At 44.0% G+C, this 134,773-nt stretch overlaps 6 protein-coding genes across 33 annotated transcripts; 3 read left to right on the forward strand and 3 right to left on the reverse strand.

Annotated features, from left to right (window-relative positions):
* Nucleotides 1-6,705: 6,705 nt before the first annotated feature.
* LOC118368212 (eukaryotic translation initiation factor 5-like) lies at nucleotides 6,706-13,166 on the forward strand. Its single transcript, XM_035752100.2, has 12 exons — nucleotides 6,706-6,872; nucleotides 7,121-7,328; nucleotides 8,016-8,295; nucleotides 8,479-8,560; nucleotides 8,713-8,885; nucleotides 9,394-9,505; nucleotides 9,616-9,737; nucleotides 9,926-10,087; nucleotides 10,303-10,464; nucleotides 10,599-10,763; nucleotides 10,906-11,043; nucleotides 12,790-13,166. Exons 3-12 carry the CDS (start codon nucleotides 8,224-8,226, stop codon nucleotides 12,886-12,888), a joined length of 1,287 nt encoding a protein of 428 aa, XP_035607993.1. The 5' UTR covers nucleotides 6,706-6,872; nucleotides 7,121-7,328; nucleotides 8,016-8,223; the 3' UTR covers nucleotides 12,889-13,166.
* A 192-nt stretch (nucleotides 13,167-13,358) lies between these two features.
* LOC118369075 (MAP/microtubule affinity-regulating kinase 3-like) lies at nucleotides 13,359-57,714 on the forward strand. 15 transcript variants are annotated; one of them, XM_052496784.1, is made up of 19 exons: nucleotides 13,359-14,691; nucleotides 16,142-16,324; nucleotides 16,575-16,628; nucleotides 26,735-26,783; nucleotides 31,867-31,932; nucleotides 36,251-36,321; nucleotides 37,895-37,951; nucleotides 38,562-38,798; nucleotides 38,933-39,073; nucleotides 43,038-43,137; nucleotides 45,502-45,614; nucleotides 45,710-45,857; nucleotides 47,752-47,954; nucleotides 48,057-48,181; nucleotides 51,825-52,091; nucleotides 53,796-53,875; nucleotides 54,044-54,097; nucleotides 56,661-56,705; nucleotides 57,035-57,138. In XM_052496784.1, exons 1-17 carry the CDS (start codon nucleotides 14,641-14,643, stop codon nucleotides 54,094-54,096), a joined length of 1,998 nt encoding a protein of 665 aa, XP_052352744.1. In that variant the 5' UTR covers nucleotides 13,359-14,640; the 3' UTR covers nucleotide 54,097; nucleotides 56,661-56,705; nucleotides 57,035-57,138. The 15 variants fall into 15 exon arrangements, 14 of the variants coding, with proteins under 14 accessions (XP_052352744.1, XP_052352743.1, XP_052352748.1 ...); XR_008092960.1 differs by lacking the exon at nucleotides 53,796-53,875; XM_052496783.1 differs by lacking the exon at nucleotides 54,044-54,097 and having other exon boundaries at nucleotides 57,035-57,244.
* LOC127915926 (uncharacterized) lies at nucleotides 43,144-44,381 on the reverse strand. 10 transcript variants are annotated; one of them, XM_052496798.1, is made up of 5 exons: nucleotides 44,262-44,381; nucleotides 43,944-44,149; nucleotides 43,766-43,893; nucleotides 43,540-43,707; nucleotides 43,144-43,489 (listed from the first exon to the last, which is right to left on the reverse strand). In XM_052496798.1, exons 1-5 carry the CDS (start codon nucleotides 44,379-44,381, stop codon nucleotides 43,155-43,157), a joined length of 957 nt encoding a protein of 318 aa, XP_052352758.1. In that variant the 3' UTR covers nucleotides 43,144-43,154. The 10 variants fall into 10 exon arrangements, with proteins under 10 accessions (XP_052352758.1, XP_052352752.1, XP_052352754.1 ...); XM_052496792.1 differs by having other exon boundaries at nucleotides 43,944-44,099; nucleotides 44,206-44,381; XM_052496794.1 differs by having other exon boundaries at nucleotides 43,144-43,383; nucleotides 43,440-43,707; nucleotides 43,944-44,099; nucleotides 44,206-44,381.
* A 1-nt stretch (nucleotide 57,715) lies between the features above and the next one.
* Nucleotides 57,716-61,335, reverse strand: LOC118368213 (creatine kinase, testis isozyme-like). Its single transcript, XM_035752102.2, has 7 exons — nucleotides 61,143-61,335; nucleotides 60,154-60,308; nucleotides 59,886-60,018; nucleotides 59,219-59,390; nucleotides 58,803-58,926; nucleotides 58,457-58,646; nucleotides 57,716-58,081 (listed from the first exon to the last, which is right to left on the reverse strand). Exons 1-7 carry the CDS (start codon nucleotides 61,333-61,335, stop codon nucleotides 57,903-57,905), a joined length of 1,146 nt encoding a protein of 381 aa, XP_035607995.1. The 3' UTR covers nucleotides 57,716-57,902.
* Nucleotides 61,238-80,189, forward strand: LOC118368214 (tRNA (adenine(58)-N(1))-methyltransferase catalytic subunit TRMT61A-like). 4 transcript variants are annotated; one of them, XM_035752105.1, is made up of 4 exons: nucleotides 61,238-61,375; nucleotides 65,044-65,399; nucleotides 74,823-75,089; nucleotides 79,254-80,189. In XM_035752105.1, exons 2-4 carry the CDS (start codon nucleotides 65,069-65,071, stop codon nucleotides 79,544-79,546), a joined length of 891 nt encoding a protein of 296 aa, XP_035607998.1. In that variant the 5' UTR covers nucleotides 61,238-61,375; nucleotides 65,044-65,068; the 3' UTR covers nucleotides 79,547-80,189. The 4 variants fall into 4 exon arrangements, with proteins under 4 accessions (XP_035607998.1, XP_035607999.1, XP_035607997.1 ...); XM_035752106.1 differs by lacking the exon at nucleotides 61,238-61,375 and adding an exon at nucleotides 62,066-62,204; XM_035752104.2 differs by lacking the exon at nucleotides 61,238-61,375 and adding an exon at nucleotides 63,661-64,077.
* A 25,660-nt stretch (nucleotides 80,190-105,849) lies between these two features.
* On the reverse strand, nucleotides 105,850-120,770 carry LOC118368216 (BAG family molecular chaperone regulator 5-like). Of its 2 annotated transcripts, none has more exons than XM_035752110.2 (3): nucleotides 120,590-120,770; nucleotides 110,466-111,308; nucleotides 105,850-110,331 (listed from the first exon to the last, which is right to left on the reverse strand). In XM_035752110.2, the coding sequence occupies exons 1-3, from the start codon at nucleotides 120,610-120,612 to the stop codon at nucleotides 109,794-109,796; spliced, it is 1,404 nt and encodes a 467-aa protein (XP_035608003.1). In that variant the 5' UTR covers nucleotides 120,613-120,770; the 3' UTR covers nucleotides 105,850-109,793. The 2 variants fall into 2 exon arrangements, with proteins under 2 accessions (XP_035608003.1, XP_035608002.1); XM_035752109.2 differs by lacking the exon at nucleotides 120,590-120,770 and adding an exon at nucleotides 118,002-118,229.
* Nucleotides 120,771-134,773: the final 14,003 nt, after the last annotated feature.

Here is a 134,773-nt window from a genome sequence, read left to right on the forward strand (position 1 = left end):
TCATTAAATAAGAGATTACAATGACAATATTAATGTGTTTCTAGGATGGTCAAGAGTGCACATTGAAAGTGGGGAATTTGTTGATTTTTAACAGAGGCTAACTGCTAATTGCTAAATCATTTATTTGCAGCTGGGGGGGTGCACCTGTGCAAATTTAATTGTTCTCTCCAGGTGAAACTTCAAAGCGAGAGCTTCCATCCCCTCAAGTGTTGAAATGGTTTTAACACAGTCAAAACTTGTGTCATCTCTGGAAATCGTTGGAACATACTGCCTGCAAAAGAAACATGATCATTTATAATCATAATGATTACCATGATCCAACAATGATACATGAGATTTGATTTTATGTCATGCTCATTGTAATGAAAAAAATAATATCCCTACTGATTGCAAACAGCGTAAGAAGAAGAGAGAAACTCACTTGAGTTCATTGCAGGTGTTGAAAGTCTTGAAGAAGTGCATTGCACCTGACAAGCCCATTCTTGCTTGTTTCTGAAGGTGTTTCTTTTCAACATTGACATACCTGCAAAGTTTAGCACATTAATTCAACATTGTGCCTAGTCAAACAGGTATAGACCATGAAACAGTTCTGGTACTAAGAAAAAGCGAGACCTGCCTTTTTATGAAGTCCTGTAGCTCTTGCCAACAGACTATATGTGCCATAAGCATCAGAGTTTGGCTCATCATCTTTGCTCTTTGGAGCACAGAATTGATGCACTAAGCAGAGGAAGAAAAGAGACATGGAGAGAAATGTCTTAGTATAGGCTTATAGTGATACACGGTACATTCTCTGTGCACATGCCTGCTGGTTGAAGTACCTGAATGACATCCTGATGCAGGCTGATGAATGCATCTTTCCCAGACACATACACCTCCCTACCTGACTATTCATTACTCAGTGTTGTAGAGCTGTCTTCCTACAGTGGGTCAGAAAGAAAGAGAGAGAGACTCAGGAGGTGTACTGATAGACCGAAATGAGTTAAATATTATATTCACAGGAACTGCTTGGATTATTATCACAAATATATGTTTAAAACTCGATACATGTTAGAAATCTAACCCTCAAGAAGTAGGACACCTGTACTGATTTGTTAGTTTTGAGATGACATTAACGATCCTATACGTGATTCACCTGCACAGTGGCCAGTAATTGCCTCTCAGCCTGTGGGAACCAGTCTGTCACAAGGAGAAGGTCAACTGCTTGGAGAGCCTCATTCCAGAGGTCAGGGTGTCCTAGCAGCTCCTGACTGGAAAAATAACCCAAAACATGTAATTGTTAGACTGAGTACCTGTGTAGAACACAGTAAAGACCTCCTTTATTCTACTAGGTAAGACAGTTAAGAACAAATTCTTATTTCCAATGACAGCCAACCGGTGAACTGCCTTGTTCAGGGGCAGAACAACAGATGCTTACCTTGTCAGCTCATGGATTTGATCCAGCAACATTTTGGTTACTGGCCCAACACTCTAACCACTAAGCTACCTGCTGCCCCATTGTGTCAACAAGCTGGAAGATCCGGTGTAGACAGTCAAACGTACACAGATGATAGCAAGCAATCAAATGCCTCAGCATAGTTGAGCTCCACCAGCATAGTTCTCTGCACCTCCTTTAGGTAGCACTCCAGTTGATTCATAGTGTCCTCTGCTGGCAGTTTAGGGAAGTGTTTGTCCACAGACGCCTCCATATGGTGAAAGTACCTTTATTATACCGTACATGTACTCTAAGTCGATTCAATATAAATTGAATACTGATTGTTTTGGTCATAATACATTACATTAAAATAATGAATTGATCCCAAGCAATGTAGACACATCTTCTTGCTTTTGGAACAAACATGATGAATGACAAACAATAGGTAGACCATCGTAAGAATCTGGATCACACCATCTGCAGGTAGTGTACTGTTCCTCATCAGAGGACTCTCATCCTTCCTCCTTACTTTTTCTGTTCATCAAGATTAATCACTTTATGGTTCTCTTTTGGGTTGATTGTCTGACACACCGATTGCCACAAAAAGTACCAATGCTGAACCCAACTGGTCCTCAGTCAGAATCCAAGTAGGTAGATATTAGGATGTAATATCTTGAGGGGATAGAGCAGGTGCATGTACAGTAGTACAAATGAGGAATACTGGAAGTCACAGTTTGTCAACCAACCACCAATGTCCATACAAGAGGCTGTTTGCCGAACTATGTACAGTAGAGATGGAGCAGGGAATTACCCCATTTTCCCATTAGTGACACTCCACAGTCATGGTGTTGCTTTCAGTTTCTGTGGCTGCATTGTATTGGATGCCTGCCTATATAACATTTCATTTTGTAACAATATACTCATTGTGAGGACTGTTTTTTTTTAAACGATAATCCTGTTAATAGTTAATAGGACTAACTGATGAAAGGACACAATACATTTAAAATGTGTTTGAAAGATAAACATGCTGGAGGTTATTTAACTAGGCAAATCAGTTAAGAATAAACACTTATTTACAACAACGGCCTACCCTGGCAACACTGGGCCAATTGTACACCACCCTATTGTACTCCCAATCACAGTCAGATGTGATACAGCTTGGATTCAAACCAGAGACTTTACTGACAACTCTTGCACTGAGATGCAGTGCCTTAGACCACTGCGCCACACAGGAGCCTATTACAGTGTAGAACTTTCCTATATGGGTGAACACGATCTACCCTTTTGAATTTTCCCAAACTTTCCTAGGTCTGGAAAAAATTCAAGGAGTGGGGGAATAGTTACAACTGCTCTACCTGGTTGTTTCAGTCCACACTCATACAACTAAATTCCCCAAACATTCCTCCTGGGATTATTGCTATCCACTCATAACTGGCCCTGACATGCTGGTGGCCTGGTTTCATAGAGAGAGAAAAAAGAAGAGGAAAGGTTCATATATTTGTGTCTGCCACAGTAGAAATATATTGATTGACTGTGAAATATAGTACCAAACCAAAGGCTGTTTGTTTTATAACAGCTAACCAGAGATGGTGTTGGCAGTGGGTGTGGTAGTGGTTGTGTATAAAGGGAATTTTCACAAGTGAGCTTGAAACTTTTCCTTTTTGTTAGCATGACAATCATGATTATTCAAAGCTGAACTAATGATGATGCAATACTTTTATCAGTACCAGAGAGGAAGAGGGAAGCCATATGGCTATCTTTGTCCAGCCTGGTCTCATAGACTAGACGTAACATAGTAAATGTAAATCGGGAGATCTTAAATTAGTATAATATATTATGTTTGGTACGGTTACATAAGACATAAGGTTACTTATGGCAAAAACTAAAGTAGGGTGATTGGTCGGGGGGATGGGTAGACGTTTAGCAATTTTGCAACCACTTACTGCTTTTTAGCTACTTTGCAATTACTTAGCATGTTAGCTAACCCTTCCCCTACCCCTAACCTTGATCCTTTAACCTAACTCCTAACCCTAACTTTAACTCATAGCCTAGCTAAATTGGAATTCGTAACATATCATACGTTTAGCAAATGCGTAATATATTGTAAGAATTGCAATTTGTACACAAATTGCAATTTGCAACATATCTTACAAATTGGAATTTGTAACATATCATACTAATTGTATTGTCCATGTTTACTATTACATCTATTCGTCAGTACTAATCAGAAGGGAACATGCTTTTGAGGGCACTGAGCCATACATATTTGGGTTGGAGGACTGCAGGGACTGATATGAGGGAGGACCCTTCATCTGTGTGTAAATATAGAGAAATCTGGTGAAATCAACAGTATTGTCATCATTATGACTGCCAGTGGCACCATAATGTACAAATACATGTAGAACAATGAATCAGAGAAGGTGAATTTGTCCAATGGGTGATAGGGGAGGACAGGGGTAACCAAAAAATCGTGCAGACAGTTCACGCAAAAACTGGTTTAGAAACTGGTTCACGTTTTGGAACCGCATGAAGCGAGAGGGTGGATGGTGGTTGGAAGAGCGTGCTTGTTTGAAATGGAAAAGCGTTGCGGTAGCTTTTGATAAAGAAGAACATCAAGATGAAGTAGCTGCATTATAAGTGGGATGCAATGTTGAGTGCTACATCCCGAGGGGTTCGTGCTGATTGTACGAAGATTGTGACAGCCAATTAAATGGCGTCCTTTGAGAAGGCAAGAACACGATGTATGTCAGGAGAAGTGCAGTATTATCATAAGGAGACGTATACTTGGAATACGGAGAAGAAATGGATGAAAAAAGAGAGGCAGAGGAGGTCTAAGAGAGAGAGGGAGGAAGAGGGTAAGCTTGAGTCGGTTAAAAATGGCAGAAAAAAGGGAGATGGTTTGTCGTCGGGATGGGGCCACAGTGTCTCCCGACCCCTCCTGTCTCAGCCTCCAGTATTTATGCTGCAGTAGTTTATGTGTTGGGGGGCTAGGGTCAGTCTGTTATATCTGGAGTCTTTCTCCTGTGTTATCCGGTGTCCTGTGTGAATTTAAGTATGCTCTCTCTAATTCTCTCTCCTTTCTTTCTTTCTTTTTTTTTCTCTCATTCTCGGAGGACCTAGAGCCCTAGGACCATGCCTCAGGACTACCTGACCTGATGACTCCTTGCTGTCCCCAGTCCACCTGGCCGTGCTGCTGCTCCAGTTTCAACTGTTCTGCCTGCGGCTATGGAACCCTGACCTGTTCACCGGTTGTGCTACCTGTCCCAGAACTGCTGTTTTCAACTCTCTAGAGACAGCAGGAGCGGTCGAGATACTCTGAATGTGATCGACATTATTCATCTCATATGTATACGTATATACTGTACTCTATATCATCTACTGCATCCTTATGTAATACATGTATCACTAGCCACTTTAACTATGCCACTTTGTTTACATACTCATCTCATATGTATATACTGCACTCAATACCATCTACTGTATCTTGCCTATGCCGCTCTGTACCATCACTCATTCATATATCTTTATGTACATATTCTTTATCCCCTTACACTTGTGTCTATAAGGTAGTAGTTTTGGAATTGTTAGCTAGATTACTTGTTGGTTATTACTGCATTGTCGGAACTAGAAGCACAAGCATTTCACTACACTCACACTAACATCTGCTAACCATGTGTATGTGACAAATACAATTTGATTTGATTTTATTTGACTATGAAAAGCCAACTGACATTTACTCCTGAGGTGCTGGTCTGTTGCACCCTCGACAACCACTGTGATTATTATTATTTGACTCTGTTCGTCATCTATGAATATTTGAAGATCTTGACCATGTTCTGTTATAATCTCCACCCGGCACAGCCAGAAGAGGACTGGCCACCCCTCATAGCCTGGTTTCTCTCTAGGTTTCTTCCTAGGGAGTTTTTTCTAGCCACCGTGCATCTACACCTGCATTGCTTGCTGTTTGGGGTTTTAGGCTGGGTTTCTGTACAGCACTTTGAGATATCAGCTGATGTAAGAAGGGCTTTATAAATAAATAAATAGATTTGATTAAAGAAGAATGGTAGAAAATGTAAGCAGAGTGAGCTGAAGACTGGAGAATGAATTAAAGTGAATGAGGACGAAGTATCGGAGGTGGTAGGTGTGGTGAAGTTCTCAGAGCCTGAGGCTTGCACCGAGGGTCAGTATAAAGATGAGTCTGTGAAAGTAAAAGTAAAGGTTTGGGAAAAAGTGGACCATTGCCTTTTGGCTGATCCATTTGTGGTTTCAGGGTGGGTGAAAACAGAGTTGGGTGCTGTGGAATCGGTGAGGGTAACCAGAAGTGGTCTTGTGATAATTGTTTGTGTTTCTGCTGGTCAGAGGGAGAAGGCGCTCCGTGTTAAACAAATGGGGGCAAGAAATGTGATTTGTTTTGCTCACAAGAAAAGGGCACTATTGAAAGGAGTGATTACTGGCGTAGCTGTAAATGTAAAAGTTGACCAACTGAAGGGGAAGATTCCCAGCGTTTGTGATGCTCATCATTTAGTGCGACACAGACAGGGTGGCGTGAGTGGTGAAACAGAAGAGTCATTGTCTGTTCTTTTGAGTTTTGATGTTGATTCTTTGCCTGACAAAGGGATGTTAGGATATATAAGTTATCCTGTACGAGCTTTTATGCAGAATACATTACGTTGTTACAGGTGTCAAGCTTATGGGCATGTGGCAGCAGTGTGTAGGAGGGAGATTCCTAGGTGTGAGAAGTGTGCATAAGGGCATGAGACAAAGGAATGTGTAGCATTGGGAAAGTAGTGGTATGTGTTAATTGTAGGGGTGCCCATGGGGCTGGGGATCAGAAATGTCCCGTGCGAGTGAGGCAGGTTGAGGTTTCCAGGGTTAGAATAGTGCAGAAGTTTTCATATGTGGAGGAAGTGAAGAAAGTAGAGGAAGATGGGTCAAGGGGGAGGGATCCTAAGAGGAGTGGTGTGAGTAGTAGATTTGTACCAGTACAGAGGGACAGGCCAACAAGTAATATATGTTTCAGTAAGATTGGATTTTTAGCATTTATAGCAATGGTTATAAACTGTACTGCAAGGTTGGAACGTAAGTTGCAGAAAATTGAAGTTGTAGTGTCAGTTGCAGAGAGGTATTTGGGTGTTCGAGACTTGACATCATACGAGTTCCTGGGTGTGTTAAGTGGTGCTGTCCCATCCTTTCAGCTTGTTGACCTGAGGTAGGACTACATATATTTAAATAGTGGAGTAGGGGGGTGTCCTTTTTTTGTGCATACAGTGTTAACTTAGATGTTAGGGTTATTTGTTTATTTATTTCTTCAAGCAAAGTATAAGGGAGTTGTACTACAGTCTAGTAGTAGGTGGCGGTAATGCAACATTTATTGGGTGCCAACCGCCGTTAAGCTTAAACGAAGAAGAAGTTCACGTTTTGGCTACAGAATAATCATCCTGTCTGAGAGAACATTCGAGAGGTAGCGAATCAATTTTACTATCGTCCATTTGATAGCTAGGTGTCTAGCTAGCTAACTAATAATTGTTGTATGATATGTCTGGTTTGAGTTCATGTTGTATTTAGCCAAAGCTAGTTAGCTAACGGCAACATACAAAAAGCTAGCTATCTAACGTTAGCGCGAGTGTATCAAAACGTGTTTAGCTAGCTAACGTTAGTCGCTTTATCGAACTAGTTTCTGCTGACTAACTCATTTTTGTTTTTTCTTAGACACCCCAACTCTGACGGCGTCCCGAATATTTTCACAACAGGGGCAAGAATCTGCTAGATCGTTTATCACCTCCGAAATTCTGCCACCTTGCATCATTGAATTACAATCCCAGCAACGCACCAGCTATTGGCAGCAGCAGTACTAGGCAACACTTCACTGTGCCTCTTGGACGACCATCGTTGTTTATGTCTTTGTTTTACGAAAACGGTGAGTGCATAACGACCAGCTATAGAAATATGCAGCTGTCGTAAATATACGCTTTGTTTTTGTTGTATGTATATTTCGATGTAGCTACTTTTTTTCTAGTGAAATTCGTGGCGTAGTAATGTCTCGGCTAAATAAGAATATCAAAATGGCGTCTCCCATCACTCGTGCCATCTGATAAATCATGACGCACTCTGCAGCGCAAATTTACCGAGATTCATCAGTCTGGCTTCCCGGTTGCTAATCAACCCGATCTCTTTGTATATCGAAGTGAAAGAATGCGTATACATACATGTCTTAACGTTAGACACGTTTGCTGTGTTTTAGCTCACGGCAAAGCGAGATCAGTTGGCTATCTGTTAGCTAGTGCATACGTTTTCGTACTGGCCCCCTGTGGGAATCGAACTCAACACAGGCGTTGCAAGCGCCACCAACTGAGCCACACGGGGTCTCGTCTCGTAATTGAGTTTGACAATGTCAGTGACGACATTTCACAAGAGCCACACTAACTTTTGACACATTGGGTAGCTAGCTACATACCCAACAACTATACATACAGGTTGTAACTAAAAGGTCAAGTCAGATAATTATATAGGATACTTAGGTATTCACTAAAAGCCATTGCCATCAAGGAAGTTATCAATCTGTGGAACTAGAGTTGATGTCCATGCCTTTCTCCCCTCTTTTCAGAGCTGTTGCGCAGCTGTTGGAACCTGTGTGGAGGAAACCTAGTCTACGATCAAGGCGCTTGCGGCCACAGTGGCAAACTATTTTTCATGTCAGAGACTGAGCACGCTTGCAGTCGTTTATGTCATCCCCTCTTTTCCAGACAGAAGATCCCAAAAAATCCCCATTCAAGATCTTTTTATCTTACTGATAGTGCTAGTAGCCAGTCAAAATGTCGGTCAACGTCAACCGCAGCGTGGCAGACCAGTTCTATCGCTACAAGATGCCCCGTCTGATTGCTAAGGTGATTATCTGGTATAATCTTGTAATGATCCTGTCAGGAAAATAGCATTGTCATTCAACATTCTTGATATTGGCATGCTTGGTCAGTTGTATGTTTTCCAATTAAATGTGCATGACTGGTGGTCCATTTGCAAAATGATTCTGTTAAGTTATTTATGGTTTTTGTGGTTTGATTTGTGTCCAGGTTGAGGGCAAGGGAAATGGAATCAAGACGGTCATTGTCAACATGACTGATGTTGCAAAGGCACTGAGTCGGCCTCCAACATGTAAGTTGACCTCCCTACTACCATAGTGTTGATTCTAAAATGGTTATGTTGACTCACACCATATGTTACCGTCACTAAATGTTAGGTATCTGTGTTGTGTGCATAACCAGCCATTAGCTGAATGTTGATTGCAACTCATATCCTCTTTGCAGATCCGACCAAGTTTTTTGGTTGTGAGCTTGGTGCGCAGACCCAGTTTGATGCAAAGAATGACCGCTTCATCGTCAACGGATCCCATGAGGCGAACAAGTTGCAGGACATGCTTGACATATTTATCCGTAAATTTGTGCTATGTCCTGAGTGTGATAACCCTGAAACCGATTTGGTAAATATTTGATGAACATATTTGTCCTCTGTGGTGGGTGTTTGAGTAGTGTTGTCAAGAGTGGGACAGGAATTAAATGTGATGAGTGCATTTATATGTGGGACTTCGCAAAATAATTTGACTTTTTTTATATATCAAAGCCAGAGATGTTGGTCAGTTATTTTCCTGGTAGTGTTTCTTCCTTTTTTAAAATCATGTCTTTTAATTCACTCCCGGTGTAGTGCGTTATGTCCTTCCTGAGGCGTGTAGATATAATAAAGACTTGGTTTTATGTAGATTTATTTGACATCCTGCCAACCTTGACTTGTGCTACATCTGCCTTTTTGGGTCCTGCTTGTGCTACATCTGCCTTTTTGGGTCCTGCTTGTGCATGCCCCAGCCATTTGGGATCGAGTGGCTTTTTCTCCTGCAATGCAGTTATGGTCTGTTTTGGGTATGTGATTGCTTGTCTATTATGGGTGGTATAAAGAGTGATTATGTTAATAGGTTGGTTGACCTTTCATTGCAGCATATCAATCCTAAGAAACAAACCATTGGTAACTCCTGTAAGGCCTGTGGGTACCGTGGCATGTTAGACACACGACACAAGCTCTGCACGTTTATCCTCAAAAACCCACCAGGTAAGTACACAATAAGAATTTGCCCATGACCGGTTTGTTTTTCTTATCTTAAAGTCAAGTCTGATATGTGGCCTGTTGAGTGACAAAGCGCCAATGGCTTTTCTCAACAGAAAATGAACCTGGATCTGTGAAGGAGAAAAAAGAGAAGAAGAACCGTAAGAAGGACAAGGAAAATGGCTCTGGCAGCGGAGAGGCTGGGAACCATAACGACATAGATGCCCCTGTTGTCGTGGTGAGTATCCTCATTAATGTGTGCAAGCCATGTCAGTTTAAGTTCTTAATGCTAGTGGTTGAATAGGGGGAACCAACCTCCATCACCCCCCTCCAAGCTATTATTGTTCTGAAGGACTAGTCTGTCAGTAACCCACACCTGTCTGTCTAGCAGCTATTGATCTCTTGAGAACGTGTGTTGTGTATCAGGACGGTGATGATGATGACGAGGATTGGGCAGAGGAGACCACTGAGGAGGCACAGAGAAGAAGAATGGAGGAGATCAGTGCCCATGCCAAAAACCTGACCCTCAGTGAGGACCTGGAGAAGACCCTGGAGGAGAGGGTCAACATATTCTATAACTTTGTCAAAGTAAGTTGTGCCTGAAATCAATTATAAGGACAATGAAAGTCAGTGATCCATTGTGAAAATTTCTCATTGATATAGAGGTACAATGAGTGAATGTTTTATGATGGTGACCTAGAAGTTTTGACTGGTCATAAATCATTTTTTTCCTATTCAACACAGCAATCTTTGTGCTTATTTTGAAAATCATGTTAAAAGCTTTCTCTGGTTATTTCTTCCAGCAAAAAAGGGAGGATGGCGCTATTGATGCAGCAGATAAGGAGATCTTGGCAGAGGCAGAGCGTCTGGATGTGACGGCCATGGGACCGCTGATCCTGAGCGAACTACTGTTCGACGAAAACATCCGTGACCAGATAAAGAAATACAAACGCCATTTCCTTCGCGTGAGTCTTCAAACCCCCATTGTTACAGTTGACCTCAGTCATAACCTCTTACCACTGTGGTAATGTGTTCAAGAGGGGACAAAGTTGACCAAAACCTTGCCAAATTGATTGGTTTTGTTACTTTTTGTCTTTAGTTCTGTGTGAATAATAAGAAGGCCCAGAAATACCTCCTGGGAGGATTTGAGTGCCTGGTAAAGCTGCACCAAGCCCAGCTGCTGTCCCGTGTGCCTGTCATACTCAAAGACCTGTATGATGCTGATCTAGTGGAGGAGGATGTAATACTGTCCTGGGCAGAGAAGGTGTGTGTGACACACGGTTGCTCTAACACACGGTTCAATACAGCTGCATGTCAGACTGATCACCCTAATACCTAGTTTCTTGTCAAATATAACTTTTTGTCATTAAAATTTGTGTCATTGCTCATTACTTTATATATTTCAGGTGTCTAAGAAATATGTCTCTAAGGAACTTGCCAAAGAGATCCATGCGAAGGCAGCTCCTTTCATCAAGTGGCTGAAGGAGGCGGAGGAAGAGAGCGAGGGCAGTGAGGAAGAAGAGGCGGAGGATGAAAATGTGGAGGTACTGGTCAGACTGTCCACTGATATATTTTCATAGCTTGCACAGTTTATACTTTGTGGTTTGAGTTGGGTTACTAGGATATGCTTAGTGAACACCGGCCAAACCCGGATGACGCTGGGCCAATTGTGCACCGCCCTATGTGACTCCCAATCACGGCCGGTTGTGATAGTCTGGATTCAAACCAGGGTGTCTGTAGTGATGCCTCTAGCACTGAGATGCAGTGCCTTAGACAACTGCGCCACTCGACTGATGAGTGGCCGAGAGAGATTGATGATTGTTAGACTTCAGTGCGGCTTTTGACATTAACGATCGTAATTTGCTGATGGGAAAAACGCAAGTTTTGGCTTTACAACCCCTGCTATATTGTGGATAAAGATTTTCTTGTAACAGAACAGAGGGTGTTCTTTAATGGAAGCCTCCAACATAATCCAGGTATAATCAGGAATTCCCCTGGGTAGCTGTCCAGACCTCTTACTTTTTAATATCTTTACTAACGACATGCCACGGGCCTTGAGTAAAGCCAGTGTGTATATGTATGCGGATGACTCAACACTATACACGTCAGCTACTTCAGCAACTGAAATGACTGCAACACTCAACAAAGAGCTGCAGTTAGTTTCAGAGTGGGTGGCAAGGAATAAGTTAGCCCTAAATATTTCCAAAACTAAAAAGCATTGTATTTGGGACAAAACATCCACTAAACTCTAAACTGCAACTATTTCTTGCAATAAATGTAGAAATTGAGCAAGTGGACTGTCATGGTCAAAACATGTTGATACAACAGTAGGTAAAATAGGGAGAAGTCTGTCCATAATAAAGTGCTACTATGCCTTTCTAACAACTATCAACAAGGCAGGGCCTACAGGCTCTAGTTTTGTCACACCTGGACTACTGTTCAGTCGTGTGGTCAGGTGCCACAGAGGGACCTCGTAAAATTACAATTGGTTCAGAACAAGGCACACCGGCTGGCCCTTAAATGTACACTTGAGCGTTAACATTAATATGCATGTAAAGCTCAGTGGTGGTGAGATTAACTTCATCACTACTTGTTTTTGTAAGAAGTTGTTGAATGCACCGAGCTGTCTGTCTAAACTACTAGCACACAGCTCGGACATCCATGCATACCCAACAAGATATGCCACCAAAGGTCTCTTCACAATCACCAAGTCAAGAACAGACTATGGAAGGCGCACAGTCCTACATAGAGCCATGGCTACATGGAACTCTATTTCACATCAGATAAAATTAAATGATAATTACCGAGTGGCGCAGCGGTCTAAGGCGTCGCTACAGACCCAGGTTCAATCCCAGGCTGTGTCACTACTGACCGTGACCGGGAGACCTGTGAGGCGGTGCACAATTGGCCTAGCGTCGACAAGGTTAGGAAGGGTTTGGCTGGCCGGGATTTCATTTTCCCATCGTGCTCTAGTGACTCTTTGTGGCGGGCCGGGCACCTGCAAGCTGACTTTGATCGCCAGCTGGGCGGTGTTTCATCAGACACATTGGTGCGGCTGGCTTCCGGGTTAAGCAAGCAGTGTCAAGAAGCAGTGCGGCTTGGCAGGGTCGTGTTTCGGAGGACGCATGGCTCTCGACCTTTGCCTGTCCTGAGTCTGTACGGGAGTTGCAGCGATGGGACAAGATTAACTACCATTTTGGATATCACAAAATTGTGGAGATAAAGGTTTGAGTTTTGACGCCAGTATAATGCACAAATAAACGCTCTTATTTTCCATCCTGCTTTCTCAGGTTGTATATGATTCTTCTGCTCGGGAACTGAAAGTGGAGACCGTAAAACCGGACAAGCCTGAGGAGGAAGAGGACTACTTTGATATTGATGCAATTTAAACAAGGAGGCCATTTTGAGAAGTTGTATTTTTGAATCACATTTTCTCATCCTGCCAAATTGCCAGCCCTACTCTCCTTTTCCCATAATCTCACTGCTGTTGTTAACAGCGCTAGTCACTAGACACACATTAGTCACTGTACATTACCTCTGTAATTTTGAGGCATTTGATTTATGCGATATTGGTGTATTTGGGGGATTTACTTGACTGCACATTCATTTTTGTAGTTTTTCTGTTGTATTTTTTTCCAGTCATTAAATAACGTTTTGCTATCCACAACTGTTTAAAAAAAATTATTAAATTTAGTCACAGATAAACAACCTTCGGTTAATTGTTAATGGGATTCTTGAACTTGTCTGAGATAAGTGGTGTATGTGTAAACTACATGCCCACTAGGGATGTCACTAAACACTGCATTGGTATTCCCTCCTTGACAAGTCAGCAGTGCAATCTCGGCAGATATTGAATACAAAACTGTTTTGAGAAATGAGAGCACAGAAAACACTGGAATTATGACACATCAGGGTGACTGACTCCTTATCCCAGTTTTCAGTATATTGTGTATTGCAACAGCCCATCCAGTTTTAACAAAGCTAATTTTGGAAGCATGAGCCCTGACTCATTGTTTCTGTAGGTAAGGCATAAACTTTAATTCCAATCTGTCATTGTGAATCACTGGTGCTACCATCACTGTCTACTGAGCGCCAAGGGGTCGCTTGTTTCCTCACGTCTGCCATTAGACAGTAGTGATCTGAGGCAGTGATGGCATTCCGGACCCAATTATTTTCGGTGAGCTGCATCCTTTGGCTCCCAAACTGCTCTTCGATTAAATGCTTGAAAATAGCCCAAGAACGAGGGGAAAACGTGCACATAAAACCAAAAAAGGCGTCTACCATTGTCAGGTCGTGATATGCACGTTTAAATAAAATTTTACCTGGACAAATTTTGATCGCCTTCATCTGTTTGCCAAATGGACTAGATTGACGTGCACACTTTGTTTCTGCAATGAATCCTCTTCAGAGAATGATTTTGTAATTTATTTGCAGATTATCGTTTTGACGCTTATAAAAAGCAGTAGCAGTACGCAAATCGGGGAGCCAAATAAAATGCCCTTTAGCCGAAGCGATTCGGTTCCTAACGTTCGCCAAAAAGAGCCGTTCGCGAACGACCCATCACTATCAGACAGGATTTGGGCCGATCCAACAGAGCCCGTGAGTGGTAGCCATTTTGCTCCCACCTAAAACACTTTCATTCGGAATCGAAGATGGAAGAAATGGAACCGACGGCAAGTCCAAAATCTCAACAATTCTGAAACCCAGGAATACAGACGGATATCAAGGCACACACGGATAACATCACAACAAAATTGCGATTTTGGGAGCGGTGACATCTGAACCATCCGCAGTCCACTGAGTAGCCTAGATTGGAGTCGATCAGCCGCAGCTTAGTTCAATTTAACAGCTAATGTATTGTCTTTTTTTTGCAATGAAACATAGTTAACAACATTAATTCTGAACATAAAGAACGATAGGGCGAATGCCCTGCTGCCGAAGAGCGTTATAGGGAAATACATGTCATTCAATTCTGTCTGAGTCTTCGGGACATCTTGAGACACATTTGGATTGGATGGACCGATGTTGAGACAGTTGCCGAATTCATGGTTTGTGTCCAAATGCAAGAATACAATCGCCTCCCCTCGTATTGCCAAAGGAGGTGCAGAATATAGGGAAATAGACAACATTTCAACGAGAAAATGTCAACAAAAACTCCTCTACCTACAGTCAATGAGAAAGAGACGGAGAGCGTAAGTAAACTTATTATTAGCCAGTTAGAGGTGTGTTGTCTCTGACAATAGAAAGTACGCCTAACCACGAAACTATTTCTCTTACATTGTGTCATATGGTTTTTCATACTGGTTACATTGTATCTGAGTGTTCGATACATTGTGTCACGCGGGAGACAGGCATATGTTCGGCACAAACAAAATTCTCTACCGTGCACGCCCTGGTTGTAATATGTTACCTGATGTCACGCCAGATGCTCTGTTTGGACTGTGAATAGTGATAAATAGCCTACTCATTTGTATCTCCATCCAAACAACCTTACCTGTTAGACTAGGTTCTGACTGGTTTTCAAGTTCAATTGCTTGCTATCAATGATATAGGCTTAAACTGATTTCCCACCGCTTTAGTTCAATGACAATCGTTTTACAGTTTCCATTCTTGCTCAGAGTATCCGGCAAGCAATGAAAATACACCCCATCAGTGTAGTAAGTAAGGACATTTTAATAAAAATCTCAGTAGGCTACCAGTAACTTTAATTTAGCCAAATGAGGATGATGCCTCTCTTGGAATGTATTTTTGTTAATTCGATTTTGATGTCATGCAGTTGTATCTAGATGCTCTAATACTCTGTATCATGTCATCCATTCTGGTTCATAAGAAAGGAATATTATATTGAAACATATATTCCCAGGGTATATATATATTTTTAAAGTGTGACCTACTTAATGCAATTTATAAGAGGTGAATTGTTCTCACATTTAGATAGGTTGTTAGTGGATCACAACAGAAAATAAAGCATCCCTGGCATTCCCTGTGAGTGGTAACAGCACTGTAACCCAGTGTTATAGTTGGCTATACTGGAAGTCTAGCCTTGTCCAACAGACTGAGGAGCGCAGCGTTCTGCTGAATCTAATGCGTTCTTACTGGTAACATCCTGATCAATGCAAACATCAGAATCATTTTAATCTGTTTTTCCTTTTCATCCAGTTCAGCGCTGTACATCTTTCCCACAACTCCAACTGTCTGTGGTGTAGCTGTGCGGCCAAGTAACCACTGATGCTCAGGTTAGGGGTGGGGTTGTTAGGGCGGAGTTAGAGAACAGAGGCCCTGCTAATGGAGCTGACCTGGGTTGGAGTCGATACTGACCCATAGAAAAGTATCTATCTGATTTTGGGGTGGGCTGTTGTGGGCTTTTAACCAGGGATAGGACATCAGTATGCTGTACATACACTTGATAATCAGGCTGCATTAGTCAGTCACCTACACTAACCTTTCTTTACCCGCTTGATTATAATCTGTTCATTAAAGATTTAATTAATAGGAGAGTTGTTTTGGAACCTTACAGTGGATGGAATCCCAAGCATGAGCCACTGCTAGTGCAGAGATGTTCCACTCCTTTGTCTGTCTGTCCGTCCTTGAGTCCATCCACAGTGCGCTGTTCTACTCATGTCTGTCTGTGTATGTCCACAGCATACGTCTCACAGCAATGGGCGCCAGGAGGTCACCGCTCGCTCTGTCCGCTCAGGGGTCCGCACCCGGAACTCTGGTGCCGACGAGCAGCCTCATGTGGGGAACTACCGACTCCTGAAGACCATTGGGAAGGGCAACTTCGCCAAGGTCAAGCTGGCCCGTCACATCCTCACTGGCAGAGAGGTGAGAGGAGAGACTAGGCCTGCAGCAGGACAGGCTGCTGTAGCCCCTTTCTGGTTTACCTTGCTTCACTAGTCTATTATTTCCCCTCTCAATAGCATTGTTCTTGTTGTGCAAATATGAATTTTATCTTGTTCATAAGTGGGGTACATAAAAATCAAAGATAAGTTATGTATGTGTGTGCTGTGTTGATCCCAATGAAGGGTCCTCAGAGCATAATTGTTTACACACTTTGTTTTTGCTCTCTCCTCAGGTGGCGATAAAGATTATCGATAAGACACAACTGAACCCAAACAGCCTTCAAAAGGTAAGGATCCTCCCTGTGTGGCTGTGATTCCCAGTACACTTGAGGTTGTGTGGCAAACTAGATCATTTTTTATCGTGGCTGTGTAACCACTGACCTGTGTAGTTTTGGCCCTGTGCCTGTGCCCTGGTAGTGGTTTTTGCCAGTCAGAGGGCATTATTGATATGACTAATGTGCTGCAGCAGGCAGGGTTTGACAGACAGACAGACAGAGAGCATGGCCAGGGCTTACCCAGGGTGCTGGGGTGGTCGTTGGTATTCTGCCTGCCCCACTGAGACTCAGAGTAAGCATCTCTCTCACTCGCTGCTTAGCTGTAGTTTCCATCTGTTTTTCCAAAGCACCATTGATTCGGTGCTTTGTATTTAAAGACAGGTCCTTTGACATAGGCTGTGCTAAGTCAACAGAAACTCTGAGTAGGGCCCTGTAAAATCAGCGTTGTGGACAGAATCACGGAATCCAGACATTAAAATGGAATTCAACAATGTAAAACATGTATTGAACTTCAGTAGGAAATCAACCACTGAACAAAAATATAAACTCAACATGCAGCAATTTCAAAGATTTTCCTGAGTTACAGTTCATATAAGGAAATCAGTCAATTTAAAGAAATTAATTAGGCCCTAATCTGTGGATTTCACATGACTGGGCAGGGGCGCAACCATTGGTTCGCCTGGGAGAGCATAGGCCCACTCACTGGGGAGCCAGGCCCAGCCAATCAGAATGAGTTTCCCCATAAAAAGGGTTTTATTACAGACAGAAATACTTTTCATCAACCCACCCCTCCTCCGACATCCCGCAGGTGAAGAAGCTGGATGTGGAGGTCCTGTGCTCTGCAGTGGACATTCCTGCAGTCAGTATGCCAATTGCACACTCCCTCAAAACTTGGGACATCTGTGGAATTGTGTTGTGTGACAAAACTGCACATTTTAAAGTGGCCTTTTATTGTCCCCAGCACAAGGTGCAACTGTGTAATGATCATGCCGTTTAATCAGCTCCTTTCTTATGCCCCACCTGTCAGGTGGATGGATTATATTGGCAAAGGAGAAATGTAAACACATTTGTGCACATAATTTGAGATAAATAAGCTTTTCGTGCGTATGGAACATTTCTGTGAATTTTTTTTATTTTTTTATTTTTTTCAGCTCATGAAACATGGGACGAACACGTTACGTGTTGCGTTTATATTTTTATTCAGTATAAATATATTTAATTTATTCTAAAATTCATTAATTTGCCCATGTTACTAATAAGATAAAATGCATCAGTGATTCGTCTTTGTCCTGCAACTTTTTGAAACAGCACAGGAATGCCCCTGTGTGTGTATATATTTCTACATTTTTTTAATGATGACCTTCTGGTAGAGAGAAAGTTTTTCCCAAAAACCTTCTCAATGAAATGCTAACTACAAAGTGGCCTATCCCTACCTGGCAGAATGATATGATTATTTGCATCAATCCAATGGCCGTTTGTTTTGCAAACTGCAATCACATGAGCGCTACAGAAACATCATTAACCAAACAACGGTCACTGGCTGGTTCGTACTTGAAATAAAGGGTAACTACACCCAAAAATCTAAATTTCGTAGATTTTTCCAGACCTCAAAAGTGGTCTCCTGATGTGGTTTAAGCATTTTTGTGGACTTAGAACATCCAATTTTGTTGAAAAACAAAACGGAGAACAGAAGCGTGCAAAGATTACAAAAATCTCTTACAATGGCGCCAGAGGGGATGGCTGCCGTTTTACGGGCTTCTAACCAACTGTTATTTTTTTTAAATTGTTTTGCATTTTTTGTAACTTATTTTGTACATAATGCTGCTGCTACTGTCTCATATGAACAAAAATAGCTTATGGATATCAGAACAGCCATTACTCACCCAATGTGAAGGATAGGCCCAAATCCCTGTCATTCTTGTGAAGAAAATACAGAAATACAGGGGGTGGCGATCAGGGTGCCTTGTTAGAATTTGTCGGCAAGTGGGTAACCCACCTCTACCATCCGTTCTATTGGCCAACATGTAATCACTGGAAAATAAACTGGATATCCGTTCGCGACTATCCTACCAACTGGACATTTAAAAACTATAATATCATGTTTCACCGAGTCGTGGCTAAACGGCGACATGGATAATATACATCAGTTAGTGCATCGATGATTGATATGCACTTTTCACACAAAAGTATGTTCATCTCTAGGAGACAGAATGTGTCTCCTTCCTGAGCGGTATGACAGCTGCGTGGTCCTATGGTGTTTATACTTGCGTACAATTGTTTGTACAGATGAATGTGGTACCTTCAGGCATTTGGAAATTACTCCTAAGGATGAACCAGAGTTGTGAAGGTCTACAATTTTTTTCTGAGGTCTTGGCTGATTTCTTTTGATTTTCCCATGATGTCAAGCAAAGAGGCACTGAGTTTGAAGATTGGCCTTGAAATACATCCATGGGTACACCTCCAATTGACTCAAATTATGTCAGTTATCCTATCAGAAGCTTTTAAAGCCATGGCATCATTATCTGGAATCTTCCAAGCTGTTTAAAGGCACAGTCAACTTAGTGTATGTAAACTTCTGACCCACTGGAATTGTGATACAGTGAGTCTGTCTGTAAACAATTGTTGGAAAAATTACTTGTCATGAACAAAGTTCATGTCCTAACCGACTTGCCAAAACTATAGTTAATTAACAAGAAATTTGTAGAATGGTTGAAAAATGAGTTTTGACTCCAACCTAATACGGAACCCAATCCGGCTGTGCGTGTGCGCTAACGTGCATACATTTATTTTGTCCCCCTACACCAAACGCGATCACGACACGCAGGTGAAAATGTCAAAACAACATCTGAAACAATTACATTCATTTGGGGACAGGTCGAAAAGCATTAAACATATATGACAATTTAGCTTGTTAGCTTGCACTTGCTAAACTGATGTGTCCTATTTAGCTAGCTTGCTGGTGCTAGCTAATTTGTTCTGAGATATAAACATTGAGTTGTTATTTTACCTGAAATGCACAAGGACCTCTACTCTGACAATTAATCCACACAGTCAACTGAATCGTTTCTTGTCATCTCTCCTCCTTCCAGGCATTTTCATCTTTGAACTTATATGGTGATCGCATCTAAACTTTCATAGTATTACCATGACGACCGGCAAAACAGTTTGTCTTTCAATCACCCACGTGGGTATGACCAATGAGGAGATGGCACGTGGGTACCTGCTTCTATAAACCAATGAGGAGATGGGAGAGGCAGGACTTTCAACGCGATCTGCGTCAGAAATAGAAAGGACTTCTATTTTAGCCCTTGGCATCGCAGACGCTCGTTAGCGCGCACGAGCAGTGTGGGTGCAATAATTGAATAACATGGATTTCTAAATGTATTTTGCGACGTTTCCGGTCTGATCAGCATGTAAGTGTATGTGAACTTCCGACTGAAACTGTATCTACGAGGCAGTGTCAGAGAAAGGCCCCAGAAATGGTCAAAGACTCCAGTCACACAAGTCATAGACTGTTCTCTCTGCTACCCCATGGTTCTGAAGTCTAGGTCCAAAAGTTTCCTTAACAGCTTCTACCCCCAAGCCACAAGACTGCTGAACAATTAATCAAATGGTCACCTGAACTATTTACTTTGACCCCCCCCCTTTGTTTTTTCACACTGCTGTGTATTTTCTATGCATAGTCACTTTACCCCTACCTACATGTACAAATGACCTCGACTAACCTGTACCCCCACACATTGAATCGGTGCCGGTTCCCCCATTGTGTTACTATTATTGTGTTACTTTTTATTGTATTTTTTGCCTTAGTTTATTTAGTAAATGTTTTTTAGTAAATGTTTTTACTAAACTCTTATTTCTTGAACTGCGTTGTTGGTTAAGGGCTTGTAAGTAAGCATTTCAAGGTAAGGTCTACACCTGTTTTATTCAACGCATGTGACCGATAAAATGTGATTTGATTAAAACAAATTTCATTGAGCCCTATCTGAATCATGAGGCTCTTTATGAGGTGGCTTGTTGGAAACACACAACACATGGAGCTTCTGTTAACAATTTTGTAATAGCCCCTAGGAATAGTCATGTTGGGTGCTTGATGTAACTCATTTTTAGTATTACAAAGCTATCAATATCTTCTTTAAATGTTGCCTTTGCCTATTGAAATCCCCTTGTCTGACTTAGGCGATGATTTGTGAACAAAAGGAACTCTACCTCTTCAGCACCAACAAATCTAAGAGTTCCAGGTACACTGAGAAGAGGAGACTGCAAAATGTGCGTGGTTCTGTTATTGGGACAGTAAATCAAAAAATAGTCTTAAGCCAAGATCTTTGTTTTCATCCTCGGTTTTTAATAGTTTGGAAGAGCTCACATCCATGACAAGCTCATTGTAATCTTTTCACCTCCATTCCTCCCTAACTCACTCCCTCTTCACTGAAGGTCAGATGACCAGGCCAGGCTGTTGTTGCCCAGTTTAGAGGGCAAAGGTTAGGGAAATGGCCAAAGCCTTTGATTAAATGTAAACAGTTGATTCTCAGATGTTTGGAGTCTGGTGTGGTGTGGCCTCTTCTTCTCCTGCTCTCCTACTCCCTTCTCATAAAGTTACCACAGAGCAGCACTAAACCTGTTTTAAGTTCAGTATAGGCTATTGAGAGCAGAAGCAGTGCTCACAAATACATGTCGAACTGACTGTTGAAATGGGACCTGCTGTGACAATTAGCCTTGTAGCATAAGTAAAGGTTACTGATCCATATATTAGTGCACTGGTAAGTAGTGATGGGTATTTGTCTTCCAGTATTTGTATTCCAGTATTTGTCCTTCATAGATTGTTCGCCATCTTCTTTTTAAATAGGGAGCCAATTTGTTTTCAGCACTTTTAATTCCATGACTGACCAAAACTCATTTTCTCTTGTCCCTCTGCAGAAGACGTATGGTGAGCAATATGTTTGGAACATCGAAATGTAATAAAATCACAATATCGAATATCGAATTCTATAGATATAGAATCGTGAGAAATGCAATACATATCGTATCAAAACTGAAGTATTGTGATAATATGGTATAGTGAGGTCCCTGACAATTCCCAGCCTTACTGGTAAGCCTGGATTGTTGGCAACACAATCTACATAGAAGTGTTGTGTCTATTGTGATGTTTTGTTATGGTGCCTTAGCCTGGTGGTTCCCATGTGGTCTGTTTGTGTGTGTGTGTGTGTGCAAGAACTGACCGGTTTCCACTCTTTATCACTACATAAGCCTGTCAATACTGCTGTAAGGATAGTGTTGTCTGTTCCCTATGGTTTTCTCTAGAGAACACCACGAAACCCATCCAGCAACCACACATAGGGGAACTCAGTTTTTTACAAAACAATGCTAAGTCTCTGCCTGCCTATCCATGACATGGAAAATGGTCCAGAACAGACTATGGGAGGCGCACAGTACGACATAGAGCCATGACTACATGGAACTCTACTCCACATCAGGTACAGTGCATTTGGAAATGATTCAGACCCCTTGACTTTTTCCAGATTTTGTTACCTAACAGCCTTATCCTAAAATGTCTTAAATGGTTTTTTATCCCTCATCAATCTACACACTATACCCAATAACGACAAAGCAAAAACATTTATTAGTTATTCAGACCGTTTACTCAGTACTTTGTTGAAGCACATTTGGCAGCGATTACAACCTTGAGGCTTCTTGGATATGACACTACAAGCTTGGCACACCTGTATTTGGGGATTTCCCCCATTCTTCTCTGCAGATCCTCTCAAGCTCTGTCAGGTTGTATGGGGAGGGTTGCTGCACAGCTATTTTCAGGTCTCTCCAGAGATGTTAGATCGGGTTAAAGTCCGGGCTCTGGCTGGGCCGCTCAAAGACATTGAGACTTGTCCCAAAACCACTTCTGCATTGTCTTGGCTGTGTGCTTAGGGTCATTGTCCTGTTGGAAGGTGAATCTTCGCCCCAGTCTGAGGCTCTGAGCAAGTTTTCATCAAGGATCTCTCTGTACTTTGCTCCGTTCATCATTCCCTCGATCCTGACTAGTCTCCCAGTCCCTGAAAAACACCCCCACACCATGATGCTGCCACCACCATGCTTCACCGTAGGGATGGTGCCAGGTTTCCTCCAGATCTGACACTTTGCGGTGGTGTTATACATTTTGTATTGTTGTGGTGTAATAATGTTATATCATGTACTGTTTTATCTTTTTGTTTTGTGTGATGTAGGTGCCTTAATGTGTTTGGACCCCAGGAAGAGTACCTCTAATGGGGATCCCTAATAAATGCAAATACAACACTTATTTCTCTATGTTTACGCAGCACTCTGAGAATATTTTTCTATCAAAATGGGTAGAGGGGTATAATGGGAAGAGTGTAATGAAAGTGGGCTAGACCTCAAGCCAAGGCTAAGACTTCTCTTCCCCTAGCAAGGAAGAACCAAGTCGACTCTACGCTTGTTTGTTACTATTGTGTTCAGAGTGTTTTTCTGTTGAAGTTTAATTAACCCTTTAGTATTTTAGCGAAACCGGAAATCATACTATTCAGTTGAGAGACTTGGAGATGAACGATGTTCAGGTTGGGTTTCAATGTGAACACTACCCTGGTCTGTCATCCTCCAAACATCCTGGCTTCCCCAGAATAGAGCGTGTGTTTCTTGATGCGTGAACAGTTAGGATGGCATTAAGCTGTATGTTCCAGACATGGTGATATATTTCCTCCTATGCATTGACTGCTGCAGCACCTTGTATTGGGTAATGCCAGGAGGCACAGTAGAAGCTAGAAAGGCCAGTCAGTACATGGCACAGCATCAGGCACGGCTCCTGCTCTTTTAAATATGGATGACTTTTATTATTTTATGGGCGGAAGGGGGGATGGGAGCACAGTGAGCTATCGTAAAGGAGGATCAATAATAAATAGCACTTAGTTATTTTATTCCCACTGAGATTGAACCCTAAAGAGCATTTTTGGCTCTGACACAACTCAGATCACTCTCTAATGGTTATGGAGCATTTGTCTTGTTTCTGTGTGTGCAGGCGTCTTGCTCAAATAACGTTGATACCGGTAGTCTAAGGTTCTGAAAGATAGGCGAGGACAATAATCGTAACTTCACTTCAGCTTCTTTAATAGCACAACAATGTATTCTAGATGTTTGTAAAAAAAAAAAAAAACTAGTGCTTGGGAAATATTTGGGCAGAGATACATTTTCTCAGAGAACTGCTCTTTAAGCGAAAACCACATCAGTGTCTGTCATCACGTGTCAGTGAGCTTTTTTTCTTATGTCAGTCAACTGTCTTTCCTACATGTTGCCTTTCTTACTACTACTACTACTACTGTATGTGTTAGTATCATCCAGTTTTTGTAAAGCCTGATCGGCCCTGGGTATTAGTTGGTTATCATATGTCATAGTCACTCAATTAATATAGGTCATTATTAGTACAAAATAGTAACATTCCCCAACAATATCACTCGTTATGTGGAAGTGACTATTGTATTATTTAAGACATATAAAGCATATAGACTGAACAAAAATGTAAAATGTAAAGTGTTGATCCCATGTTTAATGAGCTGAAATAAAATTTCCCGGAAATGTTCCATATGCACAAAAAGCTTATTTCTCTCAAATGTTGTGCACAAATTAGTTTATCTGACAGGTGTGGCATATCAAGACACAGGTACACCTTGTGCTGGGGACAATAAAAGGGATCTCTAAAATGTGAAATTTTGTCACAACACAATGCCACAGGTGTCGCAAGTTTTGAGAGAGACCGTGCAATGGCATGCTGACTGCAAGAATGTCCATCAGAGCTGTTGCCAGAGAATTTAATGTTAATTTCAATACCATAAGCTGCCTCCAACTGCGTTTTAGAGAATTTGACAGTACGTCCAACTGGCCGCACAACCATGACAACGTACGTATATGGCGTCATGTGGGTGTGTGATTTGCTGATGTCAATGTTGTGAACTGAGTGCCCCATGGTGGGGTTATGGTATGGGAAGGCATAAGTTACACAACGAACACAATTGCATTTTATCGATGGCAATTTGAATGAACAGCGATACTGTGAATGGCCCATTGTCGTGCCATTCATCCACCGCCATCACCTCATGTTTCAGCATGTCGCAAGGATCTGTACACAATTCCTGGAAGCTGAAAAAGTCCCAGTTCTTCCGTGGCCTGCATACTTACTAGACATGTCACCCATTGAGCATGTTTGGGATGCTCTGGATCAAGGTCTACGACAGTGTGTTCCAGTTCCCTCCAATATCCAGTAACTTCTCACAGCCATTGAAGAGCAGTGGGACAACGATCCACAATCAACAGCCAGATCATCTCTGAAGGAGATGTATGAGGCAAATGGTGGTCACAACAGGGACCGACAGGTTTTCTGATCCACGCACCTACTCTTTACGGTATCTGTGACCAACAGATGCATATCTGTATTCCCAGTCATGTGAAATCCATAGATTAGGGCCTAATTAATTATTTAAATTGACTGATTTCCTTATATGAGCTGTAGCTCAGTAAAATCTGATACACTGCCGATTTTGCAGGTTTTCCGACTTACAAAGCATGTAGAGGTCTGTCATTTTTATCATAGGTACACTTCAACTGTGAGAGACATTGTGTGATTTTTTAAGTAATGAATTTGCATTTTCTTGCATGACATAAGTATTTGATACATCAGAAAAGCAGAACTTAATATTTGGTACAGAAACCTTTGTTTGCAATTACAGAGTTCATACGTTGCCTGTAGTTCTTGACCAGGTTTGCACACACTGCAGCAGGGATTTGGGCCCACTCCTCCATACAGACCTTCTCCAGATCCTTCAGGTTTCGGGGCTGTAACTGGGCAATACGGACTTTCAGCTCCCTCCAAAGATTTTCTATTGGGTTCAGGTCTGGAGACTGGCTAGGCCACTCCATGACCTTGAGATGCTTCTTACGGAGCCACTCCTTAGTTGTCCTGGCTGTGTGTTTCGGGTTGTTGTCATGCTGGAAGACCCAGCCACGACCCATCTTCAATGCTCTTAATGAGGGTAGGAGGTTGTTGGCCAAGATCTCGCGATACATGGCCCCATCATCCTCCCCTCAATATGGTACAGTCGTCCTGTCCCCTTTGCAGAAAAGCATCCCCAAAGAAGGATGTTTCCACCTCCATGCTTCACGATTGGGATGGTGTTCTTGTACTCATTCTTTTTCTTCCAAACACGGCGAGTGGAGTTTAGACCAAAAAGCTCTATTTTTGACTCATCAGACCACATGACCTTCTCCTATTCCTCCTCTGGGTCATCCAGATGGTCATGGGAAAACTTCAGACGGGCCTGGACATGCGCTGGCTTGAGCAGGGGGATCTTGCGTGCGCTGCAGGATTTTAATCCATGACGGCGTAGTGTGTTACTAATGGTTTTCTTTGAGACTGTGGTCCCAGCTCTCTTCAGGTCATTGACCAGGTCCTGCCGTGTAGTTCTGGGCTGATCCCTCACTTTCCTCATGATCTTTGATGCCCCACAATGTGAGATCTTGCATGGAGCCCCAGACCGAGGGTGATTGACCGTCATCTTGAACTTCTTCCATTTTCTAATAATTGCGCCAACAGTTGTTGCCTTCTCACCAAGCTGCTTGCCTATTGTCCTGTAGCCCATCCCTACCTTGTGCAGGTCTACAATTTTATCCCTGATGTCTTTACACAGCTCTCTGGTCTTGGCCATTGTGGAGAGGTTGGAGTCTGTTTGATTGAGTGTGTGGACAGGTGTCTATTATACAGGTAACGAGTTCAAACAGATCACCTACTGGTTGGTAGGTGATCAAATACTTATGTCATGCAATAAAATGCAAATTAATTACTTATAAATCATACAATGCGATTTTCTGGATTTTAGTTTTAGATTCCGTCTCTCACAGTTGAAGTGTACCTATGATAAAAATTACAGACCTCTACATGCTTTGTAAGTATGAAAACTTGCAAAATCGGCAGTGTATCAAATACTTGTTCTCCCACTGTGTGTGTGTGTGTATATATATATATATATATATATAAAATTCCACCTCTAACAGTTCCCTACTGTCTCTTTTCTGACACATTCAGTCCAACACCGAATAATTAATACATTTTTCTCTCCCTGCAGCTCTTCAGAGAAGTAAGAATAATGAAGATTTTAAACCACCCAAATATAGGTAAGCAGAACACACACACATACACCACACAATACCATACACTACACACCACCATACACTACACACCACCTTACAGATGGAGACAGGATATACGTTGTTAATTGCGTTTAATTTTGTACGTCATGATTTCCTCTGCTCAAATGTGGTTATAATTAAATGTGCAATGATAACCATTTAAAAGAGCGAGAGGGAGCCTCTTCTCCATCCCACCTCCACTATATATAGCCATGGAGCTCTCAGCCACTCATCCAGAGACTGTTAGAACAGCTCACTGAAAAGACTGCAGGGAGGCTGATTTTACACTGTATACCCAATAAGTTCGAGTTCCCTGTATAATATGCCCACATGTGAGAAATGGTAGGCCAGAGAGTGTATGCAGCAACACACGCACCATTCTAAGATGAGGGAGTGGAGAGGTCAGTTGGAGGAGTGATCAAAGGAAATGAGAAATACATTTATTCAGTTTCCTCAGGCTCTTCAAGGCTACAGTTGAAGTCGGAAGTTTACTTACACCTTAGCCAACTACATTTAAATTCAGTTTTTCACAATCCCTGACATTTAATCAGAGTAAAAATTCCCGGTCTTTGGTCATTTAGAATCACCACTTTATTTTAAGAATATGAAATGTCAGAATAATAGTAGAGTGATTTATTTCAGCTTCTTTCATCACATTCCCAGTGGGTCAGAAGTTTGCATACAGAGTAAAAATTCCCTGTCTTTGGTCATTTAGAAGAACCACTTTATTTTAAGAATATGAAATGTCAGAATAATAGTAGAGTGATTTATTTCAGCTTCTTTCATCACATTCCCAGTGGGTCAGAAGTTTGCATACGCCCAATTAGTACTTTTGGTAGCATTGCCTTTAAATTGTTTCACTTGGGTCAATCGTTTCGGGTAGCCTTCCACATGTTTCCCACAATAAGTTGGGTGAATTTTGGCCCATTCCTCCTGACAGAGCTGGTGTAACTGAGTCAGGTTTGTAGGTCACCGTGCTCGCACACACTATCAGCTCTGCCACAAATTTTCTATGGGATTGAGGTCAGGGCTTTGTGATGGCCACTCCAATACCTTGACTTGGTTGTCCTTAAGCCATTTTGCCACAACTTTGGAAGTATGTTTGGGGTCATTGTCCATTTAGAAGACCCATTTGCGACCAAGCTTTGTCTTGAGATGTTGCTTCAATATATCCACATCATTTTCGTCACTCATGATGCCATCTATATTGTAAAGTGTACCAGTCCCTCCTGTAGCAAAGCACCCCCACAACATGATGCTGCCACCCCCGTGCTTCACGGTTGGGATGGTGTTCTTCGGCTTGTAAGCCTCCCCCTTTTCCCTCCAAACATAACGATGGTCGTTATAGCCAAACAGTTCTATTTTTGTTTCATCAGACCAAAGGACATTTCTCCAAAAAGTACGATCTTTGTCCCCATGTGCAGTTGAAATCAGTAGTCTGGCTTTTTTTATGGCTGTTTTGGAGCAGTGGCTTCTTTCATGCTGAGCGGCCTTTCCGGTTATGTCGATATAGGACTCGTTTTTACTGTGGATATAGATACTTTTGTACCTGTTTCCTCCAGCATCTTCACAAGGTAGCTGTTGCTGCTGTTGTTCTGGGATTGATTTGCACTTTTCACATCAAAGTACGTTCATCTATAGGAGACATACCACTCAGGAAGGAGACGCGTTCTGACAGCTGCGTGGTCCCATGTTGTTTACACTTGCGTACTAATGTTTGTACAGATGAACGTGGTACCTTCAGGCATTTGAAAATAGCTCCCAAGGATGAACCAGACTTGTGGAGGTCTACAATTTTTTCTTCTGAGGTCTTGGCTGATTTTATTTTGATTTTCCCACAATGTCAAGCTGAGTTTGAAGGTAGGCCTTGAAATACATCCACAGGTACACCTCCAATTGACTCAAATGATGTAAATTAGCCTATCAGAAGCTTCTAAAGCCATGACAATTTTCTGGAATTTTCCAAGCTGTTTAAAGGCACAGTCAACTTAGTATATGTAAACTTCTGACCCACTGGAATTGTGATACAGAGAATTATAAGTGAAATAATCTGTCTGTAAATAATTGTTGGAAAAATTACTTGTACCATGCACAAAGTAGATGTCCTAACCGACTTGCCAAAACTATAGTTAACAAGAAATTTGTTGAGCTCCAACCTAAGTGTATGTAAACTTCTGACTTCAACTGTATCAGCAGTAGAACATGTGAATGATTGTAAACTGGATTGCTTGCTCTAAACTACGATTGTTTGCTCTGGATACTGAGGAACATAAACTCCCTAGAACCATCTTTCTTACTTACTGACTTTGTTGTCCGCATGGGGAAATGTTGTTGTTGTAGTGTCATGTACATGTTTTAAAGATCAGTTTCAATACGAAACAGAATTGATAATACAACATTCTTAACAGTTACATACCAATAAACTTTAAAAAACAATCATAATTAAAGACTAGCATGCTGGCCTTACTGAGTCGATAGGAACATTAGCCCAAGCTATTTAGGAGGGATATCATACCTGGCACAAATACTTGTCTAGTTCTGTTTTTCCTGCTGAAGGGTGCCCTATACCTGCGCCCAGAGTGGAGTAATTCAAAGTCTGGGTACAGGGGGTGGCTTGGGTCTAAAATTTTTGTGAGCCTTACGGAGGGCCCTGACCTTAAAGATCTCATCCAGGCCTGTCTGTTTGACTCCAAGTACCTTGCTTGCTGTGGTGATAATCCTTCTCAGCATATTTCTCTGGCTGACAGTGGCATTGCCAAACCAACAAACAATACAAAAAGTTAAAATACTCTCAATTAAATATTTGTTAAACAGAGTCAGTATAGTACAGTCTACATTAAAAGATCCCAGCTTTTTGAGAAAGTACAGTCTCTGTTGGCTCTTTGTAGATCAGGTCTGTACATTTATTCCACTGAAGCTTATTGTCCAAGAGGACACCCAGGTATTTGTATTCCTCTACAATCTCTATATTCTGACCACTGATAGATGTTGCAGAGGTGTTGTACACTTCCTGAAATCTATGCACATCTCTTTGGTCTTGGACCAAGTGTGATTCCTCACACCATTCTACAAATCCATTTAGGACCGGGCCATGATGTTCCTCATCATCATGCAACAGGCTGATCAAGGCAGTGTCATCAGCAAACTTAACGAGGTGTCTGTCAGGGTGGGAACTAGTACAACTATTAGTGTACAGGAGTAGGGACAAAACACATCCCTGAGGAGAGCCTGTGTTGCTATTGCGTATGTCTGACACATGGGGACCTAATTTTGACTCGCTGTGAGCGTTGGCTCAGGAAGTCCCAACAGCCCCAAAACCAGCCCCACATCTAAGGAGAAGTCCTGAATGAGTCTCTGTGCCAGAATGTAGGGCTGGATTGTGTTGAACGCTGAAGAAAAGTCAACAAACAGAACCCTAACATGCGATTTGGCATCCTCTGGATGTCTATAGACCCCATGTTAAGGAGAGTAAGAATGGCATCATCAACTCCTCTGCTAGGTTGATAGGCAAACTGAAATGGGTCGAGAAGCTTCTGGGTGATGCTGAGAATATGACTTTCCACAAGTTTCTCAAGGAATTTCATTACTAAGGATGTCAAGGCGACAGGACGGTAGTCATTCAACACATGTCCACTTATTTTGTCTGGGCCTGGGCTTTTTGTCTGTGTTACATCCCCTGAACAACTTTACAACATCAGACTGTTTAACAAATCTCTCAAACATTTGTAATGGTGCTTCCGTTTGTTTTACCTCCAACACAAAGTTGTCTGATTCAAATCTTGAGAAGAAAACATCTCCCATGGTCAGCACTGGTTTTCCCCCTGCCTATGTGGAGGTCACTAGCCATCGATTTAATCCCTTGGCCAGGCCATGCTTGCGTTTCCTGAGGAGATGGGTCCTCTCCACCCTTTGCTTGAATGCTTCCTTGTTCACCAGTACAGTGGGGCAAAGTACTGAGAGAAACTTTTGTTATTGACCAAATACTTATTTTCCACCATAATTTGCAAATAAATTCATTAAAAGTCCTACAATGTGATTTTCTGGATTTTTTTTAAATCTCGTTTTGTCTGTCATAGTTGAAATGTACCTATGATGAAAATTACAGGCCTCATCTTTTTAAGTGGGAGAACTTGCACAATTGGTGGCTGACTAAATACTTTTTTGCCCCACTGTATCTGTCTTGATCTCACATTGTACATCTCTTAAAGCCTGTCTATCACCCTTGGCATAAACTGCCTTCTTCCTATCAAGTAGTGATTTTAGATGTTTTGATACCCAAGGCTTATTGTTGGGGAAGATTTTACAGGTTTTAATAGGCACAACTGACTCAACACAGACGATTACAAAGTCTGAAACAACATCTGTGAGTTCATCAAGATCAGAGCTGCTGTCCTCAAATACCTCCCACATAGTACAGTCAAAACACCCCTGGAGACCAAACATAGTACAGTCAAAACACCCCTGGAGACAAGTGATACCCTTGTCATTCCAGATCTGGACAGTTTTAACTGTGGGTTTCTCCCTCTCCAGGAGCTGACAGTAGGTTGGCCTGAGGTAGACCACATTGTGGTCTGATGTCCCCAGGGGTGGTCTGGTGGTGGCAGAAAGTGCATTTTGTATTGTCCCATAGCACAAGTCAAGAGTCCTATTTTTTCTATTGTGACATTTCACATACTGGTGGTATGTGTGCAGGACTTTGCAAGTTGTTAAAATCACCTAAAATAAATGTGGGTGCATCGGGGAGATGGATTCCAGTTTCTGTGACAGATTATAAATCATCTCTGATGCCTTTGTTATATTAGCTTTAGTTGAATGTACACAACGGTAACAAACAATTGGGGGAACTCACGGGGCAGGTAGTAGGGTCACAGTGACACAGAAAGCAGTTCAGTGTCGGGCGTACAGAGTCTCTCTCTGAGCAGGATCCATTTACACCGCTGGTCCCTGACAATGCCGTCAGCTATCCAGGACACCCATTTTTACACAGTTGAGCCAGAAAGATGACATTCTTAATTGTTTTTGAGTGTGGGCCTGAATTCAAGGACAGATCTTTCTCTTTTCTACATAGTCAAGCTGTTTGAGGTGATCGAGACAGAGAGGACGCTGTACCTGGTGATGGAGTATGCCAGTGGAGGTGAGTAGTATGTTATGCCTCGGCTTCTCAGCCCCCATAACTGCTGTGATGGCATAGGGCATGGTGAAGAGCCATACAGGAAACTAGGGCTGTCCCCGACTGAAAAAAACCATGGTCGACTGAGAGTCATCTCGGTTCTATCGACCCATCGATTGGTCTACATTTTCACAAGTGTATTTTTCCATATGTAGACAAATCCTATGTGTTTAATCAAATCAACTACAGTATATTCACTGAGCTTGTCTGATGCGTTAAGTGCACTGTTTGATTAAATAATTAAGACACACATGACTAGAGGGAGTCTGACCGCAATTGATTTGATTGTGCCGAGCCGGGCTCAGACTTGATGTGTTAAAAAAAATGACAGTGAGTGACTGTGTGACTAGCATCCATTGTCACTCTCTCCTCCCTGCTGCAGCAACCACCACAGTGGTTATTGCGCTGTTCGTGCTGCTAAAGCTGCAACATAATTACAGCCTTTCTTAAAATCAATACACAGAAGTATATATTTTTAAACCTGCATATTTAGCTAAAAGAAATCCAGGTTAGCAGGCAATATTAAGGTGAAATTGTGTCACTTCTCTTGCGTTCATTGCACACAGAGTCTCAGGGTATATGCAACAGTTTGGGCAGCCTGGCTCATTGCGAACTAATTTGCCAGAATTGTACGGAATTATGACGTAACATTGAAGGTTGTTCAATGTAACAAGAATATTTAGACTTATGGATGCCACCCGTTAAATAAAATACCAAACTGTTCCGTATTTCACTGAAATAATAAATGTTTTGTTTTTGAAATGATAGTTTCCGGATTCAACCATATTAATGACCAAAGGCTCGTATTTCTGTGTGTTATGTTATAATTAAGTCTATGATTTGATAGAGCAGTCTGACTGAGCAATGGTAGGCAGCATCAGGCTTGTAAGCATTCATTCAAACAGCACTTTTGTGATTTTTACCAGCAGCTCTTAGCAAGCACAGCGCTGTTTGACTTCAAGCCTATCAGCCTAATGGCTGGTGTAACCGATGTGAAATGGCTAGCTAGTTAGTGGGGTGCGTGCTAACAGCGTTTCAAACGTCACTCGCTCTGAGACTTGGAGTAGTTATTCTCCTTGCTCTGCAAGGGCCGCGGCTTTTGTGGAGCGATGGGTAACGCTGCTTTGAGTGTGGCTGTTGTCGATGTGTTCCTAGTTCGAGCCCAGGTCGGGGCGAGGAGAGAGACGGAAGCTATACTGTTACACTGGCAATACTAGCTATAACCTATAAGAACATCCAATAGTCAAAGGTATATGAAATACAAATGGTATAGAGAGAAATAGTCCTATAAATACTATATTAACCACAACCTAAAACCTCTTACCTTGGAATATTGAAGTCTCATGTTAAAAGGAACCACCAACTTTCATATGTTCTCCTGTTCTGAGCAAGGAACTCAAACGTTAGCTTTTTTACATGGCACATATTGCACTTTTACTTCTCCAACATTTTGTTTTTGCATTATTTGAACCAAATTGAACATGTTTCATTATTTATTTAAGGCAAAATTTATTTTTATTAATTTATTATATTAAGTAAAAATAAGTGTTCATTCAGTATTGTTGTAATTGTCATTATTACCCTTACCACCTAGGGGCGGTCCGTCAGGAAGTCCAGGATCCAGTTGCAAAGGGAGGCGTTTAGTCCCAGGGTCCTTAGCTTATTGATGAGCTTTGAGGGCACTATGGTGTTGAACGCTGAGCTGTAGTCAATGAATAGCATTCTCACATAGGTGTTCCTTTTGTCCAGGTGGGAAAGGGCAGTGTGGAGTGCAATGGAGACTGCATCATCTGTGGACCTGTTGGGGCGGTATGCAAATTGGAGTGGGTCTAGGGTTTCTGGGATGATGGTGTTGATGTGAGCCATGACCAGCCTTTCAAAGCACTTCTTGGCTACAGACGTGAGTGCTACGGGTTGGTAGTCATTTTGGCAGGTTACCTTAGTGTTCTTGGGCACAGGCACTATGGAAGTCTGCTTAAAACATGTTGGTATTATAGACTCGGACAGGGAGATGTTGAAAATGTCAGTGAATACAGTTGGTCAGCGCATGCTTGCAGTACACGTCCTGGTAATCCGTCTGGCCCAGCTGCCTTGTAAATGTTGACCTGTCTAAAGGTCTTACTCACATCGGCTGCGAAGAGGGTGATCACACAGTGTTCCGGTACAGCTGGTGCTCTCATGCATGTTTCAGTGTTATTTGCCTAGATGCAAGCATAGAAGTAGTTTAGCTCGTAAGGTAAGGAGCAAGCGCTCCGTGCATATTATGTGTGCCAAACAGGTTCTGTTAGATTACAATGTAATTTCTCTGACTGTTTGGAACAATGTAAACACCTTTTTTTTTTGTAAAGTCTTTATTACAGCTAAATGGAACGGTTTATTTATTGTTCACGCTAATTATTCAAGGGTCAATGCTTGATTGCATTTCAAATCATGAATGACTCATGCTGTGTGATGACATTAATGAATGAGTGATTGATTGTTACAGTACTGTAAGTTATAGATAGACCAAAGTAAGTTTCAGTATTAAGACTAAACAGGATGCGCTCTTAGGCCTACAGCTCAATGGCGGTTATGCGATGCAACTATACTAAGCCTACTAATGATAATGACATGACTTATTGTTATAACAATGATAATCATAACAATAATAGTCACAACAATAATGAAATCAAGAAAAACGAGGGTTATTATAAATATTTTTCTGACCATTTGGAACAGTGTAAGTAACACTAAATAAATGATAAATAATACCCGACAGGCTGTTCTAACGAAAAACAAGATAAAGCCTTTTACAGTATAGCAAACAGATGAATTTGTGAAATTGCTTATCCGACATGTTGTGTGGGGTTTGGTGCTTACGAAGGCTTGGTGCTCATGGAATCAGTAGGCTATTAAACAAACAGGCAACAGAAGCAGGATCTGTCTTATTTCTGTAGATATATTGTTGATTTATAAAGTCAGGCAGATTTAACAGTTAGGCTACAATTAAGTCAAAAGGCTGTTTTTCTCCTCATTCTGCTGCTGCCTCCACAGCATTGTTCTCAACACCAATATGCTGGTTAACTTTGCTATTATGCACAAAGCAACATGGTCTAGGCGCCAACAGTGCACTGATGTGTTTCAGAACCACTGACAGCGACTGCTATCCAACGCAGGAGAAAGCGCACATCTGTTATAAAATATTATTTTTATTAGTGTTGCACCATTGTTCCAACGTAATATAACCATATACAATTTCAGTAGCACATGTCTTAGAGTGATGGACTGTGCCATCCCCACGGCCACTATAATGGATTAGTCCTCTCAGGCAGGTGCCAATTAGACAGGTGTCTTGTACACCATGAACATTTAAAAAAATGTTTTTATGTACTACTTCCCGACTAAAGAAATCTCAGTCAACCAAAAGCCTATTGACCAAACAAACGACCATTCAACAAAACGGGGTCAGCCCTACAGGAAATATATCATATTCAGTACATTGCAACAGTGGCCATTGGCAACCTACTTCTAGGAAATCTGAAATGTGTGTTGACACGTCCTGCATTTAGAGCAGAGTTGGAGGGCACTGGTGACTCTCTTTTTTGCACACATAGGCCTACAAGCTCGCTCTTTCGCACACACGCTCACTTGCTGCCACCGCAGATCAACACTGATTGTGTGTGGGAGGTTTTCGGGGATGCAGAACAAAAGGTTTTATGGGGCAAGTTGTTAATGCGGGACCCCTCCCTTCTCACCCCCTAACCTCTCAGCTGCTGTTAGCACACGAGAGAGCTGTGTCACGTTTTAGCATGGACGGGTTTGAGAGAATACAACACAGCTGCGTGGGCTGAAGAAAGCATCTGATGTTGTTGCCATACTCAGAAGCTTGTGCCTTCAGGACAGTACTACAGTAAAGGAATTAGAGTTCTGTGTCTCTCTGTAGGCGTGAGGAACAGTTAGGTTCACATCCTCTTCATACTGTGTTTTAAAGTAGTTCTTGATTTGATTTGGATTATTCTCTAAACTAGGGCTGTTCAATGTCAGTCCTGGAGGGCCGAAACACTTCTGATTTTCATCCTCTCCTAATAAGGGTTTCATTCAGACTTGGGACACCGGGTGTGTGCCATTAACTACCAGGTAGAAACAAGACACGGAAGTATTTTGGCCCTCCAGAACCGGAATTGAACAGCCCTGCTCTAAACCTTGACCTTATTTGATGTACAAAGTGTTTTCGTACCGTTTTCCCTTTGAAATACACAGCCTTCAATTTAATATCCTTACTGTTGTCTTCTTTCTCTTGCAGGAGAGGTCTTCGACTACCTTGTTGCACACGGAAGGATGAAGGAAAAAGAGGCCAGGGCTAAATTTAGACAGGTAGGTACAGGACTTTACCCGCAGTGTGCTGGATTCTCACCCTGCCTTGCCTGTCTGCCTGCCGATTCCTCACTGGTCAGTGTCCTAAACCACCCAGGATAGTCTGCTCTTACTGTAAAGTTATGAGAAATGGCAAAACACAGAGCTGCCCTCATCGCTTATCTCTCTCCCACTGTCAGTGATACACTGGGGATGTGCTGCCTCCACACAGCGCTCTGCAGTGGGAGGATAGGGAGGCACACTCAGCAATGTCGAGTCTATAGCTAACTACTTCCCTGGTCTGACCGCAGGTTCATCTTACTGCAGAGTTTCATTGGGAGCTCTGATAAACCTCGAGCAGATGCTCACACAGGAAGAGGAGACTCAGTTTTCTCCAAGCTTCATGTCTACACTCTGTTTCTTAGACATGGTCTATTTTTAGCTGTATCTGTCTTCTCACTCGACACCACATCTCCTCACCACAACCTTCACCTAGGGGGGTTGTACACCACATCTCCTCACCACATCCTTCACCCAGGGGGTTGTACACCACATCTCCTCACCACAACCTTCACCTAGGGGGTTGTACACCTCCTCACCATCTCCTCACCTCCTCACATCCTTCACCTAGGGGTTGTACACCACATCTCCTCACCACATCCTTCACCTAGGGGTTGTACACCACATCTCCTCACCACATCCTTCACCCAGGGGTTGTACACCACATCTCCTCACCACATCCTTCACCAAGGGGTTGTACACCACATCTCCTCACCACATCCTTCACCTAGGGGTTGTACACCACATCTCCTCACCACATCCTTCACCTAGGGGGTGGTACACCACATCTCCTCACCACATCCTTCACCAAGGGGGTTGTACACCACATCTCCTCACCACATCCTTCACCTAGGGGGTTGTACACCACATCTCCTCACCACATCCTTCACAGAGGGGGTTGTACACCACATCTCCTCACCACATCCTTCACCTAGGGGGTTGTACACCACATCTCCTCACCATCCTTCACATCCTCTCACTCACCACATCCTTCACCAAGGGGTTGTACACCACATCTCCTCACCACATCCTTCACCAAGGGGGTTGTACACCACATCTCCTCACCACATCCTTCACCACATCCTTCACCTAGGGGGTTGTACACCACATCTCCTCACCACATCCTTCACCTAGGGGGTTGTACACCACATCTCCTCACCACAACCTTCACCTAGGGGGGTTGTACACCACATCTCCTCACCACATCCTTCACCCAGGGGGTTGTACACCACATCTCCTCACCACAACCTTCACCTAGGGGGGTTGTACACCACATCTCCTCACCACATCCTTCACCTAGGGGGGTTGTACACCACATCTCCTCACCACATCCTTCACCCAGGGGGTTGTACACCACATCTCCTCACCACATCCTTCACCTAGGGGGGTTGTACACCACATCTCCTCACCACATCCTTCACCCAGGGTGGTTGTACTCCACATCTCCTCTCCATACCCTTCACCTACGGGAGGTGTGAAAACTGTGCCAGGTGGAAGACTAACTGTATCACTCTGTATGTGTGTTTCTCTGTAGATCGTTTCTGCTGTGCAGTACTGCCACCAGAAGCACATTGTTCATAGAGACCTGAAGGTAAGGACCCAGTGAGGGTGGGTGTGGGGGGGGGGGAACCAAAGTGGCCAAAGGCGGTGCTTTTCCCTGCTCACATGTTCTCCATTGCACCACATACTCACTTAAAATGCCATTCCATTTAGCCAGCTTCTGATATGCTGCCACATGTAGAATAAATATTGATGCTCCTGTATTTTTATCTCGGTTAGCGTGAGGTGGTCGACCTCAGTGGGAGTTACTCTGTTCAGAACTCCCATCTCCTTTCCATCAGCAGCGTGTCCATACAGTGTTTTACTCTGTAGAGCTTCATGAATGATCCATGAGGACTGAGATGTAAGAGCAGAGAGCAGCTGTCTCCCCCTGTGTGTTTGACACTAACTTTGACTTGTAGAGCACTTTGTTTTGTGAGGGGTTTTTCTGTGGAGGGATCAGTAGATATTTGTTGTGCCTTTGACATCTCTACCTCTGATTGGAACTCTACTGTCAGCATGGATCTTTGTGGGTTATTCAAATGTGTTATGCTTTTACCGGTGGCCTAGGTAGTCTGTTACCTCTGTCTTTCAATCTGATGTCCCAGCCATCTCTCACCTCATCACCCCATTCTTCTCCAATTCCCCTCCTGTGTCTCTAGGCAGAGAACCTGCTGCTGGATGCAGACATGAACATTAAGATAGCGGACTTTGGCTTTAGTAATGAGTTCACCATGGGGAACAAGCTGGACACGTTCTGTGGCTCCCCACCCTACGCCGCCCCGGAGCTGTTTCAGGGGAAGAAGTATGATGGGCCCGAGGTGGACGTCTGGAGCCTGGGGGTCATCCTCTACACACTGGTCAGCGGCTCTCTGCCCTTCGACGGGCAGAACCTTAAGGTATGTAGTAAGACTCATAGAAATACTTCCATACTCAGTTCCTTTGTCTGTGGGAGATTCATAGTCAGTGAAACAGGGGTAAAACTTGAGAAGATGTCCTCACTCACTCTTTCTCCCTGTCCGTCTCTCTGTAGGAGCTTAGGGAGAGGGTTCTGAGGGGGAAATATCGTATCCCCTTCTACATGTCCACAGACTGCGAGAACCTCCTCAAGCGCTTCCTGGTGCTCAACCCGGCCAAGCGGGGGACTCTCGAGGTGAGGGAGGACAGCGAAAATGTAAATATTCAACACTTTATTCTCTCCATCCATCTGCCATCTGTCGATTCGCCTGCCTGCCATCTCTCCATCCGCCTGCCTGCCATCTCTCCATCCGCCTTCCTGCCATCTCTCCATCCGCCTGCCTGCCATCTCTCCATCCGCCTGCCTGCCATCTCTCCATCCGCCTGCCTGCCATCTCTCCATCCGCCTTCCTGCCATCTCTCCATCCGCCTGCCTGCCATCTCTCCATCCGCCTGCCTGCCATCTCTCCATCCGCCTGCCTGCCATCTCTCCATCCGCCTGCCTGCCATCTCTCCATCCGCCTGCCTGCCATCTGTCCATCCATCCCATCCGCCTGCCTGCCATCTGTCCATCCGCCTGCCTGCCATCTGTCCATCCGCCTGCCTGCCATCTCTCCATCCGCCTGCCTGCCATCTCTCCATCCGCCTGCCTGCCATCTCTCCATCCGCCTGCCTGCCATCTCTCCATCCTCCTGCCTGCCATCTGTCCATCCGCCTGCCTGCCATCTGTCCATCCGCCTGCCTGCCATCTCTCCATCCGCCTGCCTGCCATCTCTCCATCCGCCTGCCTGCCATCTCTCCATCCGCCTGCCTGCCATCTCTCCATCCGCCTGCCTGCCATCTCTCCATCCGCCTGCCTGCCATCTCTCCATCCGCCTTCCTGCCATCTCTCCATCCGCCTGCCTGCCATCTCTCCATCCGCCTGCCTGCCATCTCTCCATCCGCCTGCCTGCCATCTCTCCATCCGCCTGCCTGCCATCTCTCCATCCGCCTGCCTGCCATCTGTCCATCCGCCTGCCTGCCATCTCTCCATCCGCCTGCCTGCCATCTCTCCATCCGCCTGCCTGCCATCTCTCCATCCGCCTGCCTGCCATCTCCGTCCGCCTGCCTGCCATCTCTCCGTCCGCCTGCCTGCCATCTCTCCGTCCGCCTGCCTGCCATCTCTCCGTCCGCCTGCCTGCCATCTCTCCATCCGCCTGCCTGCCATCTCTCCATCCGCCTGCCTGCCATCTCTCCATCCGCCTGCCTGCCATCTGTCCATCCGCCTGCCTGCCATCTGTCCATCCGCCTGCCTGCCATCTGTCCATCCGCCTGCCTGCCATCTCTCCATCCGCCTGCCTGCCATCTCTCCATCCGCCTGCCTGCCATCTGTCCATCCGCCTGCCTGCCATCTGTCCATCCGCCTGCCTGCCATCTCTCCATCCGCCTGCCTGCCATCTCTCCATCCGCCTGCCTGCCATCTCTCCATCCGCCTGCCTGCCATCTCTCCATCCGCCTGCCTGCCATCTCTCCATCCGCCTGCCTGCCATCTCTCCATCCGCCTGCCTGCCATCTCTCCATCCGCCTGCCTGCCATCTCTCCATCCGCCTGCCTGCCATCTCTCCATCCGCCTGCCTGCCATCTCTCCATCCGCCTGCCTGCCATCTGTCCATCCGCCTGCCTGCCATCTGTCCATCCGCCTGCCTGCCATCTGTCCATCCGCCTGCCTGCCATCTCTCCATCCGCCTGCCTGCCATCTCTCCGTCCGCCTGCCTGCCATCTCTCCGTCCGCCTGCCTGCCATCTCTCCGTCCGCCTGCCTGCCATCTCTCCGTCCGCCTGCCTGCCATCTCGTCCGCCTGCCTGCCATCTCTCCATCTCTCCGTCCGCCTGCCTGCCATCTCTCCATCCGCCTGCCTGCCATCTCTCCATCCGCCTGCCTGCCATCTGTCCATCCGCCTGCCTGCCATCTCTCCATCCGCCTGCCTGCCATCTCTCCATCCGCCTTCCTGCCATCTCTCCATCCGCCTGCCTGCCATCTCTCCATCCGCCTGCCTGCCATCTCTCCATCCGCCTGCCTGCCATCTCTCCATCCGCCTGCCTGCCATCTCTCCATCCGCCTGCCTGCCATCTCTCCATCCGCCTGCCTGCCATCTCTCCATCCGCCTGCCTGCCATCTGTCCATCGGCCTGCCTGCCATCTCTCCATCGGCCTGCCTGCCATCTCTCCATCGGCCTGCCTGCCATCTCTCCATCCGCCTGCCTGCCATCTGTCCATCCGCCTGCCTGCCATCTGTCCATCCGCCTGCCTGCCATCTGTCCATCCGCCTGCCTGCCATCTGTCCATCGGCCTGCCTGCCATCTCTCCATCGGCCTGCCTGCCATCTCTCCATCGGCCTGCCTGCCATCTCTCCATCGGCCTGCCTGCCATCCATCTCCATCGCCTGCCTGCCATCTCTCCATCCGCCTGCCTGCCATCTGTCCATCCGCCTGCCTGCCATCTGTCCATCCGCCTGCCTGCCATCTCTCCATCCGCCTGCCTGCCATCTCTCCATCCGCCTGCCTGCCATCTCTCCATCCGCCTGCCTGCCATCTCTCCATCCGCCTGCCTGCCATCTCTCCATCCGCCTGCCTGCCATCTCTCCATCCGCCTGCCTGCCATCTCTCCATCCGCCTGCCATCTCTCCATCCGCCTGCCTGCCATCTCTCCATCCGCCTGCCTGCCATCTCTCCATCCGCCTGCCTGCCATCTCTCCATCCGCCTGCCTGCCATCTGTCCATCCGCCTGCCTGCCATCTGTCCATCCGCCTGCCTGCCATCTGTCCATCCGCCTGCCTGCCATCTGTCCATCCGCCTGCCTGCCATCTGTCCATCCGCCTGCCTGCCATCTCTCCATCGGCCTGCCTGCCATCTCTCCATCGGCCTGCCTGCCATCTCTCCATCGGCCTGCCTGCCATCTCTCCATCGGCCTGCCTGCCATCTGTCCATCCGCCTGCCTGCCATCTGTCCATCCCTGCCTGCCCGCCTGCCATCTCTCCATCCGCCTGCCTGCCATCTCTCCATCCGCCTGCCTGCCATCTGTCCATCCGCCTGCCTGCCATCTGTCCATCCGCCTGCCTGCCATCTCTCCATCGGCCTGCCTGCCATCTCTCCATCGGCCTGCCTGCCATCTCTCCATCGGCCTGCCTGCCATCTCTCCATCGGCCTGCCTGCCATCTCTCCATCCGCCTGCCTGCCATCTGTCCATCCGCCTGCCTGCCATCTGTCCATCCGCCTGCCTGCCATCTGTCCATCCGCCTGCCTGCCATCTCTCCATCCGCCTGCCTGCCATCTCTCCATCCGCCTGCCTGCCATCTCTCCATCCGCCTGCCTGCCATCTCTCCATCCGCCTGCCTGCCATCTCTCCATCCGCCTGCCTGCCATCTCTCCATCCGCCTGCCTGCCATCTCTCCATCCGCCTGCCTGCCATCTCTCCATCCGCCTGCCTGCCATCTCTCCATCCGTCTGCCTGCCATCTCTCCATCCGCCTGCCTGCCATCTGTCCATCCATCCACCTCTCCATTCCTTGGGCCGGCATCTGCTCTACACTCATCACACTGCTCTCTTTTTGTGCTGATTATATATTCTCCATTCTCTTTCTCTCCTCTGTTGGCACAATACATAATTCATGATCCCTCTTGTTTTTATCTTTCTTGTTTTCTGAGTTTTAGGCAGAGCGAAATGCAGGCACAGCACATAGTTGTCTTGGTTTCTGTATGTTCACATTGTGTGCTCATATCCATCCTCATCCCTCTTCACACTAGAAGTTCAGATTACATACAGTCCTGCATTGAAATATGTCATTTAGAACAGATATCGGCCTCGTGGTTGAACATTTCCTATTATCATTATCTTGTAAACCCATCGTACACGACCGCCCAATTGATTGGTGAGTTGGTTTGAGAATTAGATTAGACTGACTTTAAATGAAGATTCAGCTTTCAAACAGTGTAGCATTGATTCAAATCAAAATCTCTTTTCCAATTCTTATTTTCACAATTCAATTTGTTTTTGAGTGCAATGAGGTGAAATAAGTGAACCTTTAAGTGGATTTAAGAAAATAAACCCCCCCACCCCCACCCACCCTGTGATCATGAGGATAGGACCCTGTAGTAAAAGGACCCTGTTCTATGAGGACTCTTTTTTTAAAAACATTTTATTTCAGCAAATCATGAAAGACCGCTGGATCAATGCGGGATCGGAGGAGGACGAGCTCAAGCCTTTCGTAGAACCAGAACAGGACATCGCAGATCAGAAGAGAATAGGTACTAAGAGGAGAAAACTACTCTTGTTTATGAGCTTCACGAACTCTAACGTGTGTAGGCAGCAGCACTGCAACATAATCGCTCTCAGTATTTAAGCACTTTACAGTTTTCAAAAGGAAAAGATAAAACGCAGCACAAAAACAACTTCTGCAGGAGCCTCTGAGAGGGAGAGACACGAGACAGAGAGGACCTCCACATCTTGGCCTGGATGTAGAGGGAGAGGGAGAGACACGAGACAGAGAGAACCTCCACATCTTGGCCTGGATGTAGAGGGAGAGGGAGAAACACGAGACAGAGAGAACCTCCACATCTTGGCCTGGATGGAGAGGGAGAGACACGAGACAGAGAGGACCTCCACATCTTGGCCTGGATGTAGAGGGAGAGACACGAGACAGAGAGGACCTCCACATCTTGGCCTGGATGTAGAGGGAGAGGGAGAGACACGAGACAGAGAGGACCTCCACATCTTGGCCTGGATGTAGAGGGAGAGGGAGAGACACGAGACAGAGAGGACCTCCACATCTTGGCCTGGATGTAGAGGGAGAGGGAGAGACACGAGACAGAGAGGACCTCCACATCTTGGCCTGGATGTAGAGGGAGGGGGAGAGAGACACGAGACAGAGAGGACCTCCACATCTTGGCCTGGATGTAGAGGGAGAGGGAGAGACACGAGACAGAGAGAACCTCCACATCTTGGCCTGGATAAAAGCACTAAGGGGTAGAGGGAGGGGGAGAGAGACACGAGACAGAGAGGACCTCCACATCTTGGCCTGGATGTAGAGGGAGAGACACAAGACAGAGAGGACCTCCACATCTTGGCCTGGATGTAGAGGGAGAGACACGAGACAGAGAGGACCTCCACATCTTGGCCTGGATGTAGAGGGAGAGACACGAGACAGAGAGGACCTCCACATCTTGGCCTGGATGTAGAGGGAGAGGGAGAGACACGAGACAGAGAGAACCTCCACATCTTGGCCTGGATGGAGAGGGAGAGACACGAGACAGAGAGAACCTCCATCTTGGCCTGGATGTAGAGGGAGAGAGGGAGAGACACGAGACAGAGAGAACCTCCACATCTTGGCCTGGATGTAGAGGGAGAGGGAGAGACACGAGACAGAGAGAACCTCCACATCTTGGCCTGGATGTAGAGGGAGAGGGAGAGACACGAGACAGAGAGGACCTCCACATCTTGGCCTGGATGTAGAGGGAGAGGGAGAGACACGAGACAGAGAGAACCTCCACATCTTGGCCTGGATGAAAGCACTAAGGGGTAGAGGGAGAGGGAGAGACACGAGACAGAGAGAACCTCCACATCTTGGCCTGGATAAAAGCACTAAGGGGTAGAGGGAGGGGGAGAGACAGAGAGAACCTCCACATCTTGGCCTGGATAAAAGCACTAAGGGGTAGAGGGAGGGGGAGAGACACGAGACAGAGAGGACCTCCACATCTTGGCCTGGATAAAAGCACTAAGGGGTAGAGGGAGGGGGAGAGAGGGTGTACATGCTGAAAGATGTCCTCTGGAGTGTGGGGGTATTGCATAACAGCAGCTGGGATCTGTGTCAGAGCACGTTGGTTAGAGGGAGCTGCCAGTCACCTAGCACAGAGAGAAAGAGAGCGGGCGGGAGGGAGAGATGAAATGGAGCACATGTTTCACTGAGGGCTCTGTAGTCTAGTGGAGAGAGATCACGTTTCAGGGCGTTCCCCATCTCGTTCACCCAGTGGAGAAGCACTGACTCTTCAGTGGGTTTGGTGATGCCTGATCTGCCTGAACACATTGATTGTGGAGCACTGTATAGCGGGGAGATGGATAGAGGGAGCTGATGTATGGTGGAACTGCCGCTCCGGGAGCTTCCTCACCTGGCATGCCCCTCTCAATGTGATGCAAGTAGCGCAGTGGGGGTGTAATCACTCCCCATCTTCCTCTGCCTCCCAACCAATCACTTCCACCCCCGCTGTGCTGCTTGCATCACCTGTCCTCCTCTGCTGACGGATGGGGCGAGAGGGAGGAGGGGGGCCGGGTGATGACACCTGAGCTAGAATGCAATGACTCACTTACATGATGAGGTTGCTGCTACATTTATTAAGTGGTGAAAGATCTCTTGTCGTTATGGTGAAAAAGGAGCAAGTGTGCATAATTGCTTATGAATTGTTTATATCTATGTAGAACACACTAAGGATGTGGGCTGCGATTGGTTGCTGATACTGGCGAATAAAAACCTTTCTGGTATTATGGCAGCCATTTTGGGCTGCAGGATTGGGGGTCAATTAATTTAAATGAAAGGTCCCTTAAAATAAGACAGTTGTTGACAATGCTTGTGGAGGCCAGGGCTGTATATGTGAACTCATGTCTCTGTACTGTTCCAGATGTAATGGTGGGGATGGGCTTCTCTCCAGAGGAGATCCAGGAGTCTCTGGCCAAGATGAAGTATGATGAGATCACTGCCACCTACCTACTGCTGGGGAGGAAGTCTTCTGAGGTCAGAGCAACACTATGGATAGTTGTGGTCTAGTGCTTAGTATATCCATTAGTGTCCAATCTTTTTAATGTGTGTGTGTGTAACCTTTGACCTAGCTGGAGCCCAGTGTTTCAACCTCCAGCAGCAACCTGTCCCTGGCTAAACCCCGGCCCACCAGCGAGCTCAATGGCCAGTCCCCCTCACACCTCAAAGTCCAGCGGAGCGTCTCCTCCAACCAGAAACAGAGACGCTACAGTGATCAGGGTGAGACACTTTATCAGTCAGTCATTAACAACCATTTAGAGGGAATTCTCATCTTTGACAAATGTGTTTCAGCTCTACAATCAAATCAAATCAAATTTTATTTGTCACATACACATGGTTAGCAGATGTTAATGCGAGTGTAGCGAAATGCTTGTGCTTCTAGTTCCGACAATGCAGTAATAACCAACGAGTAATCTAACTAACAATTCCAAAACTACTGTCTTATACACAGTGTAAGGGGATAAAGAATATGTACATAAGGATATATGAATGAGTGATGGTACAGAGCAGCATACAGTAGATGGTATCGAATACAGTATATACATATGAGATGAGTATGTAGACAAAGTACACAAAGTGGCATAGTTAAAGTGGCTAGTGATACATGTATTACATAAGGATGCAGTCGATGATATAGAGTACAGTATATACGTATGCATATGAGATGAATAATGTAGGGTAAGTAACATTATATAAGGTAGCATTGTTTAAAGTGGCTAGTGATATATTTACATAATTTCCCATCAATTCCCATTATTAAAGTGGCTGGAGTTGGGTCAGTGTCAATGTCAGTGTGTTGGCAGCAGCCACTCAATGTTAGTGGTGGCTGTTTAACAGTCTGATGGCCTTGGGATAGAAGCTGTTTTTCAGTCTCTCGGTCCCAGCTTTGATGCACCTGTACTGACCTCGCCTTTTGGATGATAGCGGGGTGAACAGGCAGTGGCTCGGGTGGTTGATGTCCTTGATGATCTTTATGGCCTTCCTGTGACATCGGGTGGTGTCGGTGTCCTGGAGGGCAGGTAGTTTGCCCCCGGTGATGCGTTGTGCAGACCTCACTACCCTCTGGAGAGCCTTACGGTTGAGGGCGGAGCAGTTGCCGTACCAGGCGGTGATACAGCCCGCCAGGATGCTCTCGATTGTGCATCTGTAGAAGTTTGTGAGTGCTTTTGGTGACAAGCCGAATTTCTTCAGCCTCCTGAGGTTGAAGAGGCGCTGCTGTGCCTTCTTCACGACGCTGTCTGTGTGAGTGGACCAATTTAGTTTGTCTGTGATGTGTATGCCGAGGAACTTAAAACTTGCTACCCTCTCCACTACTGTTCCATCGATGTGGATAGGGGGGTGTTCCCTCTGCTGTTTCCTGAAGTCCACAATCATCTCCTTAGTTTTGTTGACGTTGAGTGTGAGGTTATTTTCCTGACACCACACTCCAAGGGCCCTCACCTCCTCCCTGTAGACCTTCTCGTCGTTGTTGGTAATCAAGCCTACCACTGTTGTGTCGTCTGCAGACTTGATGATTGATTTGGAGGCGTGCGTGGCCACGCAGTCGTGGGTGAACAGGGAGTACAGGAGAGGGCTCAGAACGCACCCTTGTGGGGCCCCCGTGTTGAGGATCAGCGGGGAGGAGATGTTGTTGCCTACCCTCACCACCTGGGGGCGGCCCGTCAGGAAGTCCAGTACCCAGTTGCACAGGGCAGGGTCGAGACCCAGGGTCTCGAGCTTGATGACGAGCTTGGAGGGTACTATGGTGTTGAATGCCGAGCTGTAGTCGATGAACAGCATTCTCACATAGGTATTCCTCTTGTCCAGATGGGTTAGGGCAGTGTGCAGTGTGGTTGAGATTGCATCGTCTGTGGACCTATTTTGGCGGTAAGCAAATTGGAGTGGGTCTAGGGTGTCAGGTAGGGTGGAGGTGATATGGTCCTTGACTAGTCTCTCAAAGCACTTCATGATGACGGAAGTGAGTGCTACGGGGCGGTAGTCGTTTAGCTCAGTTACCTTAGCTTTCTTGGGAACAGGAACAATGGTGGCCCTCTTGAAGCATGTGGGAACAGCAGACTGGTATAGGGATTGATTGAATATTTCCTCTCTTCCTCGTTTTCTCTCTCTTCTCCAGTGGGTCAGAATGTTCCCCCAGGTTCAGGACACCCTAAGAGGAGTCAGACCAGCACGGCCGAAAACAACATCAAAGAGGAGGGAGGGCGCAGTGTCCCCGGGGGGCGCTGTGTCCCCCCACCCAGCCCCTTGCTGGGGAACGCCAACAACCCCAACAAGGCTGATATTCCCAATGGCAGGAAGGGGGTTACCACTGTTCCCAACGTGAGTGTCTGCTATTCCATCCCATTATCAATTGTATAACATATTCTTACAGTTGAAGTGGGGATGAATCCTCCATTCCGATTTGATGATTTGTGATTTCAGAGTTTCTGTTCCACCCTGCAGAATAACGCTGGATCTGACGGGATGACGAGGAGAAACACGTATGTGTGCAGCGACAGGAACGCTATGGACTGTCTCTCTGTCATTCCCAATGGGAAGGAGAACAGGTAAGGAACAGGCTAGAATTTTACTGTGTTCCCCGTGTTTTCCACATGGAATCAGCATTCAACACAGCACCTTCACTGTTCCTCCCCCCAGGGGCACAGAGGAGAGAACAATGTGTATCAATACTGTTAATATTGAGAGAAGTTATTGAAGAAAAACAAGACCAGGCCTCCAGGGGAGAAATATCCTCAATGTTGTGCTCTTCTTCTACTTTCCCCCCCATCGCTTCTCTACTTCCCCCCCATCGCTTCTCTACTTCCCCCCCATCGCTTCTCTACTTCCCCCCCATCGCTTCTCTACTTCCCCCCACCGCTTCTCTACTTCCCCCCATCGCTTCTCTACTTCCCCCATCGCTTCTCTACTTCCCCCCATCGCTTCTCTACTTCCCCCATCGCTTCTCTACTTCCCCCCCATCATCGCTTCTCTACTTCCCCCCCTCATCGCTACTCTACTTCCCCCCATCATCGCTTCTCTACTTCCCCCATCGCTTCTCTACTTCCCCCGTCGCTTCTCTACTTCCCCCGTCGCTTCTCTACTTCCCCCGTCGCTTCTCTACTTCCCCCTCTGCTTTTCTACTTCCCCCCGCCGCGCCTCAACTTCCCCCTATCTCTTCTCTACTTCCCCCGTCGCTTGTCTACTTCCCCCTCTGCTTTTCTACTTCCCCCCCGCCGCGCCTCAACTTCCCCCATCGCTTCTCTACTCCCCCATCCTTCTCTACTTCCCCCGTCGCTTCTCTACTCCCCCCATCTCTTCTCTACTTCCCCCGTCTCTTCTCTACTTCCCCCCTTCTCTACTTCCCCCGCGCCTCAACTTCCCCCATCGCTTCTCTACTTCCCCCGTCGCTTCTCTACTTCCCCCTCTGCTTTTCTACTTCCCCCCCGCCGCGCCTCCCCCCCTATCTCTTCTCTACTTCCCCCGTCGCTTGTCTACTTCCCCCTCTGCTTTTCTACTTCCCCCCCGTCAACTTCCCCCCCATCGCTTCTCTACTCCCCCCATCGCTTCTCTACTTCCCCCCCGCGCTTCTCTACTTCCCCCATCTCTTCTCTACTTCCCCCCCGTCGCTTCTCTACTTCCCCCGTCGCTTCTCTACTTCCCCCCGCTTCTCTACTTCCCCCGTCGCTTCTCTACTTCCCCCGTCGCTTCTCTACTTCCCCCCCGTCGCTTCTCTACTTCCCCCCTGTCGCTTCTCTACTTCCCCCCCGTCGCTTCTCTACTTACTCACCAATGCTTCTCTCTACTTCCTCACCTCTACTTCCTCACCACCGCTTCTCTACTTCCCCCCCATCGCTACTCTACTTCCCCCCATCGCTTCTCTACTTCCCCCATCGCTTCTCTACTTCCCCCATCGCTTCTCTACTTCCCCCATCGCTTCTCTACTTCCCCCCATCATCGCTTCTCTACTTCCCCCATCGCTTCTCTACTTACTCCCAATGCTTCTCTCTACTTACTCACCTCTACCCTCACCATCGCTTCTCTACTTCCCCCATCGCTTCTCTACTTCCCCCATCTCTTCTCTACTTCCCCCATCGCTTCTCTACTTCCCCCCATCGCTTCTCTACTTCCCCCCATCGCTTCTCTACTTCCCCCCATCGCTTCTCTACTTCCCCCCATCGCTTCTCTACTTCCCCCCCCATCGCTTCTCCACTTCCCCCATCGCTTCTCTACTTCCCCCATCGCTTCTCTACTTCCCCCCCCCGTCGCTTCTCTACTTACTCACCAATGCTTCTCTCTACTTACTCACCTCTACTTCCTCACCACCGCTTCTCTAATCCCCCCCCCATCGCTTCTCTACTTCCCCCCATCGCTTCTCTACTTCCCCCCATCGCTTCTCTACTTACTCACCCAATGCTTCTCTACTTCCCCCACTTTACTTCCCCCACCTCTACTTACTCACCAATGCTTCTCTACTTACTCACCTCTACTTCCTCACCACCGCTTCTCTACTCCTCCCCCATCGCTTCTCTACTTTCCCCCGCCGCTTCTCTGGCTTTGCCCCAGTGTTGACTGGCTCGTCCTCTGGCTTTGCCCCAGTGTTGACTGGCTCGTCCTCTGGCTTTGCCCCAGTGTTGACTGGCTCGTCCTCTTGGCTTTGCCCCAGTGTTGACTGGCTCGTCCTCTGGCTTTGCCCCAGTGTTGACTGGCTCGTCCTCTGGCTTTGCCCCAGTGTTGACTGGCTCGTCCTCTGGCTTTGCCCCGTGTTGACTGGAACGTCCTCTGGCTTTGCCCCAGTGTTGACTGGCTCGTCCTCTGGCTTTGCCCCCGTGTTGACTGGCTCGTCCTCTGGCTTTGCCCCCGTGTTGACTGGCTCGTCCTCTGGCTTTGCCCCCGTGTTGACTGGCTCGTCCTCTGGCTTTGCCCCCGTGTTGACTGGCTCGTCCTCTGGCTTTGCCCCAGTGTTGACTGGCTCGTCCTCTGGCTTTGCCCCAGTGTTGACTGGCTCGTCCTCTGGCTTTGCCCCAGTGTTGACTGGCTCGTCCTCTGGCTTTGCCCCAGTGTTGACTGGCTCGTCCTCTGGCTTTGCCCCCGTGTTGACTGGCTCGTCCTCTGGCTTTGCCCCAGTGTTGACTGGCTCGTCCTCTGGCTTTGCCCCAGTGTTGACTGGCGTCCTCTGGCTTTGCCCCGTGTTGACTGGAACGTCCCTGGCTTTGCCCCAGTGTTGACTGGCTCGTCCTCTGGCTTTGCCCCAGTGTTGACTGGCTCGTCCTCTGGCTTTGCCCCAGTGTTGACTGGCTCGTCCTCTGGCTTTGCCCCAGTGTTGACTGGCTCGTCCCCTGGCTTTGCCCCAGTGTTGACTGGCTCGTCCTCTGGCTTTGCCCCCGTGTTGACTGGCTCGTCCTCTGGCTTTGCCCCCGTGTTGACTGGCTCGTCCTCTGGCTTTGCCCCAGTGTTGACTGGCTCGTCCTCTGGCTTTGCCCCAGTGTTGACTGGCTCGTCCACCTCGGTCCAGCTGATGAACCAGGCCTCTGACCCCCTGTCTGCCTTCCCCTCAGACTCAGACTGGGCCACACTGCCCCACTCCCACTGCACTCTGGACTTCTGTAAGACGGCAGGCAGGGCCTCCAACTGTCTGTCTGACCTCTCACCCTCCCATGTGTAGACCTGTCTCACTGTCTCAGGCCCTCTCTAACCCACGACAAGGCTCCCACATGCATCCCTTTCATGGACTCCATCTCTAACCTTTGTGATGATGTCATCTCTCCCTCTCTCTAACCTCTTGTAGGAGACAGCCCCACCCTTTATTATACACACTCCTCTGTTCCCCAATTTTTCCTTCATCATCTGCTTGGACCTGTGATCCCTGGTCTGGCCCTGGTCCTGATCTAGCACTGGCAGCTCTACTACCTACCTCTGGCTTGACTATCCAAACCTGTATTATTCACTCCATGTTTCACCAAACAATATTCTATCTGGATATTAGGACTCCAACTCACTTCAACAATATCACACTATAGTGAACTACTAGAATAACTCTAAATTAACATTATTGACACAGATCAGATGTCATTTTAGAATTTAGGACTTGAAGGTAAGGTTCTGTTGATATGATAATGGCCCAGCTGGTGATTCTATGTATAGAACTGGCATGTACAGCCAGGTGTTTGTCTTTCTTCTCCGTCTGATCTCTTCCCTCCGTCCTCCCTGCAGTGTGGCCGTGTCTCCTGGCCAGCGGAACCCCGTGGCATCCACCCACAGCATTACCAGCGCCACCACGCCAGACAGACTACGTTTCCCACGAGGCACGGCGAGCCGCAGCACCTTCCACAGTGGTCAGCTGAAGGAGCGCCGCACGGCCACTTACAACGGGCCCCCAGCCTCACCCACCCTGTCCCAAGACACAGCGCCCCTTTCCCAGACCCGCAGCCGCGGCTCCAGTAACCTCTTCTCCAAACTCACCTCCAAACTCACACGCAGGTAGGTGTCAGGGACTACAGCTCCATGCCACTCAATTCAACTATGAGTCCAAACACCTAAAATATACTATGACTATATCTAGTTATATGGTTAGTCTTTAATCCTTCTGAGTGGGCTTTGAAAGGTGTGCTTTTTAGTATCATGAGTCACATTGAGTGGAACATCCACAGTCCTACTAACAATAGATTGTTCCAGAAGCACTGATAACGTAGCCTGAGTGCCAGTCTGAGAAAGACATCAAATTAAACATACCTCAAGTGTAAACCAGCAGGGAAAACCCACTTGAATTTTTGTCCAGACTGAGTAGATTGAACACATCTCAGACAGGCAGCCAGGCTACTGTCAACAATTCGGGGTTGTCCCGAGACTAACCTGACATGAGGAATAGAAATCAACATCTGTCATTTGAACCTTCTCCTCCTCGCCATTGATTCCAACCACCCTGTTTCTGTTCACTCATTTCAAGTTTCAACCAATCATCTTCTTTCAGTTTCTTGCCTCATTTCACTGTTTCTGTGTGTTTGCTGATTCTGTTGTAGAAACATTTAATTTGGGTTTACGAAAAGGTAGGACCCCCTATTACCTTCAGTGTGTGCAATTAATCAACTAAAACCAGTACTAGGACAAGCTGGGGCTGACATACTGCTTAGAACCTCTGTTTTGTGACAGTGATTGGCCTTAGGCTTCTGGAGTTAATGATGGGTTAGATTGTAAGGGCAGTGTTGCCCTCTCAATCGGTCAGTTAAAAAATCCATCAACAGCCAACAGAAAGCTTGACACTAATCCATTTCCAATACATGAGGTGGGGACGGTCCTGTTGATTCGGATTTGTTTTTCACAAAGTAATGATTGATCTGTATTGAGCTGTTGTTCCAGGTAAGTTTGTGTTTTTTATGTAGACAGATCTGTGCTTGAAAGGTAGACAGATTCTATTTGTCTATTCTAACTTATCTTTATCTATGTCCATATTTGGATTTTGCTGTATCTTATTAGTTGTGACCAATGCTCCCGATAATAACTTTGCTGGCTGGTAGGAATGTGATCGACTTTGTGATGTGGCGATGCAGGATATAGAGTGTAAAGATAAGAATTAATGTTTATAAGGCTTTGGGAACTTCAATTTGTAATATTGGTTTGTGGAGTCGTGTTCTCTTGTTGGGAACCGAGAGGGTTGTGAAATACTTTTTGTGAACCAGGCGTTCTGATGAGCAAGATCAGAGGGATTTATGTCTTGATACATCAATTTGTAAACATTTACAAGCAGATGGTCTGGCAGTTCAGGATATGTGGTTTACAAAGCTGGGACAAAAGGCAAAGCTCTCCCACCATACCACCTCTTCAGACATAACCTTCTGTTCTTCAGTCTGATTAAGTGACACACTGACATCTAGTGGCTACCAGGAGTTCTACATCTCGGGAAGTTGTCAGCTTTTGCAACCCTTCCATATTTCTTCATTCGCCAGGTCCTTGTCACTCATTTCATTTCTCTGTTGATTCTTATTTCTGCACAGAGTAACATCTTGGAAACGATTGGTTTAAGTATAGGGAAGGAAGTCTCTTGTCTCAGTAGTAGGCAATGCGCTTTGGTCTCTGTTCCCTCCCTTCACTCTTCTCCTCACTATTGTACTGCTGTTGTGCCAATGTTTCCCTGACCTTTCTGTGCCCTTTAACCTTGGACCTTTTCACTGCTCTTCCTCCCTTCAGGGTCAGTATTGACCCGACCAAACGGCAGACGGCCAAATCAGGGCCTGCCGTCCCTTCTGCCCAGGGAGCAAAGACTCTTAGTAAGTCTTCTGTTCACCCACCCCTCCCCCTCTTTTCTCCCCCTTTTTCTTCTTCCTTGTCATCCTGGCATCATCGGCCTGTGATCATGTCGTACATCAAGTTTCTTTCTCTTTTCATGTATCCGTAAAAAAATACAAGCTTTTTTCAGAATCCATTTTTTCTTCCAGATTCAGCAGCCGAAGATATAGAGAATTATAGGAAGTCGCAGATGGAGACCTAGAGTAAGGGATCATTTCAACCCTTATGTCCCCACAAGAGTTAGTGTGTCAGAGTTCTGTGTGGAAAGAAGGAATTTGTATACACACCCCAACATAGTCACATTCCCTTCTCTCCAGTATGTGTATGTGACAGACACTCCCAACCCCTCTCCCTGTCCCAGATAAAGTCTCAGACCTTTTTGTGTCCCACATCCCCCTGGCTTGAGGCTGCTATCTTTCCCACTAACTAATACCCCTCCAGGAATCTAACTTCCTCTACCCTCCTGTAGAATCATTTCAAGGCTAGTCTGCATGTGTGGAGCTCAAAACTCATTAGGGTCTGTGGACCTGGTATGCAGTCCCTGTCTACAATGGCCCTATGACTGGTTGCCTGATTGTCTTTTTAACCAACCCCCCTCTTCTTTGGGGCGGCAGGTAGCCTAGTTGGGCCAGTAACCGAAAGGTTGCTAGATCGAATCCCTGAGCTGACAAGGTAAAAATCCGTCGTTCTGCCCCTGAACAAGGCAGTTAACCCACTGTTCCTAGGCCATCATTAATACATAAGAATGTATTCTTAACTGACTAGTTAAACAAAGATTACATTTTAAAAATTAAATATGAATTCTTTAAACATATCCAGTGTCACGCCGAGAGAAGAAACATAGGACTGTTCTGCTGTCTGTCAACCTCTAGACCGCATGAGTCCTCCCACAATAGCCCCAGTCTGCATGCACTGACCCAAATGCTACGTTCGTAACAAAGTGGAATTTACCAGTTGTGAAGTCGTAAACAGTTGGATCATTCACATGATTTTAACTAATTGAGAAACACTGATTGGCTAATGGCCAACAAGCTGTGTAAATCATAAACAAATAAAAAAAACATAGCTTTTTATAAATAATGTTTTGTTGCATTTAACTGCTGTTATCGAGGTCATTTATTTAGAAGGTGATGTCAGAATGAGAGAAGTGACCTCAGGATGATAGACCAGTTTCCCACTAGTAATTTCCAGTTTGAGGTCTGTTGAAGTGGATTTTTTCCAGTCGTATGTGGTAAATTCCCACTTCCCACTTGGCTACGAACACAGCATAATTGTGTGTGCAAACGTGTGGGTGTGTGGAATGTAGTTCCACTGTATGATTTTGTTTTTGTCATGTTGGGGTGAATCTCTTCACGTCACCAAGCTGTCATACCATCATTCAGCACATTTCCATTCCTGTATCCCCTTGCTCTGTCATCCATTCCTGTATCCCCTTGCTCTGTCATCTGTTCCTGTATCCCCTTGCTCTGTCATCCATTCCTGTATCCCCTTGCTCTGTCATCCGTTCCTGTATCCCCTTGCTCTGTCATCCGTTCCTGTATCCCCTTGCTCTGTCATCCGTTCCTGTATCCCCTTGCTCTGTCATCCGTTCCTGTATCCCCTTGCTCTGTCATCCGTTCCTGTATCCCCTTGCTCTGTCATCCGATCCTGTATCCCCTTGCTCTGTCATCCGTTCCTGTATCCCCTTGCTCTGTCATCCGTTCCTGTATCCCCTTGCTCTGTCATCCGTTCCTGTATCCCCTTGCTCTGTCATCCGTTCCTGTATCCCCTTGCTCTGTCATCCGTTCCTGTATCCCCTTGCTCTGTCATCCGTTCCTGTATCCCCTTGCTCTGTCATCCGTTCCTGTATCCCCTTGCTCTGTCATCCGTTCCTGTATCCCCTTGCTCTGTCATCCGTTCCTGTATCCCCTTGCTCTGTCATCCGTTCCTGTATCCCCTTGCTCTGTCATCCGTTCCTGTATCCCCTTGCTCTGTCATCCGTTCCTGTATCCCCTTGCTCTGTCATCCGTTCCTGTATCCCCTTGCTCTGTCATCCGTTCCTGTATCCCCTTGCTCTGTCATCCGTTCCTGTATCCCCTTGCTCTGTCATCCGTTCCTGTATCCCCTTGCTCTGTCATCCGTTCCTGTATCCCCTTGCTCTGTCATCCGTTCCTGTATCCCCTTGCTCTGTCATCCGTTCCTGTATCCCCTTGCTCTGTCATCCGTTCCTGTATCCCCTTGCTCTGTCATCCGTTCCTGTATCCCCTTGCTCTGTCATCCGTTCCTGTATCCCCTTGCTCTGTCATCCGTTCCTGTATCCCCTTGCTCTGTCATCCGTTCCTGTATCCCCTTGCTCTGTCATCCGTTCCTGTATCCCCTTGCTCTGTCATCCGTTCCTGTATCCCCTTGCTCTGTCATCCGTTCCTGTATCCCCTTGCTCTGTCATCCGTTCCTGTATCCCCTTGCTCTGTCATCTGTTTAAGCACTTTTTTTGTTACTTTGCTCTCGTTTTTATTTTGTGTTAAAGAAGCAAGAAAGTTTGAACACCAGCGAGACTGATCAGTGCACAGGTTTCATGTCAATACTTCCATAATGAGGTTATAGTAACCTTGGTGGCTTTCTTGTTTTTATAACTCCGTATAATATACATCTTTCAATATATATTCACACTATATATCAGTGTTATCTGTTGTTCTTGAAATGACAAAATACTCTCTTTGGAAGTTCACATTTAGTGTTTTTTACCACTTTTCTTCTAATCTTGCTGTGCTCCCTCAACTGTCACAGAGTCTCAACCGAGTTTGAAAGAAACGGGAGATTTGAGAGCTCAAGGTGAGGTGTAGGTTGTTGCTTTCTCAGCCTGATATTCCTGTGACTATAGGCTTGATATCTGTTCACTCTGTCAATTCATAGGGTTTACCCATGCCTCACCTTTTCCCCATGGATGTGGTTATTTCAGATCATTATGGTTTCCTCATTGTGGTTGTGCTACTCCTAATGTGCATGGTGCTTCATGACCATCTGTTTATTGCATGCTCTGCTAATTGACCCTTTGATCAACACCTTGCATATTCATGGAATACCCTTTAAAGCAAATACTCTGTTATAGGGAACTGCACAGCTTTAGTGAATTCATATTTTTCCTATCTCCTTCCTACCAGTCGCCATGTACCTGGGGATCAGAAAGGGGAAAGTAAAGACAGTGAACCCCGCTCCCTCAGATTCACTTGGAGTATGAGGACCACCAGCTCCATGGAGCCTTGTGACATCATGCAGGAGATAAGCAAGGTGCTCGAGGCCAACAATTGTGACTATGAACAGCAAGAGTGTTTCCTGCTGCTCTGTGTCCATGGCGATGCTGAGAACCTGGTCCAATGGGTGATGGAGGTGTGCAAGCTGCCCCGTCTCTCCCTCAATGGCGTGAGATTCAAGAGGATATCAGGCTCATCCATCGCTTTTAAAAACATTGCTTCCAAAGTCGCCAATGAGTTAAAGCTATGAACAAAAAGGGTAAAACTATATCTAGAAAGTATACGCTGTACAATCTTTTTTTTTTTCAAAATACTGAGTGTGGCAATAATCACGGAATTACTAATATCTACAGTATATAATCTGGTCATCAGGAGTTGTATATGGTTTGTCATACTGAGAAAATTGACTAAAATAGCATTTGTCTCTTTGATATTATTTGTCATCTAATGAAAGTGAATCTGATTTTCAAGACAGCCACACATTGTTATACACAATTTCTTTAACTTCAAAGAATATATAAGAGGTGGAGTTCATGTAAATGCTCACATGGTAAGATCACCAGTGTCTCAATAAAATTCTGTAAACTTGACTCGTGGCATATTTAAGTTCTAATCTGAGGATGTGCAACTTCATCAATGATGGGAAAGGAAGAAACATGGATTGAAACAGTTTATTTTCAGATCCAGTATCACAATGATAGAGGACCTTGTGAGAGAGTAAGTGCATTCCGGGATAGTGTCACACATTCATTCAGATGGCAAAGGGAAGCAAGATTTTTCACTTCTGGGCGGGCATGATGTTGTCGATAGACTGGCCTTTCTCCAGCTTCTTCTCCATCTCAACCAGCAGCTTGACTCCATCCACAACCATCTGCACCAGCTCCACCTCGGAGAAGCCCAGGCGATCGGCATTGGAGATGTCGAAGGTGCCACCCACAGCTGCGGTGTCCACTCCACCTGAAATAGAGACATCAGAAGAGAGACTGAAGAAAGATTCACCCATTTTGAACATTGTATCGTTTTGGTGCATCTGAGCAATGCTCTATCGATTCCTGGGGTCATTTCATGTTTCCATGTGTATCGGAGCCATCACTGTGCAAGCAGGCAGAAATACAGCCGGTATGATGAGTTTTGCATCATATGAGAACATATAATTCAAAATGGGTGAATATTTCTTCCTTTAACATAGCTACAATAGTCCTTTTAGAGGAATGATAGAACTATTGCTAGTGTTGGTCATTTTACAGTCTTAATGTGCTTGTAAGTTACCCTGAGCAACAGAACAGCAAACACAATTAGGTATCTGGTTCAGTAATGAAACATTTTCTGTACCTGTTCCACGTTTCTGAAGCCTTAGCCTCTTGAGTACCTCCTCGAATTTGGCGTGCTTGCTCATGTTGGGGATCTTGACGTGGACTCCAGCACGCAGCCCTGTTCCCAGGTTGGATGGGCAGGTGAGCACGTAGCCTAAGTGCTCGTTCCACATGAATGAAGTGCCCTTATCTTTGAACAGGGTTTCAATCTGAGGAAGAGATTTGGGGGGTCAAATTAAGAAGAAAAAGAATACAAACATTGATTGATCATTGCCAGCGTGTTTTCACACATGAATATGGCAAATTATGATTCATATTTCATTATCAAAGCCTTATGAATGTATTCCTCAGATATTCCCCCTCACCTTTGTGAGGCCAGTACAGAAACGGTTGAACACCTCCTTCATGTTGCCACCCTTCTGCATGGAGATGACACGCAGGTGGTCCTCCTCGTTGACCCAAACCAGGAAGGTCTTGGTATCATTGTGCCTTGAAGATTAGAATAAATAAATGTTCTATTGTCCTCTGACAAGGTCATGGACAGTGGCTTATGAAGCCACCGCCAGCATATAAACTATTATGAACTTTTTCCCTTCGACTTAGCAAAGATTTAGGAACACCTAGTTTGAGGGTAACTACATTTCCTATCCCTTTTGGCAGTCATTTACTTGAATAGGTTGGACAGGGTAGAAAGTAAGAATGACTTCCGTGAGTAAGAACAAAACCAAATTGTAATGCCTTTGAGGACATCAAGTTTGGGAATGGGAAATCACTGTCTTACCAGATCCCCCTGCCATCGGGCCAGTCCCGGGCCATGCCAGAGGCCAGCAGCAGAGGAGACACTGGCTTATCAAACAGGAAGTGGTCATCAATCAGCTGCTGCTGCTCGGCATCTGTCATGTTTTTCAGGGCGTAGTACTTCCCCTTCAGGTCACCGGACAGGGAGTCCAGAGCTGCAGGGGAACAGATGTCAGATACATTGTCTGAGGTTACTGGATGAGACTCCATTACATGGCTTTCACGAATCTGGTGATCACATTACAACCATACAACTAGCGATGGGGTCCAATCTGGCCCACGGGTGGTTTGAATAAAACTAACCAAATAGAAATGACAGTGGTCTGAGACTGTCCAGCTCGCTAATATTCACCAAAATTGAAGCTAAACATTCATTCAGGAAGCATCAAATTCCAAAAATGATAGAGGACCAATTTTTCCAAATGTTGACGGCTGGGAAATATAACCAAATGCAGCTCCCGGGCAAAATGACAGACACCCCTGGTCTAAAGCAATCCTTTCCGGTCAGTAACTGATGTAGAAATACATTCACATAGTTCACCACTAGAGGGGACTCTTTATGCAGTAATGTTGCATCAGGGACCAGGCATCGTTCTAGAATGGCATCCACTCAGAGCCCCAGCCCCCTTTGGGTGGGTTTAGGTGAGTACCTTCAACAGACATTTTCTCAACGCCCCTTCGCTCTCCACGGCTGCAGTGTGGGGGCAGACAGAACCCCCGGATGCTCCTTCCTGTTCGGACACGGGAGCTAAGGACGTAGTTGGGGTCCAGGTCATCTCCACCCTGTGAAAAGAGACACCAAAGTTGAGTTCTGAATTCTCTGTGACTTATCAATACTGGTCAACTTCCCTGCAGTGTACACTGTTGAACATGAGTCTCAAAACACTGTCAACCAGGGACCCATTTAAAGGGCAGTACCTTCAGGTTGTTTGGGTTGAGGTCGGTCTTGTGCTTGTCTGTAGGCTTGTATCCTCCATGTCTGTCCTCAATGATGGGATCCAGCAGCTCCTTGAAGACCTCGTATGTCTCCTCATCTCCAGCCACACATCCCACAGTCATGATGAAGGGATGGCCTGGAATGGGGGAAGAAAAATTCATCCGGGATGGATTCAATTAGGAAACGAATTGTAGAGCGTGACAGATTAAACAGCGACAACCTCACTCAATAGTTAGCATTTCATCAAGCTCTATACAGGCAGAGTCGATAGACTCCGGATGGGTTAGTTTTACCAGGAATATCAACCCCCGTCTGAATGACACCATCTATGGTGAAGCCATTGGAGGTGGCACGGACTCTGAGTTTGGTGAACATGTTCTGGGTTAAGACCTTGGCCATATTGTTGTTGTGCTGGCCTAGGTCAGGGAACTCCTCAGGCGACAGACAGCCTCTTGATGGTCTGTTTGACCATTTTATCATTGCTGAACAATAACAAAACACATTCCTGCAGGGTAAGAGGAAAGCCACCTGCTATGCTTAAAAAATGCATATGGACACTACTCATTTCCCCTCAAAAATGGTTAGGCTATACTATTTCAGTTCATATGGAGTCACCAGATCATCACTAATTGCAGTGACAACCTATGATGATTTCCATATTGCTAAGTTATTAGTATGGTAGGCTTGATCAATGAGCATTATTCCTAAGTGATGCTTGACCCCTGCTGGATAACAGCAGAAATAAAAAAGGTTATCTGAAACAAATAAATGCCACATTGTGCTTTGAGAGTTTGGTACTGATGCAGGCCAATGGAATACCTGCAACATTCCACTTGAAGACATACTTTCATAGGGTTATATCACCCATCGGCAAGGTTACCATGCAGAACAAAATGGCAAGCCCTCACTAAACACACATTTAAGAAGCAGAACAGATGGCTTAATGGTTGAAAGCTGCTTGGGTCTTTACCTGGGTTATCAATCCCGGTTTGAATGACATCATCCAATGTAAAACCACTGGGCGTTTGTTTGCTCCTCAGACGCTCGTAGATGGCAGGAGTCAAGATCTTGGCCATATGATTATTGTGCTGGCTGAGATCTGGGTACTCCTCACTAGAAGCGTACTTCATCTTTAGCGCGTTGTGGGTGTTTCCGAACGGCATGGCTGATCCCTGGACGCAACACGGAGTGGCGTAAAAACTGGTGAATGTGATCTTGAAAATACTACAAATAGGCATACGACATAACTCAGTCAAATACTTGGTTTTTATCAGGTGCGTGCGAGTGCAAGGCTGAATATGCGCATTGCAAAGTAGCGACCGCACCAATGATGTCCGACCGCAGTCACCGCACTGAACGACAATCAGACGAGTATAGGCAGATGTCGACAGGCAGTTGATAAAGGAAAAATTATGCTTTGTCCTCTGGAGAGGTGGAGTGATGGAACTCCAGTCAAATGCCAAAGATTGCGCAGTATCGTCATTCCAATCCGAATAACTATTTTATAGAGCTCTAGACTGGAGTGGTAAATGCGTGTGATCATGTTGGAAATCATAACCAAATCACTCAGCCCCTGAAAGAAGAAAATGTAGGGTAGGCTACGCGAGATTGTAACAGACTAAAGCAAGATATTCAAAATAACGGGGTCTCGCGCTCGACCATGGCTACAGGCGTTATACAATTGTTTTCATTGTCTATTGTTATCGAAATGTTCACGGAATATGAAAAATAAATATGGATGGCCACAAATAGCCAATAAAATTTCGCCTCTGTTAAAAACCAAGTACTTGCTTAGTCACAATGATCTGATTTGGGGTTAAAACGACTTATGCCATTCTGATCAATGAATGTCATCCTGAACGAGTAGAAATAGTGGTCCTACCTGCTGCCGAGGCTGGTCACTACTAGGGTGAAGACACAACGAGACCTATTTTTTCCGACCGTGGCGAGCAATCACTGATGTTATTTGGCTCTCCCGTGGAAAATGTTCTTGGAGATGGTTCTTTATAGTAGGCGAACTCTGCTCCCATTGGTCAGTATTTGTAGTCCATCTATTTGTCGATTATTAGGCTATACGAGATTGCAGTTTTCATGTTCCTTTGGTCTTTCTTTACTAATGATGTAGCCTATATCTACCCTGGATTGCTGCTGATGCTATGTATTGGCCATTGAGAGGTTTTGAAGCCAGCGGTCGGCCATATTGGCACTTCAGAATGGTCAGAATGGCCTCCATAGGAATGAATGGAATTCTACAGTATTTCAATTAAATTGACAAAATTACACGTATTTAAGTATTTATTATTTTTATAGTGGGGACAATAACATTAGTAATCTAAAAACTAAGGAAAATATTTGTATTTGTTATTTTTATGTTTAGCTCATATAATATAATTTTTAAGTATGCATTAAGGTGTCTGTAATATATTACATGTGGCAAAAACAAATATGTTTTACAACGGTGTAGAGGAGGAGTGCGGAGATGGTGGTGCGGTGGCTTCAATATAACGCCCGTTATAAGTAATCTAGTGTGTATATAAATCATTGGTAATTACACATTTTCTCTTATTGTATAGCCTGGCTACGGATATCACATAACAACAGTTGAATTTAAATGTGGGATTTTTTCCACAATGTTAAATTATATGAACTTCTTTGGCCTAACGAGAGCCATATATATATTTTTTTTGTCAAATTTTATTTAACCTTTATTTAACCAGGTAGGCTAGTTGAGAACAAGTTCTCATTTGCAACTGCGACCTGGCCAAGATAAAGCATAGCAATTCGACACATACAACAACACAGAGTTACACATGGAATAAACAAAACATACACTCAATAATACAGTAGAAAAAAAGAAAACAAAAAGTCTATATACAGTGAGTGCAAATGAAGTAAGATAAGGGAGTTAAGGCAATAAATAGGCTATGGTGGCGAAGTAATTACAATATAGCAATTAAACACTGGAATGGTAGATGTGCAGAAGATGAATGTGCAAGAAGAGATACTGGCGTGCAAAGAAGCAAGATAAATAAATAAATACAGTATGGGGATGAGGTAGATGGGCTGTTTACAGATGGGCTATGTACAGGTGCAGTGATCTGTGAGCTGCTCTGACAGCTGGTGCTTAAAGCTAGTGAGGGAGATATGAGTCTCCAGCTTCAGTGATTTTTGCAGTTCGTTCCAGTCATTGGCAGCAGAGAACTGGAAGGATAGGCGACCAAAGTAGGAATTGGCTTTGGGGGTGAACAGTGAGATATACCGGCTGGAGCGCATATATACACAGACTCTGGGCCTAAATAACGGTTCTTTGCTAAAACTGTTTGCAATTCCTAGGGATTCATAAACAAATGTAGGACCATCGTGTGAAAAATTATGATTTACAGAAAATTGATTGTTCGGCCTTTCTTCTTTTTCTTTTACACATATATACCCCCCCTAAACCCAAAGAGACAAAAACATAACAACCAAACATACACCGAAAAAAATCCAATAAAAAAAAGACGTAAAAAGTTTAATATGCAGTCACAGATAATTAAGCAATAATGCAGATTATGTTCTGTCTTTTTAAGAAATGCCATACGTCATCAACTAGAGCCCGCGCATCTCAGTTTGAGAATAATTTAAAGCGCCGCATTTGCGCGTTTTCATAGATTTATATATCATCTAAACTGCCTCATTCGTTGCAGGATTCATGATTACTGTGAAAGCGAATAGTTTAAATGTTTGTGAACAGGAGCCGCGTCTGGTCAGTCTGATGACAAATCCACACGTGAGCTCTGCAGCATTTGAACAGCAAGTAGCAAGTCTTAACTGATCATCAACCTCTCAACATAGCTAGAAGTCACTTCTAAAATCTAATTCAATTTTGCTTTTATAGTTTCAAGTACCTAATTACATTTGATAAGGTATGTCAACGTTTGCTCGCCGTGACTGTTCATTGACTATAACGAATGGGGTCAGATTTAGCGTCCAACCGTGTTTCCATAAGTAGCTAGCTAACGTAGCGAGCTAGTTAACCATTGAGATACGTTTTCCACCGTGAAGTTGCCGAATATCGGACTTGCAAAATCAAGATTAGCTAGGTATATTTGTTGTTAAGTTAACCAACTAAGTTAACGATAGTTTAACGTTAGCCAAATTTACTAACCTTAGTTTGCTAGTTAACGGTTTAAAATGTCATTTATCTAACGTTAGCTAGCTACAGTAGCTACCTAGATTGATATGTTAACTTACGAGCGAGCTAACAAAGTATCATAACTAACGTTATATATTTAAAAATTCACAAACGACTTTCCACTTAGTTTCTCCATATTATTGTCCGCCAGTCACACTGAAGTGTCTCTCCACTGTTCTTATTCGACAATAAACAAACATTTTAGAATGATTAAATCATACTTGTTTTCAAAACAAATAACAAACGCCGATACAGTGCACGCACATGTGGTCGCAGTGGTCACATAAAAAACTATTTAGCAGATGTTATTGCTGGTGTAGCGAAATGCTTGTGTTCCTAGCTCTAACAGTGCAGTAGTATCTAACAACACACACACACATCTAAAAGTAAAAATGACCATTTGAATGAATATGAAAGTAAACAAACCCATTTGGAGGTTGGTTTGGATCATATTTGACAGACCACATTTGTCCATTTAAAAGTACATTTTCAACTCGCATAGAAGAGGCAGGTCTGATTTCACCTAAACTATAAGCTAATGTAGCCCAATACATTGATCAAACTTGTATTTGTATTAATTTGTGAAAAGGATGTTCTGGTTGTCATATGGGAAATCTTCACTAGTTTCCACTCCTTTTGACTTAATTTCTTTGCAGTGAAAACACCTGAAACTTTTCACTTTGGTTCCCTCTTGTAGGGATAGGAGTCAAACAAGGCCGGCCATGAGTTTTGTAGAGTATTCAGAGTTCATCCAGGAGGGCGACGTTGCAATTATCTTCCTGGGTCATGACTCAATGATGCCGGTCAAGGTGCAGCAGGGTGCCCAAACACAAACACGCTACGGAGTCATCCGCCACTCCAAAGACCTGATAGGCCAGCGCTTTGGCACCAAGGTCACCTGCAGCAAAGGTGGCTGGGTCTATGTGCTGCACCCCACTCCTGAATTGTGGACCCTCAACCTGCCCCACCGCACCCAGATCCTCTACACAACAGACATTGCCAACATCACCATGATGCTGGAGCTCAAGCCTGGCTCTGTTGTCTGTGAATCAGGTGAGAGGGACAAAACCAGCTGTTTTACAACTTTATGTAAGCTACTTCATCTGAGGACATTAGTCATTTGAATCTTTCCATAACTTCACCCATTGCACTAAATAATTGCTTAGCATACTCATAAAGTAGAAATATGACATGTTCCCTGTAAGAGAGGGACACAGATAATGAGAAAACATCTGGAGGAAGTATTTGTCATAGACTAGTGGTAAGCCACTTAAAAACAAAAGGATAAATGTGAGGCCAATTATTCTTCGAACAGAGGTCGGTAAGTAAAAGCTCCCGCTCAAGAGCCGAGGTTGGGAAGTGGTTGGGACAACATCACACTTGGCTTTTGGTGATGTATGCCAAGTTGTCATGATTATCAAGAGTTTATGAAAGATGTCTGTTTTCATTGGGTCACAGCATCACATTTACATTGAGGCCTGTTGAAGTTATGCTCTTTTAAAGCAGAGAGAAATTAATATTGTGGTTTTACATCCCATTATTAACCTATTCAGTTAAGCGGTCAGTAATTTATGACAATAACCTGATCTGAACTAGACTTGAGATGGAACACCGCAGTAGTACCATCTAGAAATATTCCCCAAGTAAGGAGGGTGAACTGGTTGAATTCAATGCAGAAGTAAAGTGATTGTGTGTGGGTGGTTAATGGATGTTGACGCAGCCTGGGCTGTGTACGTGTCTGGCTTGGAGGGTCTGGGGGCAGGTGGCTGCTTTTGCTGCAGTGCTTCATCATGTTTAACTGCTGTGCTGTTCCTTCCTTCCCGATTCACGGGTTATAGATGGAACACCAGTAAACTTGTGCGAATTCCCAGATGGCGTATCGATGAACAAAACTGCTTGGTCAGCACCTGACATAATGGGGAGCTGCAACATGTCTGCAGTGTTGTCACATTTATTAGCCTCTTCATGTGGGTGTTTACTTTGCTTTGAAAAAGGTCTGGTTCCCAAACACATACACAGGGAGCAAAAAGCTAAGGCATTACTACAATGCACCATTGCATGCTGAGTCATTTTTGTTGGTTGGTTTTGAACTTGTGTAATATAATGTAGCCTAATTTGAGTGATGAAAAATCCCTAATTTACCAACCTGAGTATCACCTGCCCTCTCATTAGATTTAAAAAAAAAAAAAAAATTGACATTGAAACCATGTTTCACTCTGTAGAAAATAAATACTTATTGGATTTCTGGTCAGATGTTATTCCTAAATGTTGATTATAATGGCTGACAAGACTGGAAGCTTATCAACTGATTATATGTAAAAATCTACTTTATTACCTGCTAATACATGAACACTGGATGACGACAATAAGCCTATCTAAGCGATTACTTGTCCAATCTCAGGGGTGACTTATATTTTGTGTCCTGAGTGACTTTGAATGAGCTATGTAAACAGGCAGTGATTTATCAGTTGGCTGTTCTGAGCACACCATGTGTTGTAGGGGAAATGCACAGTCACATAGATGAATCATCTAGATTGTGCTGAAGGTCGCCATTCTAGCCCCAACCCTAGCAGAAGGTCTCATGTTCTGCTCCTTCACATGTCATTGTTTAATTTCTTCGCTGACCAGGCTCCATCCTGCTGCCAGGAATAGATTAGAACTTTTGATAGGAGTCCCAGGTCAGGGCTGTTTTCATCAACGCTGGCTTTATGGGAAAGCTAATGGGTTCTCACTGCTCAGAGCCTCTGAAGAACATGCCAAATGCGACTGCCTTGTTATCCAATCAGGTGGCACCCTCGTGATGGGCTGAGTGCCAGTGCTAATGGCCATTTTGTGAGATGGGGAGAGACTTTGGGCTCTTGTCCTGCCGCTCATCCTCCGCAGGCAGCAGAAATGTGCAATGTCTCTTCATTTACATTTTCGTTATTTAGCAGACGCTCTTATTCAGAGTGACTTTGTGCATTCATCTTAAGATATCTAGGTGGGACACCCACATCACAGGCATAGTAAGTACATTTTTTTCTCAATAAAGTAGCTATCAGCAAAGTCAGAGCTAGAAGGGTGTGGTGATTATTTAAGATGCTCTGTGAAGAGGTTGGGTTTCAGGTGCTTTCGGAAGATGGGCAGAGGGACTCTGCTGTCCTAGCTTCAGGGGGAAGCTGGTTCCACCATTGTGGTGCCAGGACAGAGAAAAGCTTGGACTGAGCTGAGTAGGAGCTGCCCTCCCATAGAGGTATGAGGGCCAAGAGACCAGCGGTGGCAGAACGGAGTGCTCGGGTTGGGGTGTAGGGTTTGACCATAGCCTGAAGGTAAGGAGGGGCAGTTCCTCTTGCTGCTCCGTAGGTAAGCACCATGGTCTTGTAGTGGATGCGAGCTTTGACTGGAAGCCAGTGGAGTGTGCATAGGAGCGGGGTGACATGGGTTCTGCGTTCTGGATAAGTTGCAGGGGGTTGATGGCACAAGCAGGGAGCCCAGTCAACAGCGAGTTTCAGTAGTCAAGACGGGAGATGACAAGTGCCTGGACAGTCAATTTCACACATCAGCAAACCATACTCACAGATGGTGCTCTATCCCTCGGTCTTGACCTCTTTCGCTCTCATTCAGTCTTTGTCTCTGGCTTTCACATGGCAGGCTTATTAAATTAACAAGGCCACTCTCAGATTCTGAATAAGTACTTGTAACCAGTGGAAGATGGAAATGGCATGTCCTCAGTGCATGCCATGCTACAATTTGCAGAACAAGTAGGCCTTCACATGTACTTTGTGAGGAATGTTTCTGCTTGGTAGTACCATGGAAGGTGACTAGATGTTTTAGATATTTGCGATTTGAAGCACCTTAGTGCGTAAGAATTGTCATAGTACAACATCACACACACACACTTGACTAGGATTTGAGCATAGTTGTGAATGAAATTAGGCAGTAAACTACACTGAACAAAAATATAAACACAGCACATTACATTTACATTTACATTACATTTAAGTCATTTAGCAGACGCTCTTATCCAGAGCGACTTACAAATTGGTGCATACACCTTATGACATCCAGTGGAACAGCCACTTTACAATAGTGCATCTAAATCTTTTTAGGGGGGTGAGAAGTATTACTTACCCTATCCTAGGTATTCCTTGAAGAGGTGGGGTTTCAGGTGTCTCCGGAAGGTGGTGATTGACTCCGCTGTCCTGGCGTCGTGAGGGAGTTTGTTCCACCATTGGGGGGCCAGAGCAGCAAACAGTTTTGACTGGGCTGAGCGGGAACTGTACTTCCTCAGTGGTAGGGAGGCGAGCAGGCCAGAGGTGGATGAACGCAGTGCCCTTGTTTGGGTGTAGGGCCTGATCAGAGCCTGGAGGTACTGAGGTGCCGTTCCCCTCACAGCTCCGTAGGCAAGCACCATGGTCTTGTAGCGGATGCGAGCTTCAACTGGAAGCCAGTGGAGAGAGCGGAGGAGCGGGGTGACGTGAGAGAACTTGGGAAGGTTGAACACCAGACGGGCTGCGGCGTTCTGGATGAGTTGTAGGGGTTTAATGGCACAGGCAGGGAGCCCAGCCAACAGCGAGTTGCAGTAATCAAGACGGGAGATGACAAGTGCCTGGATTAGGACCTGCGCCGCTTCCTGTGTGAGGCAGGGTCGTACTCTGCGGATGTTGTAGAGCATGAATCTACAGGAACGGGACACCGCCTTGATGTTAGTTGAGAACGACAGGGTGTTGTCCAGGATCACGCCAAGGTTCTTAGCGCTCTGGGAGGAGGACACAATGGAGTTGTCAACCGTGATGGCGAGATCATGAAACGGGCAGTCCTTCCCCGGGAGGAAGAGGAGCTCCGTCTTGCTGAGGTTCAGCTTGAGGTGGTGATCCGTCATCCACACTGATATGTCTGCCAGAGATGCGATTCGCCACCTGGTCATCAGAAGGGGGAAAGGAGAAGATTAATTGTGTGTCGTCTGCATAGCAATGATAGGAGAGACCATATGAGGTTATGACAGAGCCAAGTGACTTGGTGTATAGCGAGAATAAGAGAGGGCCTAGAACAGAGCCCTGGGGGACACCAGTGGTGAGAGCGCGTGGTGAGGAGACAGATTCTCGCCACGCCACCTGGTAGGAGCGACCTGTCAGGTAGGACGCAATCCAAGCGTGGGCCGCGCCGGAGATGCCCAACTCGGAGAGGGTGGAGAGGAGGATCTGATGGTTCACAGTATCGAAGGCAGCCGATAGGTCTAGAAGGATGAGAGCAGAGGAGAGAGAGTTAGCTTTAGCAGTGCGGAGCGCCTCCGTGATACAGAGAAGAGCAGTCTCAGTTGAATGACTAGTCTTGAAACCTGACTGATTAGGATCAAGAAGGTCATTCTGAGAGAGATAGCGGTAGAGCTGGCCAAGGACGGCACGTTCAAGAGTTTTGGAGAGAAAAGAGAGAAGGGATACTGGTCTGTAGTTGTTGACATCGGAGGGATCGAGTGTAGGTTTTTTCAGAAGGGGTGCAACTCTCGCTCTCTTGAAGACGGAAGGGACGTAGCCAGCGGTCAGGGATGAGTTGATGAGCGAGGTGAGGTAAGGGAGAAGGTCTCCGGAAATGGTCTGGAGAAGAGAGGAGGGGATAGGGTCAAGCGGGCAGGTTGTTGGGCGGCCGGCCGTCACAAGACGCGAGATTTCATCTGGAGAGAGAGGGAGAAAGAGGTCAGAGCATAGGGTAGGGCAGTGTGAGCAGAACCAGCGGTGTCGTTTGACTTAGCAAACGAGGATCGGATGTCGTCGACCTTCTTTTCAAAATGGTTGACGAAGTCATCTGCAGAGAGGGAGGAGGGGGGATTCAGGAGGGAGGAGAAGGTGGCAAAGAGCTTCCTAGGGTTAGAGGCAGATGCTTGGAATTTAGAATGGTAGAAAGTGGCTTTAGCAGCAGAGACAGAGGAGGAAAATGTAGAGAGGAGGGAGTGAAAGGATGCCAGGTCCGCAGGGAGGCGAGTTTTCCTCCATTTCCGCTCGGCTGCCCGGAGCCCTGTTCTGTGAGCTCGCAATGAGTCGTCGAGCCACGGAGCAGGAGGGGAGGACCGAGCCGGCCTGGAGGATAGGGGACATAGAGAGTCAAAGGATGCAGGAAGGGAGGAGAGGAGGGTTGAGGAGGCAGAATCAGGAGATAGGTTGGAGAAGGTTTGAGCAGAGGGAAGAGATGATAGGATGGAAGAGGAGAGAGTAGCGGGGAGAGAGAGCGAAGGTTGGGACGGCGCGATACCATCCGAGTAGGGGCAGTGTGGGAAGTGTTGGATGAGAGCGAGAGGGAAAAGGATACAAGGTAGTGGTCGGAGACTTGGAGGGGAGTTGCAATGAGGTTAGTGGAAGAACAGCATCTAGTAAAGATGAGGTCAAGCGTATTGCCTGCCTTGTGAGTAGGGGGAAGGTGAGAGGGTGAGGTCAAAAGAGGAGAGGAGTGGAAAGAAGGAGGCAGAGAGGAATGAGTCAAAGGTAGACGTGGGGAGGTTAAAGTCGCCCAGAACTGTGAGAGGTGAGCCGTCCTCAGGAAAGGAGCTTATCAAGGCATCAAGCTCATTGATGAACTCTCCAAGGGAACCTGGAGGGCGATAAATGATAAGGATGTTAAGCTTGAAAGGGCTGGTAACTGTGACAGCATGGAATTCAAAGGAGGCGATAGACAGATGGGTAAGGGGAGAAAGAGAGAAAGACCACTTGGGAGAGATGAGGATCCCGGTGCCACCACCCCGCTGACCAGAAGCTCTCTCACATAAAGCGTTGGTTTCACGAGCTGAAATAAAATGTTCCATATGGAAGAAAAGCTTATTTCTCTCAAATTTTGTGCACAAATTTGTTTACATCCCTGTTAGTGAGCATTTCTCCTTTGCCAAGATAATCCATCCACCTGACAGGTGTGGCATATCAAGAAGCTGATCATTACACAGGTGAACCTTGTGCTTGGGACAATAAAAGGCCACTAAAATGTGCAGTTTTGTCACACAACACAAGCCACAGATGTCTCATGTTTTGAGAGAGTGTGCAATTAGCATGCTGATTGAAGGAATGTCCACCGGAGCAGTTGCCACATAATTGAATGTTAATTTCTTTACCATACGCTGCCACCAATGTCCTTTTACATTTTGAACTGAGTGCCCCATGGTGGGTTTATGGTATTGGCAGGCACACAGTGCCTTTGGAAAGTATTCAGACCCCTTGACACATTTTATGTTGCAGCCTTATTCTAAAATTAATGCAATTTTTTCCCCCTTATCAAACTACACACAATACCCCATAATGACAAAGCAAAACTAGTTGTTTTTTTTATTTTGTTGTTGCATTACTTTGTTAAAGCACCTTTGGCAGCGATTACAGCCTCGTCTTCTTGGGTATGACGCTACAAGCTTAGCACATCAGTATTTGGGGAGTTTCTCCCATTCTTCTCTGCAGATCCTCTCAAGCTCTGTTAGGTTGGATGGGGAGTGTTGCTGCACAGCTATTTTCAGGTCTCTCCAGAGATGTTTGATCGGGTTCAAGTCTGGGCTCTGGCTGGGCTACTCCAAGGACATTCAGAGACTTGTCCCGAAGCCACTCCTGCAGTTTCTTGGTTGTGTGCTTAGGGTTGTTGTCCTATTGGAAGGTGAACCCCTGTCTGAGGTCCTGAGTGCTCTGGAGCAGGTTTTCACAAGGATCTCTCTGTACTTTGCTCTTTTCATCTTTCCCTCGATCCTGACGAGTCTCCCAGTCCCTGCTGCCGAAAACATCTCCACAGCATGATGCTGCCATGGATGGTGGCAAGTTTCTTTCCAGAAGTGATGCTTGGCTTTCAGGCCAAAGAGTTCCATCTTGGTTTCATCAGACCAAAGAATCTTGTTTCTCATGGTCTGAGTTTCCTTTAGGTGCCTTTTGGCAAACTCTAAGCGGGCTGTCATGTGCCTTTTACTGAGGATTGGCTTCCGTCTGGCCACTCTACCATAAAGGCCTAATTGGTGGAGTGCTGCAGAGATGGTTGTCCTTCTGGAAGGTTCTCCCATTTCCACAGAGGAACTCTGAAGCTCTGTCAGTGACCATTGGGTTCTTGGTCACCTCCCTGAACAAGGCTGTTTTATTTTACCTTTATTTTACTAGGCAAGTCAGTTAAGAACAAATTCTTATTTTCAATGACGGCCTTGGAACAGTGGGTTAACTGCCTGTTCAGGAGCAGAACGACATATTTTGTACCTTGTCAGCTCGGGGATTTGAACTTGCAACCTTTCGGTTACTAGTCCAATGCTCTAACCACTCGGCTACCTTGCCGCCGTTCTCCCCAGAATGCTCAGTTTGGTCGGGTGGCCAGCTCAAGAGTCTTGGAGGTTCCAAATTTCTTCAATTTAAGAATGATGGAGGCCACTGTGTTCTTGGTGACCTTCAAATCAAATGTATTTATATAGCCCTTCGTACATCAGCTGATATCTCAAAGTGCTGTACAGAAACCCAGCCTAAAACCCCAAACAGCAAGCAATGCAGGTGTAGAAGCACGATGGCTAGGAAAAGCTTCCGAGAAAGGCCAAAACCTAGGAAGAAACCTAGAGAGGAACCAGGCTATGTGGGGTGGCCAGTCCTCTTCTGGCTGTGCCGGGTGGAGATTATAACAGAACATGGCCAAGATGTTCAAATGTTCATAAATGACCAGCATGGTCGAATAATCAATTCTGTAGACAGTATTTGGTACCCTTCCCCAGATCTGTGCCTCGACACAATCCTGTCTCGAAGCTCTATGGACAATTCCTTTGACCTCATGGCTTGGTTTTTGCTCTGATATGCACTGTCAACTGTGGGACATTTACATATAGACAGGTGTGTGCCTTTCCAAATCATGTCCAATCAATTGAATTTACCACAGGTGGACTTCAATCAAGTTGTAGAAACATCTCAAGGATGATCAATGGAAACAGGATGCACCTGAGCTAAATTTCGAGTCTCATAGCAAAGAGTCTGAATACTTATGGAAATATATTTTTTATAAATTTGCAAAAATGCCTAAACCTGTTTTCACTTTGTCATTATGGGGTATTGTGTGTACATTAATGAGGGAATACATTTTAGAATAAGGCTGTAACTTAACAAAATTAACAAAAAATTCAAGGCATCTGAATACTTTCTGAATGCACTGTAAACTACGGACATCAAATACATTTTTTATCAATGGCAATTTGAATGCACATAGATATGTGACAAGATCCTGAGGCTTATTGTTGTCATTCATCCACCTCCATCACCTCATGTTTCAGCATGATAATGCACAGATATGTACACAATTCCTGGAAGCTGAAAATATCCCAGTTCTTTCATGGCCTACATGCTCACCAGGCATGTCACCAATTGAGCAAGTTTGGAACGCTCTGATTATCGTGTATGACAGTGTGTTCCAGTTTCCACCAATATCCAGCAACTTCCCTAGACATTGAAGAGGAGTGGGACAACATTCCACTGGCCACAATCAACAGCCTGATCAACTCTATACGAATGAGATGTTGGGCTGCATGAGGCAAATGGTGGTCGAACCAGGCACTGACTGGTTTTCTGATCCACACCCCTACTTAAAAAAAAGAGAAAAGTGTTTCTGACCAACAGATGCATATCTTTATTCCCAGTCATGTGAAATCCATAGACTAATGAATTTATTTCAATTGACTGATTTCCTTATATGAACTGTAACTCAGTAAAATCTTTTGAAATTGTTGTGTGTTTTATATTTTTGTTCAGTATACAAAGCCTTGGAAATGGTTTACCATGCAGCACTACCCACACACAGCATCATCGTAGTATCCTTTCCTTCAGACCCTTCATATACAGTTGTTGTTTAGACCAAACACTTGTGATCCAGTTGAAGGTCCAAGAGAGACTCAGTAGTACAGCTCTCAGCCCCTCTGCTGTGCCCCTGGCTCTGTCAGTCATCCGGTTAGTCGACTGCTGTGGCGTTAGCAAGTCAATGTACCGCTGTGGGGTAAACATTGCCCCCATTGTTGCCATGAGAACAAAAGCAGCAGTGACGCAATTTCAGGAGCACTGTAGCCCATCGCCATGTTCCCCTTCCTTGTCACATGATCACTTCAGATGCGATCAGACACAACTGCAGTTGTTGTGGTTATGACACTCCAAGGTTTGATTACACTTTTGATGCTTGCACAACTGTACTACTGTACATCAGACACGTTGATTGAGTATAATGACATGAAAATGGAAGCACTTCTGTATTGATCTGTTTTCTACATTTCTCTCAGTTGTTGTGAACGCCCCAGTCATCTATAACAGGATTTCCCAAACTCAGTCCTGACCTTTTGCCCTAGCACTACAAAGCAGATTCAAATAATCAAAACTTGATGATGAGTTGGTAATTTGAATCAGCTGTGTGCTAGGGCAAAAACCAAAACGTGCACTGGGGGGGGCAGGCAGGACTGAGTTTGGGAAACCCTGATTCATGACCCCACCACTGCTACTCGTCTTATAACCCATTCCCTGTATGTTTTGTTTGTAGGCACGGGCAGCGGCTCTCTGTCCCACGCCATCCTGCGCACCATCGCTCCTACTGGTCATCTACACACTGTGGAGTTCCACCAGCAGCGTGCTGAGAAGGCGGCTGAGGAGTTCAGGGAGCACCGCGTAGGCCACCTGGTCACCGTCCGCAACCAGGACGTCTGCAAGGAGGGCTTTGGAGTGACGGGGGTTGCAGACGCTGTCTTCCTGGACATCCCCTCCCCCTGGGAGGCCATCAAACATGCCAAGAATGCCATGAAGAGGCAGGGTAAGAAGGGGTGTGCGTGTGTAGAAGCAGCCAGGAACTAATTCCAGAGAACATGACTTTGGCTTGTCCACTCATGAATCCCAGCCAGCCTTTGTTCTCTGGCTGTGCAATGTAGTACAGTCAGTGCCATATTGGATATTGATCCGGGTCAGCAGAGCTCTCATTAAATGTGCCCTTGGCTCAGCTCATGCTTGTTCCTCTCTGTTACTTCCTTGTCACATGGATGCAGAATAACGTGACCTGACTAAAGAGCATGCAGTGGTCTCCATAGAGATCAGGACCCATGTACAGTGGGGACAAGCCTGGGCAAGTTGGCAGCTTTGTGGGGTGGTCAGTATGTGTGTGTGCGTGACTGTATAGGCTAAAGGTGGGACATGGGTAGAATACATCACAAGGTTATGAAGTATTCACATAGTGCCCTAGGCTAGTACAGTTACTTACTTAGGATCACTGGTTTATAAACAGCTTTATAAAATATTTGTATAATCCCATGGTGCATAAACAGATGGAATGTGGGACATGGACTAGTAACGGTGCAGAGAGACTCCAGCACCCTTTCCTACCTTCTCTCCCGTGGTAGACTGTTCACTCCTCCCTTCTATGGTTTTCATGTCTGCGTTTTCCTCTCTCTAGCTATCTGACTCCCCCTTACACACAGAGCCACAAGCAAACAGACAGATATCTGGATGTAGGATCACTCTCATGACCATACAGGGTTATGTGCTGCAGGGAGGTAGTGTGAGTCTCCTTTAGGCAAGGCACAATTTTGTTCCCTCTCTTCAGGGCTGAGACACTGTAGTCCCAGTCTCTCACACTCCTCTAGAGGACTGGACACTGGAGCCGTCTCTCTCCATGCTTCAGCCAAGGGCATCTAGCATTTGACCTGTCAATTATACCGCCCTTGTGAGCTTCACATGCTCCTTCCTGTACAGTCCTTGTGTAACCACTAATAAAGGAGATTTCCGTGCATTTTCCTTTCCCTGCTTTAGATTTGGTCTGTAGTATCTGGGAACCAGGGTAAGAGGAAGAATGTGGAGCATGGAGCAGAGGAAATGGCTGCCTTTTTTTCTCTCATTCTTTTCATTATTTGGCCAGTGGCCTGCACCTTTTATTTAGAGAAGCTGTGCTCAGAGGACCCTAGATCCTGGCACAAACCCTCATGCCCCCCACACACCCCCTCTGTTTGCCAAAGACATGGGGCCGATTGGGGCTGTGTTTTGAGCTTTCCAGAGAGAAGTGCTGCTCCTATTTGTCAATGGAACGTCTTAACACTAGACATTGGCTGTGTCTGAAATCTGGCTTGTCTATTACTTACGCAGTTTAAGTACTGTACTAATTGTACTACATACCATTTAGAACGTACTGTTTAGTGAAATCGAATGCAGTAAGAAAGGAATATCAGCATACTAGGCTCAGCCTTCTGAGAGTACGTCATCTTATACCCTGACTACACGACGCGAGCGACGCAAAATACATTTAGAAATCTGTTACTCAATTATTGCACCCACACTGCTCGCGCGCGTCAACGAGCATCTGCGATGCCAAGGGCTAAAATAGAAGTCCTTTCTATTCCTGACGCATATCGCGCTGCCTGTCCTGCCTCTCCCATCTCCTCATTGGTTTATAGAAGCAGGTACCCACGTGGCATCTCTTCATTGGTTTTACTCGCGTGGGTGATGGAAAGACGAACTGTGTTGCCGGTGTCGTGGTAATACTATGAAAGTTTAGATGCCAATCACAATATAAGGTCAAAGATCGAAAAAGCCTGGAAGGAGAGATGACTAGAAACAATTTGGTTGACCGTTTTATGTGTGGATTAATTGTCGGAGTAGAAGACCTAAACAACCTAATGTTTATAACGCAGGACAAATTAACTAGCACCAGCAAGCTAACTAAATAGGACAAATTAGCTAGCAAGTGCAAGCTAACTAGCTAAATTGACATAAATGTTTCATGCTTTTCGACCTGTCCCCAAATTAATATAAATGGTTCAGAGTTTGTTTTGATATTTTAACCTGCGTGTTGTGATCGCGTTTGGTGTAGGGGGACAAAAGAAATGTATGCACGATGGCGCGTGCAGCCGGTTTGGATTTTAATGCACAATTGCGTTGATTCCCGCCATTCGTTGATTTTTAGTACAGTGTAACCCCTCAGCTGGTGTCAGACACACATGGGTCTCGTTCTCTTCCTCAATAGTGTGCAGTATGACATCCTGGCATTTAAAGAATACTACAGTTTCAGAATTTCACATACCATAAACATTTATTTTTTTGCATATCCAAAATGCCTGCTATTTGTAATGCAAGTACAGGTATTCAGACGCGGCCACTAGTTTTTCAAAGGTCTTGTCTAGTAAGGCATATCTTACTTTACTTCAACTTTGTGTGTGTGTGTGTACTTGGCACATACTAGTAAATGTCTGCACGTGTTGCTTGCTGGACTCGTTAGGCTAAAAAGCCACCTCACTTTGTAGATTTAACGATAAATTCTTTGATTTTGGCTTGTGTAATAGATGTGTGATTTAGACAACATTCTTTCCTCAAGTCTGTCAAGGTTCTTGAAGATATTTAATGATGTGTGTAGGCTGTTTCTCTGGATACTTTAGCCCAGTGGAAACGCATGCATAGTCTTGTGTGTTTGTGATTCTACCCACTCGTATTGCATTCTGCTTCATCTTTCAGATCTGTGTATTACAACACTGGTCCTGTGACTGATTTCTTGTCACCATAGAAGCAAAACATGCGCACAAACACAATCTCCTCCCTGGAGCCTGAGTGTTGCACGTCCAGATTTTGGCCAGAGAGGAGGAGGTGGTGGTGGTAGACTAGAGAGCAGGAGGAGGAGACAATTCTAGTGATCCTGGGTTAAGTGGATCTGCTGTGATCCTGTTAAACTACACTAATGAGTGGCAGGGCTGTCCCTCTCTCCCACTCCACCTGTCCTAGTCCTGCTCCAACTGCTTTACTCCATCTGTCCTTACACAACCCTCTGTTATCCTTATTAGGCCTGGCCACACAGAACATCCCTGTTTAATGATGAGGGCACTTGACAATTCCTGACAGTCTCAGGACTGCTTAGACTGTTGGGGCTTTTAAAGCAGGCCTTAAAGCTGAAAAGTCTAAGCAGTACATTTGTTTTTTTTGTGCGCCATTTCTATGTTTCCCATTCCTAACTTTAGTTTGTACTTCTTTTACTTTTGATTTTGTACACCAGCTGAAAATAAAAGGTTTGTTATTGAAAATATATTTCACCGCGGTTTAGATGGTACAATGATTCTCTACATCCTGGGTGCTTATTTTGTCACATAAACTGAAATTAGGTGAACTGTTATAATTTTAGCAACCAGGAATTGGTGGGGCAATTTCTGCATATTGCACCATTGACTCATCTTTATCGGCTGGCCTACCCTTCCTTGAAGACTTTTATGAGATAAAATATAATGTAAAAAAATAGATATAGAATTTATTTTCTCTTATTTAAATGCACTTTGAAATTATTTGTATGTTGCTATGGTGATGACCCTTGTTGACCAGTGGTTGATTGAGAGAAGCAGAAGAGGTGGAGCTAGTGGTGACCAGGTTGTCGACAACACAAATCCAGAAAGTGTGTGAGAGCCATTGTTCAAGGCATTCGACAACTAGCTCGTCAAAACATCTGAGGCTAGCCAGCCTTGGTCAGAATGAATGCAAGGCTATCTCAGATGTGTAAACTAAACACGGATCATGTGTATAGCATTTTACTCCTTGCTTTTAAAATGGTTGACTTGCTTCTTCTGTGTTCAACATAACACACAAGAACAATAAGATGTTTATGATTAGGCCAATATTTAATTGTTGTGGATATCTAAAAATCTTTGGCTTTGTAAATCTCTTGACGTGTTTGATGTCAGCATTGGAATCCAATACACCAGCCGAGTCTGTCTTGTGAATCACAATATGCCTCTTAAAGGTGGCTAGATGAGTGTCCAAAATCTCCATTAGGGATGAATAAACCAAACTTTGGAAGTTTACATAGATACTGCCAAAAGTAAAGTGTGTGAGATTAAAACAGAATAACTGACTCAATAACTGGCTCTCCTTTTCTCTGCTTATTTGTCCTCTCTCTGTCCCCACCCCTTTCTCTATCATGTCATCTCCTTCTGTCCCCACCGCTCTCTCTCTGCAGGGGGTCGTGTGTGCTCCTTCTCCCCGTGTATTGAGCAGGTGCAGAAGACTGTTGAGGCGCTGGCTGATGAGGGTTTCCAGGAGATCAGCACTCTAGAGGTTCTGTTACGGGTGCATGACGTGCGCTCAATCACACTCCCCTTGCCGGACTTTGGGTCCGACCAGCCCTTGGAGACCCCGACTGACACCCGAGTCCCTAGCAATGCTTCTGTTCTCTGTAAGACAACCACTCCGCCCAGGGACATGGCAGGGCACACTGGCTACCTTACCTTCGCCACCAAACCCTCTGTGTAGAGGACTGACTGCTGGAGGTTGGAGTGGGCAGAGACTGTTGTCTAGGAGACTATGGCTGGGGAACTACACAAGGTCTAAATGCAGTGCTGATGACTTGAGACCTAACCTGACACGGGTGGAAAACCTGCTCAGACTGATATACTGTACTTTACCTTCCTTTCCGCTGCTCAGCTAAAACTCTACATTTCAGTCGACAGCTGACATCCTTTTGGAGAGAGACATGATTGAGAAATTGCTGCCGTTTTAGGCTATTTCCAGTGTCTTTCGTAGACTTTGATGAATGTATACACACAAACCCACACGTCTCTAACACACTTTAACAGAGGGAGGAAGAGCGGGCTTCTATAAATAGGCTGCTGATTGCTGAGGGTCTCTACACAGGGCTGTGAAGAGCTGTCTGAGAGGTTCGCTCTTAGTCTGTCACGTACAATCGCTCTAATCACGCTACTGATATGTTCTTGCATCATTCAGGATTGAAATAATAGTATCTTATCCCCCATTGTTACCCAGTTTATCTCTCTCTCTCTGGGACAGTTTTTTGTTGCAATTTTTACATTTGTAGAATGGTGGGAGAAATTGTGTTTTGTCTCAGCTGAGGGGGATGCTGTAACAAGGCTAAATAAACACCTTACCGTTCTTCCTACTGCCCTCTGCTTGTGACGTTTTCTTTAACTATGGTCTGCTATTATCGTCATTGCTGGATGGCCGGTGGCTCCAGACCAAAAAAGGCAGAGAAATGGCAGCCGTTCTAGGCTGGGAGGAGGAGATGTTCTCCACTGCTCTTTCTCTTTGTGAGAGACTGTAAACCTCACTCTTTGATTGGTGGGATATTTTTTATTGAACCTTTTATTTTTAATGCTGAAACCAAGGTCTCTTTTCCATATTAGCCCAGTATAGCGCCACAATACACAAACATTAAACTACACATTCATATATACAAAAGACATGTTATTATACACGAAAAGCAAAACACAATCATAAAAAATACATTCTTCTGTAAAAAGGTCCCCAAACAACCTGAAATGCCCTAGAGGCAATATTTGTATTGTAGATCATTCCAGGAAATTGAAGTCTGATTTGCCTAACTCATCTAGACACCAAAGGTGTCTCTGGAGTTAACCAACCCTTTGAACGGGTTTGGTAACTTGACATTTTAAATCTTAACAGTGATGTTAGGTTAATCGGAAGTTGTGGAGCAAGACTTTGAAACAAAAAGATAGTGATGTGATCTACATAACTTCAAAGAGGTCCACTCAACCTTTATGTAAAGAATACAGTGATGAGTAATAAAACTCTCCTGTGATAAAATGAAGGGCGCTATGAAAAACGGCTGCCAAGTGTTTAAGCATAATCAAGAACATATAGAAAGGTTGGCTGCACAATCTGCTAACTAGAGAGAGACAATCTGTTTATGTAAATCTTAAATTCTTAAGCTCAGTCATATGTTTTTTTAAACAATAAATCATTGTCAATCCAAATGAGAGCATTGTCTCACCTGCAGTCTGGTGTCATCAGCCTGTCCCCAGCTAAAGGAGGTCTAATCTGGAGGACAGAAACTGGGAATAGCAGCTCTGAGCCCCTGGAAAGTAGTTGTGGTACTAACTAATCGGTTACATGACCAGCTAAAGTATTGTATTCGGATTACAAATACTTTTGAAAAACACTTTTTTTAGGTTTTCATTGAAATGTACAGCGGTGTGTCATCCGCATAGCAGTTAAAGTTAACATTATGTTTTTGAATGATATCGCCAAGAGGTAAAATATATAGTAAAAACAATAGTGGTCCTAAAACGGAACCTTGAGGAACACCGACATTTACAGTTGATTTGTCAGAGGACAAACCATTCACAGAGACAAACTGATATATTTCCGACAGATAAGATCTAAATCAGGCCAGAACTTGTCCGTGTAGACCAATTTGGGTTTCCAATCTCTCCAAAAGAATGTGGTGATCGATGGTATCAAAAGCAGCACTAAGGTCTCGGAGCACGAGGACAGATGCAAAGCCTCAGTCTGATGCCATTAAAAGGTAATTTACCACCTTCACAAGTGCAGTCTCGGTGCTATGATGGGGTCTAAAACCAGACTGAAGCATTTCGTATACATTGTTTGTCTTCAGGAAGGCAGTGAGTTGCTGCGCAACAGCCTTTTCTAAAAATGTTGAGAGGAATGGAAGATTCGATATAGGCCGATAGTTTTTTGTATTTTCTGGGTCAAGGTTTGGCTTTTTCAAGAGAGGCTTTATTACTGCCACTTTTAGTGAGTTTGGTACACATCCGGTGGATAGAAGTTCATGAATGTATTACTGCTGAAGTGAAAGCCATCCTCACTTGGGGAATGCTGCTTTTTAGTAAGCTTTGTGACAGTATCAAAAATAAATTTGACTGTTCTTATTTTCCTCAATTAAGTTGGAAAAATAGGATGATTGAGCAGCAGTAAGGGCTCTTCGATACTGCACGGGACTGTCTTTCTAAGCTAGTTGGAAGACTTCCAGTTTGGTGTGGCGCCATTTCCGTTCCAATTTTCTGGAAGCTTGCTTCAGAGCTCGGGTATTTTCTGTATACCAGGGAGCTAGTTTCTTATGAGAAATGTTTTTAGTTTTTAGGGGTGCAACTGCATCTAGGGTATTGCCCAAGGTTAAATTGAGTTCCTCCGTTAGGTGGTTAACTGATTCTTGTCCTCTGACGTCCTTGGGTAGACAGAGGGAGTCTGGAAGGGCATCAAGGAATCTTTGTGTTGTCTGTGAATTTATAGCACGACTTTTGATGCTCCTTGGTTGGGGTCTGAGCAGATTATTTGTTGCATTTGCAAACGTAATAAAATGGTGGTCCGATAGTCCAGGATTATGAGGAAAAACATTAAGATCCACAACATTTATTCCATGGGACAAAACTAGGTCCAGAGTATGACTGTGACAGTGAGTAGGTCCAGAGACATTTACATTTAAGTCATTTAGCAGACGCTCTTATCCAGAGCGACTTACAAATTGGTGCATTCACCTTATGACATCCAGTGGAACAGCCACTTTACAATAGTGCATCTAAATCTTTTAGGGGAGGGGGAGAAGGATTACTTTATCCTATCCTAGGTATTCCTTAAAGAGGTGGGGTTTCAGGTGTCTCCGGAAGGTGGTGATTGACTCCGCTGTCCTGGCGTCGTGAGGGAGTTTGTTCCACCATTGGGGAGCCAGTGTAGCGAACAGTTTTGACTGGGCTGAGCGGGAACTGTACTTCCTCAGACATGTTGGACAAAACCCACTGAGTCGATGATGGCTCCAAAAGCCTTTTGGAGTGGGTCTGTGGACTTTTCCATGTGAATATTAAAGTCACCAAAAATGAGAATATTATCTGCTATGACTACAAGGTCTGATAGGAATTCAGGGAACACAATGAGGAACGCTGTATATGGCCCAGGAGGCCTGTAAAGCAGTACCTATGAAAAGTGATTGAGTAGGCTGCATAGATTTCATGACAAGAAGCTCAAAAGACAAAAACGTCATTTTTATTTTGTAAATTCAAATTTGCTATCGTAAATGTTAGCAACACCTCCGCCTTTGCGGGAGGCACGGGGGATATGGTCACTAGTGTAACCAGGAGGTGCATCCTCATTTAACACAGTAAATTCATCAGGCTTTAGCCATGTTTCAGTCAGGCCAATCACATCAAGATTATGATCAGTGGTTAGTTAATTGACTATAGTTAATTGACATCACTCTCCTTGGTCAAATACACAGCCTGGAGGTGTGTTTGTGGTCATTGTCCTGTTGAGAAACAAATGATAGTCCTACTAAGTGCAACCAGATGGGATGGCGTATCCCTGCAGAATGCTGTGGTAGTCATGCTGGTTAAGTGTGCCTTGAAATCAAAATACATCACAGACAGTGTCACCAGCAAAACACCATCACACCTCCTCAATGCTTTACGGTGGGAACCACACATGCGGAGATCATCCGTTTACCTACTCTGAGTCTCACAAAGACACAGCGGTTGGAACCAAAAATCTAAAAATTGGACAAATTTCCACTGGTCTAGTGTCCATTGCTCATGTTTCTTGAAAGTTTCTTCAAGTACAATCGCAAAAACCATCAATGCTATGATGAAATTGCCTCTCATGAGGACCGCCACAGGAAAGCAAGACCCAGAGTTACCTCTTTTATTTATTTTATTTAACCTTTATTTAACCAGGTAGGCCATTTGAGAACAAGTTCTCATTTACAACTGCGACCTGGCCAAGATAAAGCAAAGCAGTGCGTCACAAACAACACAAGAGTTACACATGGAATCAACATGTGTAACTAAAGAGTGTAAACATGTGTAAATAAAGAGTTCAAGTCAATAACAATATAGTAGAGTCTATATACAGTGAGTGCAAATGAAGTAAGATTAGGGAGGTAAGGCAATAAATAGGCCATAGTGGCGAAATAATGACAATTTAGCAATTAAACACGAGTGATAGATGTGCAGAAGATGAATGTGCAAGTAGGAATACTGGGGTGCAAAGGAGCAGAAACATATAATAAATAACAATATGGGGATGAGGTAGTTGGGTGGGCTATTTACAAATGGGCAATGTACAGGTGCAATGATCTGTAAGCTGCTCTGACAGCTGATGCTTAAAGTTAGTGAGGGAGATATGAGTCTCCAGCTTCAGTGATTTTTGCAATTTGTTCCAGTCATTGGCAGCAGAGAACTGGAAGGAAAGGTGGCCAAAGGAGGAGTTGGCTTTACGGGTGACCAGTGAAATATACCTGCTAGAGCACATGCTACGGGTGGGTGCTGCTATGGTGACCAGTGAGCTGAGATAAGGCGGGGCTTTACCTAGCAAAGACTTCTAGATGACCTGGAGCCAGTGGGATTGGCAACAAATATGAAGTAAGGGCCAGCCAATGTTGGTAGAATGTTGGAGGCTATTTTGTAAATGACATTGCCAAAGTCAAGGATCACAAGGATAGTCAGTTTTACGAGGTTATGTTTGGCAGCATGAGTGAAGGATGCTTTGTTGCAAAATGGGAAGCCAATTCTAGATTTAATTTTGGATTGGAGATTAATGTGAGTCTGGAAGGAGAGTTTACAGTTTAACCAGACACCTAGGTATTTGTAGTTGTTCACATATTCTAAGTCAGAACCGTCCAGAGTAGTGATGCTAGACGGGCGGGCAGGTGTGGGCAGCGATCGGTTGAAGAGCATGCATTTAGTTTTACTTGCATTTAAGAGCAGTTGGAGGCCACAAAAGGAGAGTTGTATGGCATTGAAGCTTGTCTGGACGTTTGTTAACACAGTGTCTAAAGAAGGGCCATAAATATACAGAATGGTGTCTTTTGCGTAGAGGTGGATCAGAAAATCGCCAGCGGAGGATACTACTGCAGAGGATAAGTTCATTATAATAACTGCACCTCAGGATGCAGCCCAAATAAATGATTCACAGAGTTCAAGTAACAGACACATCTCAACATCAACTGTTCAATTGCTGCAATGGTCCAATTGCTGCAAAGAAACCACTACTAAAGGACACCAATAATAAGAAGAGACTTGCTTGGGCCAAGAAACATGAAGAAGGATGGAGGAGGAGATGTGATTCTGCAGCGATACGCCATCCCATCTGGTTTGCCCTTAGTCGGACTATCATTTGTTTTTCAACAGGACAATGACCCAAAACAAACATCCAGGCTGAGTAAGAGCTAATTGACCAAGAAGGAGAGTAATGGATCGCTGCATCAGGTGACCTGACCTCCATAATCACCCAACCTCAACCCAATTTAGATGGTTTGCGATGAGTTGGACCGCAGGGTGAAGGTAAAGCAGCCAACAAGTGCTCAGCATATGTGGGAACTCCTTCAAGACTGTTGGAAAAGCATTCCTCATGAAGCTGGTTGAGAGAATGTCAAGAGTGTGCAAATCTGTCATCGAGGCAAAGGGTTGCTACTTTGAAGAACCTAAAATCTAAAATATGTTTGGATTTGTTTAACATTTTTTGGGTTACTACATGATTCCAGATGTGTTATTTCATAGTTTTGATGTCTTCACTAATATTCTACAATGTAGAAAATAGTAAAAAGTAAAGAAAAACCCTTGACTGAGTTGGTGTGTCCAAACTTTTGACTGGTACTGTATGTATACAGTCTGTGTGGGTGGACCACTTCAGATTGTCAGTGATGTTTACGCCGAGGAACTTGAAGCTTTTCACCTTCTCCACTGCGGTCTCTCGATGTGGATGCGGTCGTGCTCCCTAGTCTCCCGAAGTCCACGATCAGCTCCTTTGTTTTGTTGAAGGTGAGGGAGAGGTTATTTTCCTGGTCCCACTCCGCCAGGACCCTCACCTCGTCTCTGTAGGCTGTCTCCTCATTGTTGGTGATCAGGCCTGTTGTGTCATTTGAAAACTTGATGAAAAGGTTGGAGGCATGTGTGGTCACGCAGTCATTGGTGAACCGGGAGTACTGGGAGCACGCACCCTTGTTGGGCCCCTGTGTTGAGGATCAGCGTAGTGGAAGTGTTGTTTCTTACCTTCACCACCTGGGGGCAGCCCGTCAGGAAGTCCAGGACCCATTTGCACATGGCAGGGTTCAGACCCGGAGCCCCGAGCTTAATGATGAGTTTGGAGGTTACTATGGTGTTGAAGGCTGAGCTGTAGTCAATGAACAGCATTCTTACATAGGTATTGCTCTTGTCCAGATTGGATAGGGCAGTGTGCAGTGCGATGGGGGTTGAATCGTCTGTTTATCTATTGGAGTGGTGTGCAAATTGAAGTGGGTCTAAGGTGTCAGGTAAGGTGGAGGTGATATGATCCTTAACTAGCCTCTCAAAGCACTTTATGATGACTGAAGTGATCAGCTTCTTGATATGCCACACCTTTATTCAGTTTCTTGATATGCCACACCTTTATTCAGTTTCTTGATATGCCACACCTTTATTCAGTTTCTTGATATGCCACACCTTTATTCAGTTTCTTGATATGCCACACCTTTATTCAGTTTCTTGATATGCCACACCTTTATTCAGTTTCTTGATATGCCACACCTTTATTCAGTTTCTTGATATGCCACACCTTTATTCAGTTTCTTGATATGCCACACCTTTATTCAGTTTCTTGATATGCCACACCTTTATTCAGTTTCTTGATATGCCACACCTTTATTCAGTTTCTTGATATGCCACACCTTTATTCAGTTTCTTGATATGCCACACCTTTATTCAGTTTCTTGATATGCCACACCTTTATTCAGTTTCTTGATATGCCACACCTTTATTCAGTTTCTTGATATGCCACACCTTTATTCAGTTTCTTGATATGCCACACCTTTATTCAGTTTCTTGATATGCCACACCTTTATTCAGTTTCTTGATATGCCACACCTTTATTCAGTTTCTTGATATGCCACACCTTTATTCAGTTTCTTGATATGCCACACCTTTATTCAGTTTCTTGATATGCCACACCTTTATTCAGTTTCTTGATATGCCACACCTTTCAGGTGGATAGATTGCAGTGCCTTCGGAAAGTTTTCAGACCCCTTGACCTTTTCCACATTTTGTTACGTTACAGCCTTATTTTAAAATGGATTAAATAAATAACAATCCTTAGGAATCTACACACAATACCCCATAATGACAAAGCAAACCGTTTTTTAAAAACATTTTTGAAATGTTTAAAAAATAAAAAACAGAAATACCTTATTTACATAATTATTTTTGCTATGAAACTCAACATTGAGCTCAGGTACATCCTGTTTCCATTGATCATCCTTGAGATGTTTCTACAACTTGATTGGAGTCCACCGGTGGTAAATTCAATTCATTGGACATGATTTGGAAAGGCCCACAACTGTCTTTTAAGGTCCCACATTTGACAGTGCATGTCAGAGCAAAAAAACAAGCCATGAGGTCGAAGGAATTGTCCGTAGAGCTCCAAGACAGGATTAGTTCGAGGCACAGATCTGGGGAAGGGTACCCAAAAATGTCTGCAGAATTAAATGTCCCGAAGAACACTGTGGCCCTCATCATTCTTACATGGAAGAAGTTTGGAACCACAGACTCTTCCTAGAGCTGGCCGCCTGGCCAAACTGAGCAATTGGGAGAAAAGGGTCTTGGTCAGGGAGGTGACCAAGAACCCGATGGTCACTCTGACAGAGCTCTAGAGTTCCTCTGTGGAGATAGGAGAAACTTCCAGAAGGACAACCATCTCTGCAGCACTCCACCAATCAGGTCTTTATGGTAGAGTGACCAGACGGAAGCAACTCTTCACTAAAAGGCACATGACAGCCCACTTGGAGTTTGCCAAAAGGCACCGAAAGACTCTCAGACCATGAGAAACAAGATTTGGATGAAACCAATGATGAAACCAAGATGGAACTCTTTGCCCTGGCACCATCCCTACGGCGAAGCATGGTGGTGGCAGAATCATGCTGTGGGGTTGTTCTTCAGCACCATGGACTGGGAGACTAGTCAGGATTGAGTCAAAGATGAACGGAGAAAAGTACAGAGAGATTCCTTGCGAAAACTTGCTCCAGAGTTCTCAGGACCTCAGATTGGTGCGAAGGTTCACCTACCAACAGAACAACGACCCTAAGCACACAGCCAAGAAAATGCAGGAATGGCTTCAGGACAAGTCTCTGAATGTCCTTGAGTGGCCCAGCCAGAGCCCGGACTTGAACCTGATTAAACATCTCTGGAGAGACCTGAAAATAGCTGTGCAGTGACGCTCCCCATCCAACCTGACAGAGCTTGAGAGGATCTGCAGAGAAGAATGGAAGAAACTCCCCAAATACAGGTGTGTCAAGCTTGTAGCGTCATACCCAAGAAGACTCAAGGCTGTAATCGCTGCCAAAGGTGCTTCAACAAAGTACTGAGTAAAGGGTCTGAATACATATGTAAATGTGATTTTTCACAAAAAATATAAAAACCTGTTTTTGCTTTGTCATTAGGGGGTGTGTGTATATTGATGAGGGGAAAAAACAATGTAATACATTTTAGAATAAGGCTGTAACCTAACAAAATGTGGAACAAGTCAAGGGGTCTGAATACTTTCCGAAGGCACTGTATATTGGCAATGGCGAAATGCTCACTAACAGGGATGTAAGCACATTTGTGTACAACATTTGAGAGAAATAACGTTTTTGTGCATTTGGAACATTTCGGGGATATTTGATTTCAGCTCATGAAACATGGGACCAACAATTTACATGTTGTATTTATATTTTTGTTCAGTATAGTTGGTCATAATGGTCATAATACTAATATTAAGCCTGATACTGTATCTGAAAAGTGTTCCATAGGTTTTCAAAAAAATACGGTGAACACCTCCATGAAAAAGCTGTATGATTTATATTACAACTTTGCATACAATAACAATAAGTCCTGAGCCCTTTGGTGCTGGAGGAATTAAGGGCAGTGCTTTCCAACCCTGTTCCTGGAGAGCTTTCGTCCTGTAGGTTTTTGCTCCAACCCCACCTGATTCAGCTAATTATAAGAATCAGGTGCGTTCGATTTGAGTTGGAGCGAAAACCTACAGGACGGTAGCTCTCCAGGAACAGGGTTGGAAAACACTGCTTCAGGGTCTATTTTTGTGGCGAATGCCAGAGGGGAACTGGACCATGGTTGTAGAGCAGCTTTTTCCCATAGATAATGATATAAATATGGTCCAAATAGCAGATACAGACATCGGATCATTGGTCATAGGAACAATCCAAACAAAATATAAAATAGGGAACTGCTTGGTCACTCATCTCATAAGACAATTAGTAAGTGTCATACGACCATCTTACTACTACTATTTACTTCCAGTGAATGCCTGTCAAATCCGCAGATCATAAACCACATTATTTCTAAATGTGAAGTATGATTGATTTATGAATTGTTACATTTCTCACTCAATTGCATATTTTAAACGGAATCAGAGGTGATTTGTGAGTGGTCTCTCAGTTTGAGGATGTCAAACACTCCCGGTCACTTGATTAGATAAGCCTGACTCCAACAGTGCTGCAGTGTTCTTCCTGCTGATTCGCTCTCCCAACAGGCAAACACGTGGCCTCCGTACATCCATATTTTGTATGTGAGGTGATAGGAATTTTAGTTCGGAAAGAGATTGATTTTCAAGCCCTCTGTAAATTATAATCGATTGGTTTTGTGAGGAAAAGCCAATAACTGTTTGCCCCGGCCCAAAGGCCATTCACCAAGGATGATAGCCAAACTGGTACAGTAGAAACTATTCCTATATCTCTGTTGTAAAAACATCCCCTGTCAGCCAACCTAGTTGCCATTTCTCTTTCAATCCCCATTATCTTTGTTTTTCTCTTACCAGTTAGTGTCCACTAAGTGTACTCCTAACCCTTTCCCAGATTTAAATTCCATCCATGATGAGTTATGGCTGCCTATATAAGAGCTGTAATAGAAAATAGAGTTTTGCATCAACTACGAGTGTCCCGCACCGATTCCCAAACACATTATCAGTTCACTAACATCATTACACAGCCATTATAAAACAACTCAGCTCCTCCCCTTCACACACTGCTGCACACACAGCAGGGCATCGGGGTCGGGTGCTGCTGGTGACCTGCAGATATAAAGAATGTGAGAGAGATGCTATGGTAGGATCTCATACAGCTGAACGCTGATAGTACTCTCAGATCTTATGGACCCTCTTCCAGCTGAGGGCTCTGAGGCCTCCAGGACACATCCAAGCAGGGCAGGGATAATACACTGGGTTAATACGCAGGGCTGAATTATATTAGCTCAGTGATCAGGGAGGGGCACCGGCTTGGCGGAAATGTGATAAGATCATGGCTCTGCAGCAGGAGGGACATGGTGGTGGTGTGATCTGTGACTCCTGGCCTGGTTGATCCCTGTGATCTAGTGACAGCGAAGGCTACCTGGTGACAAAGGTGAAGGGGAGGAGTGGCAAGGTGGTGCTCCTGATTCTGCAGAGAACTGCAATTATATTTCACTACATTCGCTCTATCATGATGGGAAGCTCACACATGCACCCACATATTTGAGGGGTGAAATGGCGATTGGGTTGTCTGTGTGTATTATCAGTAGTAAGTTCTCAAGGGTTGTCAGTTTTTCTCGAGGTCAGAGTCGATGCTTTGTTCTCTGCGGCACAGACGTCATGGCTAGCCTGTCAGCTGAGCAGGATGGCGTTGACTCTGTTTTCTACTCAGAAAATGTCACATTTATTCTCCACAACTGGAATGTTGCCAAAATGTGCCCATTTTAATATACAGTATTTGTTTACTGCAGATCAAGAATAGCAACAAACGTTTCCTTTTTATTAAAATTATTATTAAAATGATCTATGTTACTGTAACAACTGAAAACAATGAAACTGACCATCATGGTCCACCATTTTACTTTTGTTTCCAGGAGCACACCACAAAGCTTCCAGACGCTGCCTGTTCCTCACCACAAGAATAGAAAGCCATATGACTTATTAGCCATGGGTTGTATGGAACATTTGTCTGCAACAACTTTGGAAATAATGTGACAGATTTGAAGTATAAACAGGTCACACAGAGGAGCTCTTCTATAGAGGACTACTGGGCAGTCATAATCTCAATGAGTCCTGATGAAAATAACAAGACATTTCATTGAGTAGGGCTATAAAAGATTATGGTGCCCTGTTTTGGACAAACATATCTGTTATTATATGTACTCTGGCTGCCTGGGCATACAGGCTACCCAGTCATACAGTTTGGAAAGATAATACACTGCTCAAAAAAATAAAGGGAACACTAAAATAACACATGCTAGATCTGAATGAATGAAATATTCTTATTAAATACTTTTTTCTTTACATAGTTGAATGTGCTGACAACAAAATCACACAAAATTGATCAATGGAAATCAAATTTATCAACCCATGGAGGTCTGGATTTGGAGTCACACTCAAAATTAAAGTGGAAAACCACACTACAGGCTGATCCAACTTTGATGTAATGTCCTTAAAACAAGTCAAAATTAGGCTCAGTAGTGTGTGTGGCCTCCACGTGCCTGTATGACCTCCCTACAATGCCTGGGCATGCTCCTGATGAGGTGGCGGATGGTCTCCTGAGGGATCTCCTCCCAGACCTGGACTAAAGCATCCGCCAACTCCTGGACAGTCTGTGGTGCAACGTGGCATTGGTGGATGGAGCGAGACATGATGTCCCAGATGTGCTCAATTGGATTCAGGTCTGGGGAACGGGCGGGCCAGTCCATAGCATCAATGCCTTCCTCTTGCAGGAACTGCTGACACATTCCAGCCACATGAGGTCGAGCATTGTCTTGCATTAGGAGGAACCCAGGGCCAACCGCACCAGCATATGGTCTCACAAGGGGTCTGAGGATCTCATCTCGGTGCCTAATGGCAGTCAGGCTACCTCTGGCGAGCACATAGAGGGCTGTGCGGCCCCCAAAAGATATGCCACCCCACACCATGACTGACCCACCGCCAAACCGGTCATGCTGGAGGATGTTGCAGGCAGCAGAACGTTCTCCATGGCGTCTCCAGACTCTGTCACTTCTGTCACATGTGCTCAGTGTGAACCTGCTTTCATCTGTGAAGAGCACAGGGCACCAGTGGAAATTTGCCAATCTTGGTGTTCTCTGGCAAATGCCAAACGTCCTGGACGGTGTTGGGCTGTAAGTCCAATGGAGTCTGTTTCTGACCATTTGAGCAGACACATGCACATTCCTACGGCCTCCTCCACGTCTCCTGATGTACTGGCCTGTCTCCTGGTAGCGCCTCCATGCTCTGGACACTACGCTGACAGACACAGCAAACCTTCTTGCCACAGCTCGTATTGATGTTCCATCCTGGATGAGCTGCACTACCTGAGCCACTTGTGTGTGTTGTAGACTCCGTCTCATGCTACCACTAGAATGAAAGCACCGCCAGCATTCAAAGGTGACCAAAACATCAGCCAGGAAGCATAGGAACTGAGAAGTGGTCTGTGGTCCCCACCTGCAGAACCACTCCTTTATTGGGGGTGTCTTGCTAATTGCCTATAATTTCCACCTGTTGTCTATTCCATTTGCACAACAGCATGTGAAATGTATTGTCAATCGGTGTTGCTTCCTAAGTGGACAGTTTGATTTCACAGAAGTGAGATTGACTTGGAGTTACATTGTGTTGTTTAAGTGTTCCCTTTATTTTTTTTGAGCAGTGTATATTACCAGTGTATTTTTCCTTTGGTTCCTAGGTCAGTGTTTTACATGACATATTTGACTATCACACATAAACAGGAAACATGTTATTATAAAGGCTTCATGCCAGGCAAATAGCTTGCCAATGATGTCATAGGAATTATGGTTGGACGTTGTACTCTTCAGGAGGAAAAGTCATAAAGCTCATATCAAACATGAGCCTTGTGTCACACACACCCACTCACTATCAGCTTAATCACCAGGTTTTAAAAGCTTTGTTTGAATGTGACCAACCTTCAGACCACTACTGTGGTCGCCACTGGTCTTTATAAAAGGGCATTTGTGTTTGCCCTCCTAACTTCTGACTGGTAAGGTCTATGATTATATGTATGTAAGGACATTGGTACTGTTCTATACCCCCTGACATCCATATAGCTAGCCTGTGGCTGTGGCAGCCCATTCCTCTCTGATGGATGTTGTGCACTCGGTTTACTGTGTGCCTGTTTCAGAGCTGGACAGAGTCTCATACTCTGAGGAGTATCCAACCCCTGAGGAAAATACAAATACTTACATTGGGGAATAAGACGCCTCACAAGTCTTCAACTGGCACCTTCATTAAATATTACCCGGAAAACACCAGCATCACCGGAATCACCTCTTCACTGTTGACTTTGAGACTGGTGTTTTGCGGGTACTATTTAATGAAGCTGCCAGTTGAGGACTTGTGAGGCGTCTTTCTCAAACTAAACACTCTAATGTACTTGTCCTCTTGCTCAGTTGTGCACCGGGTCCTCCCACTCTTTCTATTCTGGTTAGAGACAGTTTGCGCTGTTCTGTGAAGGGAGTAGTACACAGCGTTGTATGAGATCTTCAGTTTCTCGCATGGAATAGCCTTCATTTCTCAGAACAAGAATAGACTGACGGGTTTCAGAAGAAAGTCGTTTGTTTCTGGCCATTTTGAACCTGTAATCGAACACACAAATGCTGATGCTCCAGACTAGTTTGAAGAAGGACAGTTTTATGGCTTCTTTAATCAGAACTAGTTTTCAGCTCTGCTAACATAATTGCAAAATGTTTTCTAATGATCAATTAGCCTTTTAAAATGATAAACTTGGATTAGCTAACACAATGTGCCATTGGAACACAGGAGTGAAGGTTGCTGATACTGAGGCTCTGTACACCTATGTAGATATTCCATTAAAGAATCAACTGTTTCCAGCTACAATAGTCATTTACAACATTAACAATGTCTACACTGTCTTTCTGATCAATTTGATGTTATTTAATGGACAAAAAAATTGTTTTTCTTTTAAAAAACAAGGACATTTCTGAGTGACCCCAAACTTTTGTACGGTAGGGGCCCAAAGCAACTACTTATGTCGCTTATGCCTTAAGCCGGCCCTGGTCGTCCTCCATACAGTGACCCTTGTCCCCACCTACCTACAACTCCCGGCTGTCACAAGATCTGTTGTTATGATAAGACAGTGGTTGGTGGACTTTAGCCTGCTGTTTTAATATAGCATTCACTCCAGGCAGCTCTCTCCCTTGCTACTGCATTGATGAGAAAGTCTACCACAGGTGAAGGCTGAAGGGTATCCACAAACTGCTCATAACTGTTTTAAATACTGCTTCATACAATAAGTCAGGTAACCAGTGTGGTCCACCCAGCCTTACACATCTCATCTGAGACAGCTATGTAGACATGAATGTGTAAGTCACTGAGTCATGGGAACTTAGAGCATTAGCCACTTGTCTGTTCTCAGAAAAGAGACACATAGAGACAAACTCTGACAGATTCCATACTGAGACAGCTAACCCCCTGCTAAGAACAGAACCACCATTTGTCTAGCATGAGGGTTGGGCTGAAGGATTTTATTTTATTTCTCCATTTGAACAGAAAGCAAGGTGTGTCACATTCCTCTAAGTATTCCTCGGCAGACAGCAGGCTATGACCGTGTCCAGCAGAATGTGCTGGAGGGCAGGCGAACACAGTAGAGAGGGAAGAGGATCTGAAGCCTTTCCATATATTTTGAGACAACTGAGAACATTTCAGGTTCGGGGAACAATGGCCCATGACATACAGTAGCTAACACATCAAGACACTGTTGCCTTCTCCATTCCAAAGCACTCTATGTCCAAGGTGAAAGGGTTGCCCTGGCCTGACAGTCATAGGGATGCCACGATGATCGACTGCCACCTAGAGCATGAATGAAGATAAGACACTGCTCAAATGCCAGTTAGTGTAAATAGGTGTGGCATGTCTTGTATGTGCTAGTTCACCTTGAGCATGTGTTTTAAGGGAACTGAGAGTGTAGGGCTTGGTTTAAGTCTTGCTGCTAAAACCAGGGGAAGTTCTATTTACAAATGTTTCAAACATAGATTGATGCTCAACAGAGTGTAAACACAGCAAAACATGCAGTAGAAGCAAGACAGGCTGTGTAGAGCCACTGAGAGAGTAGAGAGTGTTTAGTCCACTCTCTACCCTATTACCTCACAGGACAGTTATGCTGTGGTAGATATTGCCAAGCTCTTTTGTCAAATGGAATAATGCATAGTTCATGTTTGCTCTGTTTTGAAGGGGGATTTAATGATGTGTGTAATGATGTGTTTAATTTGATTCCTTGAAGTGGGGGTGATCGAGGGATGGGCAGAAGTACATTTGTGGGAGTGGAAGAACAGAACCACATCCACAGTGCAAACAAGGCCAGCTTCCATGGAGAAGTGAGTCATTATCATTGCTGTGGCAAGCAGCCAACTGCTGCACTTCCATCATTTCAGGGACTAGCAGGTCTGTCCGGAGATTGCTCCGATCAGTGAATTGAACCGGGATCCAACAGACATCAACAGTCCCAGTGGTTCTAGATAGTGTCTGGCTGCCCTGCTGCTGGGTGGGTTATGTACATTTAATTTGAAATCAGAGCAGAATCTCTTTCCTCTGACTGTCTCCCTCCAGCTCCCCCACGCTCCTCCAGTCTGTTCGCTGTGTCCTCACCGTGGGTGGTGTAATCATCTCTGTAAACCCACAGAATTTCTCACAGGGACCATGTGGGGGGTGAATGAATTTCACAGCTGTCGTCCTTGAGTTACGTGTTTATTTGGCGAGGTTCGGAGCAAACTCAACTTACCATTACCTACTTACGGACAGATGCGGCACGGACCCGGGCCAATGAAGATAATTCACTGGATGATCATGGAACCTCGTTATCCAGGGGCCTCCCTGGCTGTCTGCCTATACAGAATCATAATACATTGTATCTATATAGCTAGCCAAGCGCCTTTCTCAATTTGTTTATAAACACAGAGAGCAAACCAACATAGAGCACCCACACACTACCCATCCAAGTTGAATACAAAAGGATGGAGAGAAGAAGAGCTGAGATAGACAGTGATGAAGGGGAAGGACAATGTGTTTATGTGTGGATGGTTGTCATCCAGCAGGGTCTCTATGTAAGCATGAGTAATGGTGCAGAAGGGAAAAATGTTATGTAACCTGGACTTCCTACAAAGAGCCCACCACTAGGAGAGCACTGACCCTGGGGAGGGGTTGGAGGGAGGAGTGGGAGACAGGGATTGATTAGACTAAGCAGCTAGCAATGCTTAAACCACATCAGGAGACAACTTTTGAGATCTTTTCAGATTTTTTAAAAGTACTGACCCTTTAATGCAGGTTTATAGGCACCTAGCACTACTGTTTAATTAGCAGTGTTTCTGTAGCACATGGGAAGTTGTTTGCAAAATAAATGGCCACTGGATTGATGCAAATAATCATGATAGCATTCATGATAGCTAGTTAACATTTATTATACAATGGGTGGGTCTAATCCTGAATGGTGATTGGTTAAAATTGCATTCCAGCCGGTGTCTATTCCACAAGTTAACACGGCTAAATCTTTGACCTTAAAATGCCTATTTACTTTTTTCTATCTGACTGCGCAATCCACTGTCTCATCAGCCCAGGCAGGGAAGTTATAAACTTCATCTCCACTATAAAAAAGCATCTAGACATTAACTCACATTTCTTTTAGACTAAAATGTATTTTTCAACAGCGGAGATTTGTATAAAACCTTACTGTCCATCTCTCTGACATTTGCAACATTGTTTCAAAATTCTAATTAGACTTCCTCTCTAATATATCCTCCAAACACTGGCATCTCAGGCATTATCACTTAAATATATATTTTTTTGGAAAGCCTTCCATTCTACCAAAAGATGGTTAGGCCTAACATTAGCATCACTAGATTTTTCTTGGTCCTTAAATGTTTGAAACCTGGATGTTTTACTTCATATTATGAGGCATATTTTACCTTGCTTCAAAGTAGCCTATAGCCAAAATCCCACCATAGAAACGTGGGGGGGGGCAAGTTTTTGCTATATAAAGACTCATTATGTTTTCCTCTCTCTTCTATTGGTATTCTTTCAACTTTCTTTCATTGTCTAGCAGTAAAGGCATTATCCTAATCATTTTAGCAACCCATGATAGTTGTTGCATTTTTAATCCCCTCCCCTTTCTTACGGATATTTCCACATTTTAGAATGGTGTTTTCCCGCAAATTGCATTTTGGAACATTCACGCGTAGGCTTACTGCCATGTGTATATTGTTGTGGCTAAATTGTGAAGATTAATTGTGTAAGATTATTTACATTTTAAGCTAAACATTACGATCTGTTTCACCAGTCATATTAATTGATACAGCGTATACCTCCACTAAACTACTTTGATACGTATCAGTGGGGATTAGGAAGTGAGTATATGCAATGTCCACTGACAAATGTGTGGGTATACGGCGTCTACCTGCATATACCCTCCACAACCATTGGACACAGGGATACTCATGAGCAGATATCAAAAGGTGCATGTAAACATCTTATATAAACGTTGTCATTAATAGGTTACACAGTGTTCACCTGTAGCAGCAGTGATCCATGTTGTGATGCACCGCAGGGTGCAATCGATGTGTGAGAGGGCCTCGCCCTGATTAACAGCACACACACACTCTCTCTCTCTGGACGTTGACAGGGTCAGTGTCTGCGGGGCCTGTTATCTAGCGCTCTCCAGTGGTCATACGTAGGAACAGTTGTGCCTTATGGCCACAGCTCACTGTAATTACAGTGGAAAGATATAAAACACTTGGCACACTACCTATGAAATAACCCAGTGTTGAAGCTGGCAGGAACTCTCAACATGCTTGCCTTGCAGAACAAATAGTAAACACTGTACTGATACTGTACTGCAGGTGATAGAGCGTGAGCTCATGCTGAGAGAGACCCTGTCATGTGAAGGGTCATGACTTTGATCAGCTGTTCTGGCAGTCAGTGCTCTGGGACAGATGGACAGGGTCCAGGGGTTTACATTTTGAAGTGTTCCGTGGCCAGTCTCTCTGTTCCTCTCAGAGTTCTGCTTTCTGAGTCAATGCTCTGAAAAGCCTCTATTTTATGGACTTTTATTATTGACCTCTGGGGACTTTTCTGAAATCCAACAACCAGCCTCTGTGTGTGTGTGTGTTGGGATCAAAGACCCTGACGTCTTGATGAAGTGTTGGGCTGGGAGGAATTTCGTACTGGGGTTGCTCGGATACTCTGGGTTTATGTAGAGGTCATTGCTAGCTGAGGCAACAGGCACTTTAGAGCTCCAGAGCTCATACCACTCAACTGTCTACACTTCAACTCTTAGCTTCTCTACCCTTAGCTCCTATCTCAGTCTTTATGGAAAGCTATGCTATATGCTGATGGAATGTGACCATACCAGTTCATTCATCCATTCATTCATTCATTCATTCATTCATTCATTCATTCATTAATTCATACATACATTTGGATGGCCTTTCAAATCTGTAGAAGACATCAGATAAAATGTACATTTGTGTAGATTGTTGACAAAAAAATTACAATTAAATCCATTTCTCTCTCACTTTGAAACACAACAAAATGTGGAAAGGTCAAGGGGTGTGAATACATTCTGAAGGCTCTGTATATCCAGCTAGATTTGTACTGCCAATGTACGTTTTATCTGTTGTCTTCTACAGATTTGAAAGGCCATCTAAATAAAGCCCTCTGTATCACCCAAGTACTGTATGTACAGTGGGGCAAAAAAATGGATTTTTTTTCTCATTTTGTCTGTCATAGTTGAAGTGTACCTATGATGAAAATTACAGGCCTCTCTCATCTTTTGAAGTGGAAGAACTTGCACAATTGGTGGCTGACTAAATACTTTTTTGCCCCACTGTATGCATGTATGTATGAATGAATTGGTATGGTCACACTCCATCAGCATATAGCATAGCTTTCCATAAAGACCGATAGGAGCTGAGGGTATTGTTTACAGACAGATTATTTCACTGTATCACAAATCCAGTGGGTCAGAAGCATACATACACTAAGTTGACTGTGCCTTTAAAAAGTCCAGAAAATGATGTCATGGCTTTAGAAGCTTCTGATTTACATATTTTGAGTCAATTGGAGGTGTACCTGTGGATGTATTTCAAGGCCTATCTTCAAACTCAGTGCCTCTTTGCTTGACATCATGGGAAAATCAAAAGTAAATCAGCCAAGACCTCCTTGGGAGCAATTTCCAAACACCTGAAGTTACCACGTTCATCTGCACAAACAACAGTACGCAAGTATAAACACCATGGGACCACGCAGCTGTCATACCGCTCAGAAAGAAGACCGTTCTGTCTCTTAGAGATTAACGTACTTTGGTGCGAAGTGAAAATCAATCTCAGAACAACAGCAAAGGACCTTGTGAAGATGCTAGAGGAAACAGGTACAAAGGTATCTATATCCACAGTAAAACGAGTCCTATATTAACATAACCTGAAAGGCAGCTGAGCAAGGAAGAAGCCAATGCTCCAAAACTGCCATAAATAAAGCCAGACTACGGTTTGCAACTGCACATAGGGACAAAGGTCATTATTTTTGGAGAAATGTCCTCTGGTCTGATGAAACAAGAGTAGAACTGTTTGGCCATAATGACCATTATGTTTGGAGGAAAAAGGGGGATGCTTGCAAGCCGAAGAACACCATCCCAACCGTGAAGTACGAGGATGGCAGCATCATGTTGTGGGGGTGCTTTGCTGCAGGAGGGACTGGTGAACTTCACAAAATAGATGGCATCATGAGGAGGAAAACGTATGTGGATATATTGAAGCAACATCTCAAGACATCAGTCAGGAAGTTAAGGCTTGGTCGCAAATGTGTCAATGACACCAAGCATACTTCCAAATGGACAATGACCCCAAGCATACTTCAAAAGATGTGGCAAAATGGCTTAAGGACAACAAAGTCAAGGTATTGGAGTGGCCATCACAAAGCCCTGACCTCAATCCCATAGAAAATGTAAAGGCAGAACTGAAAAAGCATGTGCGAGCAAGGAGGCCTACAAACCTGACTCAGTGCTACCAAATACTAATTGAGTGTATGTAAACTTCAGACCCACTGGGAATGTGATGAAAGAAATTATTATTCTGACATTTTCACATTCATTTCACATTCTTAAAATAAAGTGGTGATCCTAAGACAGGGAATTTGTACTAGGATTAAATGTCAGGAATTGTGAAATACTGAGTTGAAATGTATTTGGCTAAGGTGCATGTAAACTTCAGACTTCAAATGTATGCTGAGCACTTGTTGGCTGCTTTTCCGTCACTCTGCGGTCCAACTCATCCCAAACCATCTCAATTGGGTTGAGGTCGGGTGATTGTGGAGGCCAGGTCATCTGACGCAGCACTCAATCACTCTCCTTCTTGGTCAAATAGCCCTTACACCGCCTGGAGGTGTGTTGGGTCATTGTCCTGTTGAAAAACAAATGATAGTGGGACTAAGTACAAACCAGATGAGAGGGTGTATCGCTGCAGATTTCTGTGGTAGCCATACTGGTTAAGTATGCCTTGAATTCTAAATAAATCACTGACAGTGTCACCAGCAAAGCACATGATCACACCTCCTACTCCATGCTTCACGGTGGGAACCACGCATGCGGCGATTATCCATCCGTCTACTCTGCGTCTCACAAAGACACGGCGGATGGAACCAAAAATCTCAAATTTGGACTCAGACCAAAGGACAGATTCCCATTGCTCGTGTTTCATGGCCCAAGCAAGTCTACTTATTAATGGTGTCCTTTAGTCGTGGTTTCTTTGCAGCAATTCATCCATGAAGGCCTGATTCATGCATTCTCCTATGAACAGTTGATGTTGAGATGTGTCTGTTACTTGAACTCTGTGAAGCATTTATTTGGGCTGCAATTTCTGGGGCTGATAACTAACACTATTGAACATATGTCTGGGTCTTCCTTTCCTGTGGCGATCCTCATAAGAGCCAGTTTCATCATAGAGTTTGAAGGTTTTTGCGACAGCACTTTAAATAACTTTCAAAGTTCTTGACATTTTCCGAATTGACTGACCTTCATGTCTTAAAGTAATGACGGACTGTCGTTTTTCTTTGCTTATTTGAGCTGTTCTTGCCATAATATGTACTTGGTCTTTAACAAAAATAGGACTATCTTCTGTATACCACCCCTTCCTTGTCACAACACAACTGATTGGCTCAAACACATTAAGGAAAGAAATTCCACAAATGAACGTTTAACAAGGCACACCTGTTAATTGAAATGCATTACAGGTGACCACCTCATGAAGCTGGTTGAGAGAATGCCAAGAGTGTGCAAAGCTGTCGTCAAGGCAAAGGGTGGCTACTTTGAAGAATCTCAAATATATTTGTTTTACTCTTTTTTGGTTACTACATGATTCCATGTGTGTTATTTCATAGTTTTGATGTCTTCACTATTATTATACAATGTAGAAAATAGTAAAAAATAAAGACACACCCTTGAATGAGTAGGTGTGTCCAAACATTTTACTTACTGTGTGTCATATATATATATATATTTTTTTACATACTACCGTTGAAAAGTTTGGGGTCACTTAGAAATGTCCTTGTTTTCCATTAAAACATACATGAAATTAGTTGCAAAATGAATAGGAAATATAGTCAAGACTTTGACAAGATAAATAATGATTTTTAATTGAAATAATAATTGTGTCCTTCAACCTTTTCTTTCGTAAAAGCCTTGCGGACCTTTGGCATACTAGTTGTCATTTGTTGAGGTAATCTGAAGAGATTTCACCCCATGCTTCCAGAAGCACCTCCCACAAGTTAGATTGGCCTAATTGGCACTTTACCTACCATTCGGTCAAGCTGCTCCCACAACAGCTCAATAGGGTTGAGGTCCGGTGACTGTGCTGGCCACTCCATTATAGACAGAATACCAGCTGGCGGCTTCTTCCCTTAAAACCTCTTGATATTCCCAAACCCGCATGCGGTAGCGCAATCATCGCCTGACAATAATTAGCATAACGGAACGGACATAAATATCCCTAGAAAATATTCCTATTCATGAAAATCACAAATTAAATATATTGAGACACAGCTTACTTAGCCTTTTGTTAATCACCCTGTCATCTCAGATTTTCAAAATATGCTTTACAGCCAATGCTAGACAAGCATTTGTGTAAGTTTATCATAGCCTAGCATAGCATTATGCCTTGCTAGCAGCAAAAGCAATCAAATGAAATCGTTTACCTTTGATGAACTTCGGATGTTTTCACTCACGAGACTCCCAGGTAGATAGCCAAAGTTCATTTTTTCCAAAAATATTATTTTTGTAGGCGAAACAGCTCCGTTTGTTCTTCACGGAAATTGCGGTCACAACAATATTCCAAATTAGCTCCATAATATCGACAGAAACATGGCAAACGTTGTTTAGAATCCATCCTCAAGGTGTTTTTCTAATGTCTATTCGATAATATATCCGTCGGGACAATTAGTTTTTCTCTAGGACCAATTGGAGTAATGGCTACCTCTGTACTTTACTCGAGAATCTCCCTCGGAGCCACCATGTGACCACTTATGCAATGTGCCTGCATACGGCTATTCTTCAACAGAAATGCGTAAAACTACGTCACAATACTGTAGACACCTTGGGGTATACGTAGAAAGCGTAAGCTCGTTGATGGTACATTCACAGCCAAATAGCACCTTTTCCTTTTCCTGACAAAATATCCCGTTTAAAACGGGAACATTTTTTTCCCTCCCAAAAATGAAAATACTGCCCCCTAGCACCAACAGGTTTTAATAGTTCTAGCATAGTTTGGAGCTGTGCTTTGGATCATTGTCCTGCTGTAGGATGAAATTGGCTCCAATTAAGCGCTGTCCACAGGGTATGGCATGGCATTGCAAAATGGAGTGATTGATCTTGAAGAAGAAAAGCTCCTTTACCCTGTACAAATCTCCTACTTTACTGCCACAAAAGCACCCCAAGACTATCACATCGTCTCCACCATGCTTGAGAGATGGCATCAAGCACTCCTCCAACATATTTTCTTTTTTTTCTGCATCTCACGAATGTTCCTCTTTGTGATCCGAAGACGTCAAACTTAGATTTGTCTGTCCATAACACTTTTTTCCAATCTCCTCTGTCCAGTGTCTGTGTTCTTTTGCCCATCTTACTATTTTATTGGCCAGTCTAAGATATGGCTTTTTCTTTGCAACTCTGCCTAGAAGGCATCCCGGAGTCATCTCTTCACTGTTGACGTTGAGACGGGTGTTTTGCAGGTACTATTTAATGAAGCTGCCAGTTGAGGACTTGTGAGACGTCTGTTTCTCAAACTAAACACTAATGCACTTCTCCTCTTGCTCAGTTGTGCACCGGGACTTCCCACTCTTTCTATTCTCGTTAGAGCCAGTTTGCGCTGTTCTGTGAAGGGAGATGTACACAGCGTTGTACGAGATCTTCAGTTTCTTGGCAATTTCTCGCATGGAATAGCCTTAAATTCTCAGAACAAGAATAAATACACTGACGAGTTTCAGAATTAAGGTCTTTGTTTCTGGCCATTTTGATCCTGTAATCGAACACACAAACGCTGATGCTCCAGATACTCAACTAGTCTAAGGAAGGCCGGTTTTATTGCTTCTTTAAATCAGAACAACAGTTTTCAGCTGTGCTAACATAACTGCAAAAGGTTTTTCTAATGATCAATTAGCCTTTTAAAATTATAAACTTGGATTATCTAACACGACATGCCATTGGAACACAGGAGAGATGGTTGCTGATAATGGGCCTATGTAGATATTCCATAAAAACTGCCTTGTCCAGCTACAATAGTCATTTATAACATTAACAATGTCTACACTGTATTTCTGATCTATTTTATTTTAAATGGACAAAAAAAGAGCTTTTCTTTAAAAAACAAGGACATTTCTAAGTGACCCCAAACCTTTGAACGGTAGTGTATATTTGTAAACAACAGCTGGTGCACAATATCTAAGGAAGTCTTGAGGTTTAGCTCGCCTGAGGTAGAGTATCTCATGAAAAGCTGTAGACCACACTACCTACCTAGTTTTCATCTGTATTTTTCGTAGCCGTCTATATACCACCACAGACTGATGCTGACACTAAAACCGCACTCAAATGAGAGGTACACCGCCATAACCAAACAGAAAAACGCTCATCCAGATGCGGCGCTTCCAGTGGCCAAGGACTTTAATGCAGGGAAACTGAAATCATGTTAAATGTGCAATCAGAGGGGGGAAAAAATTGTAGACCACCTTTCCTCCACAAACAGAGACGCGTACAAAGCTCTCCCTCCATTTGGCAAATCTGACCATAATTCTATCCTCCCGATTCCTGCTTACAAGCAAAAATTAAAGCAGGAAGCACCAGTGACTCGGTCTATGAAGAAGTGGTCAGATGAAGCACATGCTAAACAACAGGACTGTTTTGCTAGCGCAGACTGGAATATGTTCTGGGATTCTTTCAATGGCATTGAGGAGTACACCACATCAGTCACTGGCCTCATCAATAAGCGCATCGATGACGTCGTACCCACAGTGACTGTACATACATACCCCTACCAGAAGCCATGGATTACAGGCAACATTCGCACTGAGCTGAAGGGTAGATCTTCCGCTTTCAAGGAACGGCACTCTAACCCGGAAGCTTATAAGATATCCCGCCATGCTCTCCGACGAACCATCAAAAAGGCAAAGGGTCAATACAGGAGTAAGATCGAATCATACTACACCGGATCCGACGCTACTCGGATGTGGCAGGGCTTGCAAACTACTACAAAGGGAAGCACAGCCGAGAGCTGCCCAGAGACACGAGCCTACCATATGAGCTAAATAGCTTCTATGCTCGCGTCGAGGCAAATAACACTGAAACATGCATGAGAACATCAGCTGTTCTGGACGACTGTGTGATCACTCTCTTCGCAGCCAATGTAAGACCAGGACGTGTACTCCGAGCATGCGCTGCGTGTACGGCCCAGTACATCACCGGGGCCAAGCTTCCTGACATCCAGGAACTCTATTCCAGGCGGTGTCAGAGGAAGGCCCTAAAAATTGTCAAAGACTCCAACCACCTTAGTCATAGACTGTTCTCTCTGCTACCGCACGGGAAGCGGTACTGGAGCACCAAGTCTAGGTCCAAGAGGCTCCTAAACAGCTTCTACCTCCAAGCCATAAGACTCCTGAACAGCTAATGAAATGCATTGCCCCCCCTGTCCACACTGCTGCTACTCTCTTATTATCTATGCATGGTCACTTTAATAACCCTACCTACATGTACATATTACCTCAATTACCGGTGCCCCCAAACATTGACTCTGTACCGGTACCCCCTGTATCTAGCCCCGCTATTGTGATTTACTGCTGCCCTTTAATATTCGTCTCTCTTAATTGCTTTAGGTATTTTCTTAAAACTGAATTGTTGGTTAAGGGCTTGTAAGCATTTCACCCGTTGCATTCGGCGCATGTGACAAATAAAATTTGATTTAGTTAGATTAATAAATAATTAAGTTGTTTATTAATAGTTATTATATTTCTTCTTGAAGGTTAACAGATTCCAGTTTTTTTTTTTTACCTGTCTACTCATATGATAGTGCTGTCACGTGCATATGAAAGCACAATCCAGAAATAAAATTAAGGGGAAAAAATGTCTTTACACAAATAGACTCAGGACATCCCCCTCCAAAATAAAGAGGGTAATAAAAGGTCTAACAAACCTATTATTGAAGCACTCACACATCATTTCAACCTCAGTGTGCTTTTGTACACGTGCATCTTGTATGAAAAACACAGCAAAGTCTGCCACAATCAACTTAGTCAAAGGAGACTGGAGAAACAGATAGTCAAATTAAAACATTTAATACTGTACCTTAAGACACATTGCTGCCATATGCAAAGTAGGCAAAAAAAAATGTTCCACACAGTGAGAAACCCAAAATGTATTTATTTTATTTCACCTTTATTTAACCAGGTAGACAAGTTGAGAACAAGTTCTCATTTACAATTGCGACCTGGCCAAGATAAAGCTAAGATAAAATATGTGCTATATATAACAAAATATAGATTTAAAAATAAATGTAAAAAAAAAAATCAGCTTTGGTAAGTAATAAATAAAACATTGTTTTTTGACAAAATTGTACATTCTACCCCTAAAATTGTATGTAATTTGTTGTTTGCTCAACCAACACCAAAGTCATGTTCACATGGATGTAACTGATGCATATATAGTTCAGATAGAAAGCACTACTTTCAGATAAGAGCACTGTTCTATTTTTGCAAAGTTGGGCCCGACAGCTGACACTGATAATGAAGTTGCAGGCAAGGCTACCTCATCACGTTACCATGAGCAACCATGACTGACTCATGTCCGCTACACAGAGAAAGAGGACTAGAATTAGAACAGATAGTGTTAGCCTATGATCTGGCCTTCTACTCTTAAAAAGGGGTTTGGCTGACAAATGACCCCTTCACACAGGGGTTTCCCATCCAACACAACAGACCGCATTGATAGAGCAACAAACAATAATATACTGAAGATACTATAGATATCTTAGTAAATTCACCACGATGTACAGTGCATTCGGAAAGTATTCAGACCCCTTACCCTTTTCCACATTTTGTTGTTAGCCTTATTCTAAAATGTATTAATTATATTTTTTCCTCAATCTACACACAACACACCACAATGAAGAAGTGAATAGGTTTAGACATGTTTTCAAATATATAAATATATATAAAAACAGAAATACCTTATTTACGTCTGTATTTAGACCCTTTGCTATGAGACTTGAAATTGAGCTCAGGTGCATCCTATTTCCATTGATCATCCTTGAGATGTTTCTACAACTTGGAGACCACCTGTGTTAAATTAAATTGATTGGGCATTATTTGGAAAGGCACACATGTCTATATAAAAATGTCCCACAGTTGACAGTGCAAGTCAGAGCAAAAACCAAGCCATGAGGTCAAAGGAATTGTCCGTAGAGTTCCGAGACATGATTGTGTCGAGGCACAGATCTGGTGAGGTGTACCAAAAAAATTCTGCAGCATTGAAGGTCCCCATAATTCTTAAATGGAAGACATTGGGAACCACCAAGACTCTTCCTAGATCTGGCCGCCCGGCCAAACTGAGCAATCATGGAAGAAGGGCCTTGGTCAGGGGTGACCAAGAACCCGATGGTCACTCTGACAGAGCTCCATAGTACTTCTGTGGAGATGGGAGAACTCTCCAGAAGGACAACCATCTCTGCAGCACTCCAGAAGTAATTAGGCCTTTATGGTGGAGTGGCCAGACAGAAGCCACCCAGTAAAAGGCACATGACAGCTCACTTGGAGTTTGCCAAAAGGCACCAAAAGGACTCAGACCATGAGAAACAAGAATCTCTGGTCTGATGAAACCAAGATTGAACTCTTTGGCCTGAAAGCCAAGTGTCACGTCTGGAGGAAACCTGGCACCATCCCTACAGTGAAGCATGGTGGTGGCAGCATCATCATGCTGTGTGGATGTTTTTCAGGGACTGGGACTAGTCAGGATCGAGGGAAAGATGAACGGAGCTAAGTAGAGAGAGACCCTTGATGAAAACCTCCTCAGGACCTTCGACTGGGACAAAGGTTCACCTTCCAACAGAACAATGACCCGAAGCACACAGCCAAGACAATGCAGGAGTGGCTTAAGGACACACCTCAATGTCCTTGAGTGGCCCAGCCAGAGCCCGGATTTGAACCCAATCGAACATCTCTGGAGACCTGAAAAGAGATGTGCAGCGACGCTCTCCATCCAAACTGACAGAGCTTGAGAGGATCTGCAGAGACGGATGGTAGAAACTCCCCAAATACAGGTGTGCCAAGCTTGTAGCATCATACCGAAGAAGAATCATGGCTGTAATGGCTGCCAAAAGTACTTCAAAGTACTGAGTACTTTTGTAAAGTGACTGTTCTACTGGATGTCATAAGGTGAATGCACCAATTTGTAAGTCGCTCTGGATAAGAGCGTCTGCTAAATGACTTAAATGTAAATGTAAATAAAGGGTCTGAATACTTTTATATACATTTGCAAAACCGTCTAAAAACCTGTTTTTGCTTTGTCATTATGGGGTCTTGTGTGTAGATTGACGATGAAAAAAACAATGTAATCCTTTTTAGAATAAGGCTGAAAAAGTCAAGGGTCTGAATACTTTCCGAATGCACTGTATATGCCTAGGAAGGAAAGATATTGTATGGTTATTGGCAAAGAACATTACTTCAAATCAACAAAAATTGACAGAATGGTACCTTATTTTGTATTGGTTAGTTTGAGAGAGCATTACGCTTGCTGTGTGAACACCCCTCCATTGCATGAGGGCCACACTGAACACAAGTGTAATCGAATAATCTCACTTCAGATGACCCATGATTGTGATGCTGGATTTCCCTGTTTGTATGCCATGTGTTTTTCTATAGCAGCAGAGAAGGTTTGAATAACCTCTATCATTTTGAGAGTGTGCGAGTTCTGTGGGGGCTATCCGAGGACTGTTCAAGCTTTGTTAGCCCTATGCACTATCTGCCAGACATTCCATGGTCAGCTTACAAAGTGCTGTCAGGTGCAGCGCTGAGAATCAGTAAAAAGTGCACATCTCAGAGTGTAAGTGCTCGGGATGGTGAAAAATATGATGAAAAGAAAGGCACAGATTTGGGCTTTTTAACTAATAGCTTCCTAACTCTGCTGCAACTCTGCAGAGGTTTTAGACTGCTCTGTCCACTGTGAACACTGTCACCAGCTATAATAATACACGCAACACCAAATCAGTGACCCTCTACGGGGCTCTCAGACACATTCCTCTGACAATAGAAAGTCACAGACAAAAATGAAACCTAAACCACCTTCACACTGTTTTCCCCCTTCACTAGCCTCGCAAACACACATTCAACATTCAGCTACAAATTACAAACAGGGCAATTATAGTGTCCACAAATGTTCATTCTATACAAGGTCTTTAATAACATACCATCCTATTGACAAATGTTTTCACAGGCCCTTTAACTCTACATCCTTCTTCTCATTATTGTAGGACAGTGGTTAAAGCCGTAAAGAATCTCTCCCTTTTCATTTGTAATCTGAATGGTTACCAGAAACAGTTGTGTACGTCCAGGGTTAGGGTAGTTTGCCCCAGAAGTGTTGATTAAAGCATTACCAGGAAGAGACACAGAGCAAATGGAAGTGGAGAAGCAACATGAACAGAGGAAGATCTTGTCTCACAGTACTGATGTAAACTCGGTTCATCTCAGTAAAGAAGTATTTTGAGACATCATGTACATCATTTGGCTGAGTAAATTTACAACTGACCTCCAAAGTAATCAAGCTAAACATGGATACCATCGAGATGTAATTACTCTAGTCCCACTCCTGCATTTGAAAAACAGACGAAGTGACTATCTTAACTACTCTGACCACCACTATAACAGGCTTCAGTGCTTTTGGCCACAGGCTTTGCAACCACAACCCAACAACAACACTGATCAAAACGCACACACATACAGTAGATTTCAAAAAGATGCTCTGTAAACCTTAAAAAGCACATTGTATGTCAGAACACTATTCTCCAAATTCTATTTCACAAAAATGTTATTGGGTTGTTCCCCCCACCCCCCACAGGCCAGCAACAATGACAAAGAGAGAAAAGCGCTGCTTCCGTGCATTCTGGGATTTAGACTATATTTACACACCCCAACTCTCTTAGAGTGATGATGCACCAGTTTATATACAATTCCATAGGGCATCCTACAGCTACGTCCAGTCTTTTCCAGTGGATCAGTATTCCCACTCATCTGTCTTCATGTCCAGAAAGCTGAGGATGTTCTGGGCAAACTTGACTGCTTGCTTGCGGGCCACCTTGGTCATCTCATCGCCCTGTGGGTCAACTGCATCCAGAGCCAGCAGCTGTTTGGTCAGAAGCTCCTCCAGCAGCCTGTAGCTCTTGTCGGTCTGCTTGCCATTGAAGCAGAGTACCTGGGCCTGGAGGTCTGACAGGCTGCCCAGGACTATCCACACAGCCCTGTGTTGTGAGGGCTCGTTGGGGCTGGGCTGGCGGCAGATCAGGGCCTCACGGAGGTCCAGGAAGGTGATGACAGCCTGGACCTCCAGCACGGCACGCCGCCGGGCTTCACGGATACAGGGGTTACGGGCTGTGTCTACCTGGTCCAGATGTGTGAGGAGACTCTGGAGCTCAGGCTTGGGCCTGAAGAGGTCACCCACCCCACAGTGTCGAAGGACCTCCCCCTGCAGCTGGCCCACCCGACCACGCACCGCCTCAATCTGACGGATAGAGTCATTTTGCCCCAAGTCATACCTGAGGAAAGATATATACAACACAATCACATTTTTGAGCCAAGTTATATCTGAAAGCATGTAAACACATGCATACTGTATTTCCCTTCTGTATTATTACTCCAGAGCGTTTGTAATTCTAGTAAAGCTGAGTACCTGCGCGTATCGTCTCCCTCTCCCTCCAGGTCCAGGTGTTTGAGCAGGCTGTTGATCTCCTCCACCACCTGTTTCCGGTAGTTTCTGACCGCTGCGTTCCCCGACACGTCCAGGGCATCCAGCTCCACTAGGAGCTCAGTGAGCACACGGGAGAGGTGGGCACAGCTATCCCTCCCACTCAGCCCCATCAGCAGTGCCACCAGCTGGCTGCGTGCCCCACTCACCTGCACCATCACCTGGTTGATCCTCTGCACGGCCACATGTGTGTCTTCCGAAAGGGGAAGGGTCTGCTGGCGCGTGCGACCCTCGATCACGTCCTGCACGGCACACAGTCGTGTCAGGGCCCGGTAGCGAGCCTTGCGGAGGGGCACCCTCCCTCCTGTCTTTACCTGGGTGAGCCTCAGTATCAGCTCCTGCACGGCATCCACCAGCTCATCACTGATCTCTGCTGTGCCCCCAGCCTGCTGAGGCTCCACCACACCCTGCTCCACCAGCCTCTGGGCCTCCCTGCTCAGCTCCTCGATGGCCAGGCGGGACGGGTGGGTGGCGTTCTCTTCCAGGTAGCGCAACAGCCCCTCTACTTCTTGGGCTGCTCTCTTGCGTGCCCCCTGTAGATCTGCCCTGCCCTCCGTGTCCACCTGGTCCACTTCCAGGAGCAGCTGGGTCAGCTCGCGCTCCAGCCGCCGGTACTCCCGCTCGTTCTTTAGCCCGCTGAAGGTGCACACTTGAGGGCCCAGAGACTGAACCTCGCGCTGGACCTCATAGAGCCTATTCATGGCTGGGTGCTGCTGCTGGCTGCCATTGTCCATCCTCTTCCCACCATCAAAGGGCTTCCCAAACAGGCTGTAAATAAGGCACAGCACTAATACATTAACAAAAGTTCAAAGCTAAAAACACATTTGATCTACAGTCTGATTGGTTCAAACACATTAAGGAAATAAATTACACAAATGAACTTTTAACAAGGCACACTTGTTAATTGAAATTGCATTCCAGGTGACCACCTCATGAAACTGGTTGAGAGAATGCCAAGAGTGTACAAAGCTGTCATCAAGGCAAAGGGTGGCTGCTTTGAAGAATCTCAAATATATTTTTACTTTTTTGGTTACTACATGATTCCATATGGGTTACTTCATAGGTTTTGATGTCTTCACTATTATTCTGCAAGGTGGAAAATAGCAAAAATAAAGAAAAACCCTTGAATGAGTAGGTGTCCAAACTTTTGACTGGTACTGTGTGTGTATAATATATATATATATATTTTAATTGTTCATCCTTAAAATAGGAAAATATTAAGAAAAAAACAAAGCTCCAGTATGAGGCTTGTCCAATTCCAATGCCAGGTGTCCTTGTTTCCATTATGTAAATGTTGTCCTAAGGCAGTGGCGGTCGGTGCATTTTAAGATGAGGACAATATATTTTTTTATGAGCATGACTGTCATTCATATTGCATTCACCCAACGCAATGTAACACGGCTAGGTTTAGGTTACTACATGATACTCGAATTGTCCCTACACCCATCATGAGGTTGCTACAATCTAGCCTATGATTGAAAGTTTACAACATGGGTACGTACATATGTTGAGAGAAATGTGACAGACATTGACACATTCAATACCGCTTTGCACACTCTTGCCTGCATCTAGCTGATCTAGGGTGTAATCATTAGTCCAACAGTTGCAAATGAGAGTTTCTATTGGACAAATTCTGGTATGTTTATCCTCGTTTTGTTTGTTTCCGTTGAAGAAACGTTTTTCAACAGAATCAGCGGAACGAAGACACCCCTGATCACACACAAACACAGTTCACTTTCATAGCAGCCACATACAAACAGCATGATCCCTTTGATCGTTGTATAATTCCTTCACGCATCTACATGCTAGCCTCCTCTCACCTTTTTCCTTCACTTGTAGAGTTCAGTGCACAACACATCAGCGGTCTGTGACCAGGCCAAACCTTCATATCATAACTGCTGTCACCATATTAGCTAACGTCAACATAGCTACCAGAACTAACACGTTAGTAAACCCACTACAATCATGTAGTAGTGTATAGCCACAGCAAGCAGTTTCAGATCAAACCGAATACAACAAGTTTTGACCTTACCGTGAAATGCTTACATACAAGCCCTTAACCAACAGTGCAGTTCAAGAGTTAAGAAAACATTTACCAAATAAACTAAAAGTAAAAAATAAAATTATAAAAAGTAACAATGTCAATTTAAAATAGTCCGGTGGCCATTTGACTAATTGTTCAGCTAATTGTTCATTGTGCTGACTAATTGTTCAGCTCACTAATTGTTTTGTCTTATGGCTTGGAGGGTAGATGCTGTTAAGGAGCTTGTCGTGCAGTAGCAGAGAAAACAGCATGACTTGGGTGACTGGAGTCTCTGACAGTTTTATGGGCTTTCCTCTGACACCGCCTATTATATATGTCCTGGATGGCAGGAAGCTTGGCCCCAGTGATGTACTGGGCCGTACGCACTACCCTCTGTAGCGCCTTACGGTCAGATGCCGAGCAGTTGCCATACCAGGCGGTGATGCAATCGGTCAGGATGCTCTCGATGGTGCAGTTGTAGAACATTGAGGATCTGGGGACCCATGCCATATCTTTTCAGTCTGAGGGGGAAAAGGTTTTGTCGTGCCCTCTTCAAAACTGCCTTGGTGTGTTTGGACCATGATAATTTGTTGGCGATGTGGACACCAAGGAACTTGAAACTCTCGACCCACTCCTCTACAGCCCCATCAAATGTTAATGGGGGCCTGTTCGGCCCGCCTTTTCCTGTAGTCCACGATCAGCTCCTTTGTCTTACTCACATTGAGGGAGATGTTGATGTCACTGGTACTTCCTGCTTTAGTTTTTGCTTGTAAGCAGGAATCAGGAGTTTAGAATTATGGCCAGATTTGCCAAATGGAGGGCGGGGGAGAGCTTTGTATGCATCTGTGTGTGTGGAGTAAAGGTGGTCTGGAGTTTTTTTTTCCCCCTCTGGTTGCACGTGACATGCTGGTAAAATTTTTGTAAAACTGATTTACGTTTGCCTACATTAAAGTCCCCAGCCACTAGGAGCGTCGCTTCTGGATTAACATTTTCTTGTTTGCTTATGGCCTTAAACAACTTTTTGAGTCCGGTCTTAGTGCCAGCATCGGTCTGGGGTGGTAAATAGACGGCTACGAATAATAAGGATGAGAACTCTCTTGGTAGATGGTGTGGTCTACAGCTTATCATAAGGTACTCTACCTCAGGCGAGCAATACCTTGAGACTTCTTTAATATTAGACATTGCGCACCAGCTGTTATTGACAAATAGACACACACCCCCACCCCTCATCTTACCAGACATAGCTTCTTCTCTGTTCTGCCGGTGCATAGAAAATCATGCCAGCTCTATATTATCCGTGTCGTCGTTCAGCCACGACTCGGTGAACATATGATATTACATTTCTTAATGTCCCGTTGGTAGGATAATTGTAAGTCACCAATTTTATTTTCCAATAATTGCATGTTAGCCAGTAGAACGGGTGGCAGTGAGAGTTCTCGCTCGCCTACAGATTCTCAGAAGGCAGCCTGACCTGCGCCCCCTTTTTCTCAGTCTTTTCTTCATGCAAATGACAGGGATTTGGTCCTGTTCCCGGAAGAGCAGTATATCCATCTCGTTAAAGGAAAAAGCTTCTTCCAGTTCATGGTAAGTAATCACTGTTCTGATGTCCTGAAGTGATTTTCGGTCATAAGAGACTGTAGCAGCAACATTATGTACAAAATAAGTTAAACACAAAAAAACACAAAAAAAAAGAGCACAGTTGGTTAGGAGCATGTAAAACGTCAGCCATCCTCTTCGGCAGCATCTTTTATCAATAAAACCAAAAGCTTTCTTGACTTGGAAGAGTACCAGTGTTGGATAGCCATAACTAGCTAGCTAACATAGCATCCCTCTCTGTTTGAGTAGGCTAAACTAGCAAGCTGCATTCACTAAGCTAAGTGAAAAAAATACAACTAAATATCTCTCTTGCTTCTCCTTCATTTTTTAAAGAAATTAACTTGTTCAAAACTGTTCAACTGTGCACTGCAGTGCTAGCTAGCAATAGCAGATTCATTCTCAGATCATTTGATTAGGTGGACAACATTTGAATATTGTATTATAGTTTTATCTATAAAGGATAACTTTAATATTTCACTATTTTGTAAACTATTTATTATATTTGACAAAATTGTAAAAAAAACTTGAACAAGCAGCCTTTGTCCACTTATTTCCTCCAATGAGCTACTGGAAGTGTACAATCCTAATTTGTTAGTGAACGCTTCACCAACAAGAACCATGCAGGCATGTCCTAAAAACATGCAATAAATTAATTCAACTTTCAATGACAACACGAGCATGACAATCATTCAACTCATTACTGAACGTAGGCTATAGATCTAGGCTCAGTGCCGGCTACTATTTCAGCTGTCCAACACTGTCTAATGAACACCACTGAACTAAGTCTAATTACTGCAACGACAACAAAGCTGTCTTAACACCCCAGGTCAGAAATAACCATAATCGAGTTAGGTCAGAGAAAGTCTGACCTGACAAAAAAAGGGCACCCCACAGAATTAATTCCCTCACTCAAAGATGACTGTTGGCCTAATTGTATCAAATAGTCAACATCACTACTTACAAAAACTCCAGAGGGAATTAATAATATCAAGCTGGCTCCGGTAAGAGAACACACCAGTAGCCTAAATTCTGTGCCATCGGCATCCAGGCTCCAGACACAGCAGATTGGGAGGCTCTCAAAATATTTACTGCTGCTGTTCCACAGTGATGTGTCTGTGATGTCACAATATACAGGGCATTCTTCTCATTCTTAAAGATGAAGTTTGTAAACTCACTCGGTCTATCTACTCCAATTTCAGAATAACTGATTAAATTTACAAACGAGCAACATCCGACCGGGGTCAGTAAACGTCAGCAATTAATTTTAATTTAATGGTTGCCAGTAGCACAGTTACAGTCACCAACGCTCTAGACATAAAAACCGCCTAACCAGCCCTGCTGGGGCGAGTAACATGGTCAGAGTGAGGTGTTCTCATTTATGTCTGAAAGTAGCTAGCCAGTTAGCTTGGGTGCTTGACTGCAGTTGTGAGGTCAGAACGCTCGGATCAACCCTACTCTCCAGCCAGAGAGTCCAATGTGTGCTCTGAACAGTCCGAGAACAAAACACTCTGAATTTACAAATGGACAATCTGAACTCTGGCACTCCAAAGTGAATATATGAATGCACCCAGTGCGTAACTGTATGTTGGGGATTTTCCAAAGGGGATTATGGTGAGAAAGAGTCTGGATTGAGTAGTCATTATGGGGTTACTAGGGTCCATTTAAGCCATATTCAGACAGAAATGTTTTAATTCGGACTATTGGTAACATTGCAATACCATTCAGAAAATAAACCCAAATTAGAAGCCTAAAATACTGTCGGTGAGACAGTTTATAGCAGGTGTGGGCAATTGTTTTTTACATTTTTTTTATCAATTTGCGGGGGCCTCCTGTGTCACTACAGACCCGGATTCTATCCCAGGCTGTGTCACAGCTGTCCGTGACTGGGAGACCCATGAGGCGGCGCACAATGGGCCCAGCATCGTCCGGGTTAGGAGAGGGTTTGGCAGGCAGAGATTTCCTTGTCCCATCACGCTCTAGCGACTCCTGTGGTGGGCCAGGCACAATGCACGCTGACACAGTCGTCAGGTGTTTCCTCCGACACATTGCTGTGGCTGGCTTCCGGGTTAAGTGGACATTGTGTCAAGAAGCAGTGCAGCTTGGCTGGATCGTGTTTCGGTTGACGCTCCGCCTCTCCCGAGTCCATACTGGAGTTGCAGCGATGGGACAAGACTGTAACTACCAATTGGATACTACAAAATTGAGGAGAAAAGAGGTGTGTAAAAGAATTTGAAGTGCCCGGCGGGCCGTACTTTGCACCCCCCTTGGTCTTTAGCCTAAATCTTTAGTGTTGCCTTCAGGGGAGCCATTGGAAAAGGTTGAGACAATTTAGGCCTAGGGTCTGTAGTATTACCCTATTCGCACACATTTGTCAGAAAGGACAACAAGCAGCCTGTAACTGAGAGTTAACAGAAAAATTAAAGACAACAGGCCTCATGGGAGAATCAGACACTTAGCCACTAGGTTACTTGTCTTTTGAATTAAAGGCCAATTGCAGTCAAAATTCTTTTTTTTTAAATGTGTTTTATGTCATATTGTACAACAGGTAATGAAACTAACACTGTAAAAGTTGTGAAACTATTTGATCAGTGTTATTTCCTGATAGTTGCTGGTTGAAAAACAATCTACACAGGACCTTCGAATCAGCCTGTTTGCATGGATGGGAACCTCAGGTTCTGGTGACAGGCAATTTTTGTACATTTTAAAAATGGAAAAATATAACAGTAAGATACTTAATTGTTAACCAGAAAGGGAGATGTGAAATTGTGATACGACATTGATATAAAAACAGTTGCATTGAGCAATAACAAAGAGGTTTCCAAACCTCTCTGCCATAACCGCTAGTTTTTATTTTTCCCCATCCCCACTCAGACCACTCCAAGTCAGTCAAGTTAAACTGTTTCTCAATCAAGAATTTTTGCTCAAACCTCATTATAATGGACATCCATTATAATGAGGAACTTAATTGTTACCCATAAATAGCTGCATTGGGCCTTTAATATGAGATACAATAGTTAGAAAGACCATCTCAGACAATACTGTGTTGCTATTGTACTTCTATCTAAAAGAATGGTGACGACCATGGGCTGAATCCACTCAATTGACAAGTAGACTTTCATAACAAAGTCCTATTGACAGGAGTGCATGATTACACATTACACAACCACCAAAAACATTGTTTATGCTTGGAACGTTGAATAAAACTGCCTACATTTAATTTAGTTGTCAGTTTAGGACGAGCAAGGAGCCTAAATAAAACTAAAATGGCTAGTCAAGCCTCCCAGATGTGTAGGGAGTAGACAGATATTGTTATGGCATCCTGGTTTTAGAGAGGGCTCCAATCCATAATGCTACCAGCGAATGCCCCTTTTCTGGACACAATGGGGCAAGGCTACCTGTGAGGACAAGAGCTTACAAATAAAAAATTGCCTGACAGAGAACGCGTTCCGAAAGAACACATCAAAATCGATGTCTCCTTTGGGCCACCAACTTGACTTCTACGTTTACGTAGTGTATTTATCTATTGATACCTGTGGTCTAGAATTGATTAACATAGTGTATGGTGATGCTCCTTGTCTGAGAGACCCCATTCTCCAAAAAGCGTTCGAGTGCAAAAACAGTTGCATTGAGCAATAACGCGTAGCAAACGCGTAGCAACCCACTGAGCTAATAAATACTGTTCATACATAATAGTTCTACATACCTACAAAAGGGCTTTAAGCATTGTCATTGTAAGCAGACACTCTAATAATTTAGGCTTGCAGTGCTCAAACAAAACGCATTTTCAATCTGCCAGTTGCTAGTTTCCTGATTCAATGTAACAAACGCCAGCAATGTCTCACCTTTTCAAAGCGCCAAAGACTTTTGCGCACATTTCTAAAGATGTCCGTTTCCATCAGCTAACCAACTATGATCGTACGCGCTGTAGTGTGTAATCCAAATTAATATTGTTTGTCTTTATGTAGCTATGCCGGCTATTTCGTTTTCAATGGCTGATTCACCTCTGTACAGTACTGTCGTACAGCATTAAGCACTGCGTGCTTTGTCGCCCCTCCCAAGCACCAATTCAGAGGGTTTGTTCACGCGCGTCATAAACTAGGCTTCAGTGAACTGTAAAACGGGATCGTGGCCATATTTAAGCAGTTTGATAGTCTGCTATTGTCAACATGATACGTTGTAACTTGTAATCACTATTAAACCCAATTAAAAATACATTATATTTACATTGAACTACAAAATAATTTCTCTAATTGGCACCTGGCAGCAAGTTGAGACCAACTGCTGCTGCTAGAATACCACTATGACAAAGATTACATTTTCACAACTGTATCATGCATTGCCAACTTCCATATCCATGAAGAGTATTTGAGAGATAAGCCTGCCTATGCACAAAATTGATTAGTTCAGGGGCTTAAACTCATGAGAATATAACATGACATAATATTCAGACAGAAGTGTATAGCCCTAGAACAGACAAAAATAATTTAGTGATGGTCAGCCATGACATGTACAATCTGGAAATTTGGCAATGATTCATAACCAACAACTGGCAACGGTGTTCGTGGGGACTGTGGAGGATGGTTGGCCACTGAATAAACCAATAACCTGGGTCCCCTACTTATGCAGGGGTCGCTTTAGAGTTTAGAAATCTGCATTTTCAAAATGCAAACCATCAAAATATTTGCATTTTAAACACTTTCACTTGAGTTTCATATTGAAAGTCCGCTGTTTTGCTTCAAGAGTAATCAGGCGGATGCAACTATAGTATTCCTTCACAGAAAATACATTAGAAAAGGTTGGTGACTACTGCAAAGTCAAGCTTACTGAGTCAAAATGCAAGCTGATATCTACCGCTAAGATTTTTTTTAACATGACTTAAAAAACGTAAGCCTATGCAACATTAACCTATTAAAAACAGTACTGTACCAATGTGGTCCATGCAGTAGACTATATGCCCAATACATTATCGACGCCTATTGGCTTTGCATGAATTGCCCTGCCATTTTTTATATTCAATTTTTAAAAAAAAATTGAGATTGGCTCTATGATTTCACCGGTAATAGATCTGTTGTTGTATTACTTGTGAGGCACAGCCGAGTGAGAATACATTTAAATAATTAGCTTTTTATTTTACTGGGCTGATGGTGCTTGCATCTGATGGTCAGTCTCAGCGGAAGGCAGCAGACTCTGGGTTCGCCTCTAAATGTCCCTCCACTCTCCCCTTCTTTAGTTGATATTGACCAAAAAGGGACAATGTCTTCCTGGTGATAGCTTAACTCAAGTCGCACCGCAATATTTCTGCCTCATGCAGAAATTCATGTTCTCACAAGTGTGAACAGAGAAAGTTAAATATTCCTAGATATATATTAAATAAATGAAAATAAGACTCAAGCCGCTAATAATAACAGTGCAAGCCTATAGATACACTTTCCTACTCATTCATTATAGCTGCAGTGCGGGTTGTAGCGCAAGTGGAAGTAAGAAAATGCTAATTGTATGGCTTTAAAAAAATGTTTTTATGGTAATTACATATTTAGCCAATATTTGTAACATGTTGAGCCTGAATAGGCCCTGGGTGTCTTCATTGGCTGCCTACTGAATGTGAGATGGTGTGACCCTGGCCAATGGTCATATTTGTAAACACTATGACCGGTGGTACAGTGGAGGGTAAATGCACCACGGTCAGCTTAAGCCACCTATTTTTCTGCAACTACATCACTAACTGTGGCCTTATAGCTAACCCCTATCTCAAAAGGATAATCTACAGGCCTATTAGACCTCAATTTGAGGTCTTTCCCCCCCCTTAGAACAGTTCATAATCATGGGTCGTGTTCAGTAGTACAATACAGCCAACTACATTTTCTTATTGGACAAGTTCATGTAGTTGTGAGCAAGAAGTTGCAGCACTTTCATATTGCCGAGTCTACATTTAAAAGTCACAGGGCCCCATTCAAATTCCTTTTAAAAAGTGCACTTTCCTTCTTCAGTAATCACTGATGCCAAAATTGGACACTGGTAAACGCAAGGGCTCCACCAGATGGCTTTCACTTGCCCAGCCATTTCGAAATTCGAATCAGTAAATGAAGAGGGAAAGGAAATACTACTTTTTGTAGTTCCAACGGGGCCCCAGTTGTTGGAGGACAATGAAGCCTCTTTGTGGGCCAGGGACACTGCTGGTTAACAAGGGACTCCCAGTCACTGGTCCCCTGACTGACACCATAATGTCAGCCGAAGTGCAATAAATCCACATATATTAATGAAATCATCAATGTGGCGTCAACATTTTTTTGTATTTTATGTACAAGCTAAATGTAGGCTAGCTAACGTCGTAGAAATCCAAACGGTGCTAGGTAAATAAATAAATTAGATAATAAATACACATAATAAACTGTACGGAATATGTGATAAGCTTACATGCCCGTATTCTTACCTGCATAACCAACGTACAGCCATAGTAGTGAAGAGATGGATACAATACTAAACATTACAACGCACAACCACAAACTGAGGTGTAGATAGCTTACTAGCTGGCTAGCAAGACATTTTAACAGGGGGTTGTAATGGGAATAACGTCCCGGGCGTGACATGCTGGCCAAGCGGGATCGTAATGACCACAATTTTGAATATGAACAGGCTTGTTAGGCGTTTAATTCGATACACATGCGGACAATGCAAACAGCTACTATTACACTAGTGCTGCCGCAGACAAAGGGTTCTGTTAAATAATTTGACAAAGTAATCAGAGAGCATTGTTGAATCGGTGTTATACGTTGTTCGTCCAACCTAATTGTAATGCAGGAAGTACGTGGACCGTCCTCAGTCACGTGGTATCTTTGCAAGTTGGCCACACCTATAGCTCAGTAGTCACGCACACGAACTAACACTAACTTCGAGTCGGACAGTCGGAGCTCCAGACAGATGCCCGAGTTTCCGCTTTGAATTTGGACTTGGATGACCCTTCAAAACGATTTTTCCCAGTTGGAGCTCGTTTTTGCCCTCTTCTTTTCAGTTGTCCTGAATGCACGGAAGTCAGATTTCCGAGTTCCCAGTTATTTTGAACGCGGTCTAACGCCAACTATGAAACAAGGGTTTCTACCAGTGGAGGCTGCTGGGGGGAGGATGGCTCATAATAATGGTCGGAATGGAGTTAATGGAATGGTAGCAAACATACCATTCCATTCACTCCATTCCGGCAATAATACTAAGTTCCAGCAATTATTATGAGCCGTCCGCCCCTCAGCAGTCTGCACTTGTTGATACCTAACTCTTATACCTAAACCTGGTAAAGACAAGATATACACTATATAGACAATCTGTGCCCTGAGACATTACTTAATGTAGATTGCAATGTGTTTACCCATGTGATTGCTAACAGAATGAAAGAGGACATGCCACATATAATAAGTAACACTCATCTGGATTCCTTGAAGACAGGTCTATACATAACAACATTAGTCTTGTCCTGGACCTATTATTACAGACATGATTAATGATGATGTTTTTGGGGGTTTTGGTGAAAAATGTGTAAAGGTGATTGGAATGTTACATGATGGTATAAATAGATTTAAAGTGAAGAGAGGAATTTGAGTCGCAGCTCACTATTAATGTTCATGAATTCCTTATAAAGGCTAGTCCGAACATCCAACCTTTAAATGTCTATTCCTCAAGAATACAGCACAGATTCCAGCAGTATTAAACATTATTATTATAAAAATTGTTAAAAAAAAGCTTCTGGTTTACATTTAAATATGACACATTTTAATGAATGGCTATTCATGATCACCCTCTGATTACTGTTCATAACGTACCAGTTAAGTAAGGTATTTATGTATTGTAATAACAATATTAAGTTTATGGGAAAGTATTTAAAGTTCACGGGAAAACCTAATACACAGAATCATTTATAACTATTCTCAATAGTTGACTACAAAGGGATGTATATTTTTTTTGACATATTTTATTACTATACTCTATAGTCTATCATGACAAAAATATTAATTCTATTTCTTAGCTATCCCTGACAAGTTAATCAAGAAAAATAGCCCATTTCAAAGTTATATGGAACAATAAACATAATTATTTAAGAAAAGGGGATATTGTAAAGTCTATTGAGGAAGGTGGTCTGAATGCAATTGACTGATCCAATGAATGGTACCATCAAGTTAAAATGCTTACAATATTTTATTCAAAAATGTGAAAGTTTTTGGTTTGATTTTCCTAAGAGTTTTGATGGTATAGATTTTTTATTAAGATGTGAGTCCTCCATTATTGGAAACGAATATATAAACACAACTTTACTCAGCATACTACTCCAACTTGGAACAATAGATGGATCCTAATTAAGATAAAATTATTATTTTACAATGAGTGGATGGAGGTATCTGGCCTATATCTGGCCTATTCAACATTTAATAGATGATAATGGAAATATTTTATTGTATAACAATTTCATGAAAAAAATGTGATCTTGTTTTCACCAATAGACAATATACTACAGTGGTTAAAGCAATTCCACAAACAATAACATTTTGTATGATTTTGTATGTATCAATACTCAATACTTTTTGGCAAAGCAATTAACGTTTAGTCCTGAATACAAAATGTTATGTTTTATGGCAAATACAACACATGACATAGTACCATTCTCCATATTTTCAAGCATGTTCATGGGTATGCCTGTAATCATTAAGGACTGGCACATTTTAAAGGATAAAAAATAAATGGAATAGAGCTAAGCACAGGCAAAATCCTAGAGGAAAACCTGGTTCAGTCTGCTTTCCACCAGGCACTGGGAAATGAACTCACCTTTCAGCAGGACAATAACCTAAAACAAAAGGCCAAATCTATACTGGAGTTGCTTACCAAGAAGACAGTGAATGTTCCTGAGTGGCCAAGCTACAGTTTTGACTTAAATCTGAAACTCTATGGCAAGACCTGAAAATTATTGTCTAGCAATGATCATCAAACAGTTTGACAGAGCTTGAATAATTTGAAAAATAATAATGGGTAAATGTTGCACAATCCAGGTGTGAAAGCTCTTAGACTTACCCAGAAAGACTCACAGCTGTAATCACTGCCAAAGGGGCTTCTACAAAGTATTGACTCAAGGGTGTGAATACTTACAGTACCAGTCAAAAGTTTGGACACACCTATTAATCCAAGGGTTTTTCTTTATTTTTTTACTATTTTCTACATTGCAGAATAATAGTGAAGACATCAAAACTATGAAAAAACACATCAAGGCAAATAAAGTGTTGGCTACTTTGAAGAAGCTCAAATATAGATTATATTTTGATTTGTTTAACACTTTTTTGGTTACTACATCATTCCATATAACAACTTTGCACACTCTTGGCATTCTCTCAACCTGCTTTATGAAGTAGTCACCTGGAATGCCTTTCAATTAACAGGTGTGCCTTGTTTACAGTTAAATTGTGGAAATTCTTTCCTTCTTAATGCGTTTGAGCCAATTAGCTGTGTTGTGACAAGGTAGGGTTGGTATACAAAAGATAGCCCTATTTGGTGAAAGACCAAGTCCATATTATGGCAAGAACAGCTCAAATAAAACAAAGAGAAACGACATTCCATCATTACGTTAAGTAATGAAGGTCAGTCAATCTGGAAAATTTCAAGAACTTTTAAAGTTTCTTCAAGTGCACTCGCAAAAACCATCAAGCACAATGATGAAACCATCAAGAGCTGTGATGAAACTGGCTCTCATGAGGACCGCCACAGGAAAGGATGACTCAGAGTTAACTCTCCTGCAGAGGATAAGTTCATTAGAGGTACCAGCCTCAGAAATTGCAGCCCAAATAAATGCTTCACAGAGTTCAAGTAACATACATATCTCAACATCAACTGTGCAGAGGAGACTGTGTGAATCAGGCCTTCATGGTCGAATTGCTGCAAATAAATCACTACTAAAGGACACCAATAATAAGAACAGACTTGCTTGGGTCAAGAAACACGAGCAATGGACATTAGACCGGTGGAAATCTGTCCTTTGATCTGATGAGTCCAAACTTGAGATGTTTGGTTCCAACCGCCATGTCTTTGTAAGACGTGGAATTGGTGAACGGATGATCTCTGCATGTGTGGTTCCCACCATGAAACATGGAGTAAGAGGTGTGATGGTAAGAGGTGTGCTGGTGACACTGTCAGTGATGTATTTAGAAATCAAGGCACACTTAACCAGCATGGCTACAGCGATACGCCATCCCATCTGGTTTGCACTTAATGGGACTATCATTTGTTTTTCAACAGGACAATGACCCAAAACACACCCCCAGGCTGTGTAAGGGCTATTTGACCAAGAAAGAGAGTGATGGAGTGCTTCATCAGAAGACCTGGCCTCCACAATCACCCGACCTCAACCCAATTGAGACGGTTTGGGATTAGACCGCAGAGTGAAGGAAAAGCAGCCAACAAGTGCTCAGCATATTCCTTCAAGAGTGTTGGAAAAGCATTCAAGGTGAATCTGATTGAGAGAAAGCCAAGAGTATTAGTAAATAATAAAGAAAAACCCATGGTACTGTATGTAAATTAGATATTTCTGTATTTATTTTTCAATAAGTTTCCAAAAATGTTTAAAAACGTGTTTTCACTTTGCCATAATGGGGTATTGTTTGTAGATGGGTGAGAAAAAAATATATTTAATCTATTTTGAATTCAGGCTGTAACACAACAAAATGGGGAATAAGTCAAGGGGACACCCCTTCAAATTAGTGGCTATTTCAGCCACAACTGTTGCTGTCAGGTGTATAAAATCGAGCAGACTGCCATGCAATCTCCATAGACAAACATTTGTAGTTGAATGGCCCACACTGAAGAGCTCAGTGACATTCAACGTGGCGCTGTCATAGGAAGCGACCTTTCCAACAAGTCAGTTCGTTACATTTCTTGCCACCATTGGACACTGGAGAGGTGGAAACGCGTTCTCTGGAGTGATGAATCACGCTTCACCATCTGGCAGTCCAAACGGCTTCTCCTATAGACTTCCCCGATCAAACTTGTAGGCAATATCATGGCAATGTTGGTTAGATAACACGTCATCAGGTCTAACGGTCGACTCGCGCCGAACTGTGCATGTCCTCATATAAAGTGTTTTGACGAAAATGAAAACGTGTCAGTTTGTCACTCTCATAAGGTTGGAGTGATACCAATTTCAACGACTTAAGGCTCTAATCTAGGTTGTGCGATTAGATTGATAAAATTAACAATTATGGAAGAATTGTTCACTTCTCTCATTGACTTTTCAAACCCTTAACCCCAGGCTGATCTGTTTGGTCTGTTTCGCAAGCGTTCCGGGAAGTCTTCCGATGTTGCACATCTGGGTTTTGAAACTCTATGATTGTAGTCTCCCAAACGGGACATACTGGCGATGTTAGAGTATCTAAATGACTGCAGTCGACTACCGACTGACTTGATCTACAAATCATCTTGCATCATAAAGACACCTTGTCCTAGAGCAGCCTTTCTTAAAGTATGGGTTTGGGTCGCGGACCTGTTAATGGTGGGTCGAGACGTGTCAGAGTAAATGTATAATTAATTAATGAATTGATTTGGCCAAGTGCAACTGCGGTATCTGTTCAGTTCGCTCTCTGCTCAGTTTGGCAGCTGCGTGAGAGCGAGATGCCTGTTCGCGTCGCGGTTTACCAGATCTTTTTCTCTGGAGTTTTCTTGAAGATCATTCCGCTACACACGCTGCAGTGCTGTCGTTAAACAGCAGATGATGCGCTGTGCAGTGTTGCCAACAAAGCGACTTTGTCGCTATATTTAGCGAGTATTCAGACCCCCCTAGAGACACAATTTTTTAAAAGCGACTAGCGACAAATCTAGCGACTTTTTTTGGTGTTCTTGGAGACTGACGTGAAAGCACGTAATCGTTCTTACTCTTCTCAATGAGCAGCGGGTGCCAACGAGCAGCGGGTGCTGCCGGGCCCCTTTTTGACTCTCCCACGACGTCATACAGCGTCCATCACAATTACATGAACATCCTATTATGCAAATTGGGTTATGGCGTCATTTAGCGACTTCCAGCGAATTTTAGGACAACCAATAGCTACTTTCCTTACTGAGGAGTTAGAAACAGTGTCTGTAAGCCACTGACTTGTCATTCCCACTCGCCAAATGGACCCATGCTCGCATCAAGTTCTGACTGAGCTCAATCGTCATAGAAAGCCAATACATCAATGAGTTTCTCTCTTTCATACAAACTTTGAGAATTAACGATGAACTCCCTCAATGTGTTTTGTGCGGGGAAGTGCTTAGTAATGAGCCAATCAAAATGAACAAATTCATATAACGACACGTCCTGACCAAACATCCACGGCATGACATATACACAGGGAATGCTTCAGGAAACACTGCTTCGACAGTGGAAAAGTAAGCCAGCTAGCAAGGCATTGTTGTCATTTTATAAAAGGCAATGATAAGCAGAAATAAGGGAGTACTATCTCATAGTAATATATGTGAGTTTCTCTTTCAAACAATTCCCTGGTCTTGTACACAGCTAATAGCTAACGTTAACCAAAGCAAGTTAGCTAGCTATTGATGCACCCCTAAGTAACAGTACAGATGAAGATGACAAATGACCAGGCCTACTGTACATCTTACTGTAGAAGTTCTTGTTGAAAACAAGTCTAGGTTGGAACCGTTGCTGTTAAAATACAAGTCATTTTTATTCTGAACTGGAATAAACTGATTGAAGCAAGATACTTTTTGAGGAAAACACACACAGTTCTGGGTTGCTCAACTACAGCAGGAAGCGGTATCCTGCCTGACTGAGAAAGCAGTAGATGTTCTGGTCCTGTTTGGCACCATGTACCTATGTCAGGGTTCTCAACTCTAGATTACTTAAAAAACAAGTACAGAAACAGTCTCAATGCTGAGCATGACCTCAATGTTGCACTGTCAAAAACTGAGCCCAGAATAGACATGCTTGTTGAAAACTTCAACCAGCCGCACACCTCTCATAAGGACTGTGTGTGTGTTTTCTGGTCTACATCCATCCGTGTGATTTAAAAAAAAAACTTTTTTATTCAAATTGAACTTTTTTTAACAAGACAAGTCAGTTAAGAACAAATCATTATTTACAATGACGGCCTACCCTGGCCAAACCTGGACGACGCTGGGATAATTGTGTGCCGCCCTATCGGACTCCCAATCACGGCCAGATGTGATACAGTCTGGATCAATCCGCTTATTCCAGTTCAGAAAAAAATGATGACTTCTATTTTAACAGCAACAGCTCCAACCTATACTTTCTCTCGAGAATAAATTCTACAGTAAGATGTACAGTAGGTCTGATAATTTTTCATCTTCATCTGTACTGTTACTTAGGGTTGCACTATCAAAAAGCCTGTCTGTTTTGTTATGCATCTGTGTGATGTGACCAATCAGTTTGTTCCAGGTCAGAATTAAAAGTATTACTTGAATTTTAACAGCAAATGTTCCAACCTAGACAGATATGTAAGAGTTTTTAATGAGGGAAATAAACATGACTAGCTATTACATTTCATTGTTATTTGTTTTTGTCTATATTGCGTTTGTTTTAGGCATAAGGGCAATGAAATGTACCAATATTTACGTATAGTTGCATATGTTCCTAAATTTGGGTCCCAGGAAAACACAGAATTTCTCATTTGGGTTCTAGGCTGAAAAAGTTTAAGAACCCCTGCCCAAGAGGGATGGTGGAAAAACGATTGGAACCATTTCTCTGTTTGACCACTAGTTTTGGGTCACTTTTCCATTAGAATGTCACAGTTTAAAGTTGAGAGATATCATTCATGCAAAGTAAGGGACTGTATAGGGAGTGTGCCTCCAGGATAATATGGTAAAGTTGACCTCATGTATAGGCCATGGACAAACAAATAAGACCAAGGATATCCAAAATCCATCAGATTAATCGTTTTTAATGAAGCTAGCAACGCTGATAGCAAATTCATTTTCTGAAAGAAAAACATTATCACATTGGGAGAGAGAGGGGGAGAGCGCTTCATCAACTTTTCAGGTTGTTTAGAAAAGTGGTTCCCAAACTGTATTTGACATTGTGGTTAATGTGATTGGAGGTTAATTATTTGACTAGGCTACCTGTATTTGACATTGTGCCATTATTTTGCTGAACACTAGATGGTTGGAAAATAGAAATGGACTGTTTGAAAATGTGAAGGAAAAAAAAAATATATGTTTCTATTTTTTTAAATAGAAATATATATATATATATTTTTCTTCACATTTTCAAACAGTCCATTTATATTTTCCAACCATCTAGTGTTCAGCAAAATAAAATAAAAATGGCTTCCTGAAATCCCTCAAGCAGCTGATTGGTCGACTCCAGGGCTAATTGGAGAGCTGACCCCGCCCCCTCGTCAAGACGCAGCTGTCTCCAATTACCCATTCCGTCAGAAGCTATATAAAAGCCAGTGTTCTGTTCAGGAGGGAGAGATTTGCTGGGAGGTCATTGCTGGGAGGTCATTGCTGGGAGGTCATTGCTGGGAGGTCATTGCTGGGAGGTCATTGCTGGGAGGTCATTGCTGGGAGGTCATTGCTGGGAGGTCATTGCTGGGAGGTCATTGCTGGGAGGTCATTGCAGAGATTTTGCTGGGAGTTCATTGCTGAGAGTTGGTATGTTTTGTGAGTTTGTTGCTCAGATAGAGCTTATTTGATGTCCTTTGTTTCTTAGTTTGTTTGTGAAATTGTTTAATATTCTGTTTCATTTGTTCCCAGGGGGGAAGGCACCTAGGGAGTGCTTAGGCAAGCCATAGCATAGCTTAGGCAACCCATAGCATATTCGCTGTCTAGGCACACTAGGTAAGACCTGGGCGGACCACCCCCCTGTATTTTAGATAGGGCACCAGGTGGTGCTAAATTAGGTAAGTAGTGGGTAGGCAGGTAAGATAGGAGAGGGGGGGCTTTGAGATTTACTTTCTTTGCTTTGGTTCCGTCCAGCCCCTTTTCCCCATATTACCCTGTGAAGGAATAAAGTCCTTGTAAACGGTACCACATTCTGCCTGTTGTCATTCTTACTTGCACCTACAGTCCATACCTTTTTCACTTCACGGAGAGTTTAGTTGTAGCAGGGTGTTGCGTTCCCTCTTCATAGAGGCGTGCGTAACAGTGTCGCCTTCAAACTTGATGATTGAGTTGGAGGGTATTATGGTAAATGCTTAGCTGCAGTCGATGAACAGCATTCTTAGCAACATGATTAGCAACATCCCCCAATAACGGAGAACATATAAAATAAAGACCCAGACTTTATCCTGTCCTATGAAACATTAGAATAAAGACCCAGACTCTATCCTGTCCTATGAAACAAAATGATGACCCACACTTTGTCCTATGAAACATTTTCAGTTCCTGCCCTCTTAAACCTGATTGATCTTTTGAAGCTCTGCTCTAATGCTGCACATGGTGTATGTCTTTTTTAGACCATTTTCCTATTGAGGGGATGCATGCACAATGTGCTCTTCCAGGTTGTGATCAAATGCTCTACTTTCATGGGTTCGATATGTTCTATATGTTTCACCATGTTAACAGGCATTTAATGTACAGCCTTTTGAGTTTGATGCATAATTATAGTAGACTATATTTTTTGGTATTCTTACAGAACATAAGTAGTTGCCTATACAATGTTTTACAGACCATCTACCATAATTTAAGAGGTATTTAATGGTGTTCTACAACTCGATAAATTACTTTGCAATGACCTAGTGTCATAAATGATGGCTTCTATTGATTATGCAGCATACCCTGGGATGGCCTTGGATGTAATATGGCTGGGCACATTAGTAAACTAACTAGCTAGACATGCTGCCTCATGCTAGTTGTGTTAAACCGAGCTACAGATTTGTTTCATTACTGGGAGCTAACATGTTTTATCCATCAGTGATCATTGCTTTGGTGATTGATTCGATGGGTAGTCATGGATACAGCACACTACTGATTACACAGCCAACGACGTGCCTCACCATGCAATAATTACTCCAAATGCATCTTCTCATTATTTATTACATACCTTTTAACGTCTGTTGGAAACTGGAACAAGGATTTTCCTCCCTTCAATTTTACAGTAAACAAGGTGATTCAAATCAAATCAAATTGTATTTGTCACATACACATGGTTAGCAGATGTTAATGCGAGTGTAGCGAAATGCTTGTGCTTCTAGTTCCGACAATGCAGTAATAACCAACAAGTAATCTAACTAACAATTCCAAAACTACTGTCTTATACACAGTGTAAGGGGATAAAGAATATGTACATAAGGATATATGAATGAGTGATGGTACAGGGCAGCATAGGCAAGATACAGTAGATGGTATCGAGTACAGTATATACATATGAGATGAGTATGTAAACAAAGTGGCTAGTGATACATGTATTACATAAGGATGCAGTCGATGATATAGAGTACAGTATATATGTATGCATATGAGATGAATAACATTTACATTTAAGTCATTTAGCAGACGCTCTTATCCAGAGCGACTTACAAATTGGTGCATTCACCTTATGACATCCAGTGGAACAGCCACTTTACAATAGTGCATCTAAATCTTTTAAGGGGGGGGGGGTGAGAAGGATTACTTTATCCTATCCTAGGTATTCCTTAAAGAGGTGGGGTTTCAGGTGTCTCCGGAAGGTGGTGATTGACTCCGCTGTCCTGGCGTCGTGAGGGAGTTTGTTCCACCATTGGGGGCCAGAGCAGCGAACAGTTTTGACTGGGCTGAGCGGGAACTGTACTTCCTCAGTGGTAGGGAGGCGAGCAGGCCAGAGGTGGATGAACGCAGTGCCCTTGTTTGGGTGTAGGGCCTGATCAGAGCCTGGAGGTACTGAGGTGCCGTTCCCCTCACAGCTCCGTAGGCAAGCACCATGGTCTTGTAGCGGATGCGAGCTTCAACTGGAAGCCAGTGGAGAGAGCGGAGGAGCGGGGTGACGTGAGAGAACTTGGGAAGGTTGAACACCAGACGGGCTGCGGCGTTCTGGATGAGTTGTAGGGGTTTAATGGCACAGGCAGGGAGCCCAGCCAACAGCGAGTTGCAGTAATCCAGACGGGAGATGACAAGTGCCTGGATTAGGACCTGCGCCGCTTCCTGTGTGAGGCAGGGTTGTACTCTGCGGATGTTGTAGAGCATGAACCTACAGGAACGGGCCACCGCCTTGATGTTAGTTGAGAACGACAGGGTGTTGTCCAGGATCACGCCAAGGTTCTTAGCGCTCTGGGAGGAGGACACAATGGAGTTGTCAACCGTGATGGCGAGATCATGGAACGGGCAGTCCTTCCCCGGGAGGAAGAGCAGCTCCGTCTTACCGAGGTTCAGCTTGAGGTGGTGATCCGTCATCCACACTGATATGTCTGCCAGACATGCAGAGATGCGATTCGCCACCTGGTCATCAGAAGGGGGAAAGGAGAAGATTAATTGTGTGTCGTCTGCATAGCAATGATAGGAGAGACCATTTGAGGTTATGACAGAGCCAAGTGACTTGGTGTATAGCGAGAATAGGAGAGGGCCTAGAACAGAGCCCTGGGGGACACCAGTGGTGAGAGCGCGTGGTGAGGAGACAGATTCTCGCCACAGCACGTGGTAGGAGCGACCTGTCAGGTAGGACGCAATCCAAGCGTGGGCCGCGCCGGAGATGCCCAACTCGGAGAGGGTGGAGAGCAGGATCTGATGGTTCACAGTATCGAAGGCAGCCGATAGGTCTAGAAGGATGAGAGCAGAGGAGAGAGAGTTAGCTTTAGCAGTGCGGAGCGCCTCCGTGATACAGAGAAGAGCAGTCTCAGTTGAATGACTAGTCTTGAAACCTGATGTAGGGTAAGTAACATTATATAAGGTAGCATTGTTTAAAGTGGCTAGTGATATATTTACATAATTTCCCATCAATTCCCATTATTAAAGTGACTGGAGTTGAGTCAGTGTCAATGTCAGTGTGTTGGCAGCAGCCACTCAATGTTAGTGGTGGCTGTTTAACAGTCTGATGGCCTTGAGATAAAAGCTGTTTTTCAGTCTCTCGGTCCCAGCTTTGATGCACCTGTACTGACCTCGCCTTCTGGATGATAGCGGGGTGAACAGGCAGTGGCTCGGGTGGTTGATGTCCTTGATGATCTTTATGGCCTTCCTGTAACATCGGGTGGTGTAGGTGTCCTGGAGGGCAGGTAGTTTGCCCCCGGAGATGCGTTGTGCAGACCTCACTACCCTCTGGAGAGCCTTGCGGTTGAGGGCGGAGCAGTTGCCGTACCAGGCGGTGATACAGCCCGCCAGGATGCTCTCGATTGTGCATCTGTAGAAGTTTGTGAGTGCTTTTGGTGACAAGCCGAATTTCTTCAGCCTCCTGAGGTTGAAGAGGCGCTGCTGCGCCTTCTTCACGATGCTGTCTGTGTGAGTGGACCAATTCAGTTTGTCTGTGATGTGTATGCCGAGGAACTTGAAACTTGCTACCCTCTCCACTACTGTTCCATTGATGTGGATAGGGAGGTGTTCCCTCTGCTGTTTCCTGAAGTCCACAATCATCTCCTTAGTTTTGTTGACGTTGAGTGTGAGGTTATTTTCCTGACACCACACTCCAAGGGCCCTCACCTCCTCCCTGTAGGCCGTCTCGTCGTTGTTGGTAATCAAGCCTACTACTGTTGTGTTTGGACTCGTCAGACAAACAACAGATTTCCACCGGTCTAATATACTAGCCCAAGCTAGTCTCTTCTTTTTTGTGTCCTTTAGTAGTGGTTTCTTTGCAGCAATTCAACCATGTTTTTTAGTTCGTCACCATTCGGCCATCAGATTTGCCACCAATGCTCCTTATAGGACACATCACTGCACTTTATACTCCTCTGTAAACTGGTCATCTCTGTATACCCGTCGCAAGACCCACTGGTTCATGCTTATTTATAAAACCCTCTTAGGCCTCACTCTCCCCTATCTGAGATATCGACTACAGCCCTCATCCTCCACATACAACACCTGTTCTGCTAGTCACATTCTGTTAAAGGTCCTCAAAGCACACACATCCCTGGGTCACTCGTCTTTTCAGTTCGCTGCAGCTAGTGACTGGAACGAGCTGCAACAAACACTCAAACTGGACACTTTTATCTCAATCTCTTCATTCAAAGACTCAATCATGGACACTCTTACTGACAGCTGTGGTGTTTTGCGTGATGTACTGTTGTCTCTACCTTCTTGCCCTTTGTGCTGTTGTCTGTGCCCAATAATGTTTGTACCGTGTTTTGTGCTGCTACCATTTTGTGCTGCTGCCATGTTGTTCTGCAACCATATTGTTGTCATGTTGTGTTGCTGCCTTGCTATGTTGTTGTCTTAGGTCTCTCTTTATGTAGTGTTGTCTTTCTTGTCGTGATGTGTGTTTTGTCCAAACGTTTGCCTTTTGGTAGGCCGTCATTGTAAATAAGAATTTGTTCTTAACTGACTTGCCTATGTAACATTTTAGCTTCCGTCCCTCTCCTCGCCCCTACCTGGGCTCGAACCAGGGATCCTCTGCATACATCGACAACAGCCACACTCGAAGCATCGTAACCCATAGCTCCACAAAAGCCATGGCCCTTGCAGAGCAAGGGGAAGCCCCTACCTGGGCTCGAACCAGGGACCCTCTGCACACATAGACAACAGCCACCCTCAAAGCATCGTTACCCATCGCTCCACAAAATCTATGGCCCTTGCAGTGCAAGGGGAACAACTACTTCAAGGTCTCAGAGCGAGTGACATCACTGATTGAAACGCTATTAGCGCACACCCCGCTAACTAGCTAGCCATTTCACACACACCTAGTTAAATAAATGTTAAATAAAAGGAAAATAATAAATTAAGATCTGATTCACACAGTCTCCTCTGAACAGTTGATGTTGAGATGTGTCTGTTACTTGAATACTGTGAAGCATTTATTTGGGCTGCAATTTCTTAGGCTGGTAACTCTAATGAACGTATACAATGCAGCAGAAGTAATTCTGGGTCTGCCTTTTCTGTGGCGGTCCTCATGAGAGCCAGTTTCATCATAGGGCTTGATGGTTTTTGCGAGTGCACTTGAAGAAACTTTCAAAGTTCCTGAAGTTTTCTCTATTGACTGACCTTCATGTCTTAAAGTAATGATGGACTATCGTTTATCCTTGTTTATTTGTTGCTGTTCTTGCCTTATAATGGACCTGGTCTTTTACCAAATAGGGCTATTTTTGTGTACCACCCTTACCTTGTCACAACACAACTGATTGGCTCAAATGCATTAAGAAGGAAAGAAATTCCACAAATGAACTTTTAACAAGGTGACTAATTCATGAAGCTGGTTGAGAGAATGCCAAGAGTGTGCAAAGCTGTCATCAAGGCAAAGGGTGGCTGCTTTGAAGAATCTCAAATATAAAGTATATGTTTTACTTTTTTGGTTACTACATGATTCAATATATGCTATTTCATAGTTTTGATGTCTTCACTATTATTCTACAATGTAGAAAATTGGGAAAATAAAGAAAAACCCTTGAATGAGTAGGTGTGTCCAAACTTTTGACTGGTACTGAATCGAATCAAAATTATGGAGTTGATTGATTGTATGATAGAGCTTTTGTGCATATACATTTTATTAATTCAACATGTTGATGACGACACTTTATTAATCAATATA

The sequence above is a fragment of the Oncorhynchus keta genome, chromosome 35, assembly GCF_023373465.1.
Source record: "Oncorhynchus keta strain PuntledgeMale-10-30-2019 chromosome 35, Oket_V2, whole genome shotgun sequence".
Classification (NCBI taxonomy): Eukaryota; Metazoa; Chordata; class Actinopteri; order Salmoniformes; family Salmonidae; genus Oncorhynchus; species Oncorhynchus keta.

What these genes read in the sequence shown, in the direction of transcription:
- LOC118368212 (XM_035752100.2), top strand. Translation starts at nt 8,224, where the DNA reads ATGTCGGTCAACGTCAACCGCAGCGTGGCAGACCAGTTCTATCGCTAC. An exon ending in TGCCCCGTCTGATTGCTAAG is followed by an intron (nt 8,296 to 8,478) that starts GTGATTATCTGG and finishes ATTTGTGTCCAG; the next exon opens with GTTGAGGGCAAGGGAAATGG. An exon ending in TATCCTCAAAAACCCACCAG is followed by an intron (nt 9,506 to 9,615) that starts GTAAGTACACAA and finishes TTTTCTCAACAG; the next exon opens with AAAATGAACCTGGATCTGTG.
- LOC118369075 (XM_052496776.1), top strand. Translation starts at nt 14,641, where the DNA reads ATGTCAACAAAAACTCCTCTACCTACAGTCAATGAGAAAGAGACGGAG. An exon ending in TGAGGGAGGACAGCGAAAAT is followed by an intron (nt 39,074 to 43,037) that starts GTAAATATTCAA and finishes ATTTTATTTCAG; the next exon opens with CAAATCATGAAAGACCGCTG. An exon ending in CGCAGATCAGAAGAGAATAG is followed by an intron (nt 43,138 to 45,501) that starts GTACTAAGAGGA and finishes GTACTGTTCCAG; the next exon opens with ATGTAATGGTGGGGATGGGC.
- LOC127915926 (XM_052496792.1), bottom strand. Translation starts at nt 44,381, where the DNA reads ATGTGGAGGTTCTCTCTGTCTCGTGTCTCTCCCTCTCCCTCTACATCC. An exon ending in ATCCAGGCCAAGATGTGGAG is followed by an intron (nt 44,100 to 44,205) that starts GTTCTCTCTGTC and finishes CAAGATGTGGAG; the next exon opens with GTTCTCTCTGTCTCGTGTCT. An exon ending in ATCCAGGCCAAGATGTGGAG is followed by an intron (nt 43,708 to 43,765) that starts GTCCTCTCTGTC and finishes CAAGATGTGGAG; the next exon opens with GTCCTCTCTGTCTCGTGTCT.
- LOC118368213 (XM_035752102.2), bottom strand. Translation starts at nt 61,335, where the DNA reads ATGCCGTTCGGAAACACCCACAACGCGCTAAAGATGAAGTACGCTTCT. An exon ending in TCAACCCAAACAACCTGAAG is followed by an intron (nt 60,019 to 60,153) that starts GTACTGCCCTTT and finishes CTCTTTTCACAG; the next exon opens with GGTGGAGATGACCTGGACCC. An exon ending in CCCGATGGCAGGGGGATCTG is followed by an intron (nt 58,927 to 59,218) that starts GTAAGACAGTGA and finishes CTAATCTTCAAG; the next exon opens with GCACAATGATACCAAGACCT.
- LOC118368214 (XM_035752105.1), top strand. Translation starts at nt 65,069, where the DNA reads ATGAGTTTTGTAGAGTATTCAGAGTTCATCCAGGAGGGCGACGTTGCA. An exon ending in CTCTGTTGTCTGTGAATCAG is followed by an intron (nt 65,400 to 74,822) that starts GTGAGAGGGACA and finishes TTTTGTTTGTAG; the next exon opens with GCACGGGCAGCGGCTCTCTG. An exon ending in GAATGCCATGAAGAGGCAGG is followed by an intron (nt 75,090 to 79,253) that starts GTAAGAAGGGGT and finishes CTCTCTCTGCAG; the next exon opens with GGGGTCGTGTGTGCTCCTTC.
- LOC118368216 (XM_035752109.2), bottom strand. Translation starts at nt 118,033, where the DNA reads ATGTGCGCAAAAGTCTTTGGCGCTTTGAAAAG. An exon ending in GTCTTTGGCGCTTTGAAAAG is followed by an intron (nt 111,309 to 118,001) that starts GTGAGACATTGC and finishes CCTTATTTACAG; the next exon opens with CCTGTTTGGGAAGCCCTTTG. An exon ending in GAGGGAGACGATACGCGCAG is followed by an intron (nt 110,332 to 110,465) that starts GTACTCAGCTTT and finishes ATCTTTCCTCAG; the next exon opens with GTATGACTTGGGGCAAAATG.